Below are 143,413 nucleotides of genomic sequence, written 5' to 3'. Positions count from 1 at the left end.
CAACCTGATTGCTTTCTATGATGAGGTGACTGGCTCTGTGGATGTGGGGAAGGCGGTGGATGTGATATACCTTGACTTTAGCAAAGCTTTTGATACGGTTTCTCACAGTATTCTTATCAGCAAGTTAAAGAAGTATGGGTTGGATGAATGGACTATAAAATGGATAGTGAACTGGCTAGAGCATAGGGCTCAACGAGTAGTGATCAATGGCTCCATGTCTAGCTGGCAGCCGGTCACAAGCGGAGTTCCCCAGGGGTCGGTCCTGGGGCCGGTTTTGTTCAACATCTTTATTAATGATCTGGAGGATGGGGTAGATTGCACCCTCAGCAAGTTTGCGGACGACACTAAGCTGGGGGGAGTGGTAGATACCCTGCAAGGTAGGGATAGGATACAGAGTGACCTAAACAAACTGGAGGATTGGGCCAAAAGAAATCTAATGAGGTTCAACAAAGAAAAGTGCAGAGTCCTCCACTTAGGAAGAAAGAATCCCATGCACAGCTATAGACTGGGGACCGACGAGCTGGGCAGCAGCTCTGCAGAAAAGGACCTGGGGGTAACGGTGGATAAAAAGCTGGATATGAGTCAGCAGTGTGCCCTGGTTGTCAAGAAGGCCAATGGCATATTGGGCTGCATTAGGAGGGGCATTGCTAGCAGGTCACGGGAAGTGATTATTCCCCTCTATTCGGCATTGGTGAGGCCGCATTTAGAATATTGTGTCCAGTTTTGGGCCCCCCAATACAAAAAGGATGTGGACAAGTTGGAGAGAGTCCAGCGGAGGGCAACAAAAATGATTAGGGGGCTGGAGCACAGGACTTATGAGGAGAGGCTGAGGGAACTGGGCTTGTTTAGTCTGCAAAAGAGAAGAGTGAGGGGGGATTTGATAGCGGCCTTTAACTACCTGAAAGGGGGTTCTAGGGAGGATGGGGCTAGGCTGTTCTCGGTGGTGGCAGATGACAGAACAAGGAGCAACGGTCTCAAGTTGCAGGGAGGGAGGTCTAGGTTGGACATTAGGAAAAAGTTTTTTACTAGGAGGGTGGTGAAGCACTGGAATGGGTTACCTAGGGAGGTTGTGGAATCTCCATCCTTAGAGGTTTTTAAGCTGCGGCTTGACAAAGCCCTGGTTGGGATGATATAGCAGAGGTTAGTCCTGCTTTGAGCAGGGGGTTGGACTAGATGACCTCCTGAGGTCCCTTCCAACTCTAATATTCTATGATTCTATGATTCTATGATTCTAAGACCTGTTAATAAGTATAGGCTATGCAATGGTTCTCTCAACATCTTTTTGGTGGCCTGAGAGTGCAGCCACTAACTCCTCTGGTGGTCTCGCTGACACACTAGTCTCTCTGCCCTGCCTCCCGCAGTCCAAGAGCCTGCTATGGGGAGATGGGTTGGGAACTCACCAGCAACCTGCAAAGTCCCAGTCTCCCAGTGCTGCAGCCAGGCGGAGGTGGGGAGCTGCCCAGGTGAATGTTCCGGTGACAGAATGCCACAGCCGCCTCCACTGACAACAGCCACTTCCAACACCACACACACCAGCCCCATGTTTCCAGAGGCGCTGCCCACAACCAATCTCAGCTGAGGGCAGCAGCCCTTGGTAACAGCTATTCAGGAGCAACAGCTGGGCACTGTGGAGAGGGGCAGCTGCTTTACCCCTCCCCTGCCCCAATCTCTGCCCATGCTTTGGAGGCTGTCATGGATACCAAAAATCTGCTGGTGGATGCATGTGGCCACATCTGAGAAATGCTGAGATTGTGTTTGATGTTTTCCTTTTGTCACCTTATATTTTCTTATGTTATACTTGCCTTTATCAGAATCTCAAGCTCTGTGAAACAAGTTTGGTTTTACACATCTAAGTGTACCTTGCGATAAGAACAGTGGTGCACTGCTTCCACGGAGACAGCAGATCGGTGTACACTGCAGATGTCTAGAAGACAAGGGACTGGGCACTCGTGTGTAACAAAGTGAGGTGTGTAAATTGTTAGCCTGCACTGGGAAAAAGCAGAAGTGGGGAGCAAGGAGCACAGCAGCAGCTGGTAGCTGAGGGGGGTTCCATTGGTGGGCACAAACAAGGCGCTTTCATACTGTAACAGGGGGTACTGACTCACTCAGGATACCTCGGGTAACCCCAAAAAGTGTCCCAGACACCCTCCCCATTGCAGCTTGCCCCTGCCAGAGCCTCAGCCCAGCTCACTATGTGCTGAAGAGCTGCCCCAGAACAAGTGGCCTCACGCTGCTAATTGGCCTTTCCCCATTCACAATGGTCCCTCTTCTCTTGGTCCCCCTCTTCACATGCCTCCAGGGGGCTAGCACATAATTTTCAGTCAGTTTGGGGCACCAGCTGGCAACTTGGACCTGGCAGCATCCAACAGGGAAGACAGTTCTGTGCTGACAGCAAAGCTGGTGCTCAGAAAAGTCAGATCTGCCTCTTTTTACCCCAGCTTTCTTTTGCTCTGAGGCAGCACTGCCCGCTCCAGGTTTACTGGTCAGCAACCCCACCCCACATGCTCAGGTTGGAAGATGTTCTCCTGACTGATGTCCTGGAATCTCGGATTCATGCTAGTCTGTACTTGAGAAGGGGGAGATGCCCCAGAAACACTAACCCAGATGAGATGCACAGTGGGCATAAACCCTCCTTGGCATCCATAGCACACCTCAGCTGGGTCCAGGTTACCAGGGATGGTGCATGTGACACTGGCAACCAGGTGCCAGCTCATGCCAAAGTCCCCCCGTCTCACTGGAACACTGACAGATACGTGGCTGGAATCAGCCTGGCTCACCCATGTGTTAGTATTGTTAAAATAGGTGTTAGATTTATAGAGATGTGTTTAGACTTCATTGAATGCTGGTGAGTTGCTGCCTGCATTAATCTCACTCATAACATCTGTATCACATAGTGTAAGGTAATAGCTGAGCGGATGTACTCTGAGCCTCTGTGACTGCGTAAGTCACCAGACAGGAGAGAGCCACCAATTAGGGTGAAGAGCTGATCTCCAACAGAAGGTGTGTCCTGCCAACAGAGAAGGTTCGTTGACACCAGACAGACTGTTGTGAGATGTCAAAGAGGACAAGAGACGTTTGTTACTTTCCTCTCCCGCCTTGAAGAGGGGTCAGACGCTGCCCCACTCTACCCTTTGTTTAGCCAAAGTCTTTTAATCTTTCCTGTGAATTGATCCCTCCAGCCCCCTGGTCATTTCTTTAGCTCTTCTTCGAACTCCCTCCAGTCTGAGGAGCCCAAAGCAGAGCGTAGGACACAAGGACTCTCCAGTGTAGACGCTCTAAGCCGACGGGAGAGAGCTCTCCCACCGCTCATTGGGGTGGATTAATTATGTCAGGGGGGAGAAGCTCTGCCACTGACCTCGCACTGCCCACTGGCCCTTGTGTCACTCAGGGGATGGTTTATTCACTCCCCTGAGCAACAAAAGTGGTAGTGTAGACAGAGACGAAATGAACACTTCTCACAAAACAATCACTCTATAGCTTACCTCTCAGCCCTCATCCTCAAAGGAGACCTGCAACACCACTTTCAAAAGATGAGCCTGAGAGCTTAAATTCATAACTTTGCTAGATACTAAAATTCAAGGACGGAACAGAGACAGTGGATTTATTGCTTATTACAACTATCTATAACCCACTAACAACTCCTCCAGCTGCTTCCCCCGCCTTCCTTTCTTCCCTATGACTGAAGGGGTGTTAACAGGCCATCACACCTGACTGGTCCCTTGAAATGTGCTAACTTCTTATGCTAAACAATCTGTTCCATCTTCTATTTAACTGACACTCAGACCTGAAGAAGAGCTCTGTGAGGCTCAAAAGCTTCTCTCTCGCTCTCTCTCACCAACAGAGGTCAGTCCGATAAAAGGTATTACCCCACCCACCTTGTCTCTAAGGTCTTGTCTACATGGGCACTTATGCTTGCAAAACTTATTGCACTCAGGGGGTGTTCTTTTCACACCCTGAGTAACAGAACTTTTCCTGGCATAAGTGCTCGTGTAGACAAGGCTTAACGTTAACTGCTCTCATTCTTGCAAGCAAAAGGTTTACCTGCAAGAAGAACAAGTGCCAAAGGGAGAGGGAACAGAATGAATATGCTTCCTTTCTTAGCAGGTTTACTGGCCAGCCCTAGGAACCACAGTAAAGTGGGCCCATCTCACACAGGGCCAGACACAGAGCAAAACCTTCAGGGCAGGCCACAAAGCACGGCATGTCAGTGGATTTGTTCTTCTGGCACACTGACCCCTGCAGTAGCTGAGCTAAGCTGCAAGAGTACAGCTGATGGCTTGGCTTGCACAATGCCCTGAGGTCCCCAGATGTGTCAGTGAGGCAGAGGTTACCATGCCGCTGGGCAAAGCATGGCTGCTTCCTATAAGCCAGGGGTCCAAGGGAGAACATAGGTGGCAGTACTCTTCCAAGCTCCACCCCTGTCCAGAATGAGATATCATTCACACTAGATCACACAGATGTTCAAAATAGGATAGCACTGCCCAGCCAGGCCCAGCTCCCCCTCAGCAGGGCAAGAAGCAGTGGTACCTACCCAATGCCACCAACCTGTACCACCAAATGAGATACCGTCTTAGGGGGCTGTGCAGATCTATAACCCTCCTGATCCTCTCCTATGAAGGATGAAATAGTTAATGCCAAGGTTTAAAGTCACCCTCCCTGGACATCTGCATTACTGCTCCAGAGATGGCTGCCACAGGACACTTCCAGAACCAGCACATCACTGCTCCTTGCAGACTCACGTTTGTGCCCAGGACATTCACTTACCAAAGCTAGAGCCTTTGGGGCAGAGGGAACTCTACACAGCTTCTGTACTGCTACAACTAGAGCGATGTAGAAACAGACAGATGGCTGTGCAGCCCCTAGACTGGACACAGTTGTGTGTTTAAAGATGCTTACACCAGTAGAGCCTATTCTCATACGCGTTCCACCAGCATAACTGTATTCACACCAGGCTGCTCCGTGCAGTTGCTGGGAGGAAATCCGCACTAGTGAAAGCAGTACCGATACTGTGTGTAGACCAACACTTCCACATTTTAAAACATGAAAGCTGAGGTTCCAGAGAACACGCCAGCACAGTCAGAGCTGTGCCAGTGCGTCATATTTTAGCCCAACCCGAGGCCTGCCCCCAGCAGGCTTTTACTTTCCTCTGAACGTCTCTCTGTGGGGACACAATCAGCCCTAAATCTCAGACCTCAGTGCGCAGAGCTGCTCTCCAGAACTGCTGTAGTTTGGCCCGTCACAAGAGAAGACCACTTCCACTGCTCCACTTCTCATTTAACAGAGGTGTTCCTGAGCCTGGCAGCAGGCTCTCTGGGGAGTCCCAGCCACTCAGTGGAGGGCAGATCAGAAGGATTTATTTTCAGACACAGTCAACTCTTTCCAAAAACCATGCACCACAATAGCCCAGGTCCCTGCTCAGCAGGCAGGAGCTGGGCTGACTGCACACCACAGGCACCGCAGAGATGAGACATGGGCTGTGCGGCAGGGATCAGCAATTATCAGCCGTTGCTCCAGCTGTTTCACCAGCTCCAAGTCACCCAAGCATAAAACCCTGGAGACCTAATCCAGACACAGTCAGTGATCCAGATGGTAGCAGAGCGCCAGGTTAGTCCTGTATGCAGCTCTAAAAGGGACACTCCAGGGACCAGACACATGGGATGAATCCCTTCACTCAAGCCTAAAGCACAGCAGTAGCAGCCTCTCTCCCCTGGCTACACAGCCTCAGCCCCCATCAGGTTCCCACAGTTCATATTTACAGGATAACCCACCCTGCTTTGCAATTTCTAAAATTTCAAAATGACTAAAAGTGCATTTAGGTCAGTGACTCTCAGATGGAAGAAGCCGGCTAATGCCATTGCACTGTGTGAGCTGCAGACTCCAGGTACAGAATGCAAGCTCAGGCTGGAAGGATTACGTTTCTAACTCTTCCAAGTGGTGAAGAAAAGACACAAAAATAAATCCAGAGTGTAACCAATGCAGCCACACCCGCCTGAGTGTGCAACCAATGTGGGATAACAGCTTAGAAGAATGGGCTGCCCCAGGCACAAGCTAACTCTGAAACAGACACTGCATCTACACTCAGCAATTTAGGAAGCTCTTCCAGAGGTAGCACTAGCTCACAACTGCCACGGTCACCTAAGTCTGCAGGTCTAGATGATCTGATGATAGACACACCAGCCAATCTACACTAGTGATCCATCCCAGTGTTGCTAAAGTACTGCTGGCACTAGCGCTACAGGGAGAGAATTCCCTACAATCCCCAGTGCAGACAAGGCCCTAAAGAGGTTGATTGCCGCTAAAAACTGCTGAGGTGGAGATTTAGGAGTTCAACTCCCACTCAATCTCCACCCCCATCCACAAAGGGAAAGGAAAGAGGAGATATCCCCACTCCCTTCTATCAGAAGGATCAGCTGCCTTCTATGTGCCCAACTAAGTGGGCTCCCACATGCCCATCTTCCACCAACATCTACCACGCAGAGCGCATGTCAAGAGCCCATTCTCCCATAGCACTCAGCCCTTTAATCTAACATGAAAAAGGCAGAAATAAAATCCAATGGCTGAAAGCTGAAGATGGACAAATTCAGACTAGAAATAAGACCTTTTAATAGTGAGGATAATTACCATTTGAACAAGTTACTTAGAGTTGTGATGGATTCTCGGTCATGTAAGGTCTTTAAAATCAAGATTAGCGGTCTCTTTCTAAGAGAGACTATAGCTCAACCAGAAGCCATGGGCTAGATGCAAGAATCGCAGGGTGGCCTATGTTATACATGACTGTAATGGTCCCTTCTGGCTTTAAAAGCTATTAACCTAGCAAAGGAAGGGCAAAGAAGGGAGCTGTGCAGAGCCCCATCTGAACACCAGCACCCATTCTCTCCACTGAAAGTTTGAACTAGGAGGAAAAGTCAAACTCAAATGACAAACATGGCTTTGGCTAGGCAATCAAAGCATACGCACTGCTGGAAAGATAGTCTGCTTGCATGCCAGACACCTCTCCTTGGCAGGGTGTGCAAGCAAGTACAATATCTCTGGGCAAGACAGACAACAGGAGATAAGAGAAGGGAACACAATGAAGTGACTGGGCAAGCAGATCAGAATCTGCATACTATTTCCACCCCCGCCATCCCTTTCTCACACCCTTTCATTCTGCAGGTAAGGTGTGGTTAGCTAGACTCAGCCAGGTAACAGTCACTACCTCCAGCCTGCGAATGGGTCCTGCTCTCCTCAGCTTGACTTTGCAGGGCAAGGTCCTTCCTTTGCTACAATCTGTGCAGGTTTGAGAACAGGATTCTGGGAGGCAAGACCTGCACACGCCCTTTACCAGAGGGCTGGTTCTCAAACCAACCATGGACTCTCAGCTGGGTTCTGATGAAGGAGATGGGACAGAGGTGGTAAGTTGATGATACCTGGGTTCTGCCAAGCAGCCTAGACTCTTCAAAGCAGGGCATGGTGGTAGCCAGCTCCTCAGCCAGCATTGCCAGCCCCAGAAGACAGAGCCAAGCATGCCCAGGAGATTGTTCAATACAGTAAGTCACGCTGGCTTTAATGCGTCTCCCAACTAACTTGGAGGGGAGCCCCCTCAAACAAGGAGAGGCTGAGTCAGTTTGAGGTTAGCCCGGAATGCAGACAGATATGCAGCCCCCCAGCCAGCAGCTCAGAGCAGAACTCCTCCTACCCTGGAGTAGGGTGACCGGACGTCCCAATATTAGGGGCTTTGTCTTATATGGGACCCTATTACCCGCCCTACTCCCCATCCCAATTTTTCTCACTGGCTATCTGGTCACCCTACCCTTGAGTGGAGGAGCTGCCATTCTTTTTCCTTTCCCTTCCCTATCCTCCCAGCCACTTCCCTCAGTCTTGAGCCCATATCTCCCCCTGCCATCACACAGCTCAGCCCCAGGGACACTCCAGGCAGTGAACATTACAGATTTTGTTTAGAATGTCATTCATTGATATTGACTCGACAGAAAAAGAGACAAGGGTCAGACCCTGATCAAGTTATTCATTATCAAGTCAAAACAACGAGAGTTCTGTGGCACTTTAAAGACTAACAAATTTAATATTTGCAGGCATAAGCTTTCGAGAGACTTCAGCTCTCTTCTTCAGATGCAGTAATCAAACTAACACGGCTACCCCTCTGGAATTATCAAGTCAGCCCAAGAAAGCCAGTTCGACTTCGCTTCCAGTGGAGATACATCATTTGAGGTACCATAGCACCTAGGAGCTGTCGTTCTGGACCAAGGCCCCACTGTACAAACACAGAACAAAGAGAGACAATACCTGCCCCCAAAGAGCTAACGATGTAAGACAAGAGCCAAAAGATGGATACAGACAGATGGAGCACAAGAGAACAGTGAGACAAAAGAGGAGAGCCTGGACCAGAGTTTTAGCTAAGTGAATGGAGAGGAAAGGCCGTATGTTAAGAAATGTGATGCAGAGAGAACCTGTAAGATATAAACAGTGTGGATGTGAGGAACTAGAGAGAGGTTTGAGCCAAAGATGACACCCAAGTCATGGGCCTGAGTAACAGGCAGGATGGGCATCTTGTCCACAGTGATTAAAAAAGGAGGTAGTGGGAGGGTGGAGAGCACACTCTGTTAGCTGCACCTGGCCTCTGGAGTGTCCTCTAGTTTCAGAAGAGTACAAAGGATAGCATGGAGGGGGCCCCCTGACAAACTTGTCCTGTGACAAACAGATGAGGAGGAACTGTGAACTTCCCGTGCTTTGCACTTACCCACCTCCCAGCAGGATTTCTGCAATTTCCTTTCTAGATGCGCCAGAACATCCTGTAGGCGCCAGAGAGAGACTCAGAGAGAGGTTATCCATTTGGAACACATTCTAATCACACAAATGTACAGAACTGTTTTGCTTTTCTAGGTAAAGGTTGTTACTGAGATACATTGAAGGGGAAGCAAGGATGCCACATGTACTGGGTCCTATTCAGATTGCTTTCCATGCCATTGATTCGCTGCTTACAGCATAATATTGGCCTGAGACTTTGGTCCTGCTGGAGACAGAGGCAATACGTTTTGCTGGTGTGCCCATATCTGCTCCTCCCCATAAAAGACAAAATGCCATTGTGTGTGTGTTTATTCTTGCTCACCTCCTTGCAGAAGCAGCATTTGGGAGGGAAAGGGGGGTTTAAAAGTGGAATTCCAACTTCCTTAGCTCAGTGCCTTCAGACACTGAGTAAACCTTCCACTGTATCCATATCTTCTTACTTAAAATATTTACAAAATAAGCTATGCCTACAATGAAGAAATTTCAGACAGTTTATTCACCACTGAATCTAATAATTCACAATCAGGAAATATTTGACATAACTGGATTTGTATCCTTGTGTGGAGTTCTCTACTTTTATATATCTAAACTCATCTGTAATCCCAATAAAAGTCATAGCCTCTACCACCTTTTCCATGTCACAGGATATCACTCAGCTACACACTTTCTCCTTCAGCTGTCTAATGCTTTTACAACCCTCCCTCTAGAAACATAAGTCACTCTACACAGATATTCATCAGAAAGAATGGGGCCAATCAAACAATGGGCTTTGCAAAAAAAATCAATATTCTAAAACCAGCAGTAGGCAAGTGAGGCAGCAGCTTATGTAGGATACTGGTCCCTGAGTCTTACTGCACAGCTGGTATTTCTACAATAATTATATAACCTGATACTAAACATGCAATCAATTAATCCATTTAAGCCATATACAGAGAAGTGCTATAGAAGGGCTGCAGTATCTCATCACTGCTACACATGTGAAATGGACTGGCTCAGAAATCATTTCCACACATCTTTAGTAAAATGGGTATGGCTGAAGCACACACAGCCCCAGCCCTACTGGGCTAGGCCCTATACAAACAAACCCTGAAGAGATTACAAGCGAAGCAGCACACCCTTCAGCAAAGCAGAGTTAATGTAGATCACACTGATGGAAAAGAATTAAGATATAATGAAAGCTACAGGAAATGACGGTAATAAGAAGCCATTACTTGCATTAAGGCAATGCATTTATACTGACAAACAGAAGTCTCCCAATAAATTGCATCCCCAATTACACCTTCACTAGGAAAAAGTGTGTTTTTGTTTGTGTTAGTTAAATGTAATATCCAAGGGAAGCCAAGGCAGATTGTAGTTAGAAGGTTGAGGTAAAGACTATGGGGAAGTTTAGATCTGCTAATTCACATAAGCTACAAGTGCCTTGTCTCACAGAATGATAGATTAGGAATGATAGGGACCTCAGGAGGTCATCGAGTCCAACTCCCTCCCCTGCTCAAAGCAGGACAAACCCCAACTCAATCATCCCAGCCAGAGCTTTGTCAAGCCACTCCTTAAAAACCTCTATAGATGGAGATTCCACCACCTCCCTAGGTAACCCATTCCAGTGCTTCACCACCCTCCTAGTGAAAAACTTTTTCCTAATATCCAATCTAGACCTCCCCATCTGCAACTTGAGACCATTGCTCCTTGTTCTGTCATTCGCCAGCACCGAGAACAGCCTAGCTCCATCCTCCCTGGAACCCCCTTTCAGACAGTTAAAGGCTGCTATCAAATCCCCCCTCACTCTTCTCTTCTGCAGGCTAAACAAGCCCAGTTCCCTCAGCCTCTCCTCATAAGTCTTGTGCCCCAGCCCTCTAAGGGCACACTGTTGACTGATATCCAGCTTCCTGTCCACTGTAACCCCCAAGTTCTTTTCTGCAGAACTGCTGCTTAGCCAGTCGGTCCCCAGTCTGTAGCAGTGCATGGGATTCTTCAGTCCTAAGTGCAGGACTCTCCATTAGCATTTTACCCCTTGTTAGTTACCACATTAACAAACAATGTAAGAACACACCCTTTTTTCTAGTGAAGACCAGGGCTAAGAGACTAGCAGCAAGAGATGTGCAATAACCTCTGAGGAACTCAAACATGATACAAGGCTACTCCTCCCAGGTATAGGTGGCTAATCCACCCAAACAAAGAAAGAAAAAAAGACTGCTAAACACAAGTGGAGCAGGAAACACAAACCATGAGTATTTTACATAATAGAAAATGTAGCCACACCTTTAACAAGACCAGAACTGAATAAATTCAAAAGGACGAAGACAAGTTGGAGAGGGGTCAGGGTGCATCTTCCCTCAGAAGCTGGAACAGAAGCCAGGATTCAGAATCCCAACGTTCTTCTGCTATTGCCAAACAGGTGTGAAACGCTCAGCCAAAAATGTGGGCCCCATCTCCCTCTAGTACCTGGCCCACACAGAGGATGACAACCTACTACTGCTTCCAGTTACTCCATTAGCTCAAGTGACAGAACAGTGCTGTGGATCTAATGGTTCTAACACTGCTGATTAGCCACATAGTGGAATTTGGTTTTTTACAATGCCTTAAAAAACCTAGGAAGTTATCTATTTAAAACAACATTACAACAAGCTTTAAGGTTCCAAAGTCAAGCACTGGAAAGTCAGACATGCCAGATTTGTTTACCTGCCCCCCTGATGCTCCCTCACTGAATGAGTCAGGGATTCTGTTAAAAAATAATGTGTGATCATTTAAAGACAGTATCAAACTGCATAGGCACATAGGGGCCAAATTACTTGTGAGTGCTTAACTGTCCACCTAAATCATTCTCTTAGCATCATGGTAACACGTCGTTTCCTTTTTCAAAAGGAAAAGGTAAGACTCAATCCTTGTCAGCGGTCCACAGGCTACATTCCGATCAGCCACGGGCCGGACTCGGACTCGGACCCAGCCCCTCTGTCTAGGGGCACAGCATACCAGGCAGTGCCGGGCTCAAAGGGCGGAGCAGCCCTGCCTGGCCGAGCACAGCCCGCCTGGCTGCCCACTGCTGAGACAGACAGCAGACACCGTCCGCTCTAACAATGCGGAGCAACCAGCCGGTCCCCTGCGACTCGGAGCCCGCCCCCGGCGTGTCCAGGCGGCATTTTACCCGGCCGCGGGGGGGGGGGGGGGCGCTCTGCATTGCTGTGACGTCACCGCTCGAGGACCAGAGGCTGGCGAGGGGGCCGGCTGGGTGGGGTCCGGGGAGTCTCTGCGGCCAGGGCCGGTCCTGCTCTCCGACCGCTACACGCGCCCTGCCCGCAGGTGAGCCCGCGGCCGCCCGGCCCGGCCCAGCCCCTCGCAGCGTGCCGCCGCCGCCGCAGGCACCCCGCCCGCCGGCTACTCGGGGTCAGGCAGCGGCACCCGCGCCCCCAGGGACCGCACGAGCTGCGCCCCCGCAGCAGCCCCCGCACCGCCCGGCCCGGCCCGGCCCTTACCCGCGAAGGGTCTTGCTATCCGGGGCACGGCGGAATGCGCGGCAGCGCCCAGACACGCGGGCACCAGCAGCAGAAGGAGCCGCAGCCCGAGCCCCATCCTCGGCCGCTCGCTCCCGGCAGCCCCCGCAGCCAGCACTGACCAGCCGAGCCGCGCCGCTCCGCTCCGCTCCGCTCCCGCCGCTCCCCGCAGCAGCTCGGCTGCACCGATTCCCCGCCCGCCCAACCAGGTGGCAGCGTGACGTCCCCACACGCCCCAGGTAACTCCCTCCCACGGCGTCCCGGGCGGGGCTCAGCGCGGGGGCGGGGCACCACCTAGTCCCTCCCCCCATAAACACTTGGGCGGGGCACCAGCCAGGCCATGTCAAGGGGAGCCCAACCCTCCTGCTACCCTCACCTCAAGTGCTCCACCCCCACACATCGCTTCTCCCCCGTGCACCTGCTACCCCCCTTCTCTATGGCTCTTCTAGTCAGTAGCCATGAGCTTTTCAGTCCCCCACAGCAATAGCTCTTTTTCTGCCTCCCCCTTTCCTGCTGAGAGGAAAGATGATCCAGCAGTTTGCACACAGACTAGGACCTGAGACATCTGAGCTGAATTCCCTGCTCCACCAAGGAGACGTCTAGGGGACCTGGGGCCATGTTGTTTTAGCCACATCAGGCACAGGATAGTTGTGAGATAAGGTGGGTGGGTTAATATAGTCTATTGAAACAACGTCTGTTGGTCAGAGAGACAAGCTTTTAAGCCACACTGAGCCCTTCTCAGGTCTGGAAAATGCTCAGGGCAGCACAGCTCAGTCTAAGGTAGAACAGATTGTTTAGCACAAATAGCTAACACCATTCCTCTCTGTGATTGGAGGGGTGTCCTGAAAAGGGCTGCTCAGTCATGGATGCAGCTGCCGGAGGACACCCCATCCGAACACAGGTGACCAGCAACCATCATGCATCCGCCACCTTTGTGCAGATTCTTGGCTGGGGGCCTCCAGGTATCACAGCCCTGTCCACGTTGTCAATCCTCCATCACCCCAGGACTTTTGGGCCTGGCGGAAGCCTGTGCATGGCATGTTTAGCATGGGGACTCCGGTGTACGGTCGGGTCCATACGATCTTGGTGGTTGGTGGATGGGTTCAGTGGCATGGTGGACCACAATGACTGGGGCCACTTCCCCATTGCAGACTTTTTCCACTTTCATGACCATTGGGGTCACAGCCTTGCTCCGCCATTGAGGACTTCTTGGATGGTTCTCTGTCTGGAACCGCTCCCTTGACCTTACCTGCCATGGGTGACCCTACCAGAAGCATGAGCTCCAGACTGCATCGCTCTCAGTGGCATTGGAACACGCAAGCCATGACAAGGTGATGGTTCTCCAGAGAAGTACTTTCATAGATAGATGAAATAAGGAGCAGGTAGCCATTGGTTCAAAGGGCAGACTCATCATGTCCCTCTTCTCTCTCCTTTTCTCAAGACTAAATATGCCCAGTTTTGTTTTGTTTTGTTTTTTTTAAACTTTTCCTTATAGGTCAGGTTTTCTAAACCATTTATCACTTTTGTTGCTCTCCTCTGGCCTCTCTCCAAATTTGTCCATGTCTTTCCTAAAATGTGGCACCCAGAATTGGACACAGTATTCACGAGCACCAAGTAAACTGGGACAGTTACCTCCCGTGTCTTATATTCATCACTCCTACTAATACACCCTAAAATGATACTAGCGAGATTATATGATACAATTGCAAAAAAAAAGCCTGTGGAGTGATGTACAAGACACCATGTGTCCCAGCAAGCTGAGGCAGACTCTTAAAGTCGTTGGCTGAGAATAAAGGTCTGATGCTGCATTGATCAAAGCCTTTCTTGTGGAAGATACAATCTTTGCAATATGGAGTCTGTAGCACGGGGTCCTGTCTGGCCCCGTCATTGTGGCCCTTCCTCGGGCCCAGGCTCGGAGGAAGGCTACTGCACCTTCCTACAGAGTCCAACATTGTCCTTAGAAACTCTTCATTGAGGTTAGAAGATAGAGGTGAGAGCAGAGTTGTGGGGGGGGGGGTTGTTTTTTTTTTGCTTGATACTCAGGTCTAGCTGGGAGAATAGATGGAGAACTGCTTGAACATCCTTTGTGATCTGTGATGGTGAGTGGCCCCAAATCAACTAGTCTTTAGAATAGGGATATATGTGAATGCCTTATCTCCTCAGGTGAGTTGCTACCACTGAAAGATGTTTGGTAAAAACCCTTGGAGCAGTTGACAGGCCACATGGTAGAAGTCTGAAGTGGTAAATGTAAACCATTGACCACAGATACATCCTTCAAGCTGGGTAGAACAACACATAGAAGTAAACTTCAACAAGTCCAGAGTTATGAACCATTCATGGAATCTGGAGAAGGCATTATGGAAGAAAGGGTGGCCACCTGAATCTGAAGCAATGAATTAAGTTGTTGAGATATCCAAGAGCTAGCTTTGGACACCATCCTTCTTTGAAATGAGGAAATAGTAGGATAGGATCCCTTGCTACAGATTTCTGGAGGCACTTTCTCCATTGCACCCAGCTGAAGGAGAGTCTCTCTCTCTCTCTCTCTCACTCTAAACATAGACTCATGAGAGGGATCTCTGAAGAGGGACAGGAAAAAGGGGTGTGGATATGGCAGAGATACGTTGAATTGTGTATCCTTTCTCAATAATGTCTAGGACTCACTGGTTGGTAGTAACTGCAGCCCATGCTTCCACAAAATAGGAAAGACAGTTGCCAAAAGGAGGAGAGAAAGGAAATGGCCAATGGAACAAAGTAATCCTCCTAATCCTTGCTGCTCTCTATGAGAACCCTGGTTTATTTCCTGAAGAGCACCATGTTGTGGTGGCTCAGCTGCCTTACATGGCTCTGTAGAAGCAGGCGACTTATTTGTAGACCTGGGCTTTGAGGATTAAAGAATGGAGAGAGAAAGCTAAGGATTCCATGCAGGCCAGTATGGCCAGGATTGCATTCCATAGAGAAAAGGCATATGAGGCCAAGGAGTTATGATCTTTCAGAAGTATGTCTTCTGAGATGAGAACGTTCCCCGATATCCCACTCAGAACATAGCTAGGAGAACAATAACATCCTAGGGGAAGAGCTTTTCTTGTCACCAGAAGATGCTGATGAATAGAACTCCTCAAAAGGAGGTGCAAGCTTGAAACAGTCAGAGGAGATCCAGACAACTCTTTGTGAGATGGAAATCAAAGTGCAGTCCAATATGGGTGCAGCAATATTTCATTATCCATATCCTGGGTTCCAGTACTAGAAGACAGTTGGACACCGCAGACCATGGGGAAACATCTACGAACCCAAATGCTGGTTCTGGAGTGGCCATTAAATCTGTGGATGTTAAATGCAGCCAGAGTTTAGGCACTCAAAGAAGGCAATAACAAAGAGGGAGCCATGCACAATTTAACTGAAGTAGATACATCAGCAGATGGAAGTTTTCTATCATGACACAGTACTGAAGATTCCAGAAGACTGTATGGATGTTATCAGTACTGAAGTAGAAACTTAGACCCTGTCTACACTTACCTCCGGGATTCAGCGGCAGTCGATGGGAGTTACGCAAGCTACACAAAAAACTTGCGTAACTCCCATCAACTTCTGGGCTCCTCTTCTGCACGCCATCTTCACTGCACTGCGCCGAAGGGAACCGCATTCCTGTTGATGTAGCGCTATGCCACTTGCGAAGGTGGTCTTAGTAAGTCGATTTCTGGATCGACTGAGTGGGTCTTCACTGACCACTCAGCCAATCCAGAGAAATTGATCTGATGGTGGCGACTTTGCTGCCATCAGTGTAGCCATAGCCATTGGTTGTCAAGGACTGATAGTGCAGTAGTGGAGCCAAGGAACTTTGTCAGCAGACGCTAAAGACTCATGGTGCTAGTCAGGCTTAACAGGAGCAGGCTTAGACAAATCAGAGGAGTAGCTCTTACACCCCATCTTACCTAGTACAAAGCATGGTGTTCAGTGCCAAGCACCCTCCCAAGATCTCTGCTCCTTCCTACCTCAGGCAGCAGCATAAAAGAAGGGAAAAGGGCACACATTGTTCATTATGGAAAAGATACTCCGCCAGCGGGAGTGTCTCATGGAAAGTGGATTGCAGCTCTCTGGACTGGACAAGAACTTTCTAGACTGATCACTGGGTGAGAAATAACTTAGGAAAATAACTTGTTAAAAAGTATAGGCTATAGATTACCTGCTATATTATTCTTTTACCTGTAACCTTATGTTTCCAAATACTTTTTCTTTTATTTGCTGATTTGAGCTTTGTTAAATAAATTTCAATTTGGTTTTACTGTAGACGTGTCTAAGTGCACTGTGCTAAAAAGAGTGTTGAACTGAAGTGAAATTAGGGTTGTATAACTTTTCTAGTCTTATCTGATATTCTCCTACTTATACATTCAAGAACTGCAATAGCCCTTTGCCCACAGTGTCACACTGGAAGTTCATGTTGAGCTGATCATCCACCATAACCCTCCTCCCCACTGCCCCTTAAATCTTTTTCAGAGTCACCGCTTCTCCATTCTGTAAGTATTGCCTACATTCTGTGCTCCTTACATTTGGCCATATTAAAACACACATTGTTTGCTTCCACCCATCTTACCAAGCAATCCAGATCACTCTGTAGCTGTGGCCTGTCCTCTCTATTATCTACCATTCCCCCAATTTTTGGGTCATCTCCAAACTTTATCAGTAATTATTGTATTCTTTATTGATAAAAATATCAAATAATGTAGGGCCAAGAACTGATCATTCTCTGCAGGAACCCAGTAGAAATACACATGCTTGATGATGATTCCCCATTTAACTACATTTTCAAATTAAACACTTAACAAATAGACTAAAAATTGTCTGTTTCATGTTGATTTTGTATTGTTACTAGTTTCTTAATGAAAATGTTATGTGGAACCAAGTAAAATGTCTTACAGAAGAAGTATTATATCAACACTTACCTTTATCAGCTAAACTGGTAATCTTGCCAAAAAAAATAAGTGTGAGAAGATCTGTTTTCAGTAAACCCATGCTGATTAGCAATAATTATATTGGTCTCCTGCCATAGGTCTGGTCAAGTGCCCCCTTTTGGCCACTGACCAGACTTCTTTGAGGGAATCTAATGTCTGTATCCTCAGGTATTTTAAGATCCCAGTTACTGAACCAGTCTTGGGGTCCCTAAGCACACTCAGAGTGCTGATCCTCTGTCTAGCATCCCCTCCTGACAACTGTGATCATGTGGCCCCGCTGCCTAGCTCCTGGAACCAGTGCTGACTCCTCAGACTCTCCCTGTAGCTTGAAACACACCCTCTTCCAGAATCCCACTGAAGGTGTGAACCTTCTGGGTTACAGTTTAACTCTCTCAGGAGGCAGGTATAGCACATAACATACACTGATACTTTGAACAGAGTTCTACAATGCTGTTGCTCTTTACTTAATCACAAGAGAAAGATCAGATGTACACAAAAAACAATAAATTGTACATACATTTCCCTGCTTGGAGCATTCTTTGAGCTGGGGTTAGTGTCTGACCAGCATCCTTTTGTTGCAGTGCATCTCTTGTGTGCTGAAACAGGTAGTCTTCTCCCCTTACTTTGTCTATGCCCTTCCTCCCTTGCTCCCTCCCACCCAAACTTCATGTGTCTCTCTGTGGGTTTTCCCATTTCTATGATCCCTCACAACACCTGGCTCTCTTTGTTCTGTGGTTTGGTAACTTTCCACTTCTCCAAACCTCCCTCCACTTACAAGGAGTTTGGAGAGAGCTGATTTCTCCTTGGCTGCAGTTACTTTTTTACTCTCCCCAGGTAGGACCTATTCAGGTGCTGATCGACTTTAATGATTAGCCATTGTCCCTGGTTTAAGAAAACAAGAATGGCCATACTGGGTCAGACCAATGGTCCACCTACCTAAGTATCCTGTCTTCCAACAGTGGCCAATGCCAGGAGTTTCAGAGGGAACGAACAGAACAAGCAGTCATCAAGTGATCCATCCCTGGTTGCCCACTTCCACCTTCTGGCAAACAGAGGCCAGGGATACCAGAGTATGGTGCTGCATCCCTGACTATCCTGGCTAATAGCCATTGATGGACCTATCCTCTATGAACCTATCCAGTTCTTTTTTGAACTCTGTTATAGCTTTGGCCTTCACAATATCCCCAGGCAATGAGTTCCACAGGTTCTCTGCATGTTGGCAGAGATATGATATGAGTTGTATCAGCTCATGGTGGATACACATCAGAAGCTTTTCATGATGCAGCAATTTCATGGTAATTTCACAATATCAGCCAGCATTTATGAGTTGCACAGACAGATCTCCAAATCACCATATCTCCTTTAATTCTTTATTAATCAAGTCCCATATCAGTCAGGACTCCACTAATAAATGTTTGATTTATTTTAAAAAAAAATCCTTTAAGGATTTCTTCTACCTGAAGTTCCTGATATGTAGTTACAATCTTAACTCCACTTTAACATATCATTTTGGGTGGGAAGCCTTCTATCTGCTATGCCCATCATTATCATGTCAGAATGCATGGATTTCATCAGGTTTTTTTAAGTCACTTTAAGAATTGTTCTGACACACTTTGATGTATGTTACCGATTATAAAGATAGGAATATATTTGTAACTGCATTAGAGAAGCACTTATCTATTTTAGAGGTTTATCCTGCCATGCATCACTGTAGCATATGAGCATCTTCCATAGAAAATCAACAGCACTAAAGAAGACCTTTGTGGACCCCATATGGTGTCTGGCGCTTCTTTTTCAGGGTACAAATTTGCATGGGGTAGGGGTTTCTGGATTTGATTTTTTAGATGTTATTAATGTGCTGTAAGATGTCACAGATGTCCACGGAGGGCGCTGTTAGTTCTGACAGCTGTCAGAGTTAAGAATGTATCAGTAGGATGCATTCACACTTGCAGCTCTACTGAGCTGATTGATGCTTTATCTCTACAAAGCTAGGGGCAGTTAATTTAAATCACTTGTGGACCCCTTCTCAATTAACTAAAGTGTGCGTGTGGACACAGTGCATTTCAGAAGTCATATGTGCATAAGATAGCACAGGGCCCTCTAAGATTATTCAAAAATGGAATGAGTAACTTAAACCTAACCCTGTAACCTTCCCTCAAATTTTGAGAGGCACCAGCCCTCAGTGAGGAGCTCAGAATAAATCTAGGCCAAGTTATTTTTGAGATATGATGTTCTAAACACCAGATTTTTTCATAGATGAAGAACACCTTCCCCAGTTCCTCTTACACTTTCAAATAAGTTATTGCTGGCAGAGGGACATGCATATGAAGTTTCAGATGGATTGGCTCTGATCAAATTAGAGGTGCAAGAGTGAAGCAATAGCTATAGGTTTGAGAGAGAGACAGTTAGTCACAACCTTATTGTTGGAGATACAACCTCCATAAGACTGGACATCAATCCTTGCAGGACCCTCAAACAGCTTCCTTCAATTTGATATATTGCTGTTTATTATTCCCCTTTGAATATAGTCCATCAATCAGTTTTCCCTGTATGCGACAATGTCACATCCAAGCCACTGTGAATTAAATTTTCAAGTAAAATTTTGTGAGATCAAATAGCTTATGAACATCCTAAGAGGAGAAGACTACATCTATGGCACCTTGCACTGCTGCTATCACAGAACTACTATAAAGGCAGAAGAGCTGATGAATACTCCCCTAGTATCCTGTCTTTTAAATCTCTTTATGGGCAGGACTCCCATCCAGAGCTATTCATAAACAGGCTTGCTGCAGCTCTGCACTGTGCTGCTTTGAATCCTGTTGGAAGAGATTTTTTTAAAATTTAGCATAAGGACATAGCAGGACGATGGAGAAGGGATGCAATTAGAAAGAGGGAGAGAGAGTTCTCCCTATGGAGTCCAAAGACAGCCATCAGAAGATGGAGTAATTGAATCGGGGGCCAATCTCTCCCTTCCCCTCTTCAGACTCTTTTGAGAATTGGAGAGAGATGGAGAGATCAGCATTATAGAGAGGATAGTCCCTTCCCTGAGCCTGCAAGGGGCTATATAAGTCTGGAGAGAACTGGAGCAAGAAAAGTGACATGGACAGGGCAGAGTGAGGAGCAGCACCCTTGTTGCCATCATGGTAGCTCTATGCTAGTGGCAATGAGAGCCAGTAGCATGGAATTAAGGTACACGTAATTGCAGCCCTTCAAATACATTACAGCTATATTCCCTTCAGCTACTAATTCTGCAGTTCTGACCAACGGGAGAACATTGCTTGGGTCCAGCAAGCAAATAAATGTTATTTATTGTAATAAAACCCAGTGGAACACATTGTTTGTTGTTCTTTTAATAATATTAAGAGTGTAGATTTCTATCATTATCTTGACAGCACCCACAAGTGTTCAGCCCTTTCCAGAACAAAGACAAGTTCCCTGCCCTTAGGAGTTTACAATCTCAATTTTAGACATAAGTCAGGGAGTGGGGGTAACAATTCTGTACCGGTTTTTATACCCATAGCAGGGATTGGGTGAGGATGGGCAGGTGTGGCAGCAGCACAATCACTAGCACATTTAGTTTATGCATGTACACTACTGGCAGGAGAAATTAATCCTAAGAGTGGATTGAATTAGGAGAAGGCAGGGGCCTGACCCGCTGGCACTGGGGAAGCATTAGGAGCATAAAGGAGCTATGAAAAAAGGTCTAGAGATGCAAGGTGGGGGAGAAGCCTGGCATGTAGCTGTTGATTCTTTTGAGGGTTTAAGGATTTTGAAGGACTTCACAAACATAATTAATTACCCTCCCAACACTCCTGGGAAGAGAGGGGTAAATGTTACTGCCATTTTACAAATAGGGAAATGAAGACACAGGCACATGATGTGAGCTGGCCAAGGCCACAGAGTCAGCACAAGAGGTGGAAACAGGCCCCAAGAGGCCAGTCTGTCAACTTCCTGTCCTCGCTACTGAGCAATCCATATGCTCACAGATTTTTCTATTTTAACAGTAGAATTTCACTGTTTCTCCTGAGCTTACTGGGGACAGACTTAATCAGATGGATCTTTTCCATCTTACCTACCGTGATCATGTATCTCCTGTGCTCCCTGCTTCCCCCATGGCATAGGAATAAGCAAGAGGCCCTATTTTCATTTTGTCCTGGTGCTCAGAGCACATTCCCAAATTCAATCATAATTCAAAATTATTTTGATCTAGGAACTTCTTCTGAGAGAATAAAAGCCCAAAATGCTGAAGAATAAGCACCCCAGAAACTTAGGGTAATTTTTTAAGACAAATTGGAATGGAAGAGATCCTGGGGCATCTGGCTACAGAGTAAGACTGAGGCCAGAACATATGGGTCCAGTGTGGGCCTGAGGTTGTGAGTTTAAAATGGAACTCTAACTTAACTGGAAGTGTGTGCTCTCTGACATTCTCTGAAGTACTGTTGGTCTTCAGTGATGACCCTGGTGTGATGACCGCCCTCATGGTTGACACCATAGAATGGGGGCCTTCAGATCTAAAAGCATGACTCTCCACAGCTTGAGCTAAAGAGACAAGGCTGGTAGCAGGGCTCTGTTACAGACTTGCAAAATTCCTCTCTAGTGTAAATTCTGCTGAAGCTTGGCGCTACACTAGCATGGATTTTGTCCCACTTATGTGGTGCATTAGCAGCAGTGAAGCAGCCAAGAAAATCTGCTCACTTCCAGCACTGAGAGCAATATGGGTGTCCCTCATTTTTGCTAGCCCATTAGATACTGCATCACAGTCAGAGCCTCATTGTTATGCACAAATGTCTATAAATGGGAAACACCGAAGCGAACCATAGCTAAGAGGAGGGGAAGCAGCCTTGCATCTTAAGCAAGTGAATGAAATTTAAACCGCTTGAGTGTTCTCTAGAACGGCAGAATCTAGGTCAAATACTGATAAAAGTGTGGGTGGATTAAAGACAGCAGTAACAGTAACAGACCTTTGCCTTTCTTAGAGAGCCAAAGTGACAGCCAAGATTAGTGACAAATACCAGGGGGACTAGCTAAGCTTCATTTCAAAACCTTATGAGTGTCGGGCAAGCATGCTACATCTTCAAAAGCTTTCTGGAAATGGCTCTTAAGGTGCTTCTTTCTTTTTGTAATAAGAAGGCACACAAGAGGGTGCTGGGGAAGGGTCTTAGAAAAACCTCTACAATGAAGCAGAGGGACAAAGTAGCTCTAGTTATAACTCTGAGTATTTTCTTTATTCTAATAAGAGTTCCTTGTCGAGTGTTGGAAGAATGTAACTTAGTCTTTGACTCTTTCCTATTGTCACACTCAACCAGTACAATTAAGAAAAGGAAGTTCAACCCTGTGAATGAACAGGGTTTTGCAGAGACCTGGAAAAAGCATGGGAGCTTTTATGGAAGCCTTATATGAACAGGCAGAACAATGTGAGTTTGGTATCTATAGGAAGAATATTCAGAAAAGTATCTGGTAGTTGGGAACTGAAACAAGAAACCTTCAGAAAAATTAATGTCTGTCCTAAGTGAGGAAGAGATGATGCAACTGGCATGGCACTCTGCACAAGTGGAAAAATGAGGCAAAGAAAACATTTCCATGGACAAGCATGATTCCTGTCCCTGACGCACTCTTGAGGTGTTGGGAAGGTCTTGGGAAGAGCCTAGGCAGGAAAGCACTTAATAGATTAATAGAGTTTGAGAGCAGAAAGGATCATTACAATAACCTAATCTGAACTCTTGCACAACACGGGCCATAAAATTTCACCCAGTAATTTCTGCATCAACCCCATATTTTGTGGTTGAATTAGACCAGGTTTTGTTTTGTTTTTTAAATAGAAGACATCCAATCTAGATTTGCAGCTAGGTCTACAAAGGAGGCTGAGACTCAGCTTGTCTATACTGCCCTGAAGTTCGGATTATGGGAATGTGAATAGCAGGGTACACCAACGTGCTGTGTTGTAACTCCCCATGTGGACACTGTAGGCACATACTAAAAGGTTCTAACTTTCATTATTGTACTCCTCTTCAAACAGGCCTACATTAATGTAAACTAGGTACCTTTGAGTTTGCGCCCACAGCATCCACGTGGGAGAGCTACATCCCAGCACTCTCATGTGCACGGCCATTCACACTCCTGTAGTCCAAACTGCAGGGCTGTGTGGATATAGCTTCAACGTGGTAGTGCCTAATGTTTAGGCATCTTGCCATCTACTGGGATCCACAGCCCCAAGCTCCTTATACCATGCATGGGGAGAATTAGGCACATAAGACTGGGATTCATAAAAGCCAGAAAGCTGAGCGGAGAGCTGCCTAAACTTATCATTGGAAATACTGAGGAGAGGGGTGTGGCTTAAGTCCTACCTTTCAAAGGGAATTAGATACTTAATTATTGGCTGATGGGAGCTGCCTCCCTTCACTCAGGATAGCTGTGAACCTTCTGCTTGAGTTAGGCACCTAAACCCGATCAGCTCTTTCTCACAACATGATAGTGGTGCCATCACTCCCTTATGCCCAACACAAGGAGTTAATGCACTTCCCTGGGCTCACATTCCCTGCTCTGAATCAGGCAGAGTAGGAGGTTTGAATCAGGGTCTCCTACAGCCTCTGGGTGAGTGCACTAAGCACTAGGTATAAGAGGGGGCACCACCTCCTTTGTGTTTTGTCCCGAGCCCAATCCAGTAGGTGGCCTCTGAGCATGCCTACCCGATTGGGCCTGCAGGTGGATAGCAGAGAACACCTAGCTTGAGGATCTCACTGGGGCTTAGTGACCAAGCTGCTCAGCAGTGTAAGGATTTAGGCAACCACAGGGTTAGGAGGCAGCTAAGTGGAGGTTTTGAGAATCTAAATGTTGGATGTAGGTGCCTAAACTGGCAGTTAGGTACCTAAATCACTTTATGGATCTAGCCCTTAAAGACTCCAAGTGATGGAAAATGGATGGATTCACCAAGGGCAAGTCATGCTTGACCAACCTGATTGCATTCTATGAAGAGGTGACTGGCTCTGTGGATGTGGGGAAAGCGGTGGAGGTAATATACCTTGACTTTAGCAAACCTTTTCATAAAGTCTCCCACAGTATTCAGCAAGTTAAAGAAGTATGGGTTGGATGAATGAACTATAAAATGGATAGAGAGCTGCCTAGATCATCGGGCTTAATGGGTAGCGATCAATGGCTCCATGTCAAGCTGGCAGCCAGTCATAAGCAGAGTGCCCCAGAGGTCAGTCCTAGGACCGGTTTTGTTCAACATCTTCATTAATGATCTGGAGGATGGGGTAGATTGCACCCTCAGCAAGTATGCAGATGACACTAAGCTAGAGAGAATGGTAGATACCCTGAAAGGTAGGGATAGGATACAGTGACCTAGACAAATTGGAGGATTGGGCTAAAAGAAATCTGATGAGGTTCAACAAGGACAAGTGCAGAGTCCTGCACTTAGGACGGAAGAATCCCATGCACAGCTACAGACTGGGGACCGATGAGCTAGACAACAGTTCTGAAGAAAAGGACCTGGGGGTAACAGTGGATAAGAAGCTGGATATGAGTCAGCAGTGTGCCCTGGTTGCCAAGAAGGCTAATAGCATATTGGGCTGCATTAGTAGGAGCATTGCCAGCAGATCATGGGAAGTGATTATTCCCCTCTATTCAGCATTGGCGAGGCCGCATTTGGAGTACTGTGTCCAGTTTTGGGCCCTCCACTACAAAAAGGATGTGGACAAGTTGGAGGGAGTCCAGCGGAGGGCAACAAAAATGATTAGGGGGCTGGAGCACAAGACTTACGAGGAGAGGCTGAGGGAACGAGGCTTGTTTAGTCTGCCAAAGAGAAGAATGAGGGGGATTTGATAGCAGCCTTTAACTACCTGAAAGGGGGTTCCAGGGAGGATGGAGCTAGGCTGTTCTCAATGGTAGTAGATAACAGAACAAGGAGCAATGGTCTCAAGTTGCAATGGGGGAGGTCTAGGCTGGATATTAGAAAAAAGTTTTTCACTAGGAGGGTGGTGAAGCACTGGAATGGGTTACCTAGGGAGGTGGTGGAATCTCCATCCTTATAGGTTTTTAAGGTGCATCTTGACAAAGCCCTGGCTGGGATGATTTAGTTGGGGTTGGTCCTGCTTTGAGCAGGGGGTTGAACTAGATAACCTCCTGTGGTCCCTTCCAACTCTAATGTTCTATGATTCTAAAATCCACCACATCCCTAGGCAAATTGTTCCAATGTTACCTTCACTGTTAACCTCATTTCCAGTTTGAATTTGTTTAGCTGCAGTTTGCAGTCATTGATTCATAGATTCCATTAGATTTTGTTCTTCTTTAGGCTGATAGATTAAAGAGCTGTCTATCAGAAATATTCTCCCCTTATAGGTACATGCAAACCATAATTAAATGACATGTTAACTTTTTCCTGGATAAACTAAATTGATTGAGCTTCTTTAGTCTCTCACTATGAGACATGTTTTCCAGACTTGGAGGCATTCTTGTAGCTCTTTATTGAACTATTTCTAATTTGTCAACATCCTTTTAAGCTTGTCAACACCAGAAATGGACACATTATCCAATAATGATCTCATTAGTATTATCTCTGCCGTTCTCAGACATCCAAAGATCAAGTTAGCTCTCTTAGTCACACCATCCCACTGGGACCTCATCTTCAGTTGATTTCCACTGTGACCTTAAATCCTTTTCTGAGTCACTGCTTTCCAAAATACAGTCCCCCCATCCAGCAACTGTGACCTGCATTCTTTGTGCCTAGATTTATGAAGTTGCATTTGGCAATATTGAACGTGCATTTCAATGAGCCTCATTCACCTAGTGATCCAAATCTCTGTGTATAACTGACCTGTTCCCAGAATAATTTACTAAGCCACCAATTTTTGTAATCTGCAATAGCTTTTACATCTTTTCCTGATCATTGATAATGTTATTGAAAAATATTGCACCAAAAACAGAGCCCTGGAGGACCTCACTAGAAACATGCGACTGAATGATGATTCCCCATTTACAATTACTTTTTGAGATCTATCAGTAGCCAGTTTTTAATCCATTTAAAATGTGAGACTGATTTTGTATAGTGGTAGGTTTTAATCAGAATGTTGGGTGGTATTATGGCCAGGTCTACACTACAGACCTATATCAGTATAAGTACATCGCAAAAGGTTGTGAAATCCACACCCCTGAGCAACATAGTTATTCCGACCTAGCCCCCCATGTAGACAGTGCTAGGTCAACAGGAGAACTTCTCCAGACGACATAGCTACCGCTTCTCAGGAAGGTGGACTACCTATGACGATGGGAGAAGCTCTCCCTTCGGTGTAGGAGCATCTTCACTAAAGTGCTGCAGCTGCACCAGCGGTGCACATGAAGACAAACCCTAAGTCAAATGCCTTGCAGAAGTCTAAGTGTATTATATCAAACCAGTTATCAATCAAACCTGCAATCTTATCAGAAAGTGATCACAATTTTTTTTGTCAAGAATTTTTTTCCATAAATCCATGTTGGGCATTATTTATGCTGACATTTTTCACTTTCTGCATGCTATATCATTTCCCTGATTTTGCCCAAGATCTATGTCAAGCTAACCAACTTATAGTGACCTGGATCATTCTCTATTTACCTTTTTTAAAATACTGACCAAAATCTTTTTCTAGTCTTCTAGAACTTCCCCAGTATTCCAAGCTTGTTTAAAAAAAAATATCAATGACTCAGACAGCTCCTTGGCCAACACTTTTAATACACTGGGTGCAAATTATTTGGTTCTGCAGATTTAAATTTTAGCAGTGGTTGTTTAACATCCTGCCTAGATGCTGTTAGAATAGAAAGAATATCATTATCACTATAAGATATGAATACATCATCATGTTTCTTTCCAAATACAGGACAGAAATATTTATTGAACACTTCTGCTTTTTCTGCATTATTACTGGCAATTTTTACATCCCTATCTAGTAATAGACCTATACCATTGCTAGGATTTCATGTATTCCTCATACATTTAAAAAAAACCTCATTGTCCTTAGCCCTACTGACTCTACATTTTTCATTGATATATTTAGCTTCCCTTACCAATTGTCCGCATTTCGTAACTGCTAATTTATAGTCATTACTATCAATTTTCCTATTTTTCCCTTTGCAACATAATTTAAAAAAAATATTGATGCTTTTACTTTCCTTTTTAATCAATGATGCCTTCTTTTATAATTGTAGAATTGTGGGGAGGGAAGGCTGGGTCTGCCAGCTAATAAAGTTTTCTTAAACAACTCTCATTTATAATTTACTTTGGGAGGAAAAAATTAAACAAAACAATCAATTTTGCCCCGACTGTTTTCAGGTCTGGGAAAGTGGCCCTTTTAAAGAACAACATATATAATACAGGTTTGGCCTATGTTGTGTTGTATGTAACAAACTTAATTAGGTTGTGGACCTTTGCACCTAGAGAACCACTCATTTTTAGTTCAGTGGTCAATTAATCTTTGTCTGTCAGAATGAAGTCTAATGTAGAATTGCCCCAAGCTAAGTCTAATACTTTGTGTATTAGGATATAATCTATTTTTTTTTAATTTCAAGAACATTAGTGACAGCAATGACACCTCCAGCACATGCCACCAGACTGAAATCCCCCACGATAACACAGTTTTTCTATATATATATTATTGATAGTCGGCAGGAGGGGCAGCTGGCTGGCTTGCAATCCCTATGCAGGGGTATCTGATAGGCCCTTTCCCTCCATTCAAACCCACTTGTTTCTGCTGCTATAGGACAATGACACATTTCCACTGCACTGCAGATTGACTGTACACTGCAGATGCTGATAGAACTGTGTTTAGGGGACATACAAATCTGTTTCCACATTTACCTTCCCTGTCTCAGCAAGTACAAGGTCAAGAGTGAGCGCAGCCCAGTGACGGAGGAGGAGTGTGTGTGTGGGGGGGAGTGTCACAGGTTGCTCTACTCACCGCTGGAGTGCCTCTCCTGGCCACATCCGAGGATTAGCTCTGCCAGTCTGATACCCCTTCCTGTGGTTCCTCACTCTGTCTTTCTCAGTCTCGCTGTCTTGGGACTCGAAAGCCCCCACTTTGTGGTTGGCCCCCTGGCCAGGTCACTGTAGTTGGCCCCTTCCAGGGGGGTTGTGTGTATCAAAGTCTCTTGGGATCCACTGTGCCAGGCAGACTCCCCTTTCGCTGCTCCTTAATGGTGCCTCTGCCCAGGGGCTGGTGGGGCACCCAGGCCTGCCCTTTACACTGGGTACCAGGCCAGGGATCCTACAAGTAGCCAAAGCCTGCATAGTCTGAACCTGACTGCTGTATCCCCAGGCTACTTCCTGCCTTCCCATCTCTCCCCCTGACAGTGACTGCCGCCCCCCTCAGCTCTCAGCACCTGGGCTGTGGACAGGCCCATCCCGCCCCTGTCCAGCTGTGCTGCATTGTTAATTAGTCCTTGCTCTGACCACAGTGCACCTGGGCACCTGAATGGTTTGGGCTGGGCGGTAGCGTTTGGGGGAAGGGCGGAGTGTCTAGGATGGGTACAAACCACCCCCGTGACCCGCTCCAATTCTCCAGCCTGGCCTGCCTGTGGCAGGGCCACCATGGGCCGAGCGCAGCCTGGGTGGGTGGTGGGAGGCTGCTGGAACATTCCATGGGCTCCGCTGGGGGAGGGGGCAGAGGGTTTGTGGCCTGAAGCAGGGATTGTGCCAGTGCCTGTCCCACTGTTCGTGGTCCTGGGAGACGCAGAGGGAGGTGGGCAGCCGGGCCAGACGCCGCCACAGCCTGAGGTAAACACCCTGAGCTGAGCCCTGCAGCAGCGTGGGCTGAATGGTTAAGCCCTGGGCTGAGTCACGCTGCACTGAGGTACCCGCTGGCCCTCTCCTGGTGCCAGAGCACACAGAACCACCAGCCGGGACAGGATCACGCTCGCCGCCAAGGGGCTCAGGTCACACCCGCGGATCCCCGTCAGCCCTGCCACCACAGGGCTCCGGTCACGCCTGCCATGGGGCTCCAGTCACACACCCCTTTGGTCCCCGTCAGCCCTGCCACCACGGGGCTCCAGTCTCACACCCCCACAGTCCCTGTCAGCCCTGCCACCACAGGGCTCCAGTCACACCTGCCATGGGGCTCCAGTCACACACCCCCATGGTCCCCGTCAACCCTGCTGCCACGGGACTCCAGTCACACTCCCCCATGGACCCAGTCAGCCCCACGGGTTCCAGTCACAGCCTCCACAGAGCTCAAATCATACCCACCACAGGCTGGGTCAGCCCCACCAGCTCCAGTCACACTCACCACAGGCTGGGACACCCCACCACAGGCTCCAGTCACACCCACTACAGGCTTGGGGAAGCACTGAGGGCTGGGTTCCCCTGTGGGCTCCAGTCATGGCTGCCACAGACAAGTCTGCCCCACAGGGAACCATTTTGAGGTCAGGTTACCCCACAGGTTCTTGTCACGGCTGCTACAGGCTGGATTAGTCCTGCAGACACAGGGTGCTGCCATGGATTAGGTTACCCTGGGGGCATTCAGGGCACTTCTGCAGGCTGGGTTATCCTGCAGGCTCTTGTCATGGATGCTTTTCTTGCTGCCTCAAGCCCAACCTCTCAATCTCTCCGTCTGGAAAATAAAATTGGAGGGCAACTCCCTTCCACTAGTTCCCACTTTCTTGGATGAAGCGAAACAGACTGTGCGTTAAATATAGGCAAATTTTCCCCAGCTAACTTCACACCAGTTGAGTATTAATGAGAAAACACACCTGGTAGATTTAGTCCATGGAAGGTGCTGTCCCCGGGCACAATCAGGAGAGGGTATTCTACTATCATAGCAATATGGACACTAAAAACGTGTTTAAACTGAATCCAGCACAAATCCTTACTGTGTCACTCCTGTGCTAAGCCTATGTCTTCTGCAGGCTTGCATGTGCTTCAGTGTTCTGCTCTGAGTTTAACACACAGACAGATCCCACTGACTGATAGAGTACTGCTTTCTGGAGCTTTTCTTCTTTTTAAAAAAAGCAGAACAGTAAATATAAACCCATGTATTAATGTGATATTAAGGCTGCAAATTGAAGCACCGGGCAGTCAGACAATCAGGACATTGAGGTTGTCAGGCTATTGCACATACTCGGTACAATGAGGTACATTTATAAGCATTGATGTGCAGTACAGATAAATTAATATTGTAGGGATTAACTTGCTCTGTATATTATAGAAATGGATTGTTCTCTATATTTCCATAAGCAGAGGGGATACAGATCCAGTATATTCTAGTCAATTGAGATTCTTATAAAACTCACAGTACTGCCAAACCAAAAGTTTTAAAAAAGAGTCAAACCCCTAAAAATCATGCCTTTTTTTAAAAAACAAAAATTATTAAAGCATGATTTTTGTCTGCCTTTTAAGTTATGCATTCCTTTGCCTGCTCCCAATGTGGGTGTGACAATTAATATCTTGTCAACATTTGCAAATTTACAATGAATAAATTGATTTTGGCTCCTGCTGCAGGAGGATCCGACAGCCATCAGGTGTCTCTTGTGCAAGGTGCTGTACAAACACATAGTAAAAGTCCCTACCCCAAAGAGCTTCTAATCTAGTGCAACACCTGGTGGCTTGTGCTATGGAAGCTGGACCTGAGACCCACCAAACTCATCTTATATAGGGGACACCAAACATCCATTGGATAGAAACAGCTTTTGATCCCTGCTAGACTGGGCAGGATTCAAACCAGTGCCTTACAAGTAAAAGGGTCTATAACGCATTACTATTGCCCTGATACTACCAGTCCTTATGAGCACTAATGTCACACATTGGAAAATAAGACTGCTTTCTGGAAAAATTCAGTTTATTAAATCAAGTTCTACCTCTGCTGGAGCTCACACAGGCAGGGTCTTCCCCTCTCTCACACACTGCTTTCAGTCTTCCATCTGTCGTTCTTAAAGAGAGAGTTCTCATTAACATTAAAATGCAACAGTAGAAAATGACATTTTCCACATTCACTTCTAAACACAAGACAATTTTAAATTACTCCAGGGTCCTTACACTAATTTTTATAAGTACAATATAATTCCAATTATCCAAATTCCCTTTATCTGAATCCACAGTGTGTCCCTCAAATAGCTCTATGCTCTCAAAAGCAAACTTCCATTTAACCCAGTGTTTCAGGCGTCCCGCAGACCATTCAGATAAATAGAAGCATACTATATAATGTTGGGGTTTTTTTTACCCCCACATTGGTCATCAGCAGGGCTTGAGCCCACAATTGTCAGATCTACAGCATAGCTCTCATCCAATTCTCCTATAGGTGTAAATGATAAGAGCTATAGGAGAACTTTGGGGAACTCATGATGTCTGGGTTTGCAGTTTAGTGCACCCGCCCTTAGGCTACAGGGCATGGGGATAGAGGGAAATCTCCCTGCCTCCCCTAAACTGCATGACAGCCACACCAGGGGGGGAGGGAGGAGTCACTTACCTTACTACTGCAGTCCGGCGCGGAAGGTGCTTCTGGGAGCCAAGGGCCGGGGGTTATTCACCCTGCAGGGACTGCTCCCAACAAGTCCCAGCTTGTGGTCAGGTAAAACCTCGCTGGGCGGGTAGATCCATGCTCCCCCCCTCCCGCTGCTCGTGGCCACACAGAACCCCCCTGGTGGCCGCATTTGAGAACTGTTGCTCTAAGCGTCCATACACTTATCTCCTATCTAAGCCCCAACAGGATCATCAAACTGAGCCAAGTAGACATTCCCCTGCCTGCCCTGCCTGTGAGTCCCAATCTGGTAGACGCGCTCAGAGTATACCTACTATATTGGTGCCCACTCAGTCTTTCCAGAGGAGGTGGTGGTGCCATCCTCTCTTCTAATCTTTAGCCCAGTGGTTAAAGCACTCCTCCAGGATCATAGAATCATAGAATATTAGCTGCCCACTCCTCCCCAGTCTATAGGATGTGAGAGACCTGGCTGGATTAAATTTCCCACTCTGCTTGATGTGGAGAAGAGATACCCAGTTCGAATCCTTTCTCCTCATCAGGCAGAGCAGGCAACTGAACCCAGGTTTCCCACATCCCAGGTGTTCTAACCACTGAGCTAAAAGTTACAAAGGAGGCTTTCTCCTCCTCACAGGTTTATGTGGATTTAGTCAGGAGTGTAACTCCTTCTTGCAAGAAACAGCTTAGTCATCTAAGCCACCTGACTGCAGGAAAGGGATTCCTGGCTGAGGATCACAAGCAGAGATCTGTGCCAAAGGCCTTAAGTGCCAGACTCTGAGCAGGGCAAGGCTTAGGCCTCAGTCTCTCATTGGCATCTCCCATAGGCTATCTTAGGGGATTCCCTTCCTTAGCATGCTGGCTTCTGGGATCCCATTCTTAGGCACCTATCTCTCCTCATTCATTTTACAGGGAACCTAAGCACCTAACTTAGGCCTTGTGGATCCCAGTGATTTTGTAGGTTCCTAAAAGTTGCAACACTTGTAACCCTTTGTGGATGCAGCCTTCCTGACTAGTTTAGGTTCTCCTTCTTCTGAGATGGAGGCCATACAAACCTCCCTCCCCAATGGTTGCTGAAGACCTTGCTGCTCCTTTCTCCAGTAGCCCCACCATGTTATGACATGTGAGAGAGCTCCCTCATGGAAACAGCAGAACTCCCAAAGGTCCTTGAAACCGCATCAGAACATGTCAAATTTTTAAACTCAGTTCAAATGGAGTTCTAACAGCCTCATACGGGTTCATAGGTTAATTGGATATGGCTACATTATATGCATGTTGTTCAAATGAGCCCACTTTGTCAAGAAATCCAGATCAGGCTATATAACTGACTTGTCCCCATCTTTTACCACTTCACCAATTTCTGTCTCATCTGCAAATTTTAGCAGCTATTTCTTCCAGATCATTGATAAAAATATTGAATAGCAGTGGGCAGAAAACAGATTGCTGTGGAACCCCACTGAAGATACCCCATTGTTAACAATTTCCCATTTATAATTACTTTCTGCAATCTCTCAGTTAAGTTTTTAATCCATTTAATGGGGACTACAGGGTATCATATAGTGATTTTTTTGAATCTCAGTGTCATGTGGGGCTGTCAGATGTTTTATAAACAACTAACTCTTACATTGGGGTTACTTTTATCAGCCAAACCTGTAATTTAAAAAAAAAAAAAAAAAATCAAGTTAGTTTGACAAGACCTATTTTCTATAAACTCATGTTGATTGGCATTAAATATTAAATTGAGTCATGTATCTGCCACTATTATTTTGTCCAAGATCAATGTCAGGCTGACAGGCCATAATTATCCAGGTTGTCCTATTTACCCTTTTAAAATATTGGCACAACATTAGCTCTTTTCCAGTCCTCTGGAATTTCCCCAGAGTTCCAAGATATGTTAAAAATTTAATATTAATCATTCAGGAACACCTGAGCCAATGCTTTTAATATGCTTGAGTGCAAGTTATCCAATTCTGCCAATTTAAAACTGTTTAACTTTGATACTTGTTGGCTAACATCCTCCCAACTGATGGAAAAGGAAGTATGTAATTGTCACTGCAAGATATGAACACACCATCCTGCTTCTTTCCAAATATAGACCAGAAACATTTTATTGAATGCCTTTTCTGCATTATAAGCAATTTTGCCATCCTTATCCAATGTCAGACCTATTCCATTTGTCCTCATATATTTAAAGAATTCCTTTTTATTGTCCTTAAACCTAATGCCCATTGATTTTTCATCATTATTTTCTGGTTCCTTAAGCCAATTGTCTGTATTTCCTAAGTGCTGATTTGTAACTCATTGGTGTCCCCATTTTTCCATTTGCTATATGTTGTTTCTATTTGCTGCTTTCACCTCTCTTCTTAACCAGGATTATTTTAACCAAAGAAGCTGTCTTCATGAGTGCTGAATTGTGGGCTTTTAGGGGAGGTGTCTACATTTTTCGGGTTAATTTTTTCCTCCCACTCAGGGAGAGTTAGGATGATGAGAGGCACAAGTTTTACTCATTTACACATTAAATAAAGTAAAGGAAAGTAAAAGGAACTATCCCCAACTGTTCCTCAACCAAGCTGTTGGGTATTCCCAGCCCATTACAGCTTTCAGAGGTACAGAGGCCCAGATCCACAAAGGGACTTATGCATTGCAACACTGAGCGTCAGGGTACCTAGCTTTTAGGCACTGTGATCCACAGAGCCAAAAGTAAGTGCTTAGGTTTCCTATACAATGAATGGGGAGAGATGGGTGCTTTAAAATGTGACCCACAAAAGCCAGCATTCTAGGCAGGGAGCCACTTGAGCAAGCCAATGGGAGATGCCAATGACAGGGGAATGTGCTAAGCCTCCTCCCTTTCTTGGAGATAGGCTGCAGGGCAGTGTCTTTCTCTGCTTAGAGATCCACAAATGGGAACCTGCTGCTTGGAGTCAGGCAGCTTACATGCCTAAGGCATTTCTTGTGGGATGGGTTAGGTGCCTGCCTCACTGTGCGCAGAACAGCTGGAGCCAGAGGAGATAGTGATGACATTAGCCACTTTATAACTCTTAGATTAGAATCATAGAATCATAGAATATTAGAGTTGGAAGGGACCTCAGGAGGTCATCTAGTCCAACCCCCTGCTCAAAGCAGGAATAACTTCAGCTATATCATCCCAACCAGGGCTTTGTCAAGCCTCACCTTAAAAACCTCTAAGGATGGAGATTCCACCACCTCCCTAGGTAACCCATTCCAGTGCTTCACCACCCTCCTAGTAAAAAACTTTTTCCTAATGTCCAACTTAGACCTCCCGCCCTGCAACTTGAGACCGTTGCTCCTTGTTCTGTCATCTGCCACCACCGAGAACAGCCTAGCCCCATCCTCCCTGGAACCCCCTTTCAGGTAGTTAAAGGCCGCTATCAAATCCCCCCTCACTCTTCTCTTTTGCAGACTAAACAAGCCCAGTTCCCTCAGCCTCTCCTCATAAGTCCTGTGCTCCAGCCCCCTAATCATTTTTGTTGCCCTCCGCTGCACTCTCTCCAACTTGTCCACATCCTTTTTGTAGTGGGGGGCCCAAAACTGGACACAATATTCTAAATGCGGCCTCACCAATGCCGAATAGAGGGGAATAATCACTTCCCGTGACCTGCTGGCAATGCCCCTCCTAATGCAGCCCAATATGCCATTAGCCTTCTTGACAACCAGGGCACACTGCTGACTCATATCCAGCTTTTTATCCACCGTTACCCCCAGGTCCTTTTCTGCAGAGCTGCTGCCCAGCTCGTCGGTCCCCAGTCTATAGCTGTGCATGGGATTCTTCCTTCCTAAGTGGAGGACTCTGCACTTGTCTTTGTTGAACCTCATTAGATTTCTTTTGGCCCAATCCTCCAGTTTGTTTAGGTCACTCTGTATCCTATCCCTACCCTCCAGGGTATCTACCACTCCCCCCAGCTTAGTGTCGTCCGCAAACTTGCTGAGGGTGCAATCTACCCCATCCTCCAGATCATTAATAAAGATGTTGAACAAAACCGGCCCCAGGACTGACCCCTTGGGCACTCCGCTTGTGACCGGTTGCCAGCTAGACATGGAGCCATTGATCACTACTCATTGAGCCCTATGCTCTAGCCAGTTCTCTATCCATTTTATAGTCCATTCATCCAACCCATACTTCTTTAACTTGCTGATAAGAATACTGTGTGAGACAGTATCAAAAGCTTTGCTAAAGTCAAGGTATATCACATCCACGGCCTTCCCTACATCCACAGAGCCAGTCACCTCATCATAGAAAGCAATCAGGTTGGTCAGGCATGACTTTCCCTTAGTGAATCCGTGTTGACTGTTCCTGATCACCTTCCTCTCCTCCAAGTGCCTTAAAATGGATTCCTTAAGGACCTGCTCCATGATTTTTCCAGGGATTGAGGTGAGGCTGACCGGTCTGTAGTTCCCTGGATCCTCTTTCCTCCCTTTTTTGAAGATGGGCACTATATTTGCTTTTTTCCAGTCGTCAGGGACCTCCCCCTGTTCCCACGAGCTTTCAAAGATAATAGCCAATGGCTCTGAAATCACCTCAGCCAACTCCCTCAGCACCCTCGGGTGCATTGCATCCGGCCCCATGGACTTGTGAATGTCCAATCCTTCTAAATAGTCTTGGACCCGTTCCTTCAGCACTGTGAGATGTTCGCCTCCTTCCCATTCTGTGCCACCCAGTGCAGCAGTCTGAGAGCTGATCTTGTCTGTGAAGACAGAGGCAAAAAAGACATTGAGTACCTCAGCTTTCTCCACATCCTCCGTCACTAGGTCGCCTCCCTCATTCTCTAAGGGGCCCACACTTTCTCTAATCTTCCTCTTGTTGGCAACATGCCTGTAGAAACCCTTCTTGTTCCCCTTCACGTCCCTTGCTAGCTGCAACTCCAATTGTGCTTTGGCCTTCCTGATTTCATTCCTGCACGTTCGAGCAGTGTTTATATAATCCTCCCTGGTCATCTGACCAAGCTTCCACTTCTTGTAAGCTTCTTTTTTGCGTTTAAGTTCGCCAAGGACATCTTTGTTAAGCCAAGCTGGACGCCTACCATATTTGCTATTCTTTCTGCACATCGGGATGGTTTGCTCTTGTGCCCTCAATAAGGTCTCTTTAAAATACAGCCAGCTCTCTTGGGTTCCTTTCCCCCTCATATTAGCCTCCCAGGGAATCCTGCCCATCAGTTCCCTGAGGGAGTCAAAGTCCGCTTTTCTGAAGTCCATGGTCCGTATCCTGCTGCTCTCCTTTCTTCCTTTTGTCAGGATCCTGAACTCGACCATCTCATGGTCACTGCTGCCTAGGTTGCCACCCACTTGTACTTCCCCTACCAAATCTTCCCTGTTTGTGAGCAGCAGGTCAAGAAAAGCACGGCCCCTAGTTGGTTGCTCCAGCACTTGCACCAGGAAATTGTCTGCAACACTCTCCAAAAACTTCCTGGATTGTTTGTGCTCTGCTGTAATGCTCTTCCAGCAGATGTCAGGGTGATTGAAGTCTCCCATGAGAATCAGGCCCTGTGAACTGGAAACTTTCCCTAGTTGAGTAAAGAAAGCCTCATCCACCTCGTCCTCCTGGTCTGGTGGTCTGTAACAGACACTCACCAGGACATCACTCTTATTGTTCTTGCTTCTAAGCTTAACCCAGAGACACTCAACTGACATCTCCAGCTTCATACTGGCGCTCAGAGCAGTCATAGTGCTCTCTTACATACAGTGCAACTCCTCCCCCCTTTCGCCCCTGCCTGTCCTTCCTGAACAGTTTATACCCATCCATGATCGCGCTCCAATCATGAGAGTTATTCCACCAAGTCTCAGTTATTCCAATCATGTTGTAGTTTCTTAATCCTTAGAGCACTCACCTGGGATATGGGAGACCTAGGTTCAATTCCCTCCTCTGGCAGCTGAGGAGAAGAGAGTTGGGAGACCTTTATATAAAACCTTTCTCCTTGCTCAACTGGCAGAGCGGTGAATTGAATCTAGCACTCTCACATCCCAGGTGAGTGCTATAACCAATGGGCTAAAAGTTAGAAGCAGCAACCAGCTCCTCTTCCAGCATGATTTTAAATGGGACATTATCTGGTATGTAGCCTCTGAACATGCCTATAAGATTGGGCCTGCATGTGATTTAGGTGGCCAAACATCTGTCTTCCTCTGGTTTGTGACTCACGCTGGGGCTTAGACAAGAAATAGGCATCCAAAGGCCTACATGAAGCAGCAGTGCACATGCCCAGAAGCAGAAACTTAGGTGCTGAAGGAACGTTGACCCTGAAAACTTAGGCGCCAAGTGAGTTTAGGCACCTACAGAGTTCAGCAGGAATGTTTTGGATCACAGTGGTGCCAAAACTGGGCTTGGGCATCTAAAACAAGACTTAGCACTAAGTCTGGAGTATAGGTCCTAGGTACCTAGCCAGAGTTTTAAATCTTTTTCTATTATGACCAGGGAATTGGTAATAATTATAAATATGGAGTTGTAGAGAATGTGACCAGAAATCACTGGCCACCTGGTCTGGCAAGTTTTATTTCAGTTTACTTCTATTAAGATGCTGTTATTCCTAGCTCTGACAATATGCTCTGTTGTCATATTACCATTAGCAACTAGGTCTGACCATTAACTGCCCCATTATGTTGAGCAATAAACATACATCATATCAGCTATTAGAACTGAAAGTTGGCTCTCAGAAATATTGAGCTCTATTGTAATCACCTATGTCAGGTTCTAACTGTTCGCCTGCTGCTTAGTTGAGGATCTAATTATACTGTATTATCTAATTAGATGAGTATATAGTATTATCTAATAATGCTAATATTTTTACAGCTAAGATAATTAAGATAAAACATATTAAATATTAATTCCTGCAGTTGACACAAGAGAACACAGCTAGTGAGTGATCTATTTTCCTGAAGCCACTTAAAACAAGCATAATACAGATAAAGCATCAAGACAGCCAGCCTCTTATTCAAATTCATGAATGCTATGTACCTTTCAACATTTCATCCACTTCAGTTTCTCTCTGAAACCAGCGCAAGATGAAATCCCTCTTTGGATTTTTGATTGCATCAACTAGGTTTTGCTTTCCTGTAAAGGGGAAAATTGGATGCCTATCATATTTGCTATTCTTTCTGCACATCGGGATGGTTTGTTCCTGTGCCCTCAATAAGGTTTCTTTAAAATACAGTCAGCTCTCTTGGATTCCTCTTGAATCCTCTTGGAATCTTCTCTTGGACTCCTCTTGGATACACGACTCAGCAGAATTTATCAGACAACCAAGAGCTATGTTGGAATACCAAAGGGACAGATTCTGGCCAACATCACACCTGAGTAAATCCAGTGTAACTTAATTATTTCACTGGAATTAATACAGTTGTGCATTTACACAACTGTAACGGATCAAATCCTGGCTCATAGGGAATAGATATGTACAGTTAAATGGTATTATAATACAAACACTTGTCTGAGCACAAGGACATCTGAATCTTTTCTATTGTTGCTATTAGCAAAATAGCTTAATTTTAAGCAACTTCAATATCCTAAAAGTTGCATTTCTTGGTTTGAGCAAAAACATTTACATTCAGTGAGGTAAAAGGAGATTTTTATACAGCATCTAGATTCCTGCTGAAGGAAGGAGAAGTTTTGTTTTTAACAGAAAGGTGCCTTCCCTTGTGCCTAATGTTTGTGTGTGGAGAGGAAATGGGGACAAGGGAGGAACTGAGCAAGAGTCGTTTAAGAAGTGTGCAAGTTCCTATATGAATTTTCTGCTCTTAAGCTTTTGAGTCACGCTGGAGTATTTACTCTGGGCCTCTAGCTGTGTTAACTTTCCTCTAGCTTGACTGCGGGATGATAGGGCCGGGAGATGACACACATCCTACCCCCCTGCCCACTCCTCCCACTTACTTCACCCACCACTTCCCCGCTCACTGACCCCTAGGTCCTCAGAAAGACCTTTGCAGGGTCCCTGGGAAAAGGGGCACATTGTCACTGAAGTGGATGAGCCTCCCTTTGTAGCCTGGGGAGAGGGAGACCCATGTACACAAAGGTCTCCCCTGTGAGGGTACAAACTGACCTTTACAGAGGCAAAATACCTACTTATGTCATTGGGTGTCTTGTCAAAATGAAGTTTTCAAGATTTGGCCCTTTGAATACAAGACCCATAACAGGGGCATCAGCCACTACAGTTAGGGATGTTAATTTATAACACACAATTTTTGTGAGCAAAACATATTTTAAGTGGGTTTAAATTCCCATTTTTCTCCTTTGTGTCTTTATTCTCAGACGTTATTCAGGTTCTTATGCAAAAAGCCTACTGTGTCTCTAACTTGAAACATCATGCAAGTATTCTGGAAGATACAGATGAAGAACTAGAGTCTAGGAATGTAGGCATCAGAGATGGAAGCCCTTTCAGGTTCATCTATTCTATCTTCCAGGGGTCAGGGCAGGATTGTTTCCTATTATACACTTTTCAGGGCTTTATCCAATTTATTTTTAAATGCTTCATATAATGAGGCCTCAACCCCTTCCTTTGGGAGACAATATCACAAGTTACCAAAGTTGTTCCCCGCCCCCAATATAGAAAAATCGTTATACTGAACCTTAAATGTCCTTTTCTTCATTTCAACCCTTTACTTCTGTCATTCCCTTTTGTATGACTCTAAATGAGTCTCTCCTTGATTATTTTCACTTTTAATTCCTGTACACTGGTCTCCCCCTCCTTAGTTACCACTTAGCATAGTTACCATTTTCTTAATATCACCTAGCTCTTACATAGTACTTCACATCCATACACCTCAAAGTGCTCTACAAAGGAGGTAAGTAGCATTAGCCTCATTTTACAAATGAGGATACAGGACTAAATGCACTGCTGAGCTGATTCAGTTTGTCAATATCTGGTAATGTGATGCCGAGAACCAAATATGTTATTCCAGTTGAGGTTGCACCAGGCTGTAGAGAGAGTGGCTCAGAGGAAGAAAGGAATTTCCATTCTGGATCCATCTAGTCCTATATCCTGTCTCTGACAGTGACCAAAATCAGATGCTTCAGAGACTGGCCTGAAAACTGCTGATGTGGAATAATCTGACCTTCACAGAGATCAGGATGAGACTAAATAGTTAAGGATTGGCTCAAACCCTAAAGTACAAGGCTCTTTCCTCCCTGTCCACAATGGACGGCTTAGATATATGCAGTCCCAACTTGCAATGTCTTTTTGTTGTTGTTGCCATATCATATTTTAAACTCAGGTCTCACTTGCTGCTACTTCTTACTCCCCAGGCTACTTTTTCCCACTGAGGGGCTGGGGGTCAGGCTGTTGTTCCCCAGATAGATTAGCTGCATTTTTGAGGTTGCATCATTTGACTTTCTTACCTCTCTAGGTGCATTGGTATTACTTCCCTGCTATAACCTCTAGGCTGCCTTCAGATGGGTTCAAGTTGGATTTGGCACTATGTCTCAGGGTAACAATCTCATTCATTCCAGCTTTCTGTTTTTTCCCTTCTCAGAGGCAGATCAGTGATTGGACAGCTGGTGCTTTGTTTCCTGTTTGGATGCAATGAATTCCAGAAAAACACTTTCAGAAACAAGGAGAGGATATACTGCTGGTAAAGGTTATGACACTGCCCACTCATGGCAGCTTCCACAGATTCTCATTGTGGATGTCAAGCCACCCTTTTGGGCCAACACCTGTTCTAAACTTTGTGAAGCCCTGGAAAACTTCTTCAGTCTGGTATGTAGTTTGGCAGGTCCCAGTCGCATGCCACTGCTGAGCCTATATGTGGTGCAGAACCAGCACGAGTGCCTGCTTCCCTTTGTGGTGAGTCTTACAGACTTAAGATTTTAAAAGATGCAATGGATGCGTGCAGTTTAGCATAGACAATTATAATGAATTAGAAGTTATGTGTAAAGAAGTTAATCATCCTCTGAATCGCTTTTTATGGGTTTCATGGAAGAAGTGAACCTTAAAGGAGGAATGTGAAAAGACAGGACATAATGGCCAGATGAAGATGGTCGCAGCAAGGATTAAGTTCAATATCTAGGAGTTCCTCTTAACACTATTACACAGAGCCGGCTCAAACCCCATCCAGTAATCTGGGATAACTTCACAGCACCCCTGGGAACCACTAAGAGGCAATATTTCCCCTCTCGCAAGCACTGAGTCTGTGTATAACAAAAGAGAAGTTTTATTAAAAGGGAAAGGGAACCAAGCATTAGTTTGGGAAAACAGCACAACCACATTCAAACACCCACCACAAAACACGTCAAGCAGTGTCCTTTGCCTCAGTTTCTCACCTTGGAGTGTGAAAATCTGACAAACAAATGTTCCTTTAACACGTCACTCCCTTCTCCCGCCGCTGCACCCCTACTCACAGTTGCTGTCCTTGGTCAGCGAAGACCCAGAGTTCGGAGGTGTGTTCAGGTGAGTTCACCTCCCACTCAGGGAGGATGAAGAGGAAAGCATTGAGCAATGCCTCAGCTGCTGCTGCCGCAATGGCAACTGGCTCACAGTTGCTGCCATTCACTCTGCATCACTGTCTGCTGCCACTGCTGTGCAGTCGTTCACTCCACTGCCATTGGTCACAGCACCGTTGCTTTCTCTGCTGCCACCTGCCTCTCTATTGCCACCTCTGCAATGCCACATGTTGAGGTCACTCCCTTAACCCAGCTCTCAGTGATTTCAGGAGTTACTGAATAGAAGATACAATCATAAAAGATTAGGGTTGGAAGGGGCCTCAGGAGGTCCTGTAGTCCAACCCCTAGCTCAAAGCAGGACCAACCCCAACTAAATCATCCCAACCAGGGCTTTGTCAAGCTGCACCTTAAAAACCTCTAAGGATGGAGATTCCACCACCTCCCTAGGTAACCCATTCCAGTGCTTCACCACCCTCCTAGTGAAAAAGATTTTCCTAATATCCAACCTAGACCTCCCCCACTACAATATGAGACCATTGCTCCTTGTTCTTCCATCTACTACCACTGAAAACAGTCTAGTTCCATCCTCCCTGGAACCTCCTTTCAGGTAGTTAAAGGCTGCTATCAAATCCCCCCATTACCCATTTCTTCTGCAGGCTAAACAAGCCTAGTTCCCTCAGCCTCTTCTCATAAGTCATGTGCTCCAGCCCTTAATCATTTTTGTTGCCATCCGCTGGACTCTCTCCAATTTCTCCACATTCTTTCAGTAGTGGGGGGGCCCAAAACTGGACACAGTTCTTGAAATGAGGCCTCACCTGTGCCGAATAGAGGGGAATAATCACTTCTCTCAATCTGCTGGCAATGCTCCTACTAATGCAGCCCAATATGCCATTAGCCTTCTTGGCAATAAGGGCACACTGTTGACTCATATCCAGCTTCTTGTCCACTGTAATCCCCAAGTCCTTTTTTGCAGAACTGCTGCCTAGCCAGTCAGTCCCCAGTCTGTAGCAGTGCATGGGATTCTTCTGTCTTAAGTGCAGGACTCTGCACTTGTCCTTGTTGAACCTCCTCAGATTTCTTTTGGCACAATCCTCTAATTTGTCTAGGTCACTCTGTATCCTATCCCTGCCCTCCAGCATATCTACCACTCCCCCCACCTTAGTGTCATCTGCAAAGTTGCGGAGGGGGCAATCTACCCTATCCTCCAGATCATTAATAAAAATGTTGAACAAAATTGGCCCCAGCATTGACCCTAGGACAGTCCACTTGTTACCGGTTGCCAACTAGACATCGAGCCATTGATCACTACCCATTGAGCCTGATAATCTAGCCAGTTTTCTGTCAAACTTATAGTCATTCATCCAACCCATATTTCTTTAACTTGCTGATAAGAATGCTGTTGGAGACCATATCAAAAGCTTGACCCATCCATGCCTAGGGTAGCCACCTGTAAATGCCAAGGTCAGGGCAGGCTGTAAAAGGAGAGCAGATTCTCCCAGCACTGGTGGGTGACACTGAAGTCAGACTTCTCAACCAGCCACAAACAGTGTTTCTAATTCCCCACACCGGTTATCAAGAAGCTATAACAAAAGTACACAGCCCCCTTATTGCATTTCAGTCTCAGGGTCCCAATCACCTACTAAGTCCAGTAAAGAGATCAGTTATTTAAAACTCTATGCTCTTTACCAAAAAGGTTTCTCCTGACCCCAAAGGGTCAGGCCCAGTACCAGATCAATATAAGTTTAGATCTTACCCAAAATACCACGCTGCCAGCCAATCCTTTAGTAAATAAAACTAAAGGTTTATTATAAAAAGAAAGAAACAAACTATAAGAGAAATGTTAAAAGATTAAAGCAATCAGGCACATACAATTGATTTGAAAGTCCATATATATCAGGTTTCTAATAGAATTGTGGAGTTTGCAGGCTTATATAGTCCCGCTGGTATACATCCAGTACCTGGATGGGTCTCAGTCCATTGTTTCACAGCTTCAGTTCAGTTGTAGATGAGTTGATCCAGAGGTAGGCTGGAGACTGAAGACGACTGAAGACAAAATGGATGTCGTGCAGCTGCCTTTTATGTCCTTTGGCCTTTGCCATGCTGCTTGTGGAAATTTACAGGAATAAGATGGAGTGGAGGGTCACATGAGTGACTGGTGACTCATCAAGTCTATCCCTGGCTTCTTCCTCTGGCCCATTGTACCTGTGAGTTTCCTTAATGGGCCATTAAGTAGGCACTTGTGCTGCAGCCATCCTGTCTAGGGTGTCACCCAGACACAGCACAATTTGAAATACAGATATATCAACCACATCCATAACTTCCACTACACATATAACACATGAACACAAACATTATCATCTTACTTAGCATATTATAGCCTTTTTAACAGTACCTGACACGGCATATTTCTCATGAATTATTATGATTTTGACATATTGATGTTAAATAATATGCCCTCCCTCCCACCCCCCACCCCAATCCAGCCAGCGTGACAAAAAGCTTTGCTAATGTCAAGGTATATCACGTCCACCACTTTCCCTACATCCATAGAGTCAGTCGTCTCATCATAGAAGGCAATCAGGTTGGTCAGACATGACTTGCCCTTGGTGAATGCATGCTGACTGTTCCTGATTACCTTCCTCTCTCCCAAGTGACTCAAAATGGATTCCTTGAGGACCTGCTCCATGATTTTTCTGGGGACTGAGGTGAGTCTGACCGATCTGTAGTTCCCCAGATCCTCTTTCTTCAAAACAGGCACTATATTAGCCTTTTTCCAATCATCCAGGGCCTCCCTCAATTGCCATGAGTTTTCAAAGATAATGGCTAATGGCTCTGCAATCACATCAGCCAACCCCCTCAGCACCCTCAGATGCATTGCATCCGGCCCCATGGAATTGTGCATGTCCAGCCTTTCTAAATAGTCCTGAACTTGTTCTTTCAGCATTGAGAGCTGCTCACCTCCTCCCCATTCTGTGAAACCTCACTGCAGTCTCTTTCACTGAAACGCTACCCCACAGCAGGCCTAAGGTTTAGCATAGGCTTGGTTATCAGTGATTTCAGCTCTAGCAATCACTTGACAAAACAAATGACTCTCAATTAAATCTAATCAGCTCTGCCTTTGAACAGTGGGGGTGGAAGGGAGTCAAATGGTGTCTAGGACTCTTAGGCAGACAGCACTGTCCCCACCCTCTGTCCTTTTTCACTGGGATTTGGCATCCCTAGATTAGTGAGTGCAATTCAATCAGAGCATGCAAAGCATAGTTTTGCTTCCCTTTACTCATACAATCAGGATAACAACATTTCATTACCCCAGCATTCAAATTTTAAAACTTTTATTAAAGATAATGTTTAAAAAATGATCAGGTACAGAGTTTATACAAAAGAGTTTCTGGACATCCAAGCATAATGTACAGATTATTAGTGGGTACAGAGTTTGGTTAGAAGTTTGAGCGTACAAGGAAAGCATAATCTGCGGTACCCCGAATAGAGGGGAATAGGTTTGACGGTTTAAAAAGACAAGCAGTCGGGTAAGAGGGTACGTTGTTCATACAAAAGTTTACTAAAGTGATTTGTAACCCATCTCCAGCCAAAATTGATCACTTTGGCAATGCAGCTTTGTCTGATGAATACCTAGGTAGAATAGGTTTGTTTGTGCAAATACAGTCTGATCCTGAAGTCTTTTCCTCTCAGTTCATCATTAGATGTCAGAGGGGAGTTCATTCAGACCCTGCTTACAAAGTTATTATATATAAAGAAATTACTCATCCTCTGAATCACTTTCTACGGGTTTCATGAAAGAAGTGAATCTTAAGGAGGGATTTGAAAGGGGAAGGCATAGTGGCTTGAAAAACAGGGTTACTTACCAGTAACTGTTGTTCTTCGAGATGTGTTGCTCATATCCATTCCAATATAGGTGAGTGCTTGCCACTGTGCATGGGTTCCCGGAACTTTTTTCCCCTTAGCAGACCCCATAGGGTTGGTTCCGGCGCCCCCTGGAGTACCATGCGCATGCTGCAGTATATGAGGCACCGCCGACCCTACAGCCCCTTGGATGTGGGGGTGACCGAGGCACGGGTTTGCCACAGGGCCTTAGCCAGCTTCAGGACCCTGTCATGTACAGGTAAGGCCACCCTTGATGGCCCTTCTGCCCCCAACACACCGAAAAGAGGGTCCTCCTCCTCAGAGAGTTCCCTGACCTCCAAATTCAGATTGGAGGCCACTCTTTTGAGCAACTCCTGGTGTGCTTTAAAGTCTCTGAGCAGTGCCCTGTGGTCCCAGGAAGCCGCTTCATCTGGGGAGGAGGAGGAGGATTGTGGGTGCTTGCCCCCTTGTTGGCAGGGCCTCATGGAGAGTCCCTCCTCTGGGTCCGATTCCTCCTCCAAGGAATGGCCCTTGCGCTCTTTGTCTGGCGCGGGGGGCACCGAGTGTGCACCTGAAGATGGGACCGACACTGTACCCTGTCCCATCTGAGTCCCCCATGGGTCCCAATAAGGCAATTGCCAGGGACCCTGAGGCCAACCCGGTGCTGGCATCGGCACTGACTGCTGTGTCTCCTGGTGGCGTCGGGTGTCCTTGCGCTGTATGGGCCGTGGCTGGTGCACCTCCGCACTCGACCCTGCCCGTATCGATGATGCGGGGGAGTGTGTGCGCTCCATGTGCTGCCGCCTCTTCTTCTTCGGCACCGGGGATGGTTCCTTTAGTCTAGTTGACGCCGGTGCCAGTGGTGCGCTCTGCACCAAGGAGACACTTGGTGCTGAGGTGGAGCGAGGCGGCTCAGAGGCCGGGTGGAGCACCACTTCCATAAGGATGGCTTTCAGCCAAATGTCTCTCTCTTTTTGAGTCCTGGGCTTGAAAGCTTTACAAATTCGGCACTTCTCTCTCCTGTGCTGCTCTCCCAGACACTTGAGGCAGCGATCGTGAGGGTCACTGATTGGGAAAGCCTTGCCGCAAGCGGTGCAAGGCTTAAAGCCAGGTGAGCCAGACATGGCCCAGCCATCCTAAGACCCTAAGGGCTCCTATTAAAACTTAACTACTCTACTTAACTACTTAACACTTAACTCTATAAAATACTTAACTAACTATACACAACAAAGCTGTAACAGGGGAAAGTATTTGCAGAAGCAAGAGACGTTCCAGCAACCATCACGGGTGGAAAGAAGGAACTGAGGGGGCCGTAGGGTCAGCGGTGCCTCGTATACCGCGGCATGCACGTGGTACTCCAGGGGGCACTGGAGCCGACACTACGGGGTCTGCTAAGGGAAAAAAAGCTCCGGGAACCCATGCACGGTGGCGTGCACTCACCTATATTGGAATGGATATGAGCAATCACTCGAAGTAGAACCACTGAGTTGTGCATAAGCCATAAGTAAGTCCTCATGTGATTTTACTGCTGTAATCCTTCTCCCCATTTCCTGCTTACTGTTGGATAATCCTACTCTGTGCATCCCACCTGAAGTAGATGCCAAGCCTACTGGGCCAGGGAACTTGCTTTTTCATTTGCTCTGTAAAGGACCAGGTCAACCTCAGTATTGCTCTAAACTATGCCAACTAACAGTGCCCCTACTGCTAATCTGCTAGGGATCACCAGTAGAGCCTTGCAACACAACACAACCCGAACCTGACGGGACCCAACTATAAGTGTCTGGTTCAGGCTGGGTCAGTAAACAACCTGAGTCTCTCAGGCTCAGGTCAGGTAGTCTCTGATTACCTTCTCCTGCCTGTTGGGTCCACACGGCAGCAGCTGTGTGCCTTGCTCCTGGCAGATGCTACCCCCTCACTGCATTGTGTGCACACAGCGGAGCAAGTGTGCCTATACATCACAGCACCTCTCACTCCAGAGTACACACAGTGCAACAAGGTGGCAGCAGCCAGGAGAGGTTATGCAATCATCCCAGCACAGACCTGAGCAAGAGATGTCCAGAGATGGATTACATGGGGCATGGGGAGTGGGAAGCCCCCACCAAGCCAAATCCCAAGGATGAGGTGGCAGCACTGAAACAGGTTCGGGGTAAGGGTCAAGTTTTGGTCTGAAAACTACTCAACCCTGTCGAATTTGGGTATGGTTCAGGTCAGCTTGTGTTCAGGTTAGGCTTTAAAATTAGGCCGGAGCAGATCTCTGACCATCAGAGCAGAGCAGTGCTCTGGACATGCCTCTTTCTTCCAACCAAGCCGCACATCAAATGAATCTTCATCTATGCTAAGATCTTCCTCCAACTGCTCTAACTTTGACTTCATAGTAACTCTTCATCTATGGCCTACACAGACTTTAAGGTGAAATTGGAACATTTGATCATCTTGTTTGACTTCCTGTATATCACAGACCATAACACTTCATCCAGTTTCCTTGTATTGAGACTAATAATTTGTGTTTGACTAAAGCACATCTTCCAGAAATGCATCCAGTCTTGATTCAAAGACTTCAAGAGATAAAGAATCCATACCTTCTCTTGGGAGTTTGTTCCTGAGGTTAATCACCTTCACTGTTAAACATTTGTGACTTATTTCTAATTTGGATTTGTTTGGCTTTAACTGCATAGAATCTTAGAATCTAGACTGAACCTGGACTGTTTTGAATTGGACTGTTTTGATATTGTCTAGTGCTCTGTCCAGGTACATAATACTCAGAACTTCAGCAGGAGGCAGCCAAGTCCACCTAGTTTCTACCTACATCAGTAGATGCCTATACAATATCTCTGTACTTAGATACAGCTCAGTAGTCGCACATGCACTGACTCCTCTGAGTCACTTTCCTATTAAAGCATGTTAGTTCAAGTAAACCCACTGCCTACCCGCAACTCAAGACAAACCTGTTCTAAGACAAACTCTCTACTGACTTCAAATTAATACCCACAAGCCTGTACTCATGGGACTGCACCTCTGGAGTGTGAGATTTTCTCTGTTAATTACACAGTGTATCATTTCTAGATTGCAACAAAGCTGAAGCATGACTTCCATTTCACCTTCCTGTTAAGCCTCACTGGTGTGCTTTGGCTAAGTCATATGCACCCCTACGGCCCACCACCCACAATTTAGGGAATGAGCACCACTGGCTTATGCTGTTCTCCTACATTGCCTGTACCCATCACATACATTTTACAAACCAAAGGTAATTACAGAGATCTAGTGCCTGAAGAAGCTTGTTCTGGCAGCAAGAAATAGGGAATCAAAATAAAGAAAAACTGTAATAGAATAAGCAAACTAGGATCTGGTCCAAGAAGTGAATATAGCTGAACTGCTCAGTAACAGCCACCATACTAAAGTTAAACTTAACATACTTGTAGTGGGGGAAATGCTAAAGAAAAATAAGGTTACTTACTAGTAACTGCTGTTCTTTGAGATGCGTTGCTCATGTCCATTCCACTATAGGTGTGTGCACGGTTACCCAGAACTTTTTTCCCCTTAGCAGATCCCATAGGGCCAGCTCCGGTGCCCCCTGGAGCCCCACACACATGCCACAGTATATGAGGCGCTGCCAGCCCTACGCCCCCTCAGTCCCTTCTTTCTGCCAACTCCGGCAGCAGGGACGGGGGGTGGGTTGTGGAATGGACATGAGCAACACATCTTGAAGAACAGCAGTTAGTGGTAAGTAACCTTGTTTTCTTCTTCGAGTGATTGCTCATGTCCATTCCACTATAGGTGACTAACAAGCAATACCTTGGAGGTGGGCCAGAGTTAGCGGTGAGCTGCCCTCCGCACAGCTCTGCCAAATCCCACGTCCTCTGTCGCCTGCTGGACGATGGCGTAGTGGGACATGAAGGTATGCACTGAAGACCAGGTGGCAGCTTTGCAAATGTCCTGCAGGGCACTCTCTCCAGGAAGGCTGTAGATGAGGTTTGGGCTCTGGTTGAGTGAGCTGTGATGGTTCTCGAATGCAGCACCTTCGCCTGCTCGTAGCAGAACCTGATGCATGATGGAGATGTGCTGGGTGGAGACAGGTGAACCTTTCATCCGGTCGGCCACTGCGACAAAGAGCTACGTCAATTTCTGGAACGGCTTTGTATGCTCGATGTAGAAGGCCATGGCTCGTCTCACGTCCAGCGAATGCCATCTCCTCTCCTCCTCCAAACCGTGAGGTTTGGGAAAAAACACAGAGAGAAAAATATCTTGGTTACAGTGAAATTGGGAAACTACCTTGGGCAGGAAGGCTGGATGCGGCCTCAGCTGGACCTTGTTCTTATAGAATACTGTATAAGGGGGCTCCAAGGTCAAGCCCTAATCTCGGAGACCCTCCTAGCTGAGGTAATGGCCACCAAGAAGGCTACCTTCCATGAAAGCATGAGTAGAGGGCATGAAGCCATGGGTTTGAAGCGGGGCCTGTGAATCTCAAGAGGACCAGCTTGAGATCCCAGGGAGGCACCGGGTCACGGACCTACGGATAAAGCCTCTTCACCCCCTTGAGGAACCTGACCGACATGGGATGGGAGAACAGTGATCTCCCCTCTAGCAGCTGATGGAAGGCCTAAATAGCCACCAGGTGAACCTTCAATGAGGCTAGTGCCAGACCCTGGAGCTTTAGCTGGAGCAGCTATTCCGGGATCGCCTGTATAGGCGAGAGACTGGGAGGAATACCCCGGGACTCCGCCCAACAGGTAAATCGCCTCCGCTTAGCCTGATACATGACCTGTGTGGAAGGTTTCCTGCTGCCAAGTAGGACTTGCTGGACCTGCACAGAGCAGGCTCTCTCTCCCTCCGTCAGCCTCCAGGCCATGAGGTGCAGGGAGTCCAGGTCCTGCCATGAGGTGCAGGCAACTGCGGTCCTGGGATAGAAGGTCGTGCTGCCTCAGGAGCTCCAGGGATGGGGTAATCGACAGGTCCAGCAGGATGCTGAACCAGTGCTGTCTCGGCCAGGCCGGAGCGATGAGTATAACGTTTGCTATGTCCCTCTTTATTTTCAGCAGGACCTTGGGTAGGAGAGGAATGGGTGGGAATGCATACATGAGGGTCCCCGTCCAGTCGATGAGGAACACGTTGGAAATAGACCCAGTCTCACGACCTCGGAGCGAGCAGAACCTCGGACACTTTGTGTTCCAGGCTGATGCGAATAAGTCCAGATGGGGAACGCCCAACTTCTAGAAGATCATAGCCACCACCTCTGGGTGCAACGACCAGTTGTGGCCGGGTAGAAACGACCCGCTGAGGCGATCCACCTCATTGTTCCTCACTCCCGGGAGGTCAGAGGCAGTCAAGTGGAAATCGTGCCTCATAGCAAAGTTCCACAGATGGATAGCTTCCTCGCAGAGGGCCAAGAAGCGTGCTCCCCCCTGCCTGTTTATGTAAAACATGGCTGCTGTGTTGTCCGTCAGCACCTGCACCACTCTGCCTGTCAAGAATAGGAGGAACGCCTTGCATGCTAGGTGAATGGCCCTCAGCTCCTTCACGTTGATGTGCAGGAGTCTCTCCTCCCCCGACCAGAGTCCCTGAGTAGCTAGGTTGGTGCTGATGTGGGCTCTCCATCCTACGTCCGACGCGTTGGAAATTAGGGTGACCAATGGGACCAGTTCCCTGAATGGAACGCCCTTCATCACTGCCCTGGGAGTCCGCCACCAGTTTAGGGAGGCTAAGACGAGCGGGGGAACTGTGACCACCCAGTCCAATGGGTGTCTGCTCAGCACATATATCGAGGCCAACCATGCCTGAAGCAGTCTGAGCCTCAGGCAAGCTAGTCTCACTACATACGTGCAGACCGCCATGTGGCCTAACAGCTTAGGCAGTGCCTGGCTGTTGTCGTGGGGCATCGGTGCAGCTGGGAAATGATAGAGACCATTGCCTCGAAACATAGTTGAGGCAGGAAGGCTCTGGCCTGGAAGCGTCCAAGGTGGCCCCAAGGAATTCTATGCGTTGCACTGGGGTTAGAGTGGACTTCTGCTTGTTTATGAGCAGTCCCAGCCTGCTGCACATGAAGCAAGTGAGGGTCACGCTCTCCTGCACTTGGGACCTGGACCTGCCCCTGATCAGCCAATCGTCCAGGTAAGGAAAAATTTGCACACCTTTTCATCTCAGGCGGACAGCCACTACCGCCATGCACTTGGTGAACACCCTTGGAGCCGAAGATAGGCCAAAGGGTAGGGCTGTAAACTGGTAGTGGGAGCCAGCCACCGTGAAATGAAGAAAACGCCTGTGGCTGGGAAGGATAGACACATGAAAGTATGCATCCTTGAGGTCGAGGGCGGCATACCAGTCTCCTGGATCCAGGGAAGGGATTATGGAGACTAGGGAGACCATGCGAAACCTGAGTTGTTTGACATATTTGTTTAGACGACAGAGGTCTAATATGGGTCACAGACCCCCTTTGCCTTGGGGATGAGGAAGTACCTCAAATAGAACTCCTTCCCCCTTCTGCCTTGAGGGACCATTTGCACTGCTCCTATGTTGAGTAGGGGTCCACCTCCTGTAAGAGGAGTTGCTCATGAGAGGGGTCCCTGAAGAGGGAAGTAGGAGAAGGGTTGTTGGGGGGAGTAGATGTAAACTGTAGGGCATAGGTCCCTGAGACTATCCCAAGGACCCAACGGTCTGAAGTGATCTTTGCCCATTCAGGATAGAAGGACCTTAACTTGTTTAGAAAGGGGTGGGGCAGAACCAAGAGAGCAGTCGGGCGCATCATCAAAATTGTCTCCTCCGGTTGCCCAACCTTCTGTGGGGCCCCTGCTGGGGAGCTGAGGACGAGCTGGGGGTTGATTTGTCCTTGTAAACCCCCTATTCCTATCCCTTTTCCTATAAGGTTGAAAAGGCCTGGACGGAGGCCTGGGCTGCTGCCGTGCCTGGGGTCGTGACTGACGCCTGGAGAACTGGGGCATGTATAGGCCCAGGGAGTGAAGCATGGCCCTGGAGTCCTTCAGACTGTGCAACTTCACATCGGTCTGGTCGGAGAATAGGGCCGACCCATCAAAGGGGAGGTCCTGAATCGATTGCTGCACCTCCTGGGACAGGCCCGAGGATTACAGCCATGAGCACCTTCTCATACAGATGGCGGAGGCTATGGCCCTGCCTGCCAAATCAGCAGCTTAACAGGACGTCTCGAGCGTTGCCCTAGCTACCGTGGTTCCTTCCTCCACGATGGTGCTAAAGTCTGCCGCCTGGTCCTGGGGCAGGGCCTCAGCGAACTGCCTGAGGGAGTCCCACAGGTTGAAATTATATCTATCCAGGAGGGCCTGATGGTTGGCAATCCTGAACTGCAGGCTTGCCATGGAATAAACCTTTCTCCCAAACAAGTCCTACTTCTCATTGTCTTGTTCTTGGGAGTGGACCCTGCCTGACCTTGCCTGTCTCGCTGGTTAGCTGCATCTACCACCAGAATTCCCAGGACAGGGTGAGTGAACAAATATTCAAACCCTTCCGCCTGGACATAATATTTTTTCTTGGCCACCTTTGACGTAGCGGCGACCGAGGAAGGGGTTTGCCATTGGGCCTTTACAATTTTAAGGATCCTTTCGTGGACTGGGAGGGCCAATCTCGCTGGGGCAGCCACCACCAGTACATTAAAGAGGCTATCTTCGGCCTCTTCTAACTCATTCGCCTCCAGCCCAAAGTTGGAGGCCACCCTCTTGAGCAGCTCCTGGTGCACCCTGAAATCCTCCAGTGGTGCCGAGCGGTCCCGGAAGACTGCCTCGTCCAGTGAGGAGGAAGAGGACTGCCAAGGCGCGTCCTGTGGGTGTGCCCCCTCCTGGTGAAGGGTTGCACCCACTGAGGGTCCCTCCATGGGGTCTGATTCCTCATCCCAGGAGTGGTGTCTATGGGCCTTCTCCTGTGCGGACTGCATCCCCGATGATATAATGGATTGGGGCCCCGGCCCCATCTGGATACCCCATGGGGCCCAATAAGGCCATTGTTGCGGCCATTGACCCTGGGGCCAACCCGGGGCTGACTGCGCCACAGGCTGTGAAGCTTTGTGGGGGCGTCGGCTCTCCCGACGACTGTCCCCCCTGGGAGACCCCGAGTCACTGGACTGGCAGTGCCTTGTACGTCCTCAGTCCCGGGCACCCTTCCGTACCGGGGACCGCCCTCTCAATGCCCGGAGGATGACGAGGACTGCCTCCATTGCCACGAGTGGTGCCGACGAAGAGAGGTGCACTCCAAAGAGCTAGAGATACCGGAGCGTCATCTCGGTACTGATGATTTCCACTGCCGCTTGCCTTGCGGCTCTTTAGACACCTTCGATGACCGAGGTCGGCGCCGCTTCGAACTCCTTGGTGCTGAGCTGGACTCCGGCGACCGGTTTCTGCGTCGTGGACTGTGCGGTGCTGGGTCCTCCGACGGCAACCGGGTTCTGCACCACCTCGGTGCGAGCGAACTCCTCGGTGCCAGGTCCTCCGACGGCGACTGGGTTCTGCACCGTCTAGGTACGGGCGAACTCCTTGGTGCCGGGGATCTGGAACGGGAGCTGTCCGAGTGCTGCCTGGCAGACCTCGACTGGTGCCGCCTCCTGGCATGCGCTGCCTCCAGTGCCGGAGATCGACGTTGGCACTGAGAGGGAGACTCCGTGTCCTGCGCCGAAGCAGGTCGGCTTGATGACGCCTACCTGGAGCGACTGCTGGGGGAGCAGCTCTGTTCTACCCTCGGAGACCATCCAGCAGGAGATCTTCCACCCCATACCGGGGATCTCCATCGCCATTCAGGGGACCCAATGTGGGTTTCCCCTGTGACACTGGCCCCTTCTCCCTCGGCACCAGAGAAGACTCTATGGGTTGGATCCGGTGCATCTTCGTACTCGACCCTGCCCGTACTGATGGCTCAGCAAAGTGTCTGCGCTCCGCACGCTGCTTCCTCTTCGGTGCCGGCGATTTTGCGCGGTGCTGTGTTGAGGCCGGTGCTGGCAGTGCGCTCTGCACCGAGGTCATGCTCAGTGCCGAGGTGAAGCGGGCCAGCTCGGACGCCGGGCAGAGCACTGCCTCCATCAACAGGGTTTTCAACTGGATCTCTCGGTCCTTCTGAGTCCTCGGTTTAAAAGCCCTGCAGATCTTACATTTCTCTTTTCTGTGGGCTTCCCCCAAGCACTTAAGACAGCAGTCGTGGGATTGCTGAGCAGGAAGCCCTTCCCGCAGGAGGCACACAACTTGAATCCCGGTGACCAGGGCATGGCCCAGCCGCTCAAAGTCCCCACAGGGACTTGCCTTATCTTTTAACTACACTTAACAACACCTAACAATACTTAACTAACTAAAACTAACTTACGATATCAAACAAGTTCAAACAAGGGGAATAGTACTTGCTGCGAGCAAGGTTAGTTCCAGCAACCATTACAGGCGGAAAGAAGGAACTGAGGGGGTGTAGGGCCGGCAGCGCCTCATATACCGCGGCATGTGTGCGGGGCTCCAGGGGGCACCAGAGCCAGCCCTACAGGATCTGCTAAGGGGAAAAAAGTTCCAGGTAACCATGCATGGAGGTGTGCACACACCTATAATGGAATGGACATGAGCAAGCACTCGAAGAAGAAGAACCCACCACAGTAACATTTCATTTCAAAAGTGGAAATTGTTTTAAATGGAAATTAAAAGGAACAGTCACAAGGGTGAAATGCTCGCAAACAGCATGAAGACTATTTAAAAACACCATAACTGAGGCTCAAATTATCTGTATACCTCTCCCCCTCAACAGAAAAGATAAGAGGACCCAAAAATGCCACCATAGCTAAATAGCAGAATAAAAGAAACAAAGGCAAACAGGCATCCTTTAAAAATTGGAAGTCAAATCCTACTGAGGAAAATAGAAAGGAGCATAAACGCCTGCAACTCAAAAGTATAATTAGGCTGTCCAAGAAAGAATTTGAAGTGCAACTATTTAAAGACACAAAAATTAAACAACAGTTTTTTTGAAGTACGTCAGAAGCAGGAAGCCTGTCAAACAATCAGTGGGGCCACTGTAAAACTGTGGTGCTAATGGAGCACTCAAGGAAAACAAGGCTGTTGCAGAGAAGCTAAATGAATTATTTGCATCAGTCTTCACTGCAGAGAATGTAGGAAAAATCTTTACATCTGAGACATTTTTTAGGTGAGAAATCTACGGAATTGTCCCAGATTGAGGTGTCAATATAGGAGGTTTTGGAACAAATTAATAAATTTAACAAAAAACAAGTCACCAGGACTATATGGTATTAACCCAAGAGTTCTGAAGGAACTAAAATCCAAAATTGCAGAACTACTAACTGTCATATGTAAACTGTCATTTAAATTAGCCTCTGTACCAGATGACTAGAGGATAGCTAATGTAATGCACATTTTTTTAAAAGGCTCCAGAGTCTATCCTGGCAATTACAGGCTGGTAAACCTAACTTCAGTACCAGGGAAATTTGCTGAAACTATAATAAAGAGCAGAATTATCAGACAGATAGATAAAGATGGTATTTTGGGGAAGAGTCATCATGGCTTTTATAAAGGGAAATCATGCCTCACCAATCTATTAGAATTCTTTGAGTGTGTCAACAAGCATGTGGACAAAGGTGATCCAATGGATATAGTACTTGTATTTCCAGAAAGCCTTTGACAAAGTCTCACACCAAAGTCTCTTAAGCAAAGTAAGCAGTCACTGGATAAGAGAGAAGGTCCTCTCATGGATCATTAACTGGTTAAAAGATAGGAAACAAAAGACAGGAATAAATGGTCAGTTTTCAGAATGGAGAGAGGTAAATAGCAGAATCCCCCAAAGATCTGTTTTGGGACCTGTGCTGTTTAACATATTCATAAATGATCTGGAAAAGGGGGAGAACAGTGAGGTGGCACAATTTGCAGATGATACAAAATTACTCAAGATAGTTTTGTCCAAAGCTGACTGCAAGACTTACATAGGGATCTCACTAAACTGGGTGAGTGGGCAACAAAATGGCAGATGAAATTCAGTGTTGATAAGTGCAAAGTAATGCACATTGGAAAACATGATTCCAAATATACGTACAAAATGGTGGTCTAAATTAGCTATTAGCTCTCAAGAAAGATCATGGCGTCATTGCGGATAGTTCTCTGAAAACATCTGTTCAAATACAGCATCAGTCAAAACAAGCTAAAACAGGGTTACTTACCAGTAACTGTTGTTCTTCGAGATGTGTTGCTCATGTCCATTCCAATATAGGTGAGTGCACGCCACTGTGCACGAGTTCCCGGAATTTTTTTCCCCTTAGCAGATCCTGTAGGGTCAGCTTAGGCGCCCCCTGGAGTACCGCGCTCATGCCGCGGTATATGAGGCACTGCCAACCCTACGACCCCTCAGTCCCTTCTTTCTGCCAACTCCGGCAGCAGGGATGGGGGGTGGGTGTGGAATGGATATGAGCAACACATCTCAAAGAACAACAGTTACTGGTAGGTAACCCTGTTTTCTACTTTGAGTGACTGCTCATATCCAGTCCACTATAGGTGATTAAAAAGCCATACCATGGAGGTGGGTAGGAGTTACCGGTGAGTTGTTCTCAGCACGGCTCTGCCGAATCCCACGTCCTCTCTCGCCTGCTGCACAAGGGCATAGTGGGACGTGAAGGTGTGCACCGACGACCAGGTAGTGGCTTTGCAGATATCCTGCAGGGGCACTCATTCCAGGAAGGCCTCAGACGAGGCCTGGGCTCTGGTTGAGTGCGCTGTGATGACACCTGGAAGTGATACCTTTGCCTGCTCGTAGCAGCACTTGATGCAGGCGATGATCTGTGCGGAGATGCGCTGGGTAGAGACAAGTGATCCCCTCATCCGGTCTGCCACTGCGATGAAGAGCTACGTTGTCTTCCAGAACGGCCTTGTCCTATCGATATAGTAGGCCAGGGCTTGTCTCACGTCTAGTGAGTGCCATCTCCGCTCCTCCCCCGACCCGTGCGGTTTGGGAAAAAACACGGGGAGGAAGATGTCTTGGTTATAGTGAAATTGGGAGACCACCTTAGGCAGGAAGGCTGGATGGGGTCTCAACCGCACCTTGTCTTTATAAAACATGGTGTAGAGGGGCTCCGAGATCAAAGCTCTAATCTCGGAAACCCTCCTAGCCGAGGGATTGGCCACCAGGAAGGCTACCTTCCACAACAGGATGAGCAGTGGGCATGTAGCCAGGGGCTCGAAGAGGTGCCCCATTACTCTGGAGAGGACCAGGTTTAGATCCGAGGGAGGCACCGGGTCATGGACCTGTGGGTAAAGCTTCTCCACCCCCTTGAGGAACCTGACTGACACGGGGTAGGAGAACAGGGATCTCCCCTCTAGCGGCTGATGGGAAGCCGAGATAGCCGCCAAGTGGACCTTCAGGGAGGCTAGTGCCAAACCCTGGAGTTTCAGCTGGAGCAGATACTCCAGGATCACCTGGATAGATGAGCAGCTTGGCAGGATGCCCCGGTACTCCACCCAGCAGGTAAACCTTCTCCATTTGGCCCGGTACACGACCTGTGTTGAAGGTTTTCTGCTGCCCAGCAGAATTTGTTGGACCTGCGCCGAGCAGGCTCTCTCCCCCTCCATCAGCCACATAGCCTCCAAGCTGTCAGGTGCAGGGAGTCCAGGTCCGGGTGGAGCAGACGACCCTGGTCCTGGGAGAGCAGGTCGTGTCGACTCAGGAGCTCCACTGGCGGGGCGATGGACAGGTCCAGCAGCATACTGTACCAGTGCTGTTGCGGCCAGGCTGGGGCAATGAGTATTATGTCCACTCTGTCCCTCTTGATTTTCAAGAGGACCCTGGGCAGGAGCGGAATGGGGGGAAACGCATACATGAGGGTCCCCTTCCACTCGATAAGGAACGCGTTGGATATGGAGCCCAGCTTGCGACCCCGGAGCGAGCAAAACCTTGGGCACTTCCTGTTCCAGGACGACACGAACAGGTCCAGTTGGGGAACACCCCACTTGCGGAAAATAAAAGTCACCACCTCCACATGCAGTGACCAGTCGTGGCCGGATAGAAACGACCTGCTGAGGCGGTCCACCTCGTCGTTCCTGACCTCCAGGAGGTGAGAGGCAGATAAGTGAAAGTCGTCGCCTCACTGCGAAGCCCCACAGTCGAATGGCCTCCTGGCAGAGGGCCGAGGAGCGAGCTCCCCCCTGCCTATTGATGTAAAACATGGCTGCGGTATTGTCTGTCAGTACCTGCACCACCCTGCCCCTCAGGAACCTGAGGAACACCTTGAAAGCCAACCAGACTGCCCTGAGCTCTCTTACATTGATATGGAGGTTCTTCTCCACCTTCGACCACAGCCCCTGGGTGCTCAGGTCGGCACTGATGTGCGCTCCCCACCCCATGTCCGAGGTGTCTGAGATCAGGGTGACCGATGGGGCCAGATCCCTGAAGGGAACTCCTTTCAACACCGCCCCGGGAGTCCTCCGCCAGTTCAGTGAGGCCAGTACCCATAGGGGAACTGTGACCATCCTGTTCAAGGGGTGTCTGCTCGGTGCATACGCCGAGGCCAATCATGGAGCGGCCTGAGTTTGAGGCGAGCCAGCCTCACCACATATGTGCAGGCTGCCATGTGCCCTAACAGCTGCAGGCAGTGCTTGGCTGTTGTCGTGGAGCACCTATGTAGCTGGGCGATGATCGTGGCCATAGCCTCAAACTGAGCTGTGGGAGGACAGCTCTGGCCTGGGAAGCGTCCAGGGTGGCCCCAATGAACTCTATGCATTGCACCGGGGTAACAGTTGACTTCTGCTCGTTTATGAGCAGCCCCAGTTTGCTGCATGTGGCACAGGTGAGGGATACGCTGTCCTGAACATGGGACCTGGACCTGCCCCTGGTCAGCCAGTCGTTCAGGTACGGGAAAATTTGCACCCCTCTACACCTCAAGTGAGCCGCCACTACTGCCATACACTTGGTGAATACCCTGGGGGCAGATGAGAGGCCAAAGGGCAGGGCCTTAAATTGGTAGTGGGACCCAGCTACCATGAACCGAAGGAAGCGCCTGTGGCTAGGAAGGATGGAAACATGGAAATACGCATCCTTCAAATCAAGGGCGGCATACCAATCTCCTAGATCCAGAACAGGAATAATGGAGGCTAGGGAGACCATGTGGCACCTGAGACGCTTGATAAATTTGTTTAGTCGGCGTAGATCTAATATGGGCCTCAGGCCCCCTTTTGCCTTGGGGATGAGGAAATATCTGGAGTAAAATCCCCTCCCTATTTCATGCAGGGGAACTGCTTCCACCACCCCCAGATCAAGGAGGGCGTTCACCTCCTGTAGGAGGAGTTGCTCGTGAGAGGGGTCCCTGAAGAGGGACGGGGTGGGGGGTATTTGGGGGGAAGGCTCTAAGTTGGAGGGCGTATCCCCAGAGAACTACTCCAAGGACCCAACGGTCTGAGGTGATGTTCTGCCATTTGGCGTAGAATGGTTTCAGCCTGTTTAGGAATGTGAGGGACAGATCCAGGAGAGAGGTAGTGGTGCCACCCTTGGGCGCACCCTCAAAATTGCTTTTTGTTATTGGGCCCCTTGGGGGGTCCTTGCTGGGAGGTTGTGGATGAGTTGGAATGGTTATGTCGTCCGAACCCCGTTCCTTTCTCTGCCCCTGCTGGGCTGAAAGGGTCTAGGCAATGGCCTACGTTGTTGCTGTGGCTGACGCTGGGGCTGCGGCCAAGACTGACGCCTTGAGGCCTGAGGAATGTAGAGGCCCAAGGAACACAGCATGGCTCACGAATCCTTAAGGGTGTGCAGCTTCTCATCAGTCTTATCCGAGAACAGGCCCGCCCTGTCAATGGGCAGGTCCTGTATGGATTGCTGCATCTCTTGGGACAGCCCCGATGACTGTAGCCATGAACACCATCTCATGGCTATTGCAGAGGCCATGGCTCTGCTTGCGGTGTCCACTGCGTCACTAGCGGTTTGTAGCACCGCCCCTGCCAGAGTGATACCCTCCTCCAGGACCGTGGCAAAGTCTGCCGCCTGGTCCGGGGGCAACCTCTCTGCGAACCTCCGCATGGAGCCCCAGAGATTAAAGTTATATCATCCAAGGAGGGCCTGGTGATTTGCTATACGGAATTGCAGGGCCCCCGTGGAGTACACCTTCCTTCCAAACAAGTCAAGCTTTTTGTTATCTTTGTTTTTGGGAGTGGCCCCCTGGGACTCCTGCCTGTCCCTCTGGTTTGCCACGTCCACCATCAAGGTCCCCGGGGTTGGGTGGGTAAAGAGATACTCAAACCCTTCTGCCGGGACATAATACTTCTTTTCGGCGCCCTTAGATGTGGGGGCAACCGAGGCAGGGGTTTGCCACAGGGCCTTGGCCAGTTTAAGGACCCTGTCGTGTACGGGCAGGGCCACCCTTGATGGTCCCTCTGACCCAACAACACCAAAGAGGAGGTCCTCCTCCTCTAACAACTCCTTAATCTCCAGATTTAGGTTATTGCCATCCTCTTCAGGAGCTCTTGGTGCACCCTGAAGTCCGGTAGAAGCGCCCTGTGGTCTCTGGAGGTTGCCTCATCTGGAGAGGAGGAGGACTGTTGATGGGGCCCCGTAAAGGGTCCTTCCTCTGGGTCCGATTCCTCTTCCGAGGAATGGCCCTTACCCTCCTTGTCAGGTGCAGGGGGCACCGGCTGTGCCACTGAGGATGGGACTGACACGGCCCCTTGCCCCATCTGCACCCCTCATATAGTGCCCATCTTCAAAAAAGGGAGGAAAGAGGATCCAGGGAACTACAGACCGGTCAGCCTCACTTCAATCCCTGGAAAAATCATGGAGCAGGTCCTTAAGAAATCCATTTTAAGGCACTTGGAAGAGAGGAAGGTAATCAGGAACAGTCAACACGGATTCACCAAGGGAAAGTCATGACTGACCAACCTGATTGCTTTCTATGATGAGGTGACTGGCTCTATGGATGTGGGGAAGGCGGTGGATGTGATATACCTTGACTTTAGCAAAGCTTTTGATACTGTCTCTCACAGTATTCTTATCAGCAAGTTAAAGAAGTATGGGTTGGATGAATGGACTATAAAATGGATAGAGAACTGGCTAGAGCATAGGGCTCAACGAGTAGTGATCAATGGCTCCATGTCTAGCTGGCAACCGGTCACAAGCGGAGTTCCCCAGAGGTCGGTCCCGGGGCCAGTTTTGTTCAACATCTTTGATCTGAAGGATGGGGTAGATTGCACCCTCAGCAAGTTTGCAGATGACACTAAGCTGGGGGGAGTGGTAGATACCCTGGAAGGTAGGGATAGGATACAGAGTGACCTAAACAAACTGGAGGATTGGGCCAAAAGAAATCTAATGAGGTTCAACAAAGAAAAGTGCAGAGTCCTGCACCTACGATGGAAGAATCCCATGCACAGCTACAGACTGGGGACTGACGAGCTAGGCAGCAGTTCTGCAGAAAAGGACCTGGGGGTAACAGTGGATAAGAAGCTGGATATGAGTCAGCAGTGTGCCCTGGTTGTCAAGAAGGCTAATAGCATATTGGGCTGCATTAGGAGGGGCATTGCCAGCAGATCATGGGAAGTGATTATTCCCCTCTATTCGGCATTGGTGAGGCCGCATTTAGAGTATTGTGTCCAGTTTTGGGCCCCCCACTACAAAAAGGATGTAGACAAGTTGGAGAGAGTACAGCGGAGGGCGACAAAAATGATTAGGGAGCTGGAGCAGAGGACTTATGAGGAGAGGCTAAGGGAACTGGGCTTGTTTAGTCTGCAAAAGAGAAGAATGAGGGGGGATTTGATAGCAGCCTTTAACTACCTGAAAGGGGGTTCCAGGGAAGATGGGGCTAGGCTGTTCTCGGTGGTGGCAGATGACAGAACAAGGAGCAACGGTCTCAAGTTGCAGTTGGGAAGGTCTAGGTTGGACATTAGGAAAAAGTTTTTCCCTAGGCAGGTGGTGAAGCACTGGAATTGGTTACCTAGGGAGGTGGTGGAATCTCCATCTTTAGAGGTTTTTAAGTTGAGGCTTGACAAAGCCCTGGCTGGGATGATATAGCTGAGGTTATTCCTGCTTTGAGCAGGGATTTGGACTAGATGACCTTCTGAGGTCCCTTCCAACTCTAATATTCTATGATTCTATGGTCCTGAATAAGGCCACTGCCAGGGACCTTGCAGCCAACCCAGTGCCGGTATCGGCACCGACTGCGGAGCGTCTGGGTGGCCTCAGGTGTCTATCCTTTTCCGGGACCCCGAGCCGCTGGACCAGTGCCGACAGTCCTGTCTCTGGCTTTTCTTGCTCCTAGTCGGGGACTGGCTTCTAGACGACCCCGACGAGATGGATAAGCATGGGTGCCGCTGCAAGCAGTGCCGACAGGATGACGCACACCCCAACGAGCTGGACAACGACGCACAATGCCTTGGCACCAATGATTTGGGGACTGGGAGCAGTGCTGTCTGTGGCTTCTCGGTGTCGAGCTCGAGTCCAAAGACCGGGATCTGTGACGCACTGCAGTGGCTGGGTCTTGCGGTGCCGGGCTCCATGCTGGAGAACAGGTCCAGTGCCGTTCTGGCGAAGGGCTCAGTGCCAGGGTGCGGGAGCGGTAGCTCTCTCCGCTATGCGAGGCAGTCCTGATACACCGTCGCCTCGAGCGCGCTGCCTCCGGTGCCGCGGCCCATCCTCAGTGCCGCAGGGAGGATGAGCTCAACGAGTCTGACATGGAGCTGTGAGGGGAGCCTCCGCGCTCTATCCTTGGTGACCATGAGGCGGGAGACTTCTCCCCAGCCAGGGGTCTCGACCAGCCACTGGGGTGACCCAGCGTGGGTTTTCCCCGGGATACCGGCCCTCTCTCCCTTGGCTGGGAGGGGGGGTGGAGGCCATCAGGGCCCGTGCCTCCTGGTAAGCCTCCGGTGTCAACGGCACCTGCAGGGGCGCTCCCTCACCCCCAGGAGTCGGGGGAGGCTCCCTGCACGGAGATGCAGGCTCCGGAGCAGGCTTGACGGGCCGTGGCTGGTGCACCTCTGCATTCAACCCCGCCCTCGCAAGCGGTGCAGGGGAGTGTGAGCGCTCCGCGAGCTGACGCCTCTTCGTCTTCGGCACCGGGGATGGTCTGCGTAGGGTCGACTCCAGTGCTGGCAGAGCGCTCTGCATCAAGGGGACGCTCGGTGCCAAGGTGGAACGCGGCAGTTCGGAAGCTGGTCAGAGCGCCGCCTCCATCAGAATAGCCTTCAGCCTAATGTCCCACTCCTTTTGGGTCCTAGGCTTGAAGGCTTTGCATGTCTTGCATTTCTCCCTCCGATGCTGCTCTCCCAGGCACTTGAGGCAGCGATCATGAGGGTCACTCACTGGAAAGGGCTTTCCGCAAGCAGTGCAAGACTTAAAACCAGGTGAACCGGGCATGGCCCGGCCCTAAGCCCCTAAGGGCTTCTATTCTAATGCTACCTAACTTAACACTCTCTTAACTCTAAACTACTCAAACAGCGATAACAAAGTCAATAAGGGAAATGCTACTTGTGAGAGGCAAGAGGTAAGACGTTCCAGCAACTGTCACGGGTGGAAAGAAGGAACTGAGGGGCCATAGGGTCGGTGATGCCTCATATACCGCGGCATGAGCACGGTACTCCAGGGGGCGCCTAAGCCAACCCTACGGGATCTGCTAAGGGGAAAAAAGTTCCAGAAACCCGTGCACAGTGGCGTGCACTCACCTATAGTGGAATGGATATGAGCAATCACTCGAAGTAGAACAGAAAGTTAGGAATCATTTGGAAACAAACAGAAAATATGCTACTATATAAGTCCGTTGTACCGCCTACACCTTGAATACTGCATGCAGTTCTGGTTGTTCCATCTCAGAAAAGATATTAGAATTGGAAAAGGTGCAGAGAAGGATAACAAAGTAATTAGGGGTATGGAAGAGCTTCTATATAAGCAGAGTTTTAAAAGACTGGGACTGTTCATTTTAGGAAAGAGATAACTAAGGGGGGAATATGATAGAGTTCTAAAAATCATGAATGATATGGAGAAAGTAAGTGTTATTTAACTCTTCACACAACACAGGAACTAGGGATCATCCTATGAAATTAATAGGCAGCAGGTTTAACACAAACAAAAGTACTTCTTCACACAACGCACAATCTGGAATTTGTTGCCATGGAATGTTGTGAAGGCCAAAAGTATAGCTGGGTTCAAAACAGAATTAGATAAATTCATGGAGACTGACCATCTTGGCTAATAGCCATTGATGGGCCTGGGATGCAACCCCATGTTCTGAGTGTCCTTAAACCTCCAACTGCCAGAAGCTGGGACTGATGACAGTGGATGGATCACTTGAAATTGCCCTGTTCTGTTCATTCCCTCTGAAGCATCTGGCTTTGGCCACTGTCAGAGACAAGACACTAGGCTAGATGGACCATTTGTCTGATCCAGATGGTCATTCTTATGTTCTAATTTCCCATCTAACTAGCTAGGATTTTACTTGCAGTCAGTTAGCTTTCAGGTTCTTTTTATTGCCTCTGCCTTATTTAGCTTTCCTTCCATATAGATAGGGGAATACACTATGGCTTTGCATTTGTGCTGCTTCCTTTATTTAAAAAACAAGTACTGTTTGGATAGGATACCCTTTAAACATAGTATTGTGAACCTAAATGTGGAAGTGCGCATACATAAATGTCTTTAATGCATCTAGAAAATGGTTGTGCCAAGCAGGTGAAAGACTGGAGTCTCCCAATAAGAACAGCAGGAGATTGGGGACAAATACAATGGTCTTTTGTTTGATTTGGATCTTTGGGATTAGGAACTAATCCAGTGGTCTTTCTAGATATTCACTAGTCTGGGCCCATTAGCCTAGATCTGCACAACATTAAGGATTAAAGCCACCAGCACATTTGCAGTTTAACATTACTTTACAAGAGAAGGTCTTTGGAATGTGCGCATAAAGCTTTGACCTAGTTTTTAACAAAGCAGAGGTTTAAAAAAATCATTTCTAACAGAGTTTCTCCAATTGAGGCTTGCATATGTTTATCAGGACTCTCAAAATTCCTGCTCTCTCTCTAAAATTTGTGCATTTAATATAAACCCACTTAGTCTGGGCAGAAGGAATTTTTTCCTCCAAAATTTGAACTGTTATTTAGGTCCTGAGTCTGAAACATACTGATACTGAGTTGCATCTTACTCCTCAAGGGACCACTGACATTAGCAGAGACTCCCCAGACTCTGAGTAATGAGTACCCTTATTTGCACTGAGTAGCATCAGAATCTAGCTCTGTATTTAATATTAAAGATCTTTTGCTTCAGAAAGCTGAAGGAGCACTTTATTATTGTCCCTGACTCCACAGTGGCTTCCCTGGGCTCATGGAGACTGAAGGCCTAGTTCAAAAAGGAGTTTAAACTGATGTAATCATATCTTTTGCTGGCCCCTTCATTGTGCATTTAACAGCAATTTAGATATACTATGGGCCAGATCTTACTACAATTCACTCACTATGTAGGTCTGTGGTGGAGATTTTGTTCCTGTTGTAATTTAACTGAAATCTTTGTAAATGCTAATCTAGCCATTCCACAAACTCTAGGACTCCCTATTAGGGTTGACTTCAACCAGCTATATCAAGGTAAAAGTTGTTAACCTGTGTCTACAGTAGGGGAAGGCCATGACTAGGTAACATGTATTAGATAACCTTGACAAATCCTGAATGGATAAACACAATGCATAAGATGCCTCTCATCTTGGTAGCTAGCTAGGCATTGTATCCTTTATATATCACTTGTGCATGAGATAAAACACAAGCAGTTGTAGTGGGATGCATCTGTGCAAGTGATTTGTGCCTATGGAATTATATGGATTGACAAACTGAATTAGAAATTGTCTATCTAGTCCAGGTTACAACAGTTTCCACTACCAGCTACCTCCAAGGGAGGTTCAGGAAACTCCATAGTGATAACCTGTCCACAGTGAAAATCTTCCTCCTAGCCCCACTAGTTGACTCATATCCTGAAGCAGAAGGGTTTATAGCCCTTCCAAAACTCTTGTTTTTAAAAAATCTTTACAATGATGACTTTGGATAGTCTTGTGATCCATATCACTGTGCAATCCTTTTTGAATTCTGTAATCTTGGGGCAATGTGTTCCACAACTAATTGTGCATTGTGTGAAAAATAATGTTTATTGCATTTTTAATTTTCTCTTTAATTGCCACTGAATATTGTTTTGCAGCAAGTAAAAGAGAGCTTTCCTCGACTTCAGACCTGCATTTCTGAACTTCGCTCCTTACCAAGAGAAGGCTCTTTCCAACAGAGGGGGGACAGAGTGATGCAGGCAGTGCAAGATGGGCTCCAGCAATTTAAACAGTACACCAGACATATGCTAGTGGGAGGCTCAGTGAACAGTTCTGTTGAGGTAAGTAGAGCACTGGGGAGATAGTAATAGCCATCAAGTGCAGTCTGTCTGTCCAGCTGTCTATTGCAGATGTCAGTCACTGTGGTATCTAAGCATCATGGGAGGAAGTAAGTAGCATAAAACAATTCCAAAAAGGAGGACAATTCCCTAGCTATGAGAGAGAAGACAACTTGATGACAAGCATTAGTTGATTTTCACTTCCCATTTTCTACTCTATTAATCTCCAACCATCTAAGACCCGGTGTTCTCTAAAGTTGATTTTATTGTTTTCTTATAAGATCATAGTGAAATATACTGTGTGTGTCTGCATACAATATACTTTTTGACTGGACTTCCCTGCCTGCCTACACTTATATTCTAGGGACATGTGTTCCCTATATTCCCTGGATGGAATTTCCACTAACATCAATGAGACGTTTGTGCAAAGATCCTAGTTGTGCTTAAAGTATGTCTACAGTTCATTAAAACATCGATTCAAATGGACAAAGGAAAAGTGTTTTACTGTGGGACTAGTTGGTACAGTTGCAAAGAGCAGGAAAAGCCTACAAAATGGTTATTGTCTTAGCACAATCTTTAAATCAATTTTCAGTGCAAAAAAGCAAATATGATCAGTATTTGGAAAACAGAGAAACTTTATAGTCAGCATTTCATTCTTTCAGTGGCAGCTTGAGATTTCTGTACGACTCCTTGTCCCATGCATCCAAACAGATCCTCTCCCATCATGCCTCTATTGTGTCCTCTCTTATTCATTGCATCTCTAAAGTAAACAGCCCCAGTCTTTTCATTTTCTTACTATATGGAAGATTCTGGAAACATCTAAATGTAATCCCCCCAATTCTGAATTCCTTCTATTTCTGTTATATTCTTTTTGAGATGCAGTCACCAAAATTGATCCCAGGAGAGGGTGTCCCATTGATTTACATAATGGCATCATAAATAATTTTTCTCTAATAATTCCATATATTATACATTTTTTCTAGTCTTGGATGCAGATGTTTAGGTTGTTTTTCATTCTTACATAATTTTGTTTTCTTCTCCCTCCCACTTTCCACTCACCAAACATTTGGTGATGAGATGGTAAGGGATTTGGGGCAGAGAAGTAAGTGATGGGTCTTAATTTCTGATCATTTTAATTCTGATTGGGGGTGTTTATTTCAGTATTGGAAGGCAGTGTAGTCTAGGTGTAATTCAGGGGATGACCCACTTACTTTCTCTAACTTAACTGCAAATACGTGCACAGCACAATCTTCCATTGTTGCAGCTGAAGGAATGAGACAGTTAACTACAATATTAAATGATCTACAAAGGTAGGTGGCATATATTCCACTAAATTTTCCCTATTCCTCTGGTTTGTTAAAATTAATCCATAATGTGTTGTGCAAGCACAAATTATTGTGCAATTTTCATAAAGTATTTCTGGCTTCTTTTTTTCTGGTATACACCATAGTTCAAAATGCTATTCACATGTATTATATTGTAAAAGACTGTGGCCTAAGTTTTCAAAAGTGATTACTAACTGTGTCTCAGTTTTTGAATGCCCAACCTGAGACATCCTAAAAAGGCCTAATTTTCAGATGGCAGGGTACTCAGTACTTCTGAAAATCAGGTTCTTTTTCATAAATTCATAGATTATAAAGCCAGAAGGGACCTTTAGTCTGACTTCCTGAATAACACAGACCAAAGGATTTCACTAAGTGATTCCTGCTTCAAACCCACATTTAGAAAGATATCCAGGGGTGGTTTAAGGATCTCAGGTGATGGGGAATCCACCATACTCTTATGTAAATTGTTCTGATGGTTAATTCTCACTGTTAAAATATTGAAATTTATTTCTACTCTGAACTTTCCTAACTTCAGCTTCCAGGGATTTGATCTTGTACTGCCTTTTTCTGCTAGATTAAAGAGCCCTCTACTTTTAGGGAATCTGAAGTTGAACACCCAAAAATATCACTATCACTTGAAATCTACTAGGTTTCAGCTCTGCCTCGGTCTGGTTTTTTTTAATATGAGAGCAAAAACAATTAAGCTGTTTCTGAGAATAAGGCTAGTGAAAAATAGGTAGTTTTGCCAATGGCAACAAAATTTTCTACCATTTACTGGACAGCTCTAGTACTTCCATGGGTTGGCGCATGGATCTGAAATAATGAGATAGGTGTGGGGCCAGAGAGGTATACTTTGCATCCTCATGAAAGTCCATCCAGATATGTCCATAATCCTTTGTGGCCATGGGGTTGTGGTGGAGAGAATCACTATTTGCCCTCACACAGCAAAAGTATTAAAACAGATCCCTCTGCATAGAAGAATACTGGCAGAGTGCTAAAAATGGACCCTGACTATTTCACATTGAACAACTGTGATTTCCAAGCCATTGTAACTCAGGTAAGAAAGTCTACGCTTCCCAGAACACAGACAGGCATTTCTCCTCACAAAAGGCTATTTCCTTGACAAATTGCAACTCTGCTGCAAGTGCTTTGGTGATCAGGCAGTTAGTTTAATTAAAGTTGCAAGAATTTCCTTATACAAAATTTCCTTATATTTTTCCATTCTCTTCTCTCTCAAAAATTCCTCAACTCCTTTTGTTCAGGCTTGCCTCCCTCCACTTCCAGAAACACCACCACACACACAAGCTTCTTGGAGATCAGCCTTTTTAAAATTACGAGTCACTAAAACTAATTGAACCCAAAGTGTGGTAGATATTTAGTCTCCTATGGGAAGTGATAGAAATTCCATTGTCTGGGACATTTAAAGCACTAGACAATGTATTGTGACTGAGGGATGGACTAGATAAGGCTCCATCATCTCCAATTTCTAGGATTCTGTAAGGGTGGAAGCTGTGCATGTTCCACCAACACCATTTTTCCCTGTTGCTAATAGAAGCTGCTATTTCAGGGTTTTAATATCTTAGTCCTTTAAAGTCTCATCACAAATCAGGTGGGTTTCTACTGCCCTTTAGTAGCTGAATGACAGATTCCAGAGACCCCAGCTAAAAACAGCATTTTGTTAAATAAATGAAATAAACATTTGCTAAACACTTTGACAGTCCCTAAGAATACATATTTTTTTAGATTGTTGAGAGAGGTCAGCTTAATACCCCCGAGGACTAGTTCTCTTTCCCCAGAATGTGTTATGTTGTTGGTAATCCCTTGGCGGTCAAGGATGATTTCTTTCACGGGTTTTATTTTATATGGGTCCTTTGGTGACTGAGGAGTCCAATTCTTCAGCCGCAGATTTGTTGGCAGACGTTGCTAGTGGCGTTGGAAGGCAGGATTGGGCCACGATTGCTGCATGACAGTTATCGTCCTTTCTTTTCTGACATTTTTCTGCTACCAGGACAATGCAATTTTCCTCAAAAGTGGTTGTTCCTTCTCTGACAAGTCTTTGCCAGTTAGCCCTATCATGGGCTACTATCTCCCAGTGTGTGATGTTGATGCCACCTCTCTTGATGTTTGTCTTGAGGGTGTCTTTAAAGCTTTTTTTTTTTTTGGCCTCTCCATTTCCTTTCTCCTTTGGTGAATTGGGTGTAAAGGAATTGTTTTGGTAGGCGTGCATCAGGCATGCTCATACAGTGCTCTCTCCAACTCAGATGGTGCTGAATAATCAGGGCCTCAACACTGAGGATGTTGGCCTAAGAGAGGGCACTGATGTTAGTGAAGTGATCCTCCCACTTTATGTTGAAGATCTTCTGGAGAAAGTGCTGGTAGTGGAGTTCCAGGTTTTTCAGGTGTTTTCTGTACATAACCCAAGTCTTGCAGTCATAGAGGAGAGTTGGGATTACCACCGCTTTGTAAACTAAAAGTCTACTGTGTGTTCTGATGTTATGGTTGTTGAACACTTGGTGAGATGGCAAGGCTGGCACAGCAGATTCTGTGCTGAATCTCGACATCTATGTTTGCCCTCTGTGAGAGATGGCTGGCAAGGTAGGCAAAGTGTTCTACATTTTCCAGTTCCTCTCTGTCAAGGTAGATCTTCCTTGCTGGATCTGATGATTGATCAGGAACAGGCTGGTGGAGAACTTTTGTTTTGCCAATGCTCAGGATTAGCCCTAAGATTTTGTAAGCTTCAGAGAAGTAGTTAAAGACTGTTTGTAGATCCTCCTTTGAGTGTGCAACTACAGTACAATCATCTGCATACTGAATATGTATCCCTGAATATGGAAAGCACAGATGGCAGGAGTGCAGGGTTCTGTTGCGATTCCCTTTGAGACCTTTTCCACTTGGTTTATTCAGAACATCTCATCTATTTCTGGGAGAACCCTTTATCCAGTTCTCTGGGAGCCAAAAAGCTTAGTTTGATTCCAGATTTCGTCACTCAGGTAGCTTTATTTGGCACACAACAAAGCTACACTGAGCTTATCAGACTCAAGAGTAGGGAGATGGTATAGGGCATACCACACATCCAAAGTTACACAGAAAACCTCTTCCTTTATATACATTTACACATTACATTGCATTTACTATACATTGCATTACATGCTGAAGTTGGGACTGGTCCTGCTTTGAGCAGGGGACTGGACTAGACCTCCTGAGGTCCCTTCCATCCCTAATCTTCTATGATTCTATGTTCTGGGTTTGGCTTGATTGCTTTGCAGAAATCTATCCCTGTGCAGCATATTCTGTCCATGCATTGTCCACACTCGACCTACTTTTTACCTCCTCTCTACATTCCTAATTTATCTTGTCCATTGTTATCTTGTTTGTAAAAAGTGGTTCCTTGGGTGATCTCCCTTTTGTCTCAGCTGGCTCAGATATGGTGTTTTTAGCCTGCACTGACCTATTTACTTAGCTTATTTAGCACAAACGTTCAGTTTCCAGCCTAATGATTTGTTTACCTCCCTAGTTCTACCCTCCAAGAAATGAGGCATCTCTCCATGTGTTAATGATTCATATCAGGCCAGGCCTCAGCTACAGGTTCACTCTATCTCAACCCTACTCTGGAGTGGCAACTGCAGCGATCAGAGAGGAGTTTAGCCTCTGTGGCCTTATCCATCCTTGCCCTCTCTGCTACCACGAAGAAAGAGAACTAGTACCAGTTTTCTTAGGGAGACACCAGTATAGTTTACCCATGGAAACTCTTAGATTCCACTAAAAATTCCAAGAACTACTGTGTAAAATGGCACTTGACCAAGTAACTGAGAAGAAGAATTAGTGAAGCATTACAATCACTCTGACAATTACTATAGGCATTCTAGCACAGAAGCCCCCCACCACTCAGATAGTTCCTCATGGTTCTCTGATGACCTAGGGAAGAAAGGAAGAAAACTCAAGTAACCTTAGAGAAAAGCATTATCTGACACAGATGTACCCAAATTTGGAGGAATTCTTCCAAATCTGTGCCACTGCTCTCATGGAGATTAAAAGAACCTACCTCTAAACCACCACAGAGGAAGCAAAAAAATCTCACCCCTCAGAATTATTTCATAGAATCATACAATCATAGAATCATAGCATTGGAAGGAACCTCAGGAGGTCATCTAGTCCAATCCCCTGCTCAAAGCAGGACTAACCTCAGCTAAATAATCCCAGCGAGGGTTTTGTCAAGCCGCAGTTTAAAAACCTCTAAAGATGGAGATTCCACCACCTCCCTAGGTAACCCATTCCAGTGCTTCACCACCCTCTAGTGAAAAACTTTTTCCTAATGTCCAACCTAGATCTCCCCCACTGCAATTTGAGACCGTTGCTCCTTGTTCTGTCATCTGCCATCACTGAGAACAGCTTAGCTCCATCCTCCCTGGAACCCCCTTTAATGTAGTTAAGGCTGCTATCAAATTTCCCCTCATTCTTCTCTTCTGCAGACTAAACAAGCCTACTTCCCTCAGCCTCTCCTCATAAGTCATGTGCTCCAGCCCCCTAATCATTTTTGTTGCCCTCCGCTGGACTCTCTCTAACTTCTCCACATCCTTTTTGTAGTGGGGGACCCAAAACTGGACACAATACTCCAAATGTGGCCTCACCAATGCTGAATAGAGGGAAATAATCACTTCCCGCGATCTGCTGGCAATGCTTCTACTAATGCAGCCCAATATGCCATTAGCCTTCTTGGCAACCAGGGCACACTGCTGACTCATATCCAGCTTCTTATCCACTGTTACCCCCAGGTCCTTTTCTGCCTAGCTCATCGGTCCCCAGTCTGTAGCTGTGTATGGGATTCTTCCGTCCAAAGTGCAGGACTCTGCACTTGTCTTTGTTGAACCTCATCAGATTTCTTTTGGCCCAATCCTCCAGTTTGTTTAGGTCTTTCTGTATCCTATCCCTACCTTCCAGGGTATCTACCACTCCCTCTAGCTTAGTGTCATCGGCAAACTTGCTGAGGATGCAATCTACCCCATTCTCTAGATCATTAATGAAGATGTTGAACAAAACCGGCCTCAGCACCGACCCCTGGGGCACTCCGCTTGTGACTGGCTGCCAGGTAGACATGGAGCCATTGATCACTACTCGTTGAGCCCTATGCTCTAGCCAGTTCTCTATCCATTTTGTAGTCCATTCATCCAACCCATACTTCTTTAACTTGCTGATAAGAATACTGTGAGAGACCATATCAAAAGCTTTGCTAAAGTCAAGGTATATCACGTCCACCGCTTTCCCCACATCCACAGAGCCCGTCACCTCTTCATAGAAAGCAGTCAGGTTGGTCAGGCATGACTTTCCCTTGGTGAATCCATGTTGACTGTTCCTGATCACCTTCCTCTCTTCCAAGTGCCTTAAAATGGATTCCTTGAGGACCTGCTCCATGATTTTTCCAGGGATTGGGGTAAGGCTGACCGGTCTGTAGTTCCCTGGATCCTCTTTCCTCCCTTTCTTAAAGATGGGCACTATATTTGCTTTTTTCCAATCATCAGGGACCTCCCCCAATTGCCACAAGCTTTTAAAGATAATAGCCAATGGGTCTGAAATCACATCAGCCAACTCCCTCAGTACCATCAGGTGCATTGCATCTGGCCCCATGGACTTGTGTATGTCCAATATTTCTAAATAGTCTTGTACCTGTTCCTTCAGCACTGTGGGATGTTCACCTCCTTCCCATTCTGTGCCGCCCAGTGCAGTAGTCTGGGAGCTGACCTTGTCTGTGAAGACAAAGGCAAAAAAGGCATTGAGTACCTCAGCTTTCTCCACATCCTCTGTTGCTAGGTTGCCTCCCCCATTCTGTAAGGGGCCCACACTTTCCCTAATTTTCCTCCTGTTGGTAACATACCTGTAGAAACCCTTCTTGTTCCCCTTCACGTCCCTTGCTAGCTGCAACTCCAATTGTGCTCTGGCCTTCCTGATTTCATCCCTGCATGTTCGAGCAGAATTTTTATACTCCTCCATAGTTATCTGACCAAGCTTCCACTTCTTGTAAGCTTCCTTTTTTGTGTTTAAGTTCACCAAATACTTCTTTGTTAAGCCAAGCTGGACACCTACCATATTTGCTATTTTTTCTGCACATCGGGATGGTTTGTTCCTGTGCCCTCAGTAAGGTTTCTTTAAAATACAGCCAGCTCTCTTGGATTCCTTTCCCCCTCATATCAGCCTCCCAGGGATCCTGCCCATCAGCTCCCTGAGGGAGTCAAAGTGTTCTTTTCTGAAGTCCATGGTCCGTATTCTGCTGTTCTCCTTTCTTCCTTTTGTCAGGATCCTGAACTCGACCATCTCATGGTCACTGGGTTAAGTGACCATCTCATGGTCATTTCAGATGGTAAATTGCTTTGTAAAGCCCACTCTTCCCTTTCCTCCACTGACACAGTTGATTTTCTCCATTGTGTACTCTCCAATACCTTTGACTCACTTGCCCTTCCTCTCTCATCACAAGGTCTGCCCTGTCAACTCCCAGCCCTGGGTCAACCCCGTCTATCTGCTCTTGCTCTCATTCAGTCATGCCAATTTCCTCCACTACACATTTGCTCTCTCTCCCCTCAGTTCTGCCATTTTCCTAGCCAGACTACAATTCCATCCTGATTGAATCCCCCGCTCAGAGTCCCAGCCACCTATTAACCACATTCCAGGTAGGCATTTTGAAGAAAGAAAAGGCCACCTGCATTCTCTCCTTAAGAAAAAATGCTATCGCTTTTCCAGGGCAGTAAGCTGCTGCTAAAACACTCGCCACTGCCTCTTGTACCCATCTTCTTCATCCTGTCACCAAAATGACAGTTTACACTAGTACCCCCAGTTGATGCAGGCCATCATTCTGAACAGGATCCATGCCTTTACACTATTTAGGAAGTAGGCCAAGGACAGACATGAGGAGCATGGCTACCTGGAATTAGTCTCATTTTTGGGGTTACTCGGTTTATATCATTTCCTCTCAGTCCCCAGAGGGACAGACAAGTTCTTCCACAATGCCCATAAAAAGAATTCAGTTGTCCACTTTTCTGGGGATACATCACATGTTTCATAAAGCTACAGTAGTTTTTTCATCATGCACAATTGGATACAGTGCCAATGTAACAGTGCCAACATGCAACTTGATTATTATTTTGCAGCGTGGTCATACTCTGTCATGACAGGCTGGCTTGAGGGAAGTAACTCAAGCTTGCATCACTCAAGTGAATTGTCTAGTGTGGAAACACTCTAAGGCTGAATTTCTGCAGAGGTGGTATTAGAAGGGGGATCCAGGTCTCTGAGAGAGCCAGGGATGGAGGGAGCAGGGGATGAATGTGTTGTGGATGTCTGGATGGAGGAGGCATTCTAGAATGAATAGCATGAGGCTAGAAAGGGTGGAATCAGAGAAGCAGAAGTGGTGATAGAGAAGGGTGCAGGAGGTGGAAAGGCTGGAAGGAGAGCCAGGGTTGGGGCAGATCTCGCCAATGGTGATCAGAAAGAGGCAGAAGGTGTTGCGGATGTAGGATCTAGATTTTTGCATATGGAAGGGAGAGAGAGATGGAGATGGAGAAAGGAAAAGGAGTATGTAGGTCTGGTGGGAACTGTAGAGGTTTGAGGGTAATAGGAAAGGGAAATGGAGCCAGAACAGTCAGAATACAAGGCCAGAAGGGACCACCAGATCATCTACTCTGATCTCTTGTCTATCCAGGCCACCAACACCTGCACACTAAACCCAACAACCAAAATTAGACCAAAGTCTCACAGCCCACAGGAGACTAGACTAGTATGTGCCACAGGTAATGAATAGGAAGGATTGAAGTGCACCATGACTGAGGCCTTTGCAGTGGCAGGGAAATGATTAAGTGAGAATATCAAGATAATCCTGACAAGTGACCCATACATACACACTACAGAGGATGACAACCTCCCCCCCAAAACCTGGGGAAAATTCCGTCCTGACCTCACATATGGTGATCAGCTAGACCCTGAGCATGTGAGCAAGAACCAGCCAGCCAAGCACCTGAGAGAGAAAATTCTCTGTGCCACCCCAGAGCCCTTCCCTCCCTCTTCAATGGCTCACCTCCAGCTGTGGTCATCTCTGATGTTTGAGGAAGAAGATTAAAAACAAAAACAAAACCCTTCCAGCATATACGGGGGAGGGGGAATGGGGGCGGGAAATGGGGAGCGTGTATATCCTTTCCTGACCCCCTGCATATGGCTGGCTGAAATCCTGAAGGATGAATTTTTAGGAACAGAAGATATAAACCAGAAGTGAACCTCAGAGCTGCTGAGCTCCATTGCTGCCTTCTACACAAGCAACCCCACTATACAATTATACTCATAAATTTGTCCAGCTCTCTCTCAAAACTAAATCGTTTGCTACCATAACTCCTACAGGGAGTCTGTTCCAGAACCTCACCCTACTGATGGGTAGAAACCTTCTTTCAATTTCCAGCCTGAATTTACTTATGGCCAGTTTATATCCATTTGTTCTTGCCCAGCTATTGTTCTTTAGCTTAAATAGCTTTACACCCTCCCTGGTATTTACACCCCCGAATGTATTTATAGAGAACAATCACATCCCCTCTCAATCTGCTTCTCGCTACACTAAACAAGACAATCTCTTTCTGTCTCCTCTCTGTCATGCTGTTTGGAGTGGCTGACAAAATACGGGTGCCAACCAGTCAGGGCAGCCCATTACAAACCCCAAACTGGTAGTGTGAGCTATAATTAGATTTCACCAACCAAGTAACAAGTGAGAACTCCTCAAGTACTATACCAGCCTTAACATAGAAGTCACAGACAGTCCCCTTGAGCATTCCACTCTATCTTGCCACTCCGGTGAGCCTGCCTTTGTGATAGATTGCCCCTTAATCACACCAGTATTCAGGTACTTCCAGTCCCAAAGGACCAGTCACTTACCCCAGGTCAATTGCACCTTAGATCACACAAAGACATCACTTGTATCCAATCCTGTAATAAACTAACTAAAGATGTATTAAATAAGAAAAGGAAACAAGGGAGTTATTTATAAGGTTAAAGCACACACACGCACAAAGTCTTAGGTTCCAAAAAGAAATAGAAGCTGCTGTAACATGCAAACTCTGTTTGTAGTTTTAGCAGCGTTGGTCCCAGGATATTAGAGAGACAAGGGTCGGTTCTATAGTACAGACTTATAACTACATTGCTCAAGGGTGTGGGTTTTTCACACCCCGGAACGATGTACTTATACTGACCTAACCCACCTCCCCCCCCCATATAGACAGCATTACATCGGTGATGAGAGCTTCTCCTGTCAACACCATCTCTCGCAGAGGTGCATTAACTATGCCGAAGGGAGAAGCTCAGGAGAAGGTAGGAGTGTCCTCACTTAAATGCTACAACTGCATTGGTGTAGCTGAGCTGATGCAGCATTTTATGTGTAGACCTGCCCAAGATGGGTGAGATAATATCTTTTATTGGACCAATTTCTGCACAAAGTTTTCAAAAGATGAGCCTGGATGCTCTGCTAGACACCAAAAATCATGAACTGAACAGAGACACTGGATTTATGGTTTATTACAACAATCTGTAACACGCTAGCCCCCTCTTTTTATCCTGTGACTGTAGAGTCACCTGTTGGTGTCTATAGGCCTTTTTTATTGTGCTGGAGATGGCATTTATTGTGGTAAACTGGTATTTCACATTTGGTCATGCTTCTCTCCTGACTGGGGGGGAAGGTTTCTGGTTGCATAGCAAACATTTTTATTGTTACAGAGCCAACACTTAAATATTAGCTGTATCCCATGTTATAAGGTATTATAAGTGAGATTAATGGAGGCAATGACTCACAAGCATTTCAAAAAGCCCAAACACTATTCTATAAATCTAATACCCTTTTTTAAAAATACTAACACAGGTGAGCCAGGCTGTTTCCAGCTATGCATTTGTCGTGTTCAGAGAGGCCTAGGGGCCTTAGCATGAACTGACACTGGTCTATCAGTATCACACTCTCACAAGATAGGTCCTCCATTCCCCTGATCATCCTAGCAGCTCTTCTCTGCACCCGTTCCAGTTTAAATTCATTTTTCTTGAACATGGGTGACCAGTATTCCAGAAGAGGAATTACCAGTGCCTTTTATAATGGTATTAATATTTCTCTCTCTCTCTCTTTTGAAAATGCCTCACCTAATAAATCCTAGGATTGCATTTGCCTTTTTCACAGCCACATCATATTCGTGGCTCAGTCATACTGTGATTGACTCATACACTCAGATCTCTCTCTTCTTCTGTTGCTCCAGCTGATGAGCCCCTAGCCTGTAGCGGAAATTCATATGATTAGACCTTAAGTGCATGATCTTGCACTTTGTTTGTACTATTGAACTTCATCCCATTTCTGTCTTCAAAGTCATCCAGATGTTCCTGTATACCTTTTTGATCCTCCTCTGCAGTACGTCTCCCAACTTTGTATCATCAGCAAATTTCGTTACACACTCCTAGTTATTGTGCCAAAGTCATGAATAAAAATATTGATTAAACTTTGGTCCCAAGATCCATTCTTGAGGAACTCCATTAGAACCTCCCTCCAATCAGATCATCAATCTACCTTTCAGCACAATTCATTGCCTTCTCCTGTTTAGTTCCTTATCCACCTTACAATACTCCCCATCTTCCCTAATTTAACTACATAATTTCCCATGCGGTATTGTGTCAAATGTTTTAGTGAAGTCCCAGTATGTTATAGAGAAGAAGAGAGCAGATACTGTGATGCAGATGAAGGAGGCGGCGAGAGCCATGGATGAATGAGAGAGAGCTGTGATTAGTAAACAACTGGACAGTGAATCAATACATGGGAACCAATTAAGCTAGAGCATAGGGCTCAACAAATAGTGATCAATGGCTCCATGTCTAGCTGGCAGCTGGTCACAAGTGGACTGCCCCAGGTGTCGGTCCTGGGGCCAGTTTTGTTCAACATCTTCATTAATGATCTGGAAGATGGGGTAGATTGCACCCTCAGCAAGTTTGCAGATGACACTAAACTAGGGGGAGTGGTAGATACCCTGGAAGGTAGGGATAGGATACAGAAGGACCTAAACAAACTGGAGGATTGGGCCAAAAGAAATCTGATGAGGTTCAACAAGGACAAGTGCAGAGTCCTGCACCTACGACGGAAGTATCCCATGCACAGCTACAGACTGGGGACCGACGAGCTAGGCAGCAGTTCTGCAGAAAAGGACCTGGGGGTAACAGTGGATAAGAAGCTGGATATGAGCCAGCAGTGTGCCCTGGTTGCCAAGAAGGCTAATAGCATATTGGGCTGCATTAGTAGGAGCATTGCCAGCAGATCATGGGAAGTGATTATTCCCCTCTATTCGGCATTGGTGAGGCCGCATTTGGAGTACTGTGTCCAGTTTTGGGCCCCCCACTACAAAAAGGATGTGGACAAGTTGGAGGGAGTCCAGCGGAGGGCAACAAAAATGATTAGGGGGCTGGAGCACAAGACGTATGAGGAGAGGCTGAGGGAAGTAGGCTTGTTTAGCCTGCAGAAGAGAAGAATGAGGGGGGATTTGATAGCAGCTTTTAACTACCTGAAAGGGGGTTCCAGGGAGGATGGAGCTAAGCTGTTCTCAGTGATGGCAGATGACAGAACAAGGAGCAACGGTCTCAAATTGCAGTGGGGGAGATCTAGGTTGGACAGTAGGAAAAAGTTTTTCACTAGGAGGGTGGTGAAGCACTGGAATGGGTTACCTAGGGAGGTGGTGGAATCTCCATCTTTAGAGGTTTTTAAGCTGCGGCTTGACAAAACCCTCGCTGGGATTATTTAGCTGAGGTTAGTCCTGCTTGAGCAGGGGGTTGGACTAGATACCTCCTGAGGTCCCTTCCAACTCTATGATTCTGTGATTCTAAGTTAATAGTGAGCCACTAAGCAATCAGATACATTACAAGATGAGTCAGTTACTAGTGAGTTACTGCAGTAAAGTCTGTAGTAGTCCTGGCTGGGATAATTTAGTTGGGGTTAGTCCTGCTTTGAGCAGGGGGTTGGACTAGATGACCTCCTGAGGTCCCTTCCAATCCTAATAATCTATGATTCTCAAGTCATGCAACCTGCAGAGACCCAGGGAGCAGTGAGGCAATTGGAACCACAGGCAGTGAGTGAGGGGGAAGTTAATGTGAGATGCTCACGGCTTGTCCACATGAGGGACTTTACAGTCGTAAATTATATTACCATAGTTATACCAGTATAACTGCCTATGTGGATACACTTATTCCAGAACCAGTGTCCCCACATGGGGAACAAGCCCTCTAGTGGCATCCTTGTAAAAGCAGGAGTTGAATGATAGCAACAGCCAGAAAAACATGTAGGATGGAGCTGGGGAGTGGTCCCGCTCTTGCTCAGTGGCAAAAGGCAGTGGAAAAGGCATGACAGGACTGAGGTCAGCAGCTACACTACGGAGCATTTCAGTATGTCAGACTCTATTGATTAATGTGGGAATTCACATAGTAAGCTTGGCAGTAACAGGGACTCTTAAGGAGACATTGTGGTTGTAATGGAAGTACTGTTTCTTTAAACCAAGACCAACATTTATGGCACAAAATCAGCATTAGCAACTTTCCCAATGCCTGAGGGCGACACTTAATTTGCGTAGACATTTTCATAACACTTTATTTGCAAGAAGGCAAAGTGATCTTGCTCTGTGTAACTCCAGAGGGTTTGCTAGCTCTGGTAGGCAGAATTTACTGTGACCCCTCCAGAGAGATTCCTTTGTTAGGATGTTGAATCAGTATTGTTTCCAGGGCAACCCTGTGAAGTCAGAATGACAGCAGTGGCAAAGAAGATGCACCTTAGCAATAGGCCCAGTACAGTCAATTTGGCCATAGTTAGCAAGTCTGTAATATAGGTGATGAGCTTGTCTCAGGCCCCCGTTCCTTCCCCCAACCCAAAGGAGGGAGGACCGTGCCTGGTTGAATCAAAACATTTAATGGCAAGGAGTTACAGGAGTAAGAGTCATGGGAGTACAGAGGAACTTCAGTTGAGACCAGTTGTCATCTGTGGTGGGATACCGAATCTCTCTTCTCCTATGAGGTTTGTCTGACCACTGGAGATGCTGTTCCCAGAGCTGCTAAGGCTGTTAAGAGGATTGCTGGGATGTAATAGGCCATAGACATCACTTAGCAGGACCATTCAGCAGCAGCTCTAAACTATGCTGCCTTTGTACTGGGCTTGTTTAAATGGTGAACTCTTGGGGAGGGGAGAGGGACTGTCTTTGTTTGCATCCAGCCCTGAGCACAATGTCAGCAAAACAGCCCCTATCAACAACTGTCTATGAGAATAAAACTCAGACTTTCATCACCCAAAGCATAGCCTTTGGGAATAGGAGCTGGTGCAAAATACACCTCCAGTGTTTCATAAATTGCTGCTGACTATAGTCAATTAAATAAAGATTAACCCCTCAAAAGTAATTGCCTAGTTAATATCAGACCCACCTGAGAGGGCAGGTGTCATAGCTACTTCCACACTTCAGAAAGCCCCTCCCCCACCCAGGGGTGCTCTTATCTTTACACTTTCATTTATCCTTAGAGTGGGACTGTCAAAATTAATTGGATTTAAAATGTGACAGAAAAAACAGAAAGCAGGGGGAGAAGGAGCAAGCAGTGGGGCTGCACTTCTGCAGCAGGAGGCTGAGGGACACTGACCTAATGCCTGTGGTGAGGAAGGACTGTCAGTCAGTCAAATTTGGGATGTATCCTAAAGAATCATCTCTTGACCCTCCCCACATCCTTGGGCTGGTGCTAAGCAGAAGGCTGAGGAGGGAAGGGCAGTTATCGTTTCACAGGCCTGCCCCCCTCTCTGAAGCAGGGACTGAGCCAGCTGTTGCCCAGAGCTGCCACCCCTATGCTTAGCAGAGCATAGGGAACACAGCACATGTGCTCTGCCCCTCAGCAGCATATGGGGGGCACAAAGTGCAGCTGTACTGGGTGCAAGTGTTTGTCTCTCCACTAGTACCTGCCTGGAGTTTAAGGAGCTGGTACTGGAAGGCACTTGGAGCCCTACTGCCTTCCCATCACCCTACAACCTACAGCTACTTCACACCAGCCAGGAGAGGCCTGCCCACTTGAGAACCAAAGGGCACCTGTGACAAGGCACACCACTCACTGCTTGGCTGGCACCTCTTCCTGGTCACTCTGGGGATTAGCTGTCAACACCTCTTCCTGTGCTTGCACAACATCATACCATCTCTCTCCTAGGTCTGCAGCTCCTCTCTCATCCCAGGAACTGCAGCATCCTCTTCGTGACTCAGCCCTCCAGCCAGATCACTCAGCATCCCCCCAGAGTATATCAAAGTCTTGCCTTCAGCAGCCCTAGGCTGTCTTCCCATTCACTGCCTCAGATGACACACCTTCAGTGACTGGTAGGGGACAGTGTCCTCTATTCCAGGTTCCAGCCCAGGGACCTTACAACCCACAGCCAAGGTCTGTTCAATCCCCAATCCTGCTACTTACTACCTGGGCTGCTTCCTATCCTAGCACTCCTCCCTCTCTGGGATTTGTCAGCCTCTATACTTCCTCCATCCAGGAGGCAACTATGGGCTACTTGTCTCTATAGCCCCCAAATGCACCTCCCTTCTCCCAGAGACTGACTGCAGCCGCCTTTCCTGCTGTCAAATCCCTGGCTTTATAGAAGCCCTGCCAGTTCCCACACAGTAAGCTTCCCCTGATTAGGGCTTTCATCCCAGCCATCTGGCCTTCATTAATCCCTTCAGGGTGAATGTGACATGGACACTCCATCACAGGACCCAGGACCTACCTGGACATGCCCCACCAGAGGCAAACTGCTCTCTCTCCAGCCCCCTGCCAGAGGGGTAACAGAAAGTATTTGAAAAGCCCTTTGCTCATGTTCTGGCAGCCCAGCACTGGCCTTTGCCCATATGTCTCCTCTGGGCAGCAGCAGCTGAAACAAAGTGCGGGGGGGGGACGGGACTCAGCCCAGCTTTTTCCCCAAGAGCTCCTAGCAATAACTCCTTGCTGCCAGCTGAGCTGCTGCCCCCAAATGCCATAGAATCTCGCTGAATTTCTCCTCCCTTCTAGGAAGCAGCTTCTCTTAAAGGCTGTAAGAGGTTTGTTGGTGGGCTGGACAGCCTAGTGGTTAGCACCCACCCACTAGTAGGGGAGGGGAGCCCAGGCCACCCCCCACTTCATCAAGCTCCAACTCAGCGCCTCGAAGAATCAGCAGCATTTAGCCTCTGTGGGAGGCCCTTTGAGTTATCCTTCCTGGATCACTTCCTACCACTGCTTCCCTCCCTCAACTTCTGGTCCCAGGTAAGATAAAAGAAATCAAACTCTCAGCCTCAACCCATAATCCTTCTCCAGCCACTTTGTCAGAAACTTCAGGATAGGTCTATCCTCTTCCCAGCCTCCTCTTCTGAGCTGGGCTGCTCCCTTTTCAACCCTGTCTCCAGCTGGAGCGGGCTTGGCAGTGTTCCCTGGGTCAGTACTGTCCTTTAACCCTTGTCTGGACCAGTTTAGGGTTTGCATACCCCATCAAAAAGGGACAGTAATGGTGTGTCCATAGGGCTACAGCAATAGAGTTAGACTATTAGGGGATAGCGCAACCAGTCCTGGCCAGTTTTAGTGTTAGTTCAATAAAGATGCTCCCTGTACTACATCTCTCTGTGTTCCTGTGCTGGTTTCTCTCCCTCTCAATACAAGCAATTAAAAAGATTCAACATAACAAGTAACTTAATACAGAAACATTTTAGTATTGACAACTCCAGCCATGCAAAAATCCTGAGTCAGGCACCAAGGAAATTGAGATTGCCTTAAAAATCCTTTTAAAGTAATAAATGATTTCATGCAGCTCTATTTCATTTCATTCATGATTTCTATTTCATGCATCTGATGAAGTGGGTTGAAGCCCACAAAAGCTTATATCTGCAGAAATTTGTAGTCTTTAACGTGCTGCAGGACTCTCATTATTGTTGTCTGGCTTCTGTAGTTTTGAGCCTTTAGGGTATACTCACATAACATTGTCAAGCATTTCTCCACACTCATGAGGGATAGATTTTTTTTTAAGTGAAAGCAGAGATTTTCTTGTAATCACCTGACTTCAGGAGTTGATGTTTTGGAAATACACCAGCTATCTCAAATCACAAGAATTGGCAGAAATGCAAAGTCACTTTGCAAAACCATGTTATATAAGCATTTAATGATAGTGATCCCTGCACCACACCTTGACTGATATCACATGGGCCTCTTTGTGCTCCAGGCACTGCATGGTGGTAATAATAATACAATTACAATTTCTAGTTCAGGGTGGTTTACATTAAACCAAATCTTATACACCACCTCTGAGTCTGCTCTTGCCTAGGGGATGCTCTAGAAGCCCCACAAGAGGGGCACTCCCTAGCTACTTTATTCAGCCAAACAGCAGCTGGGTAGCAACACCTCTGGCAGTCACTGCGGTGGGAGTTACTGTATTAGATTTAGAGGGGTAACCGTGTTAGTCTGTATACAGCAAAAACAAAGAGAGTCCTGTAGCACCTTTGTGCTTCTGTTTCAGATTACAGTTTTGACTAGTCAGCCAGGCAAAGACATGGTGAAACAACTGGAAGCAGGGTTGAGCGAGATAGACCTGGTGAGCCTGCGGAAAGTGCAGATCATAGAGATCTCAAAGGGAGACGTCCTTGAGTCAATGGATGCGGTGTGGCACATACAAGCTGAGGATGAGGATGTGGTCGGCTGCAATGGTGAGTGCAGAGAGGGAGCACAATGTTGTTACGCATTGTCGAGCAATACAACTACTAATTGTCCTTTTAACTTGAGGTTTGTTACATGCTCTTGTCAGTGGCATGTAACAAATCTCAGAGGTGGGATGCTGCTGATCCAACAGAGGCATTCAAGAAAGGGCAGGCAAGTTTTGTACCAGTGCACTCCCCTGGGGGCTCCACAGGGGGTAGGTAGCTTTAATTCATGGCCTGAGTTCTCTTGCAGCCTCATCTTCAAAGCTTGAGCAGAGGATGTGCTGCATCAGTGCATTTCGTGGGTGCCCTCATCGTACTACTGCTTGCTGCCCTCCCATTTTTCTGGGCAACACTAGCTGGCTCCTGGTCTCGTGGCAAAGGGGGTTGAGTGTGACTTGCACTAGTCCCAGATTTTCTGTCAACAGGGGCACAGAACAAGTCTTACCGGGTGGAGTCAAAGGAGTAATTAGAGCCCCATGGGTTGAATGTTATTTTGGCTGGCTGGCAGCACTGCTAAAGCATTTCCTCCTAATCTCTAGGGGCATTCTCAGCAATGGAAATTGAAGCAGTAACAGTAAGAAACCGCAGAACCAGAAATCCCTCTTAATTCCTGTTTGTAGCTTCCTGCTTTCATAATGAATGGGTACAGGCAATTCAGAGCATTATTTAGAAATCCCGCACCAGTGCTCAATTTGATGACAGAAGCTTATGAAACTGAAAGCTGATTTAATTGCAGTTTCTCATTTAGGTATTTGCTCAGACAGACCCCTTCACATCTCCGATTAGGCAAAGCTTCAATTAAAACTGCCTTCCCCAGATATGAGGAAATGAATGTGTTTGTGAGCCGTGTTTGTAAAGAGCAAAGGTTTGTACTCTGCCTGTGCTCACTAACATGAGCTGTAGCACAACACACACTGAAATTTTGCCACAGGCAACAATCTGTGCCCCTGACTGCACTCCGCCAACCCCACCTTACTATGACAGTGCTGACCAATCACGTACTGTTCACCCCAGAGCTGCTAAATTATACAACCAAGTACTTAGAAAGCCAAGCTCACAGTTCTACCATCCCCTCTCCTCAGGGTCCTCAAAAGTTGCCTGTCCTAAAGTGATCTTCCCTCTCAATGGGGTAGCTATTCAGATTCTGCACTGTTTGAAAAAGGAGGCCTTTAGGGAGAATGTTCATCTTTATGATGGTACTACATCCTGAGCAGATAAAGGGATCTCCATTGCCTGACTAACCATTACCATTAGAGCTGGGAGTGAAGAATAATGAAAAGGATAAAGGTCCCATAATTCAAGGCAACATTACACTGAAATAGTTAATATGGCCAGGAGTTGGAAAAAACATAAATTGTGTGTTGAAATAAATGAATTTTGCTTGATACATACAGTTCCCAAACTGATGTGTTCCCTAAAAGTGCCTACCAGGTGTGCAGAGGTGAATCTTCTGGGTGGCTGAAAAATACAAGTTCACACAGAGAGAAAGCAATTTTAGTAGGTGACGCTTGACAGGAGAAACTGGTGCTGCTGCACAGAGGGTTGGAGTCAAGCTCTTAATAAGAGTGTATGCCTGAGCCCTGTTGTATTCATTTAGATCAAATAAAGGGCCCAGTGAGTCAAAGGCATTAACATGACCTGTTACTCTTCAACATTAGACAGTTTTAGGCTACGTCTTCACTGACGGCGGCAAATTCGTTGCCGTCAGATTGATTTCTCTGGATTGACTGAGCGGTCAGTGAAGACCCGCTCAGTCGATCCAGAAATCGACGTATTAAGACCACTTTCTCAAGTGGCGTAGCGCTGCGTCGATGGGAACGCGGTTCCCGTCAGCGCAGTGTAGTGAAGACGGCACGCAGAAGAGAAGCAGAGAAGTCGACGGGAGTTATGCAAGTTTTTTGCGTAGCTTGCGTAACTCCGGTCAACTGCCACCGAATCGTGGAGGTAAGTGTAGCCAAGCCCTTAAACATGGTTTGTGGTTTGTTATACAGCAACTTTGATGTGATGTCCCGTCCTTTTAAATGTTTGAGAACTCCCCTCCCCAGTGCAAAGCCTCATTTTCATGTTAATTTGTTTTGCTACAAAAACAATAAAATATGCCCAGCAGACAGTTGTGTTTTTATCAGCTCCCTCTTGTGCCTACCTCCTCCTCTGCTGGGTCCAGAAAGATAGCACTTAGTTTATTAGGAAACACACTAAAACTTATGCCATAGTTTAGAAATCTGTTAAATAAAATACATAAAAGAGGAGTTAAAACAAGTTGTAATACAGTTTAAAATTGAAATGGAATGATTATACAAAATAAACTTAACCAAAACCCATCAAAGACCCATTTTTAAAAGAAGATATTAGTTACTCCCTTATTTAGCTGAACATCCTTCCTGATGGGCAGGAAAGGATTAGTATTATTAGGTTCTGTGATGTGAAGGGTGGTTACTTTTCCAGCTTTTAACAAACAGACACAAAGGGGAAAAGTGACAGGACGTCAGTTGGTTGGTCTGATCCCTCTTCTTTACCAGTCTCTCTCAGACTGGGCATAGCTGGGGCAGCTGCTTTGTCTCATTGTGCTGGTGTCAGTTGGTACAATTGACTTCAGGATTAGATCAGTGCAACAGCTTCAACAGAAGAGATTGAGGGAGTCCCTCCATCATAATATCCTATATCCCAATGGTTTGAGCACACTCCTGCAATGTAATAGATGCCTGTTCAAATCCCTTCTCCACCTCAGGTGGAGGAGGCACTTGAACTGCAGAGCTCCTATATCCCAGGTGAGTATCCTAACCAGTTGCTAAAAGTTATGGGGGAATGGCTGTCTCCTCTGGCCTGCAATGCTTGGTAAAACACCACAGGTGCCTAACTCCAGGAGAGGGCTCACACCTGAGAATTCCTAGCATAGATAGGCACCTAAGTCCAGGCTGCAGGAAGCCACCTATCTTTATGAGACGGGTAAGTCTTAACACCCACCTCTCTGGTTGCCATAACCTACTGGCTAGCTTACTCAGCTCCCTGCCTACCCTACTGGCTTTTGTGAATCGCAGTCTAAGGTGCCTATCTCTCCCAATTTGTTGTATGGGAGCTGAGGCACCTCACTCAGGCTTTGTGAATTGCAGCATTTTTCTAGGAGCCTAAAAATTAAGCATCATGATGGTCAGTGTCAACGCCTCACTCCTTTTGTGCATCCAGGCTGATGTGCTTCATAAATATTGAAGAATTTATCTTAACACCCTGTAAGATTAGGTCATTGTCTTCTTCTCCTCCCCCTTTTCTGGTTGCCATGTCAGTCTTACATGGTATTATTGTTATCCCCATTTTACAGCTGGAGAGCGGAGCCACAGATTTAAGGCCTAAACTGTCAAAGGAGTCCACTAATTCTGAGTGCCAGACTGAGACCCAAGCCCTGATTGTATATTGTATTTTGCATTTTATACCACGACAAATGTTCAAAAAACAGCTCAAATTGAATACAATTGCAGTTGTAAGTGCTCAGCACTTCTGCAAACCTGGCCACTTGTATCTCACATTGAGGAGCCAAAAAATGAGAAAACACAATTAATGGCCATCTCTGAAAGTGCTGGCTTAAGTGACTTGCCCAGCATTACATAGGAACTCTGTGGCAGAGGCAGGGATAGAATCCCGTTTGCCATGATAGCATTCAGTTGCCTTAATCATGAGACTATCCTGTCTCCTACAATACCCTGCCTCATTCTCTAGGCACATTCCAGTTTCTGCAACAAATGAAGCAAGGACAACAGCCTCATTCACTACAAACCCCCTGATTTTTCCATCAGGGCTTCAAAACAAGGTCTCGGCTCATTGAAAGTATCTGTGATCAGGATTCTGGATTACATCCTCCAGCTCAACTTCCCCATTAGCTCTCTCAGGGTCAATTTAGCTGCCATTTCAGTGCGCCATGCTCCTGTTCAAACTCAGTGTTCTCATATTCCATGGTTGCAGAATTTCTAAGGGTATGGCTACACTGCTGTGGGGAGATGTGATTCCCAGCATGGGTAAACAAACTCACACCAGTTTGCTAAAAACAGCAATGTGGACATTGAGGCACAGGCAGCAGCTAGGCTAGCCACACATGGCTGGACCAGAAGGTTGGACAGGTTTTGACTCAGACAGGGAGCTGGAGACTCTGCCTGTGCTGAAATGTCCACGCTGCTATTTTTAGTGTGCAGCGAAAGCATTTTAAAGGTAAAGTATTACATAAGGCATTCATTTTAGCAACATCCCTTTAGCTGTAGAGAGTCTTTACAAGGAAAACTCTTGTCTGACGGTTTCTTGGATATACACAGTGTAGTAGCTCATAGCTGTACTATAGCTATAGTATAGTACTTGTACTACTTTCCGGTCACAGGCTCATAGCAGTGTTGCAAGATAGGCAAGCCTGGCTGGCTAAGCCAGCGACTTATTAGACAGAACAAAAAAGAGAGGTAGGAAAGCGGGAGGGGGGAAGGTGGGGAAGGAAAAGGACAGCAGCAGAAGGAGGAGGAGGGGGACCTACAAAATCTCCCATCCTGAGTTCTGTTCAGAATTTAGCTGGAGGTGGTAATGTCACCTGGCACCCTCGCTCTAGCCCGGTCTGGTCAAAACATCTCAGGATTAGGATGAAGGAGGTCTGGAGTCCCAGGAGACAGTGGGCTTGGTATTGCCCTTCTCTCATCTTTCAGTCAGCCAGCACTGCTGTTGCCTCCTCCTCATTTTCCCCTATAAGTCTTAAGAGGCTCAAAAGGGACTGATGGACAGAATAGCTCATTCCCTTATTATAGTGTTAACCAGTTAGATCTAATTTCCGAAACGCCAATTTTGGTCCATTGTTTTCTGGTCCCACACTTTTCTTGTGTGCCAGGCATAATCTTAACAGTCTGTGTGTTACGTCAGTAGGCCTTTCTGTAAGGACAAATGACGGCTTTTGATCAATGCAAGCTATGTCTGCAGAAAGCCACCAGTTACGCATGTGTATGTGCTTCTTGTGCCAGTGGTGTGCATATTCACCAGCAGTGCTTGTATCAATGCACAGTGTGGTGCACCATGTATCAGTATCCCAGTGTGCAACTTACCACTGTCCAGCACAGTCTTTTGGGAAGGTTTGGCAATGCTTGGTGGTGGCAGTGGGTCAACTTCTTAGTGTGCGACTGATACCATCCCATAACACCATCTAGATCCTATAATTTTTCAAGCCTTTTTTCAAAGTCCCACAAACCCATGCACCCTTCCTCACTGTCCACCATCTCTGACAGAAGCATGGAGCCTTCACAATTCTGCAGTATAGTCATAAGCATTGCAAACACAGGATACACAATCCTCTGGCATTTGCAGAGCTGCAAAAAGAATCAAATCAATGGGGGACATGATGATTTCTTGGAGGACAGATTGCTGTGGGACAGAGAGAACCAAGTCAAGGTTCATCAAAAGCCAGGCACCTACTGGCCTCTGAAGAGACAGAGGGTGTGGTAGGAAATAACCTAGGGAGCTGGCTTAGTGATACCATTGCCCAGGCTGCACACCTGAACTGCCAGTCCCAGGGCCCTGGGTTGGAATCCAGTGGAGCAGGAGGGCCTGGGTTCTCCTACCGCCAACCCACACACTTGAGCCACTAGGTGAGTCTGCTGATTGAGGACTTGAGCCACCAGGTGCTGCTACCAACCCACAGGCTTGAGGTGAGGCACTAGGCACTATCACCAGACTATAGACATGAGCCACTGGGGGCTATAGTGAGCTAGTGCTCCAACCACTGGTGACCCCCATCACAAGTGGTGACAGCTCATTTAGAACCTATCATTTTATACGTATAATTGGGATTGTTTTCCAATGTGCATTACTTCACATTTATCAGCACTGAATTTCATCTGACATTTTGTTGCCCAGTTTAATGAGATGCTTTGTAACTCTATGCAGTCAACACTGGATTTATCTTGAATAATTTTTTATCATCTGCAAATTTTGCCACCTCACTATTCTCCCCCTTTTTCAAATCAGTTATGAATATGTTGAACAGCACAAGTCCCAGTATATATCCTTGGGGGACCCCATAATTTACCTCTTTCCATTGTGAAAACTGACTACTTATTCCCACCCTTTGTTTCCTGGTTTTTTAAACAGTTACTGATCCTTCTCTCTTATCAGTGACTTACCGAGGGGAGGAGTGCAGGCCTGGCCCCAGCCTGTGAGGGGGCGGGGGGGCACCACCGCCAGGCTGGCCTTTCACAACATGCAGGAGGCGGCGGGAGAGGGGGCCACAGGAGGCTCTGAGGGGCACCCCTTAGCGTCTCTCCTCCTCCGGCGTGTTGTGAAGGGCCGGTCTGGCCTCCACCCCAGGCTGGGGGGTGAGGCCGCCCCCGTCCAAGCCAGTGCCGGGCTGCAGCGGAAGACACGGGCACTACGCCGCAGATAAGTGGGGGGTAGGGTAAGGGACAGCAGAGGCAAGCCTATATTTGCACCCCTCCCCCCAAGTTTCACGCCCCTTGCAGGTACAGACTCCCCCTCCCTGGGGCAGCTGGGGGGTGCAGCGCTGGGACCCCTCCTGCCCTGCATGGGGGAGGGGATGAGTGAGGCCTGGGGGGCTGTAAATGTAGGCTTGGCCCCCAGTGCCTCTTATCCAATGACTGCTTAGTCTGCTTAAGAGCCTTTGGTCTCGGACCTTGTCACAGGCTTTCTGAAAGTCCAGGTACTCTATATCCACTGGATTACCCTTGTCGACATGCTTGCAGACACCCTCTAATATAGAAGTCCCCAACCAAACTGGGGTGCACCTCCCAGGGGGGCACAGAGGCACATTCAGAGGGGCGTGGCAGGGTGCAGGTCAGCCTCCATGGGGGGACAGGGAGGGAGTGCCCCCCACTCACACTCTGTCCCAAGCTCTGCTCTGGCGCCCAACAGGCCCGGGGCCCAGCAGCCTAGCAGGCAGAGCCAGTGGCAGTCTTGGCAGTCAGGGCTCAGTGGCCTAGCGGCCAGTGGAGGAGAAAAGGGGGCGGGCTGCCACCGGGTGTGGGGTGGTGGCAGCCAAGGCAGGGAGACCTAGACCTACTCTACCAGGCCTCAGCCAAGGGCCCTATCAGTGACTTGGAGCAGTCACTATGACAGCGGGGATCTGGCCAAAATATGCTGTCTCTTCAAGAGCCACTAAGTAGCCTCTCCCTGGGCCACTTCCTACCCCAATTCCTGAAGCCTCCATCTCAGCATCCCGTAGGTCCCCAACTCCTGCAGCAGGTGTAGTGGCTTTCAAGGTGGTTGCATGGCCTTTTAGCTCCCAGACTGGAGCCTCCACCATGGATCTTCCCTGCTCAGTATCCCACCCCAAATGAGTTGGGCTGCTCCCTCTTTATACTGCTGCAGCAGTTGGAGCATGCCTAGCCAGGGCAGGGGTGCATAGATTCTGCTGCCAGGAGTATTGGCTTAACCCCTTTGTCTCCAGTACGGTACACTCCATCACACGCTGGCTTCTAGGCATTACTAGAATACAAATAATAAAGCAAAGTCAGGCTTGCTCTAGCATCAATTTTCACCAGTCTCTCTGAACACTTAAAACAGCTGAGCATTACCAACGCATTTGCTAATGGCAGTCGAGTAAATATTTATGTCCCAGAAAGGTGCTTCATCCATCTGTGCATTTTTCATAGAAACGCAAATGTAGACGCTAAAGAGCTAATAAATTCTTCATGAGAGTAGCGAGCAATCATCTATCACTCTGTGAACCCAATACCAATTTATGCTTTACAAATAGATGAACAAGAAATGGCTCTGTATAGTTAGTTGCTCTTCAAGAATATAATTAACGGCATTTCACTACAGCTGCCACACCAGGGCATGGCCAGCTGCACCATTTCTTTCTTACAGTTCATAGGCAGCCACATTACTACTAGAGAAGAGAAAGGCAAATGATATTCAGATGCTTATTGAGAGAGGAATTAAAACATTCCCCACTCGCACACACTCAATGTAGCTCCAAGAGGAGTCGGTATCGCTCTGCACTGTGTGTGCATGCCATTTATCAGAGAGGAGCTCCTGCAGTCCCCAATGCTTTGTTTTCTGAAGAGCTAAATATGTCAGGGAAAGAGATATGTTAGCCAATGCTCCAAATATTAATAATTCTTCCAGCATAAGACGGTGCATTCACCAACTTTGAATTATTCAGAGAGGAAAGAATGTGACTGGCAGCACTGTGCGGGGCAAGAAGCTGACTCCCCATCAATCCTGTGCATGCAGGGCATTCTCCAGAGAGGAGCCCAGATCCTTCCCTGGCCCTTTCCTCCTGGGCATGCCTCAGGAAGGAGCTCACACACTTTCTGCACTAATTTCCATCAAGGAGGAGTCCACATGCTGCATTTCTTGGAGAGAAGCTGCAATATTCAACAGTGCCATGCTTCTTGGGGAGGATCTGTCATTCCCACAGCACTGTCTGCAGGGTATTTCTCAGACAGGAACTCACACATCCACCAGCGCTTTACTCCTCCAGGCACACCAGGATTACATGCTCAGCATTCTTCTGAGCAAGATGAAGCTCTCACTGGGGCCAGGAGCTTGGGGAGAGGATGGTGCATTTCCCAGCACCTCAGTGGGTTGTGAGAGGAACTTCATCAGCCCTCTACCCCACCACCGTATATCCAGGATTCCTAAAGGAAGAGCTGGCCTGCTGGGCGTGCTTGTGACACAGCTCACTTAGCCTTCAATTCCACCCCTTAATTGTGAGCTCTTCAGAGCAGAGCCCTGCCCCTATGCAGCACCTGCCGACTTGTGGGCACTATCAAATAATAATGACCAGGAAAGGGATTGCTTTGCTCCTTAGCTGGTAGAAGGGCTGTACTAAACTGTAGTCTCTCAAAATGAAAGTTTGCCAAGAGGCTTTGGTTCCTACGGGGACAGAAACTGGGAACATGCTTCAATGTTTAAGATGGGTTTTCAAAAGAGTCTTAGGGATTTGGGCACCCAAATTCCCATTCTGTGGAAGTTAGGCAGCTAATTCCCATAAACTGCTTTGAAAGCACAATCTTAAATAATTTACGATCAGTGGTTGCGACAGCAATCTATAAGCAGGGAGATATCGAGCAGAAATAGGGACGTGGCATTACCTCTGTATCCAGCATTAGTGAGACCATTACTGGATATGGTGTATAGATCTGATGTCCACACTTCAAAAAGAATGTTTACAAACTACAAAAGGTTCCAAAAGAGAGCTACAAGAATGGTTCCAGTTCTGAAAAACTTGCCTTATAGTAAATGACTAAAGAAGATCAATGTCTTTATCTTAACAAAGAGAAGGTTAAGAGGTTGTTTGTGATTTACAATCACCTACATGGGGCAGAGATTTCTGATAGAAAAGGGCTCTTTAATCTTGCAAAAGCAGAACAAAAGCCAGTGGCTGGAAGTTGAAGTGATAAATTCAGACTAGAAACAAGGCACAATTGTTTTAACAGTGAGGATAATTAACCATTGGAACAACTTACCTAGGGACATGGTAAATTCTCCATCACCTGGAGTCTTTAAATCAAGATGAGTTGCCTTTCTAAAAGAGCTGCTGTATCTGAACCGAGGTTATGAGCTTAATGCAGGAACCACTGGTTGAAGTCTCTGGTCTGTGCTATGCAGGAGGTCAGACTAGATGATTGAATGGTCCTGCCGGCCATAAAAGCTGTTAATCTATGAGTGAAACACAGAACGTAGTAGCTTTGTCTGGTCCTGAGTCAGAGGACAGCCCCATTCTACAGAAAGCATCTCCATTTACTTTAATAGTACAAAACCAGGCTGTCTCAGAGGTGAGAGAAAACTCTCCAGAATTTGTTTGGATTAGTCATTAGATATCTAACATGTCTGCCTGGACTGTTTGTATTGCCACCGCTAGTGAAGGACAGCTTCTGGCATTGGGGCATGTGACAATACTCTAGCTGAAGAAGAAAGCTACACCTGTCTGTCTGAATTTTTACATTGCACACATCACCATGGAATCTGAGCACCTCATGTATTTATTAGAGCAGGGGTGTGCACAAGGGAGGGCAAGCAGGGGCATCCCCCCAATATCCATGTGTTCCTGAAGCCAGGAGAGGGAGGAAGCAGCAGGGCGGCTGGCTGCTGGCTGAGTTCCTCCTCTCCCCACCCCTGTAGCTGCTGCTTCTCCTTCTTTACTGCTGGAATCCCTGACTCACCTCTGCCTCCATTGCCTGACTCACCTCATTGGGCACTCTCTGTGCTGCTGCCAGGGGGAGCAGCTACCTCCTCGTTGCTGGGCATCCTCATAAGAGATGTCCTGAGAAATCTGGGGAGGTGGGTGGGCAGACAAGGTGTCATGTGAACTTTTCATTTGTGTGTGTTTAACGTGCCCCTCTAAAAGTGGTCACATTTAAATTCCTGCGCATACTGCTGAATTAGAGGGAACACAGAGGAACGCTGTACATCTGTCTCCTTCCCCCACTCTACAATGTGCAGAGGGAAAGGTAGGTCAAAATAGCTAATTAAAAATCCTCTTTTGTCTTGTACTTTGTCTTTAAAAGTGAAGTAACTTTGCACAGCAACAGGATACAGAATCCTGCACTTAGGTCAGAAGAATCCCAAGCACTGCTACGGACTGGGGACTGACTGCCTAAGCAGCAATTCTGCAGAAAAGGATCTGGGAGTTACATTGGACAAGAAGCTGGATATGAATCAACAGTGTGCCCTTATTGCCAAGAAGGCTAACGGCATATTGGGCTGCATTAGTAGGAGCATTGCCTGCAGATTGAGGGAAGTGATTATTCCCCTCTATTTGGCACTGATGAGGCCACATCTGGAGTACTGTGTCCAGTTTTGGGGCCCCCCACTACAGGAAAGATGTGGACAAATTGGAGAGATTCCAGAGGAGGGCAAGGAAAATAATTAGGTGGCTGGGCAAATGACTTATGAGAAGAGGTTGAGGGAAAAAGCAGTTACCTACCTGTAACTGGATGAGATTGAACTAGATTGAGATCCCCTGGAGGGACTGGTTGGATGAGTAGGAGGATACAGTCTGTCTAAGTCCTTCAGAAACCAAGACACCCGTGCATTAGTAAAAACCGAGCGACCTCCCTCCCCTGGATGGAAGGCTGAAATCGCTGCCAGGTGTACCTTAATTGATGACTGTGCCAAGCCCTGCTGTTTTAGGTGCAACAAGTAATCAAGGATTGCGGACACGGAAGCCGACTGAGTCTGGATGTTCCATTGCGCGACTCAGGCCGAGAACCTTTTCCACTTAGCCAGATAGGTAGCCCTTGTGGAGGGCTTCCTACTACCTAAGAGCACCTCCCTTAATGGCTCCAAGCATGTGAGCTCCAGGGGATTCAACCATGGAGCTTCCAGGCCGTGAGGTGAAGGGAGTCGAGGTTGGGGGTGGAGAAGAGTCCGTGACCCTGCGTAATGAGATCTGGTAGCAGTGGAAGGATGATGGGAGTGTCTACCAAGAGGTTGAGCAGCATGGTGTACCAGTGCTGCCGCGGCCAGGCTGGGGCTATTAAGATCACTGATGCCCTGTCCTGCTTGATATTTCACAAAACCCTGGGAATGAGCGGGGTAGGTGGAAAAGCGTAAAATAGCTGTCCAGTCCATGGGATGAGAAAAGCATCTGCTATCAATCCAGGACTGTGCTTCTGAAAGGAGCAAAATTGAAGGCACTTACTGTTGGATCTTGTGGCAAACAAATCTACTTGGGGAATTCCCCATCTCTGGAAGATGTTGTTCAACACGTCCGGATGGACGGACCATTCATACATGAGAAAAGACCTGCTGAGGTTGTCTGCCACTGTGTTCTGGGCCCCTTGCAGATATGAAGCCTCCAGGTGTATTGATTGAGCGATGCAGAAGTTCCAAAGTTTGAGGGCTTCTTGACACAGGGGAGAGGAGCAAGTTCCATCCTGTCTGTTTACATAAAACATCACTGTCGTATTGTCTGTAAGGACCGATACCACCTTGCCTTCCAGATGATCTCAGAAGGCTTGACAGGCTAGATGCACTGCCCTCTCTCACGCTGATATGGTGTAGGAGTTTTGACTGGGATCAAAGACTGCATTCTTAACTCCCCCAAGTGGGTCCCCCATCCCATTACTGAGGCATCTGTCACAAGGCATACTGATGGTTGAGGTGCCGAAAAGGGGACCTCCTGTGCATACATTGTTCGGGTCACACCACCAGGTCAGGAATTCCAGCACTGGGGGGGGGGCGAACTATACTGTCTAAGCTGTGACAAGTTCACCAATACATAGTAGCGAACCAACTTTGCGGAGGCCTGAGGTGCAACCTTGCGTGCAGTATCACATATGTGCATGCCACCACGTACCCTAACAACCTCAGGCAGTTTCAAGCTGTTGTGTGCAGATATCGCCTCAGGTTCTCTATGAGGTCCCGCAGTACACTGAAGCAAGACCCTGAGAGGAAGGCTCTGGCTAGATTTGCATCCAGCACTGCCCTGATAAATTCTATCCATCTGGTGTGGATCAAAGTTGACTTTTGGACATTGAGGGTAAGTCCCAACCTGCCGAATGTGGCCCTGATGAACCTTACGTCCGACTCTACTTGAGCTCCGGTTTGTCCCTTGACTAACCAGTCATTGAGGTAGGGAAACACTTGTACTCTCCTCCTCCTCAAGAATACCGCTACCACTGCCATACATTTGGTGAAAACGTGGCGAGCCGCTGAGAGGTCAAAGGGTAGAACCGTGAATTGGTAATGTTTTTGATCGACAATAAAAAGAAGGAATCTCCTGTAGCCCAAAAAGATGGCCACGTGGAAATACACATCCTTCAAGTCAAGGGCTGCATACCAATCACCCGGATCCAGAGATGGGATAATCGAGGCCAGGGTAACCATACGAAATCTCAACTTCTTCATGTACCTGTTGAGGTTTTGGATAGAGCGGAGACCCTCTTGGCTTTCGGGATTAGGAAATACCAGGAGTAAAACCCCTTCCCCTGAGATCCTAAGGGACCTCCTCCACCACTCCGACTTCTAGGGGTGCCTGCACCTCTTTTTTGAAGGAATTGCTCATGAGAGGGGTCCGTGAAGAGGGACAGGGAAGAAGATGGAAGGGAGGGTAGGAGGGCAGGCGTGATGAAAACTGGAGAAAATATCCCAGTTTTACAGTGCGAAGAATCCACTGATCCAAGGTGGCCTAGGACTATCCACTGTGAAAATGGGATAAATAGTGTAAAAACAATAGGGATGGATCCAGGAAACTGAATGTTATGCCAACCTTGGGCACATCCTCAAAAGTTCTGCTTGTCCCCTGAGGACTGCCTCATATGGCCAGAGCTGCTGCCAGAGGAGGGATTTTGGGGCCTCTGTCTGTTATAGTTTCTACCCCTTCGGTGACTGGCGTCTTGCCTGGACGAGCTCTGGTAGAAATGGGGCATGGATTGCTGCGTAAATAGTCTCCTTTGTGGCGCTGGTGTATGGAGCCACAAGGACTTTAGAATGGCTTGGGAATCCTTCAGACTAGTTTTTCATCCGTCTGAGAAGAAAAGAGGGCTGGCCCCTTGAATGGGAGGTCCTGGATAGTGATTTACAATTCATGAGGGAGTCCCGAAGCTTGGAACAAAGAGCTCAGTCTCATTGCCACCCTAGATGACATTGTCCTAGTGGCCACATCAGCGCTGTCCAGCGCTGCCTGCAGTAGGGTCTTTGAAACTGCCTTCCCCTCTTTAACATGTCCAGAAAACTCCGTCTTGGAGTTGGGAGGCAATGAGTCTGTGAACTTCTCCTTAGATACACCTTCAATTCATGGCTATCTACTAAGGATAGTCTGCTGGTTTGCTATCCAAAGCTGGAGCCCTCCAGCAGATAAGAGGTCCAACTTCTTAGCCTCCTTCGCCTTTGGGGTGGGACCCTGCTGCCTCTGTCATTCCCTCTCATTAGCGCCTGCCACTACGAGCAACCCAGGGGGTGGGTGCATATAGAAATGCTCATGCCCTTTTGAGGGAACAAAGTACTTCCGCTCAACCCTTTTGGCCGTTGGGGCCAGAGAAGTGGGTGTGTGCCACAAAGCCACAATATTGTCTTTGATGGTCTTGATTAGAGGGAGTGCTACCCTAGAAGGACCTTCAGCTGTTAATATATCCACCATAGGGTCCTCTCCCTCGGCAATCTCCTCCACCTGCAGGCCCATGTTCTTTGTGACCCTGTGGAGTAGTTCCTGGTGCGCTCTGCTGTCATCCAGAACTGGCGCAGGCAGGAACCACCCCCCACCGCCTCATCTGGTGATGAGGAGGATGACACTCTGACCCCTGGATCCTGTGCTCCCAATGGGGTACCCTGTGTCAATTTCTCATCCTCGGTGCCAGGATTGTATACGATGTCGGCACCGGTGCCGGGGTCTGAGTTTCTTATGGCACTGTATGAAGCACTTGCCGCTGAGTGGGAGGCCAGTCTCTTACCCCCAAAGCAATTGAGTGGTATCTCGCTGAGAGGGATCCTTTGGCCTGGTGGTATGCACAGGATGTCCAAAACGGTCACTGAGAAGGCATCTGCCACTGCGGGACCCACAGTACTGCAAAAGGTTGCGCCTCCCATCCATGCTGTCTGCTGCAGTGCTGGCTTCTCCATGAGACATAGTACTCCGTCTCGGCATCCGATGAAAGCTGTTCACTCCTCGGTGACCACAGAGGTATGGTGCCGGGCAGTGCCAAGGAGCAGTGCTAGGAGGCCCTCGACCTAACCATCATGGGCAGTTTGCCCCTGTACAGCACCATAGGTCTCCTTGGTACCGGATCATGATCCCGAGAGTGGTGACATGGCAATGGAGGAGCAGTCTCTTCAATAAGGTCTCTGGCTGCTTCGAATGTCTCTGGAGTGGAAGGAAGCTGAATGTCCTCCTCCCTCTGCCCGCACGGGGAGTCCACCAGTACCAGACTCAACGAGACTCTTCTCTGACCCAAAGTCAATAGTACCGAGGTTGAGGGCTGGTGGCTCAAGTGGCCCAGAACGGGTCACACCTTGCTAGCCTCTGCCAGCTTAGACTTAGGTGTCAGAGAGCACCCTCTGTCCTTGCGTCTTTTCTGCGGCACTGTGGAATGGGATCGATGCCGTTGCCTTCACTATGTCAGGCCCTTCGATGCTGGGGAAACATGTTGGTGCTAAGGCTCCTTCAATGCCGCTTCTTTTCAAGCTGCCAGTTCCTTCAGACTGGCCGGGGCACTTCGCACCAATGCTGATGAGATGGTCTCTGCTCCGTAGGTCGAAGGGCAGCCTCCATTAAGAGGAACTTCAGCCATTGACAGAGCTCCTTCTGAATCCTAGGCTTGAAGCCTCTGCAGATCTTACACTTCTCTTTTAAATGAGACTCCTTGAGGCACCTCAGACAGGCGAAGTGCGGGTTGTCTCTTGGCATAGGCTTCAAGTAGGACTCACAGGTCTGGAAGCCAGGCAAACCCCATCCCCGGAGGGCAGGGGAGGGTAACGACCCTATAAGCAGGGTACTTAAGCTAACTACACTAACAAATTACAACTATTTACAGGTACTTAAGCAATGAGATAATGAGGGAAGCACTTACTAAGCAAGAGCAGGGAGGCAGAGGATCAGCGGACCCCTATATAGAGAGCCATGGAGGCACAACTCCAGGGGGCACCAGAGCCGACCCTATGGGTACTACTGAGGGAAACTTTCCGGCGAACTGTGCATATGGCGTGCACACACCTACTTGGAATTGATATGAGCAAGCCCCCAAAGAAGAACTGGGCTTATTTAGTCTGCAGAAGAAAAGAGTGAGGAGGGCTTTGATAGCAGCCTTAAACTATCTGAAGGGGGGTTCCAAAGAGGATGGAGGTAGTCTGTTCTCGGTGGTGGCAGATGACAGAACTAGGAGCAATGGTCTCAAGTTGCAGTGGGGGAGGTCTAGGTTAGATATTAGGAAAAACTTTTTCCCTAGGAGGGTGGTGAAGCACTGGAATTGGTTACTTAGGGAGGTGGCGGAATCTCCATCCTTAGAGGTTTTTAAGGGCCAGCTTGACAAAGCCCTGGCTGGGATGATACAGTTGTGGTTGGTCCTGCTTTGAGCAGAGGGTTGGACTAAATGACCTTCTGAGGTCCCTTCCAACACAATGATTCTATGATTTGTCACCTGTTTGGCCACAGACTGACAGTGGGCCATGGCAGTGAGAGCTGCCTTGTGGTGTGTCACCAGAAAATCCTTGATGTATGACTTTGCTGAAGTTTAGTCAAGCAGCTCGCTGGAGAGTGCTGCCTGCTGAGAGCAAGTATATCTCAGGTTGTGCCATACATGCTGCTGCAGCTCTTGTAGAGTTTCCCCGTAGGTGAGTGGATTGTGTACAGTGTTTAGTCTGGCCATTTAGTTTGAGGCACAGTTGAAGAACTGTCTCTTAGCGTTCAGGATTCTGTGCATTTCTCTATTGAAGCCAAGTACCTGATTATCCCATTTTATAGAATGGGCAGGATTTAGATTGCAAGCTAATTGGCTAACTGTGGCTTTACACAAGCAGTTATAGGACTACTATTGCCTGGCTTGAAACGACCATTGATGGACAGTATAGTCTGAGGACTGTGCACAGCATTAGTGAGGAAGACCTGAGTTCTAATCTCAGCTTCAGTCACTGACTGTCTATAAGACTCGTTGCAACTTTCTGCCTCAGTCTTCCCATCTGTAAAACGGGGCAATGATACCTACTCTCGTTAGAAGGAGTTGTGCAGCTGAGTCAGGTTGTTGACCATGTTAAGTACTACTTCTGTTTCACCTACATTTTCTTTAAAGGGATACAGTCTACTTTAAAAACTCCCATCTCTATCCCATCAACTGACCACCTGCATGTGTTTTCACCTTTGCTCTGAACACTGTTTTCTTGCCATGTGAAATATCCCAGGCTGGTGTGGTGAAGGCCCTTGTAACCAGGAGTGTGGAGGCATGCATGTGCATACGCAGCATGGCCCAGGGAGCACTCCTTGTGTTCAGGCATGGACTGCTGTTTCTGTAGCTGTTGGGCTTCCCTGGAAGAGAGAGAAGCTGGTACTGAAGCCACTGTGGCAAGCAAAGAGGAGAGGGTTGGGTGCAGGAAGAAGTGCTGGGCAGAGTAACTCTTCTGAGCAGGAGCCACTGCTTGTGAGTGGGGGAAAAGAGGAGTGAGCAGAGCCCTGCTCTGGGAGTGCAAGGCTGCTGTCTCCTGAAGCTCCTTGGTAGGGCGGCTAAGATGTGCTAAGATATTGTGGCTTAAAGCTGATGGTGAGCTGCATCACTTGGTGTACAGAAAAACAGTAAATTAAATAAGTGGGCCACATTCACTTCTCAGTTATACCCTGTGTCCCCTGTTCCTCAGCAAGGCCCTCTGTCAAATGGGGAGAATGTCTCCTCCTCAGGAGACCGGGAGGCTAAATTAATGGATAGCTGGATGCTATATAAGTATAAACAAACAGAGTGAGGAAAGTACATAAGCCATTGAGACACCATCTGTGCTGCTCACAGTGGCCACAGCACAGATGGTTCATATGGTTCTGGATTCTGAGGCCTCTTCCCAATTGAGAGAGTCTTGGGGACTGGCTTCGTATAATTTCGAGACTCATCTGCCAGGCAAGGTGTAGGGATACTTGGTCCTGCCTCCATGCACAGTGATGGTCCCTTTCACCCCTAAATTTCTATGATTCTCTCCTTCTGCAGACAGTGCAATCCTGGGAATGGAGATTGACCTTCAGACCATAGAGAATGATGTTGTCAGCTTGGAGACTTTCTTTAAAACCTGGCTTCATGATCATGGCACAGACAGAGAGCAGCTTCATCTCCTCCTTCCCACAGAAGGCTTCAGTCACTTCACTGCCCCCAGGACAAGTCTAAGTATTTCATCTTTTCTTCCTCTAAGCTGTGGCCCACTAACTCTCACTGGCCCACAGATCTGTGCTGTAGAACTGCCCTGCTGTACATTCACCAACCAGGAAAGTGATAGAGTCTGGCATTCTATTGTTCTAGAGTCTGGCTGCAACTAATACCATAACTGAGGCTGAAAAAGGAAATTGGTTTAGAATGCTCCATTTTCAGGGCTTATGAGACGTCTCCATTGGATAGAAGTGTCTCAGGTCTGATTTACAGTTACACTAGACTCCTTTACATTCCAGCAGCATAGAGGCAACTTGACATGAACGTGCATTTACACCACCTTGGCAGACCAAAATGTGCCTTATAGCAGTGTCAAGGAGCCTGAGTGTAGCTGAGAATCAGACACCCTCATGAAGAAATATTTTAGGGTATGTCTTCACTGATGGTGGCAAATTTGCCACCATCAGATTGATTCTTTGGGATTGATTGAGCAGAAGCAGAGAGCCACTCAATCGATCCGGAAGTAGATTTAATAAAATCCACCCCCGGAAAAAGAGTAATGCTGCATTGACTGGAGCACCTTTCCCATTGGTGCAGTAAAGTGAAGACGCTGCGGTAAGTAGAAGTTAGGAAGTCAATGGGAGATACTCAAGCTACTCTATGTAGCTCGTGTATCTCCCACCAACTGCCACCGAATTTCCCGGTCAGTGCAGACGAGGCCTTAGAAAATGTGACCCAAGTTGGTTCAGCTGGTTTTTAAGAACTGGGTCAAACTAATGGTCTGTCTTGCCCATTACCCTGTCTTCCAACAAGTGGGCAGTCTCAGAGCTTCATGGAGAGTGTACAGAACAGGGCAGAGTGATCCAACCCTGCTTCCAGCAGTCAGAGATTTAGAGTCACCCTGAGCCTGGCACCACATCCCTGCCTATTCTTGCTAACAGTCATTGATGGACCTAGCCTCTAGGAACTTATCTAGTGCTATTTTGAACCCAGTTATACTTTGGTCTTCACAACATCCTCTGGGAACAAGCTCCACAGGTTGACCTTGCATTGCTAAAGAAGTACTTCCTTTTGTTTGTGTTAAACCTGCTGCCTATTCATTTTATCAGCTGACCACTGGGTCTTTTATTGTGGGAAAGGGTAATAAATAATCCTTCATTATTCAGTATTTCCACACCTTTCATGATTTTATAGATTTAAATTTGGCAGGCATAGAAATGACACTTCCTGAGCTCAGATACTATGCTTAATAGTGGCCAGAGCAGCACCTAGATAGGTGTCCTCTTACAGAATTGTTCAATCTGTTCCTGTAGTACTGGCATAACTGACAGATGGTTGAAATTTGGAGCTACCATTTCCTTACTGGCTTCACTTCAGTGTCACAGTGCCCTCCATCCCACCATGGGCAGCCCTCCCCTTAATATCTGCCACCCATCTTCAAGAGGTTTTTTTGAGAGTGTGATAATTAGAAGATTGGAAATCTGAATTCTTCCTAAATGCAGCAGGTGTAAGTGCTTCCCCTCGGGTAGTTATTAGCCATGGAGTCACACCTGTATTGCCATTGGGATCTCTGAGTGCATGGCCCTACCCTTCCTCCCTTCAGTGCCTATGTGATACAGTGCTGTTTTTAAATTCACAGCTTCCTATTGCCATAGCAGCAGGAGCACACTTCTACTCTCCACAGGTATTGCACAGACAGTTCTTATTTGACTGGGTCCAGAGACAAAGCAGATGCCCTGCTCTCTTGCACATTTCCTTTAGAACGTATGTGTCAGAAGTTTTGCCCTTTCACGAGGGCATTGTCCTCAGAAGCTGTATTTACAGGCAAGGCTGGCACTTATTCTGGTTGTTTGTGAAAATGGATTTTACTCCTTTGCTCATTTTGAATCTCACACTTACACACTGCTGTGTTGGAGCAAAGGCCTGGTATACAATAGAAAATTAGGTCATCTTAACTACATCACTCAAGGCTGTGAAACATCCACACCACTGAGCAGCATAGTTAAGCCAAGCTAATCCCCAGTGTAGACAGCACTAGGCTGACAGAAGAATTCTAGCTACCGCCTCTTGGCAGCACAGCTGTGCCACTGTAGCTTTTTAAGTGTCAGCAAGCCCTAAGAAGGGAACCAAAGCAAAGAGTTTCCTCACCTCTACATAGCATGAGATTAGCTGCATCCCCTAGAAGCGGAAAGCAACTACCTGCAGCCATTAGATAAGCAAGCTGTCTTTGGACATAGAGCAGCTGTCACCCTAGTGATGGGATTTCACAGAGTTTAAGTAGATATCACTCTTCAGAGGCAAAGGGGGGGGGGGAACAAACACTAAGGGAATGGGCTGAGACCCCATTATGGAGCTAGTACACTGCCTCAGCTCCACCTTCCTACAACTATTCAGAGGATGTCCTTTCTTTTTAGCTGGAGTTTCCACTGTCCTGTCACCAAACAACCATTTCATTAATGTCCCAAACAGGACAAGGTCTCACTCGTCGTTTCCGCCTTCCATGTGGATGATTTACAGAGAAAGAGACTGACTCTGGATAGGCAACATTGCTTAGTGGTTCCTGGGACAAGGAGCCAGGTGCTCCTGAGTTCCAGTCTGAGCTCTGCAGCTGGCACACACTGCGCCGTTATTGAGCTGACGCAGTTGTCCATACATTTTCAAGAAGTCATTTCAGCACATGCCTAAAAATTAAGCATGTACTATTTCTCCTCTGTTTAAAATAGGGGTAATGATTTTTACCTACCTTTTGAGGGGGCTGGGAACGTTCATTAGCTAGACAGTATCCCATACTTTGGTTTGATTGTTCCCTGTATAGTTGCCTGTCAGGAAACAATATTAATCTATTAAGTGTTCAGGATGTAAAGTACAAAATGTCACTAGTTGTTATAGTTTGTCATCTCTGCCAAATCTTTCTTTGTAGCATGCGTGAAATGTGATATTCAGGAGAGACTGCTTAGCCCAGCTCTGCTTCCTGGAGCAGCCCATGTCACAGTGAGAACAGATGATGTAAACACACCATTCGAGATGGCAGCCTGTCCAGCTACAACACTGTGTAAACTCAGAGTCATAAAGTAGGTAATGCACAAATACTTTGCTAGAGATACAGAGAGTTTGTTTCGTTTCTCACCTTTATGCACCTACAGTACGTCAATGAGGCAATGACAATGTCATAACATCCTTGCAAGGAGTTGGGGAATTAATGTTATACTGAAACCTCATTAGTGTGTCACTCAGCAGGGATATGAAGAGTAGAGTTCTAAAGTTACCAGACTGTATCTCTGCGTATCTGCCTGGGAACACCATCCTACTAGCTGCCTTATGCTGACTATCACATCACACAAATGCTCAGAGCTGAAGTGGGCTCAGAGAGCAGTAACGGTGCGTCCTTCAGCAGCATTGCTGACAGGGACTGTTAGTGAGAAAACCCACAGATTAAGCGAATGGAACAATCATCTCCTGGGGATCTGAGACAACTAACTGCACGGCAGAACACCATCTACAGCAGTATCAGAATGCTTCTGCACTGTCAGTGGGTAGTGGGGTAAAAACTGAAGGGTTCATTGCACCTCAAGAGGTAGCACACAGCCCAGCTTCCAGAGCAATGTAAATCTCAAGCACAGCCACAGTCCCACGGTTGTTAAAGTCCAAAGAGAGGAGGCGCTCCAAGCCTTCCTGAACTCCAGACAGATCCTGCCTCCCAGTGCCACATGTGGGCATGCCCCAGCAGCTCCTTCTCAGCACTGTCTTCACTACCATTGCCAGAATGAGGGGGACAGGGGTTGTATTTTAAAGTCACCAGACTCCTCCCCTTTCCTAGCAGGCTTTGCCAGGAAGGGAGACACTCAGCCAGGCCCTCCCTTCCCACACTCACACCAGACTCAAGAGGCTCATGCCTTTCTTTCCTGTAGAAGCAGCCTACTGTATACCATGCCCTGAATCCAGCCATCAGGTAAAGTGTAATACTTCCCTCTCCCTGAAATCTGGTTTTCTGGTACTGACAAAAGGGGAGCGCTGAGCCCCAGTCCTGAGGTTCTACATCATAAGTAGGGAGTACGAGTCTAGATTATTATTGAGCACTGATTTGTTCTTCTGAAGCTTTTTCCTCACTCCCCAGCAAGAGCTTGTCCAGGCTCTCGCACATGGGAAAACTGAATCCCAGGAGAAAAAGGGTGAGACAAAAACCTACAGAAGGGAAGAGAAGAGAGAAACAACAGGAAGATGGGTTATTTGTATGAAGCAGTGACTCCTCATTGATGTCCTACCTCCAGCTTCTCCCTCCCCCTCTTCCCAGAGTTCAAGTCATGCTGTTCACCTGCCTGCACTAAAAGGATGGAGTCACCTTATGAGCAATTTCACCACCCACTAAAGCCAAATGCTTACTGAGGGCCAGAGCTCCCCCTAGTGACTAAAACTTAGCAAATGATGCTGCGGCTACATTGTTCTGCAAAGAAAAAATAAGCAATTAGTAAGTAGGACTAACAGACCTGCAGATACTTGAGGCAGTTATTCCACTACCAGGTAGAATGGCAAGGAAAGCTGCCAGCTAGAGATGCAGTATAGGCACTCCGTCAGGCTTGCCAGGTAGGAATCAGGGCCCCCAGCTCCTGTTGTGAATGAGTTAGTAGCTAGTCCCACGTACAGTTTGGTCCTGCACAGGCCAGCACCTACATGACATGGTGACTGGCACACTAGACTATCTGGAAGAGGCACTACTATTTTTCTCACACCTCCAAGTAAAACTTATGGGTCTCCTTCCTGTTAGGTAGTTGTTCCAGTAATAATAATTGATCACGATAGAAACAGGCTCGCTAGGTTTTTTTCTGTGGTTTGTGCATAGAAGGGATTTTATTTAATGAATGAACAACTTTGTATGCAATGATTTTACAGTCCCTCCCAGCCACCTTTCATAGATTTGTGATTAGACCAAAGATTAATTAAAAAAATACTTAGCACTTGTATAAGGCTGTACATGTTCAAAGCGCTTGCAGGTATTGACTAAACGACCCTGTCAAGCCCCCAGTGAGGCTAGAGGGAACACTTCAGACACCACTAAAGAGCAGCAACCTGTGGGTGGGATACAGCAGCTGTTTACCAGCACACAATACAACATCAGCGTTTAGGATGGGACGTGAAGGAGAATCATGATCCAAGTGAAATAAGTTAGGAAAGAAGGTCATTGCCTAAGCTGGTATGTGGCTGGGACACAGGAGTGGTTAGTATTTACAGCTCACAAAAAGCGGGCACCATCAGCCACACAGTGGGGGGTGCGCAATTCAGTGCTGACCAGACAGAAGAGCAAACCCCACCTTCATGCAGCAGCTTGGCTTTACGCTGTGCTTGCTCAGAAAATCAATGATCAGGCCCAGCAATACTGCAGGTTTGAGCCATGGCAGGGTCATAGCAGATGGTGGTATAGTTGCTGGTATCTCCCACCCACCTCCAATGGTGAGTGTTTAGGGCACCGGATGTGGGTTGGAGCCCTCCCTTGCCCCGCACCCCGAGCGAGTGTTTAGGACACTGGCACTAGCCCTGGGTTGGATCTCTGGATCATCAGCAAGGCCTGGGTGTAAGTGTTTAACAGTCAGTTTCTTTTGCTAGGGGTTGAGCACAGACTATCATCGGCAGCTTTCCCTTTGTTTTCGCAGGGCCCTGAAGGCTGAAGGGGTTTGTGAGTCAGTGCTGTTTGGGCTTCCCTTCATCATTAAACCTACGAGTTGTTGGCAGCTGGACTGGGATGAGCTGGAGATGAACCGGCATAACTTCCATGCCCTGTGTCACAGCCTGCTGGTGAGTGGGTGCAAGCTGTGCGCTGGATGGGATCTGTGAGGGGCAAAGGCAGGCATGAGTCTGGGGCAAAAGAGTTCAGCCTGCTACAGAAAAGCTGTCCCAAGGATCTGCAGCTGCTGTGTTTAATCCACAGTTGTGCCTGTGAGTTCTTCCAGCAGGTGCACTGGAGCTATTCTACAGCAGATGGCCAGTGATAGAGGGCTCTTCAGGCTAGCAGACAGAGTACCAGTAGCTAGAAACTGAAGCTGACAAATTCAGACTGAAAATAAGACACCAATTTTTAACCATTGAGGTAGAAAGAAAGGGAAAAAAAGTGATCCAGGCACCTACAGCCCTGTTATTGTGACCTCAATAATATGCAAGATTTTAGAACAAATTTTGAAGGAAAGAATATTTAAGGACATGGAGGTAAATGGAAACTAGGATAAAATGCAACACAAGTTTACCAAAGATAGGTCATGCCAGAGTAACCTGATATCTCTCTTTGATAAGGTAACTGATTTCTTAGGCCAGGGAAATGCAGTAGATCTAATCAGAACTTCAGAAAACCATTTGATACAGTGCCACATGAGAAATGATTAGTTAAGGTAGAGAAGACAGTAATGAGTACAGAAATTGTAAGATGGGCAAGGAGCTGGCTAAAAGGGAAAGGACTACAGGTAGGAGGGACATTATTACTGGAGTTCCTCAAGGACTGGCCTTGGGACCAAGCTTTTGTAATATTTTCATTAGCAAGTTTGACACAAAAAGCAGGTGTGTGCTAATGAACCATAAATGTGGGCCCAGAAGGGAAGTTATCAAGTCCAGACCTCTGTGCTGAGCCTGGACGAAGTAAACCTAGACTGTCCCTGACAGGTGCTTGTCCAGCCTGGTCTTAAAAACCTTCAGTTATGGGGAGTCCACAACCTCCCTTGGTAACTTAGTCCAATGCTTAACTACCCGTAGATAATTAGAAAGATTTTCTTAATATCTAATGTAAATGTCCATTGCTGCAGATTTAGCCCATCACTTCTTGTCCTACCTTCTGTGGACATGGAGAACAATTGATCATAGTCCTCTTTGTAACGGCCCTTCATGTATTTGAGGATGGTTATGTCCCCCCTCAGTCCAGTTTTCTCAAGACTAAACATGCCCAGTTTTTTCCCTCATAGGTCAAGTTTTCTAAACCTTTCATCATTTTTGTTGGTCTCCTCTGGACTCTCTCCAAGTTTTCCACATCTTACTTAAAGTTTGGCACCCAGAATTGAACACAGTACTCCAGCTGTCTTACATACAACACTCCTTCACAACTGCATCACATTGTGAGTCACATTCAATTTGTGATCCACTATAGTCAGCAGATCCTTCTCAGCAGTACTATCACCTAACCAGTTATTCCCCATTTTGTAGTTGTGCATTTGTTTTTTCCTTTCTAAGTGAAGTAAACTGCATTTATCTTTATTGAATTTCATCTTGCTGAATTCAGACCAGGTCTTCAATTTGTCAAGGTCATTTTTAATTCTAACCCTGTCCTCCAAAGTACTTGCAATCTCTCCCATCTTGGTGTCATGAGCAATTTTATAAGCAGACACTCCATACAATTATCCAATTCATTAATGAAAATATTGATTCTAAGGCCAGAAGGGACCATTGTGACCATCTGGTCTGACCTCCTGTATAGCACAGATTTTCCCAAATAGCATAGCATAGACCTTCCCCAAAATAATTCCTAGAGTAGATCTTTTAGAAAAACATCCAATCTTGATGTACAAATTGTCAGTGATGGAGAATCCACCACAATCATTGGTAAATTGTTCCAATAGTTAATTACTCTCACCATTAAAAATTTATTCATTATTTCCCTTCTGAATTTGTCTAGCTTCAACTTTCAGCCATTGGCTTGTGTTATGCCTTTCTCTGCTAGATTAAAGAGCCCATTATTAAATATTTGTTCCCCATGTAGCTACTTGTAGACTGTAATCAAGTCACCCCTTAACCTTCTCTTCGTTAAACTACATGGAATAAGCTCCTTGAGTCTATCATTACAAGGCACGTTTTCTAATCCTTTAATCATTCTTGTGGCTCTTCTCTGAACCCCCTCCAATTTATCAACCTTCTTCAATTGTGGGTACCAGAACTGGAAATAATATTCCAGCAGTGGTCACACCAGTGCCAAATCCTAGGCAAGATTCCCGTTTATGCATCCCATATTGAATAGTACTGGACCCAGGACTGACTCCTGTGGTACTCTACTAGATAAGCCTTCCTGTTTGACAGCAATCTCTGTGGGTCTGGTCTTTCAACCAGTTATACACCTATCTTATAGTTATTCATCTAGATCACATTTCCCTAGTTTGCTTATGAGACTGTCACGTGGAACTGTGTGAGTGAAGTCATGATGCACTTAGGGACCAATAGAAATTTTTGCTATAAAACGGGGACTGATCAGTTGGAAACAACAGAGGAGGAGTGAATCATAAGAAGACTCTGAGCCACCATTGTGATGCAGCCATGAAAAAAGGCAAAGGCACTCCTAGGATGTATCAGGTGAGGTATTTCTGGTAGAGATAGTGAAGCATGGAGGGCCGTTTTTGTGAGAGGAGACTAAAAGAGCTTGGCTTGTTTAGTCTAGCAAAATGAAGGCTGAGAAGGGATATGATTGCTCTCTATAAATTCATCAGGAGGATTAACTCCAGGGAGGGAGAAGAGCTATTTAAACTAAAGGATAGTGTTAGCACAAGAACAATCATAGAATCATAGAATATTAGAGTTGTGAGTAAATTTAAGATGGAAATTAGAAGGTTTCTAACCATCAGAGGAGGAAGATTGTGGAATGGTCTCCCAGTGGGAGTAGTGGAGGCAAGAAACCTACCTAGTTTTAAGATGGATTTTGATAAATGTATAAAACAGATTGTATGATGTGGGTTCAATGACCCTCCTTGCACTACTATGTTCTTAATTAACCAATGGCATAACTTACCAATGGCTGCAGTGGATTCTCCATCACTGGAAATTTTCAAATCCAGATTGGATGTTTTTCTGAAAGATCTGCCTAGCTCACACAGGAATTAATTCAGGGAAGTCCTTTGGTCTGTACTATGCAGGAGGTCAGACTAGAAGATCACCCCCCTACAAAAAGGATTTGGACAAGTTGGAGAGCAGTCCAGGGGAGGACAACAAAAATGATTAGGGGGCTGCAGCACAAGACTTATGAGGAGAGGCTGAGGGAATTCGGCTTGTTTAGTCTGCAAAAGAGAAGAATGAGGGGGGATTTGATAGCAGCCTTTAACTACCTGAAAGCAGGTTACAGGGAGGATGGAGCTAGGCTGTTCTCAATGGTAGTAGATGCCAGAACAAGGAGCAATGGTCTCAAGTTGCAGTGGGGGAGGTCTAGGTTGGATATTAGGAAAAAGTTTTTCACTAGGAGGGTGGTGAAGCATTGGAATGGGTTATCTAGGGAGGTAGTGGAATCTCCATCTTTAGAGGTTTTTAAGGCCCAGCTTGACAAAGCCCTCGCTGGGATGATTTAGTTGGGTTTGGTCCTGCTTTGAGCAGGGGGTTGAACTAGATACCTCCTGAGGTCCCTTCCAACTCTAATCTTCTATGATTCTATCACAGTGGCTCTTCTAGCCTTAGAATCTATGAATGAAGAAGTCAAAAGCAGAGTTCTGGATCGCAGCCTGGGGAGCAGGGGCTCATTGATCCAGTCGCTGGATAGTTCAACAGTCTGTCTGGGAGGTGGAGCATGTTACAATCTGGCCCGGTACTACTCTGCACAGTCACCAGATTGTGGGTGGATGCAATCACTTGATCCCACATGCTTCTAAGCCAGCTAGGTCAGGGCAGAGGCTAACCTCCATTTCTAATGCTGGGACTGCAGGGCACACTTTTGGGCTCAGACCTCGTGTCCAAGCCCCTCCTTTGGAACATGGGGCAACACTGCCCACTCATCCTAGACCAGGGGTGGGGAACGTCCGGCCCGCGGGCCGTATAAGGCCCGCAAAATCATTTAGTCCGGCCCGCGGGACCATTTGGTCAGGCCCTGGCAGCGGCGGGGAATTCGGCGGCCGGGGGGGAATTCGGCGGGAATTCGGCGGCGGGGGGGGGGGGGGGGGGAATTTGGCGGCAGCACGGTTTCACAGCGGCGGGGTTCCGTGGGGGGGGGGGGGGGGGGGGGGGGGGGCAGTGCCCGCCGCCGAAACCCTGCTGCCGTTTGCCCCTTTTCGGCGGCGGACACTCAGCCGTCTTCCGCGTACCACCATCAGGCCCTTTGCAGAAAAAAGGTTTCCCCACCCCTGTCCTAGACCATGATACCAATGTCTGAAACCAACCAAGCCCTCCCGCTTGCTTACACACAGCTTCACTCAGCCTGTGGTGACGCTGGACTTCTATTTTTAACCCCAGCAGGAACAATGTGGCAGGAAAGCAAGGAACAAGGGCTTAGCAAAGGGATTTCTTGACCACAGAAACTTTACTTTGAAAGTCCTCAAGAGTTACAGACCTTTGAAAACAAAACAAAAGTCCTGAGACAGCCCTGTGAATCTGAGGTTCATCAGCGTGTAACGCTGGGCAGAGTCCCTTCTGCCCTCACACTCTCCTTCCAGTCCTTCTTACCCATGGTGATGGTCAGCCCTCTGCCCAGAGCAGAACTCCCTCTTACATAGCTTGTCCCTTTGCCATGTGCGCCACAGGGATGCTCCAACCCCTCCTCCAGTCGTACTCACTGTGGGTCCCGGTGTAGAAACCCATTGGTTCTTAGCTGCGCGCCAATCAAATTTGTCAGTGGCGCCAGATTGCAACCGTGTTGGCTTCCCTGTGACAGTCCTTCAAGGCAATGGCATGCCCCTTTCCAGGGAGGGTGCTGTCTGGAAAGCAATGCAATAAGGTGCATGCAGGCAAATTTAGACTTGTGTTCAGCCCCTAAGACAAAACAGACTTCATAATCTGCTCCAGAGCCCCTCAGCCCCCCAACAATGAGCTGTAGCTGATGGAAGCTGCCAACCCTGCCCTGGTTTCACTGATAGCATTGCTTCTGGCTTTTGATTTTAGAAAAGGGGCTGGATGCTATTGGCCAAACGTGAGCCACAGAGCATGAGTCCAAGCTGGAGCATCACAGTGAATTCCTACTACATCATCATCCCCTCTGACACCTCCACGCTGCTCATCAAAGCCATTGCAGTCAGAGAACTCCTGCTGCCATGCAATGTCCCAGCCCTCCCTGCTGACACTCCAGAGACAGCACTCAGCACTATAGAGGCAAGTGAGGCATGGCTGCACACAAGTTTAGATAGCACGAGGCAGATCAGCTTCTGCACATACAGGATACCAACTCACTAGCAGGGAATGGGCAGTGCAGACCCAGACATGTCCCCTATGTGCAAGGTGGTGGTGGGGGGCCCCTATCCCTCCATTGGCTTGGAGTGAAACCTCTCACTGGGATTGCAGGGGTAGGCCTACTGACCTGAATAGGATTAACACAAATATCTCATTCCCCCCCCCCCCCCCCCATGTGTTCATGTCCCTGCATTTCCCCAGCACATGACCAGAAGCAGAGGGTTGGTTGTATTCCTGCTCTGCTTCAGATGCATGGAATAATCTCGGGGCCTGGCAGCTGAACAGAGGAAATGCCTGGCCTGCATTTTGGTTAGTTACAGCTAGGAGCATCCAGGGCCCTCAGCAGCATTTCCACAGGCAGCCGGCCTAAGCCACCGCACTTTCCCTGACCAAGGGAGAATGCCTGCATGTGAGGGGTTATAGAGGCCTGCTCCGGGACAGCAGGCATGGTTACCAGGCCCAAACCCAGAGAGAGACACACACGGGGGAAGGACTAGCCGGTTCATGCGAAGTACGAGCTCCTAGCTGTGTATTGGGGGGGGGGGGGGGGGGGGGGGGCCAGATAAGGACCAGGCTCTGCACAATTTCCATCAGCCCCTGTGATGGACCCATTGGCTCCTCCCTGCCCTGAATGACTGGAAGGTGTGCACGTCATTTAAGCAGGGAAAGGAGCTACAAATCCTCTCACCCCATTCTCTGCCATCTGAAGGCAGGCAGCTTGGATGCTTGGCACTTACCTGGGACATGTCTGTCACTTCTCTCTGAACAGAGTGCCTTGAACAGCCTGGAAGTGGAACCTAGCTACAACCCCCTCCATGTGAAAAGCAATCTCTACAAATACCTGGTGAGCAGGTTATCCAGACCCCAGTACAGGCAGCAGGTCCAGCCCAAAGATCAGCGCCCAGGAGAGCGACATCACTCCAGACAGGTACAGGTCTTGCCTGCTGGCTGGCTTGGGGAACTCCCACTCTGAATGCGAACCCTGTGCACTCAGCTAACACCTGCGGTGCTCAAGGCACTGAGCAGGCATGATGCTGGGCGGGGAGGGGGGAGGGGAGGAGGAGGGTCAGGCTTCTCCTGTTCCTTACATAGTGGGAAACAGGCAGAGGGTGTCTCCTTCTGTCCTCCTGCTGCTGTGGGGGGATAGCCGACTGCAGGCCCTGAATCTCAATAGCTTGTGACTAAGGGGCATGGCAGTTCCTCCTCTGCAGCCAGTACTCACCCTGTGTTCCTGCGTTCCAGCACCAGAGCAAAGCCAAGGCCATGGTCGCCCCCCTTCCACTGGCTCCCCCACCAGCCAAAGCATTCAGATCATCTGCTGCGAGGAAGGACACCCGAGAGCTCTCTCTCTTCTATGATGAAGACAATGAGTTCCTGGGGGGCATATAATGACAAGGGCCTTTCTCCACTACAGGTCCTGGTGTTGTGAGACCCTCCCTCACCCAACTACACATGCACAGCAGGCCCCACTCACACATCCATACCACTATGCACTCACAATTCAGCCTGTTGCTGGGCCAAGCGCCACATGTGCCAGCACAGGACAAGTTCAGGAAAGTGCTGGTCCTCCCTCTGTTCATTCGTTTGTTCTACGGTTTTGTTAGTTGCTGAGCCAGTCTCCAGGGAGCCAGCTCTCCAGAGTCCCTCTCTGGCTATGAGCCCCCCATTCATATCAGTGCAGCAGCCCGCGTGGCCTCGTAGAACATGCAGGCATAACTGACTCAAAGACCAGGAATTGCATTCAGAAGAGGGGAAGCGAGTCCAGGGAGAGCAGTGACCACAGGGCGCCGTGCAAGGGCCTGTGAGCATGCAGCACAGATAGCCAGAGGCAATGTCTGGTCTGCTCCCTGTGCAGGCCTGCAATGCTGACCCGCCTTAGCTCTGCCCAAGCAGGCTTCTTGAGCTGCCAGTGACCAGGGGTAAATGGGTGACATGGTTAATCAGAGGCCCTCACCACTTGCAGTCCCAGGGCAGCACCACACCTCCTCCCCAATGCTGCCACGACACGCTGCCAATGCCAGGCCACCCAATGCAACACCATGATCAGAGGCACTCATGAGGCAGCAGCAGAGACTGGGTGGTGGCCTAGCACCCCTGGAACTATCACCCTTGCTCCCAGGCCATTCAAGCTAGGAATGGCCCTTTCCTCTGTGCCCCTGTGACGCTGCTGGGGCTGGTCTGCAAACCGACAGTGACGGAACAGCCCGTAGTCACCTCACTGCACAGAAATGTGGCTCTGAGGCCAAAGGGATGGCATGGGATTTCCCTGAGACCTTCCGCCCAATACACAGCGAGGGGCTAGGCCCATCAGAAGTTCAATTCAGGCACAGGTTAGCAGTCCCTGCCAACTCAGGCCCTGGGGAGAGAGAGAACACAACTCCCTGGCCGAGCAGTGAGTTTCTTGGACTTCATGGTGGTTTCCAGTTAGGGCATTACTGAGTGTCCCTTGCATGGCCTTCCGAGCATCCAGGAGCTGTAACAGCACAGTGCACATTTGAGTGAGTCTGAGCCTCCAAGCTTTTATGGTTCATCAATAAAATTGTTTAGCACAATGACACTTGCAGTGCCTGTCATTGCTAATTCGCATCTTGTAGCGCTTTCCCACCACTTGTCCTTGCTCCTCCATCAGCTGGCCTGATGCACTGTGAGGCACAATACGCCTCAGGCAGCAGGAACAGCTGAGAACGCTGTGGGGCACTGTGGAGCCTTTATAGTTCTGCAGCCAGGTGCCAGCACAAGAGTGACTCTTGCTGGACACCTTTCTCCCTACTGGCACCCAGAGGGCTGGGGAAGAGCAAGTGCTGCAAAGCCCAGGATGTGCCTCTGGCACACGTAGACTCCGTTGGAATTCATGGAAGATTAGGGTTGGAAAAGACCCCAGGAGGTCATCTAGTCCAAGCTCCTGCAGGATCAATCCCAACTAAATCATCCCAGCCAGGTCTTCGTCAAGCTGGGCCTTAAAAACCTCTAAGGCTGGAGATTCCATCACCTCCTTAGGTAACCCATTCCAGTGCCTCACCACCCTCCTAGGGAAAAAGGTTTTCCTAATATCCAACCTAGACCTCCCCCGCGGCAACTTGAGACCATTGCTCCTTGTTCTGGCATCTGCCACCGAGAACAGCCTAGCTCCATCCTCCCTAGAACCCCCTTTCAGGTAGTTAAAGGCTGCCATCAAATCCCCCCCCACCCGCATTCTTCTCTTCTGCAGACTAAACAAGCCTACTTCCCTCAGCCTCTCCTCATAAGTCTTGAGCTCTAGCCCCCTCATCATTTTTGTTGCCCTCCGCTGGACTCTCTCCAACTTCTCCACATCCTTTCTGTAGTGGGGGGGCCAAAACTGGACTCGATACTCCAAATGAGGCCTTTCCAGTGCTGAATAGAGGGGAATAATCAGTTCCCTCGATCTGCTGACAATGCTCCTACTAATGCAGCCCAATATGTCGTTAGCCTTCTTGGCAATAAGGACACACTGCTGACTCATATCCAGCTTCTTGTCCACTGTAACCCCCCAGGTCCTTTAATGCAAAATGCTGCCTAGCCCGTCGGTCCCCAGTCTGTAACAGGATGGAAGAATCCCATGCACTAAGTGCAGGACTTTGCACTTGTCCTTGTTGAACCTCATCAGATTTCTTTTGGCCCAACCCTCCAGTTTGTCTAGGTCACTCTGTGTGTGATCCCCACCCTTCAGTGTATCTACCACTCCTCCCCCCATCTGCAAACTTGCTGAATTGCCTCAGCTGGGCCATTGGCCTGCGCTGCCTCATCACAGGAACAGCCGGCCAGTCCCACTGCAAAGCACTGACAAGGAAGTGCGAGTGTTTCTGGTGTGAAGGTTTGACATTTTAACAGCCGACAGATAAAACCCACAAAAGTGAGGCCTGGCCCCCCTGCTGTTGCTGAGGTTAGTCCTGCTTTGAGCAGGGGGTTGGACTAGATGACCTCCTGAGGTCCCTTCCAACTCTAATATTCTATGATTCTAGGCTGAGCCCCCCATGGCGTCGCTCCCTTCTGAATGTGAGGTAGGGCCTCACGTGGTCCCCTACAGCTGCCTCCCCCATTCAAAACCTATGTTGCTGTGACCCTCCCCCTTCAGCTCACTGAGCTGCAGCACGTTGTGGCAGGGGCCAGCTCCTCTCTGGGTCTCTGCTGCGCTCAGCACTCTGCAATGCCATGCAGCTGCAGCCCAGGCCCCTGCTTCTATGCGGACTGCCTGCTTAGGGCTACCCCATGGGCAGCCCTGCGGCAAGGGAAAGGGATGGGGTGTGAACAAGCCAGCTCCTCGGGCTAGAACAGGAAAATCCTGAAGCAGGAGCTCAGGAAAGATACTCATGGGGGGAGGAGGGATGACATGCAAGCAGCTGTCCAATGGTCGCCTCAGGTCAGGTCTGCTGCCAAGCCCCAGAAAAGGCATGCGGGGCGAAAGCAGCTCCTCCCTGCAGAAGGGTTGGTAAGCACAGGCATCACCAAAGACAGGGGCCAATTGCACAGAAGGCTGCTCCCCTCCAGCTGGGAGTTACACTGACCTCTCCAAGGACCCTCTTCTCCACCCTGATGCTGTTCATCCCACAGGGGCCAAGGCCTGGCCAATGTCTGCCTCTCAGGGATTTAGGGTCTAAGCCAGCAGCAGCAGCTCAGCCTAGTTTGGACTCTTTCCACCAGACCCAGCTAAATCCCTAAGCGCCAGGGGAAGCAGGCACAGTGCCACTGCAAAGGTCATTGGCCCCTGGAGACAACTGCAGCCAGGTGTGGATGCCGGGTGCTACCAGAACAGATAAGGCAGAATTAGAAAGTCTGACGTACTAGGACAAAGCCTGAGTGCACTCAGGCTGCCTACTGCTGAGGCTTCTGAGAAAGCATCTGGCACCTGGCTTCTTGTATGATGCTGGGACAAAAGGAAAGTGGGTAGAGGAGCTGTCAGCCCTGGGTCATTTCTGCTGCAGAAATAAAAGCACAAATCTCACGCTGTACACACTGACGTTAAACCCTCAAACACTTCAAGACAAGTTTCTCAGGTAAAACAGCTGGCTCTCCTTGGTGTGGAGCCTGCGTCTCCTTTCTCGCTGTGCAAAACACCCAGGCCACATGTTCAGGGCGAATCATGGCTGCTGGCCCCATGAACAGCTGCATGTTTCTAACAGGCCGCTAACTTTTTTGGCATCTTTGGAACAGGTTATTTCTCCCACAGACGGAGCAGAAATTAGTTGCAGGGGGAAGAGGCAGAAGCCACTTCCTGCCATGTTTTAATTTTAACTAGGCTGTAAACAGAAGAAAGGAAATCAGTATATGAATGAAACCCAGGACCCTGCACTTAAGTTCAGAGTTTAGCAGAGACCTCCCCAATGCAAAGACAGAAACAGCTCTTACAACCATACAAAGGGAAACCAACGGCCCCTCTAAATGAGCACAGAGACCTCATAGAAAAATCTATGGCATAACACTCCAGCCATTGTTAGAGAGTCATAGATTCCAAGGTCAGAAGGGATCATTATGATCATCTAGTCTGACCTCTTGTATAACCCAGCTCATAGACCTTCCCCCAAAATAATTCCTGTACCAGATCTTTTAGAAAAACCATCCAGTTTAGATGTAAAAATTGTTAGTGATGGAGAATCCACCACGATCCTCAGTAAATTGTTCCCACAATTAAATATTTTCACTGTAAAATGTACACCTCAGTGCCAGGCTGAATTTGTCTAGCTTCAACTTCCAGCCATTGAATCGTGTTAGATTCCTCTGCTAAATTGAAGAGCTCTCGATTACCAAATTTTTGTTCCCCATGTAAACATTTGCAGACTGTGATCACGTCACCCGTAACCTTCTCTTTGTTAAATTAAATAGACTGAGCTCCTGGAGTCTATCACTATGTGGCAGGTTTTCCAATCCTTAGCTCTCATGGCTCTTCTCCAAACCTTCTCCAGTTTATCAACACCCTTCTTGAATTGTGGACACCAGAGCTCATGTTCAGCTGATTATCCACCATCACTCCAAGTCACTGGTTCCCAGGACAGAGCCCCCACATCCTGTCAGTACGGCCTGCATCCTTTGTTCCTAGATGTATACATTTAGCCAGATTAAAACACACATTCTTTGCTTGTGCCCAGCTTACCAAGCGAGCCAGCCTGCTCTGTCCCAGTGACCTGCACACTCCCTTATATACCACTCCCCAATCTTGGTGTCATTCTCTTATAATAAAAACAATACCTGGCCAAGATACCACAGGTCCCTGCTGTAACCAAGGGCACAGGGTAAAGGGCCAGCTGTCTACTCCAATCGGCAGAGTCTAGTGGCTTCCCCCCCACACATACACACTTCTTTCTGCACAGTTTCGCCAAAGCACATACTCCACCAGAGCATAGAGCAGGACCTGCCCGTACTCTTCTCCATCCCCCCACCCCTTAGGCAGCCAGTTCTCTCTTCTGGCATCAGCCGCACATTGAGCCAAGAGCACACTGAGCTGCCCGTGATGCTGGGTCCGTTTCCTGAGCAGATACTGATAATTCAGGCCCCGAGTAGGTGCATAACGAGTTCAGATTAAACCCTCCAATGTTCATTACTGTGCATCAGCCAACATGGAATCCTGCGGGGCCTGCCAGCGCGCTGCCTTTCCCCTCACAGAGCAGGTCCCTCGGAAGTTCTTCACCGGCGTCTCCAGGCTTGGCTGCCCTCAGTACCTTTGTGCCATCTGCAGATTCACCCATCCCCTTTTCCAGATCACTGATAAATATATGAAACCCCACCTGCACCCTGGGCCTGCTGCAACCCCTCTGCCCTGATGGAAACTGACCATTGATCCTTCTCTACTGCACAGAGACTTTGGTTGCTCGACAGCCTCCTGGGAGGGGCTTTGCCAAGGGCCTGTTGAAAGTCTAAATGACAATTTTATAATTCTATTTCATCATCATTTCAACCACCTTCCCCAGCCGGACATCTAACAGCGCTAACTCCCAGGATCCCCAGCACCTTGTGTGACGCTGGAGCCAGTATCGGCTCCTCTCCAGTGCTGCTGTTGCTTTAATAAGACCGCATGGACTTTCACATGCAAACAAGCAGGTATGTGCCACTCACAATGCCCATCGCAAACCTGGCCTCTTCCTTCATCTGGGTACAGTGCCCCGGGAGCCTGTCACAGCATCTCACCTCCTCTGAGAACAGGCGTGGGACACAGCACCGAGCTCTTGAACGTGACACACATACAGATTCCTCAGTTTTAAAATTTAAGATTTTAATATCAAAATAAAATTTTTAGGAAAATATTTTGCATTGGGGGCCAGGGAGCACAGCCTGCTACACGGCTGGCCCACAGAGCCAGTCTGAAGGGAACTGAGGAGAAATCAGCAGCAGAAGGCCCCAGTGGGGAGCCAGGAGCCCAGGAATCAAGCGACCCCAGAGCATTGTGCCTGGATACCATGGGGACGGTCCGCCCCTGCCAAAGTGTTACATGGCAAAGGAGCCAATCCCAGAGCTTGGGAAATCCTCCCAGCACATAGGTACCGCAGTCAGACATCTCTCCCCATCACCAACCACCATGCCCCCCAGGGAAGTCTCCTGTCCTGGGTATCACCCAACCTCCTGCACTGGCAGATAAGAATGAGCAGTCCAGCGTGGAGGCCCTTGTGGCACAGTTCCCGTGCCCATGCTGCAGGGACCCTCTCGGGACGGTGTGCAGCAGGGCTGCAGCACAGGTTAGATCTCTCCCAGGTCTTCATAGATAGGAGTCAGAGCGTTCTCATCCACAGACAGCTCCTGCTCTGGCCCCCGCAGGGGCTTCAGCACCTGGCTGTACAGCACCTCGTTGTTGTTGTTGTTGTTGTTGAAGCCAGCTTGGACACCTGCTCTGTCGGGAGCCAGGTTCACACGCCGTTTGCTGGGCTCTGTGCTCCTCTCAGCGGCTTTGGGAATGAACGTGGCCTGGGGCTTGGGGGCAGGGACGGGCTTGGGGCCCTTGGTCCCGGCTTTGAGCTGGAAGGCAGGCACCGAGTAGTCGTCAGTGCTAGGATTGTAGGGGTACTCGTACCCGCCCTCGTCTTCGATGCCCTGCGTACGCCAGGCCTCACTCCTCAGCCGTGCCTCATCGTAGATGGAGGAGTTGGCAGGCGTTGAGCGTGGGGCCCTCCCCTCGGGCTCATCATAGATGTGCACCCTACTTCTCAGCAGCCTCTCAGCTTGGCTGTTCCCTGCTGGCTGGACTTGCTCGTACAGGCCTGAGTACAGGGAGCTGGGCTTCCCGCGCTTCGCCTCTTCCGGGGCAGGGCCGTGCCCCACGGCCCCACCTCCAGCCTTGCTGTCGATGGGGTCTGAGTACAGCGGGTCCAGCCTGGTCCGGAAGCCCTTCACTGAGTCCAGGGGCTCTGAGTACACGCTGGCTGGGTCCTCAGCAGGGGGCACGGCCCTGGGTACCTTGGGCAGCGGGGAGCGTGGGGGCGTGCTGGGGTGAGCAGGCTTGGGTGGCACAGGGGGCTCAGGTAGAGTGCGAGCCCTCAGCAGGGCCACCGCGTCTCTCTCCTCTGGAGCAGCGCTGAGCTTGGCAGCCAGCCCAGCTTTGAGCACTGCTGAGCCATCTCCCTCAGGAGGCAGCTCGAGGCTCAGCGAGTCAGCCAGGGCGTTGCGGATCAGCACCACGCTGGGGCAGTCCAAGTCCAGGGAGTCGCAGCTCTGCCTGTTCTCTTCCACCTGGGCTTTCTGCTCCCGAATGGAGGCCTCCACTAGCTGGAAGATCTCGTTCCCCTGCTTGGTCTCAAATGTGAAGTTCCCGGGGCCGGACTCGCAGCGCCTGCCAGCTTCGAAGGAGAACATCACCTGCCAGGGAGAGAGGGAGGGTCACTCCGTGTCCCACCCAGCCACCAGCAGCCCAGAGCACACGCAGGCTGCAGGCACCGGGTGAAGGGACAGAGCAGGGCAGATCTCCAGCAGACACAGCAAGAGCAGCTCTGGTCTCCCCCTCCTGGATTCGCGTCCCACTCCCGAGCCCCAACCAAGGCTTTAGGGGCAGGTGAAGGGGTGTTTGTCTTCCTGGGGCTTGGCCATCACGCAGATGAGAGAGCAGGGCCCTGCCTGTGAGGCTGGCAGCCTGAGCCAGCTAGCAGCACCACGGGAGTTGGGTGGCAGGATCCGGGCCCAGAGAGGGGACTGCATTGTTAGCTGCAGCCCAAGAGGAGATTCTCTGGGGCCTGGAGTTGATCCCACAGGTAAGAATCAGATGAAGCTGGAGCCGAGGCTGGCTTAGGAGACCTGGGTGCAGGAAATGACTGCAGCAAGTCTCCTGGCCTCTCCTCCCCCCACAACGGCCTGAATTCCTGGCTGCGCCGCCCCTAGGAGACACACCATGGCATGCAGGGGCCGTGAATCAGGCCCTGTGTAAATCACCTTCGCTTTTTCTTTTTAAATTCACAGCAGCATGCCCGAGGTTGGAATTTCACGGGAGATGTACTGCCACCCAGTGCCCCCCCAACTGCTGCAATTCTTCCAGCAGCAAGGGGCAGAAGCAGGCATCCCAGCTTCCGCCTCCCCGCTGAGGCCATGGCTGCTCATGGGCGGGTTAGCAGGCTGGTCCCATCCCAGAGAGGGACGAGGAGATGGTGGGCTAGTCCAACCCTGAGGTGTAAGGGGGTATGTGGAGCCAGCTGTCTAGCCAGTGTGGGGCAGAGATCTGGGTCTGGGTGGCTCCACACTGAGCTCTGGCCCAGGCTGCTGCTGCTTCCTGTCTGTCCAGCTGGTGGGATGAGGGGACCATGCTGACAACATGCAACAACTGGGAACCTCAGTCCAGCCTGCAGCAGCCCCTGGCAGTCCCAGAGGCAACACTGCGGCGCCAGCAGGTGAGGAGCTGAGACCAGGGAGGGGGACTGGGTGAGACTGGGATCCATGCCCCCATCCCAATCATCCCACTGGCAGGGGCCCTCTCAGACCTGCTTCGACTTCCAGTCGCAGCTCCCACCCTTGCCAGCCGGTGCTGCAATGTCTCCCCTGGTTTGCCAGGAGGTCCTAATTGCCATGCACTGTCAACCTTGTTCCCATCTCCCAATAGTCTGCGAGGAAGCACAAGCCCCACCCACTCCTCGGGCAGCCAAAACAGCCCAATGCCATGATTTTTCCAACCATGGAGAGGCAGAAGTGGGCATCCCTGCTGTTGGAAAAATCCTGGTACTGGCTAACTTCACAGCTTCCCTGCAGTCTGAAATCATGGTTCACACGGGTCCTTCGCCATGAGGGACTCCTGTGTGGACCCCCCGCCACATTCCCTCTCCTCAGCATCGCTACGGTCTGACAGTCCAGGCCTCAGCCAGCCCTGGGCACCCCTAGCAAGCCAGCATGCCACCATTATCCTGACAGCTGGTCCCCTGCAGAGCTGCCTGGGCAGGCCGGGGGGCATCTGCTGAATGCGGCTTTGCAGCTTGGAATCAGCCACTTTCCCCTGACCACACTCATGCTAGTCCAGTTCTGTGCCCCACCCTACCCCCCTGGCTCAGGCCCAGCATCTCCCAGCCTGGGGAAGAAGCTGATCAGATGCTTCCCCGTAGTGTCCTGCCCCTCAGCAGACATGCTCAGTCTCCAGTTCGCTTCTGGTTGACCCTGGTGGAAACGGCAGCAGCACACTTCAGCGGCAGCTTCTCTCAAGCAACCACTTCCTCCCCACGCAGCCCCGGGTGAGCAGGGCCAAGGACACAGGAGCTGCGTGAAGCATGGGGAGAGCAGCACGATGGGCCCCAGACACACGATAGTCGCCAAGGCCAGGAGGGAAAGAGGGTGAGGGGCAGTGACAGCTGCAGCATGGGCCCAGGAGGCATCACACACCTGCAAAGGGCCGCAGCTGGTCCCTGCAGCTTCCTGACTGGGCTGCATGGGGGATGCTGCACGAGGTCAGGCCTTGGCACTTCCGTGTATTAACCCTGTGGTGCCACAGGCGCATGGGCTGAGAGGGCCTTTTGCTCAGGGGACGGGTTTCAGCCCCGCTGGAGCCCTACCACTCACCCTGGGTCCCACCCCACCAACCTTGTCTCGGCCATATCGCCTGAGCAGCCTGTAGGGCCAGGTGTAGAGAGTTTCCTGCGTCCGAGGCTCCTTGAGGATCAAACTGTCCCGCTCGGCTTTGAGCACGTAGGCCCCATGCAGCGCACACCGCTCTGCCGCCTCCGTCCTCTGCACCGTCACCCAGAAGGCATTCACTGCTGAGAAAGCCACTCGCTCACAGGGATGGGGCAGGGCGGGGAAGCCAGCCCCGCCAATCCCCAAGGGTAGGACAGGGCAGCCAAGGACACTGCCAGCCGCCCCCCGAGGGCAGAGTGGGAAAACCAGGGACACCCCCAGGACCACAGGCAGAGCAGGGGGAAGACAGGGAATCCACACCTCACACTTTCCCCTGCACCAAGGGCAGAGCAGGGGGAAGCCAGCAACACCCACAGGACCCCCTGCAAGGACGGCAGCTCAGGGAGAAGCACTGTGGGGAAGAGGAAGGCATCCCAGCTCCAGATGCAGCCAGTGGGACAGGTCACAGCTCCTGCCCAGAGGAGAATCCTGTCCGCTAGCCAGGGTCCAAAGGGCCAGACCAGGGCAGTCTCATGCCAGGCAGCAAGGGCTGCAGACTGCCCCCACGTGACAAGCTGTGGGACAGAAGAGTCAGTGCTGGGCAGACCCTCCTACCTTCCTCCCGCGAGTAGTAAATGGAGTTCACGGCCATCTCCAGCGCTGGCGCCCCCACATCACACTCCCTGCTGCTCCCAGCTGCAGGCCGGGCTCCATTGGGAGAGTTCCCCTGCCAGGCAAGGAGAAGCATAAGCACCCAGAACCACATTCCCAGCCAGCCCCCCTGTCCCCACCCCATGGGCCACCTGCCAGCCAGTCCCCCTCCCTGCCCTGGATCACCTCCTGGCCAGTCCCCCCGCCCCACCCCATGGTCACCTCCTGGCCAATCCTGCCTCCCCCAGCCCCACGACACATTCAGCACCCCCGGTTCACTTCAAAGCCCCCAGCCTCACGCCTCTGCCCAGAGCTGGAGGTCAGGGCACAGGGCACATCCAGCCTCCCCCTCACACTCGTCAGCAGCAAGGAGCAGGAACGCAGGCAGCTGCTGATCTGAAGCAGAGTGGGATGGAAGAGCTACCCCCAGCTGAGCTCTCACAGAGAACAGGCCATGCAGCAGGACGTGGGGGAGGTTTGGGTTTCAACCAGGGGCTTGTGTCCAACTCGGATCATGAGCCGAGCGAGTGACAAAGAATCTTCCCCCAGCCACATCCCAGCGCATCCCACAGCACAGACAGGCTGGTTCCAGCCGGGCCCTCGGCTAGCACCAGCCATGCCTCCATCAGGCTCAGGGGTGGGCATGGCAGCAACACTGCCCGGGGAATGTCCTCCTCCTGGCTTTGGATACAGCTGAGATCCAAGCCTACGGCACCTCCCTTCACCTTCCCCCCCAGCCGCCAGCAGGGGCTGCCGAGCCGCCTGGTGAACAGCTGGAGCTGGGGTCCATGTAACAGTGCCTCTCACTGCTTGCCAGCAGAGCCCAGTGCAACAAGGCTGGATCCAAGCACTGGCTCCCTAGCGACGTGTTCTGAAAACCCAGGTGGTTTCCTAACAGCATCTTTATTGAGGGTGAGCTGAGCTTGCTCCCTGCGGCTCAGACTCCAGCCAACGTGAAATGGAAACCCCAGGAGGGCTCACAAGTTGCCCTGTTCCTGCCTGCACCGCAGAGACATTCCCAGCACCGCTGCTCACGGAGGGGAAGCAAGTGTTTCTAGATGAACACATGGAGAACTGAAAGTACAGCTCACACACTACGGACTGTGGGAGGGTCCCGTTTGGCAGCAGGGTCTCGTGAGCGGTTTGCAGAGGTGCAAGGCCATCGGTGACATCACACCAGCACAAAGGTCCCTACTCTGGAGAAACCCTGCAGCCTGTGGTGAGAGGCCCAGAGACTGCACCAAGGGGGGACGGCTGGTTCCAGCGTTAATGGGAACTACAGTAATGCACGGGGGACCTATTCCACGAGCGAGGCTGCGCATCTGAGCTGAATGCTACTGTTCTAGGTTGAGGCACACGAGGTCAGGATGTCGTGTGTACAAGACTCACGGGCACCACACTGCTAGTGTCTGCAGATCAGGAGCACACACCGGGTTTGATTCAGAGAGTCAAAGGCCAGAAAGGCCCATCAGATCATCTAGTCTGACCTCCACTATCCTACTAGTCGTTCCATTGCACCCACTTACCAGCCTCCTACTGAACCCCACAACTTACGTCTGTCTAAAACATCTTCCAGAAAGACTCCAGTCTGGATCTGAAAACATGCCTCAATCCGTTTAGCTTTCATCATAGAATCATAGCAGATGAGGGTTGGAAGGGACCCCAGGAGAGCATCTAGTCCAACCCCCTGCTCAAAGCAGGACCAAACCCAACTCAATCATCCCAGCCAGGGCTTAGTCCAGCCAGGCCTTAAAAACCTCTAAACATGGAGATTCCACCACCTCCCTAGGTAACCCATTCCAGTGCTTCACCACCCTCCTAGTGAAAAACATTTTCCTAATGTCCAACCTAGACCTCCCGCCCTGCAACTTGAGACCATTGCTCCTTGTTCTGTCATCTGCTACCACCGAGAACAGCCTAGCTCCATCCTCCCTGGAACCCCTTTCAGGTAGTTAAAGGCCGCTATCAAATCCCCCTCATTCTTCTCTTCTGCAGACTAAACAAGCCTAGTTCCCTCAGCCTCTCCTCATAAGTCTTGTGCTCCAGCCCCCTAATCATTTTTGCTGCCCTCCACAGGACTCTCTCCAACTTGTCCACATCCTTTTTGTAGTGGGGGGGGGGGCCCAAAACTGGACACAATACTGCAAATGCGGCCTCACCAGTGCAGAATAGAGGGAAATGATCACTTCCCTCAATCTGCTGGCAATGCTCCTACTAATGCAGCCCAATATGCTATTAGCCTTCTTGACAACCAGGGCACACTGCTGACTCATATCCAGCTTCTTATCCACTGTTACCCCCAGGTCCTTTTCTTCAGAACTGTTGTCTAGCTCATCGGTCCCCAGTCTGTAGCTGTGCATGGGATTCTTCTGTCCTATGCCCAGGACTCTGCACTGCCCTTGTTGAACCTCATCAGATTTTTTTTGGCCCAGTCCTCCAATTTGTCTAGGTCATTCTGTGTCCTATCCCTGCCCTCCAGGGTATCTACCACAGCTTAGTGTCATCTGCAAATAGGGTGCAATCCACCCCATCATTCAAATCATTAATGAAGATGTTGAACAAAACCAGCCCCAGGATAGACCACGGGGCACTCTTCTTGTTACAGGCTGCCAACTAGACAACGAGCCGTTGATCACTACCCGTTGAGCCCAAAGATCCGGTCAGCTCTCTATCCATCTTATAGTCCATTCATCCAACCCATACTTCTTTAACTTGCTGATAAGAATACTGTGAGAGACGGTATCAAAAGCTTTGCTAAAGTCAAGGTATATCATGTCCACTGCTTTCCCCACATCCACAGAGCCAGTCACCTCTTCATGGAAGGCAATCAGGTTGGTCAGGCATGATTTTTTCAGGCACTGAGGTGAGGCTGACTGGTCTGTAGTTCCCCGGCTCCTCCTCCTTCCCTTTTTTGGAGATGGGCACTATGTTTGCCTTTTTCCAATCATCTGGCACCTCCCCCAATTGCAATGAGTTTTCAAAGATAATGGCCAATGGCTCTGCAATCACACCAGCCAACTCCCTCAGCACCCTCGGATGCATTGCATCCAGCCCCATGGACTTTGTGCATGTCCAGCCTCTCTAAATAGTCCTGAACCTGTTCCTTCAGCACTGAGGGCTGCTCATCTCCTCCTCCCCCCCATTCTGTGCTGCCCAGTGCAGCAGTCTGGGAGCTGACCTTGTCTGTGAAGACAGAGGCAAAAAAAAGCATTGAGTACCTCAGTTTTTTCCACATTTGTCACTAGGTTGCCTCCCCCATTCTGTAAGGGGCCCACACTTTCCCTGATCACCTTCTTGTTACTAACATACCTGTAGAAACCCTTCGTTACCCTCCACGTCCCTTGCTAGCTGCAACTCCAATTGCGCTTTGGCCTTGCTGCTTGCACTCCTGCATGCTCCAGCAGTATTTTTATACTCCTTCCTAGTCATCGGTCCAAGCTTCCACTTCTTGTAAGCTCCCTTTTTGTGTTTCAGCTCACTGAAGATTTATCTCTTAAGCCAAGTTAGGCGCCTGCCATATTTGCTAATTTCTCACTGCGAGGCATTTTCTCAAGCCCTCAAAATTATTTTTGTGGCTCTTCTCTGCAACCTTCCCAATTTTTCAACCTTCTTTTTAAAAGGTGGATGCCAGAACTGGACACTGTGCTCCCTCACAGGCCTCTCCAGCGCTGTAGACAGCCGTTAACATCTCCCTGCTCCCCTCTTGCACATCCACAGATCCTGTCAGTCCTTTCGGCCAGAGCATAGCACTGGGAACTCATGTTCAACGCTGACCCCTAAGCCTCTTGCAGAGTCACTGCTTCCCAGGATACAGCCCCCAACCCAGAACTGAGCGTTAACACCTGTGTGAACGGAGTAGGAGGTGAAGTGGCTCTGCTCTGTGATACCAAACGAACGCTCGGTGATACCCAGGCTCCTGGAATTCCACGCTATGAATGTGACTCCTTTACCGAGGGTGGAGCTGTAAGGACAACGAGCAGCGTGGAAGGAGAACGGCTCAGCACAACGGCGCCGGAACCAGGGGGGTGGGAGGGCCATGCCCTCCCACTTTTTAACATGGGCATATGTTGTGCTGCCTGAGGGTCGCAGTTTTAACATGGGCTCTGCACCTGCCCAAAGCTTGCAGTACGGGGTAGGAACACTGTCCCTCTGCCCCCCCGAACTATACCCATGTTAAAAGGGGGGGGCATGGCCCCACCGGTGCCCTAGTTCTGGTGCTGTTGGCTCAGGATAAGCTACCCTCACTTGAGGGCTGGGATGGGACAATACCCAACCTGTTAGCTTGGAAGGGTCTACTTCTGCCCACCCAATCTGCAACGCTGGTTCTGTCCAGAAGGGCCAAAGCTGGGAACACAGACAGACAAAAAAGAGTGTGGCGGGGTTTTAAAAGAGCGTCTCCCTCTCTCTCGAGAGAGGGACGGGGACCCCAGGGCGTGCCTGAAGACTGAGGTCTGTCTAGCTCACATTACAAGATGGCCAGATTTAGAAAGACAGACACACGCAGACTCGTTTTAAAACCCCTTTTCTCTAACGCTCTGTTCCTACTGCACGTTAAATGATGCTCAGTTCAAGCAGGCTGTCTGGCCTCGCTTGGGCTCTGGTCACAGATCCAAGGGGAAAGCCACAGGTGCTGTATCCAACCAGACCTGCTGGGGAAGCAGGATTAACAGACCGGGTCTTGGGCTGCAGCAGCCTGCATAAGGAGAGACTCGCCAAATTCCACCCCAGGAGAGGTGACAGGACAAGGCCTGGCATTTGAGGGGGTGCCCCGAGAGACCGGCTGGGGAACAGAGGAGCAGCTGGCGCTGTGTCCCTGCCAGCATCCAGAGCATTTTGTTGAGGGCACCGTTAAGGCTGCCCAGGCAGGCAGTGGAAATGTTTGTTTGAGTGGCCTACAGGGTGGGGTCAGGACTAGGTAAGTCACTTCAGCCTGGGGCCTGGGCTGCCGTTTCGCTAGGGACGAGGAAAGGTGTGGGGGGAGGCTGATGTGAATTCCACGCTGCAACCTTAGCGTGGCACTACTAAAGATTTCTGGCTGCAGCCGTGGGTTGAGAAGAGATCGAAAGAGGAGCAGAAGACGGGGCCTGGGGGAGCGCCAGGCACTGGGGGCTGCAAGACAGAGGGTACAAAGGGGGCATCCAGATGGGCAGCTTGGCCCAAACCTCCATGGAACAGACTTCTTGGTGGAGCTTCCACACCAGAGGGAGGAGAGTCTTTCCCAGCATCACACGCCCCGACAGGCAGGGCTCCCGGTGACCACACCCTGAAACACTGTGGGCTCCCCCCCCCAGCACAGCAAAGTCTCTGCCGCTGCCAACCACCAGGGGAGAGGGAGCTCAGAGAGGGAATCCCCACAGGGCCCAGTTTCACCCAGGGGCTCTCCCAGCAGGCGCTCCCTGGGTACCACCCCCAATGGGGCACTGGTGCTACCAGACTCACACGGCGGTGGCCAAAGGTAGCACAGGCCTGGTCCTCACGGGCTGGGGCAGCACGTTGAGGTTCCCCTCTCCCAGGAGGGGGAGCACAGACTGAGGGTTTCCCCGTCCTGGAAAATAGCTCTCAGAGAAAAGAGGTTTGATGGGCAGGACCCCACCCAGGCATGGGGCTGCCACGGGGGGAGGGGTCTCCTGAGCCCTGGTGAGCCTTCGCTCTCTGGCCCCCTAGCCCCGCGGCACTCACCGAAAAGGCGATCTCACACAGCTTCTCCACCCACGCCGCACTCTGCTCCTTCTCTGCGGCGAAGAGGTAGCTCCTGTCGCTGGTGTCCAGGCGGAAAGCGGCCGTGCTGTCCTTAGGGCCGCTCTCCGGCACAGGTGCCACGCTGAGACAGTCCGCCAGGCGGATGATCTTCTTGTCCAGCCGCTTAGTGCTCAGCTTCTCAGACGCGGCCCCTGGGTCCTTGCAGTCAAAGAACTCCAGGCGGGCGACCCCATGTTGGCTGGCTGGGTACAGCACAAACCAGTTCTTCTTCCATCTCTGCAAGGGCAGCGCAGCAGGTCAGCACAACGGCCTTGCCCCCCACGCCCAGCCCCAAGGGTCTGTGACCCATCTGCACCGGGTAAGGACATCCCCATCCCCATCCCCATCCCCGATGCAGGGACAGCAGCTCGGACTCAGGCCCATGGGAAGATTTTAGCCGGAAGCACAATTCGAGGGCCCATGCGGAGGAACTGCCAAGCCCAGGTCCCTGTGAGCACAGCAGGATTCGAACCCACGACCCTCTGGGCTGCCAGGAACAGGGAGCACAGGGCTGGCAAATTCCTGGCTGCCAGGAGCTGCAGGCACCACGGGCAGCAGCGTGTCCCCAGCTCCACCAGCGCTAACCCTCCAGAGCTGCATGGGGCAGGTGCCGGAGCGTCACAGTGAGCCCAGGTGAAAGCACAAGAGCCGGCCTGGGGCACGGAGTGAAGGGCAGGCGGGCGCTGGCCTGAGGCAACAGCGGAGGGGGAACATCTGAGCAGAGCTGAGGCAAAGGGGAATTTCTCAGCGCACGGCAGGTAGCAGGGCTGGGGCCGGTGTGTTGGGTCAGCGAGGGCCGAGCCAGCAGGAAATCTGGTTGGTGCAGACAGTAGCTGCTGCATCCAGCTCCCCCCTCACCTCACACATCCGGCCTCAGCGACAGGGGCCGTGCCGCTCGCCTGCAGTGAGACTCCCCATTCCAGCAGTGCCCAGCCCGCAGAGCTCACCCCCATGGTGGTCACGCTCCCTGCCCCGCCCAGCCTAGTGGGGCAGATCTGGGCAGAGCAGCATGGGCCCCAGAGCTGGACCTCCCCCCAGAGGAGCCAGACCCTTCCTAGCCTCTAACTGACCCACAGAGAAGGAGCTCCAGCCCCACTGGGCCAAGGAGGGATGCACCCCAAGCACTCGCTGCCCCACGTGCCTCCCTGCTCAGGAACCCCTAGTGGTTCCCCCAGCCCCAGCCTGCAGAAGGGGCAAGAGGATCTCGGTGCTTCTCAGCTCACTGAGCCGCTGTTCCCTGCCCTGCCCTGCCCCACACGGCTCCCTGCCCCCTCCTATCCCTGCTGCTGACTCGGGACAGGAAGAGGAAGTATCTGTGTCCTCACTTACTTCCTGTATTTAACCTAAGACAAACTTCCCCAAATCATCAGGCAGCGAGCCGGGGGAGAACGAAACCCAGACAAGCCCGAGCCCCCCCATCCGTGCCCTGCAGCTAGTCACAGCTGCAGCCACCCAGCCTGGGGAGGGCCACGGGGGCGCCTCTCCCTGGGGACGGGGGCAGATGCGATACAGTCCTGCCGGGGGGATGTGTCCTGAGCTGGGGTGTCAGGCACATCACAGGCTTCTGTCTCCTGTCACCGCTCGGGTCCGGGCCCCAGATTGCCTGCATTCAGGGGCTGGCTTGGGTAGGCAAAGCCGCTGAGGGGTCCTCCTGCCTCGGAGAGGCCCTGCTCTGGCCTGGCCATTGAGGTGCTTGAGCCGACAGCCTCTACAGGGGCCTCTGCAACAGGTGGGGGTGTCAGACACAGAACATTCTCGGGGGGTCCCCCATTGCTAGACCCTGCACCCCCTTTGCTCCCATGGGGCCAGAGTTTATTGCCCTTCAAAGGCAGGCCACTAAGCCAACAGGATCTACTGACCCTTGCTGCCAATCAGCCCAGGGCAAGTGGGGAGGGCTCTGGGTTCAGTCAGGGATCGTGGCCACACTGGGTCAGCCCAATGGTCCATCCATCCCAGTATCCTGCCTTCCGACAGTGGCCAGTGCCAGGGGCTTCCAGGGGAATGAACAGACCAGGGCAATTTATCGAGTGATCAATCTCCCATCATCTAGTTCCAGCTTCTGGCAAACAGAGGCTAGGGACACTTCAAAGCATGGTTTTGCATCCCTGCCCCTCCTGGCTAAAAGGCATTGATGGACCTAGCCTCCGGGAACTTATCTAGTTCTTTCTGAACCCAGCTATAGTTTTGGCCTTCATAAAATCCTCTGGCAACAAGTCCCACAGATTGACTTCAATTGTGTGAAGAAATACTTCCTTTTGTTTGTTCTAAACCTGTTGCCTATTAATTTCCTGGTTCGTGTGTTATGTGAAGGGGTAAATAACACTTCCCTATTCACTTTCTTCGTACAATTCATGATTTTATAGACCTCTATCATATCACCCCTCAACCGTCTCTCTTCCAAGTTGAACAGTACCAGTCTTTTTAATCTCTCCTCACACGGAAGCTGTTCCCTACCCTCAATCAGTTTTGTTGCCCTTCTCCGTACTTTTTCCAACATATCTTTTTTGAGATGAGCTGACCAGACCTGCACACAGTATCCCAGATGTGGGTGAACCCTGGATTTATATAGAGGCATGATGATATTTTCTGTCTCGTTAAGTTTCGCTCTCCCTTTTCTAATGGTCCCTAACATTCTGTTAGCTGTTTTGACAGCTGCTGTACCCGGAGCGGATGTTGTCCACAATGACACCAAGATCTCTTTCTTGAGTGGTAACAGCTAATTTAGACCCCATCATTTTGCATGTGTGGTTGGGATTATGTTTTCCAATGTGCATTACTTCGCATTTATCAACACTGAATTTCATCTGCTGTTTTGTTACCCAGCCACTCAGTCTGGTGAGATCCTTTTGTAACTCTTCGCAGTCTGCTTTGAACTTAACTATCTTGAGTAATTTTGTTTCTCTGCAAACTTTTCCACCGCACTATTTACCCTATTTTTCCAAATCATTTATGAGTATGTTGACCAGCACTGATCCCAGTACAGATACTTGGGGCACTCTGCTGTTTGCTGAAAACTGACCGTTCCTTGCTACCCTCTCTTTCCTATCTTTTGATCAGTTACAGATCCACGAGAGAACCTTCCTTTTTATCCCAGCCTTTGGTGGGGGACCTCATCACAGGCTCTCAGAAAGTCCAAGTGCCCTATATCCACTGGATCACCTTTGTCCACGCTTGTTGACCCCCTCAAAGAGTTTTAGATTGGTGAGGCGTGATTTCCCTTTGCAAAAGCTATGCTGAATCTTCTGCAGCACACTGCCCTTAGCGTACATGTCTGATCAGTCTGTTCTTTACTAGAGTTTCAACCAGTTTGCCTGGTACTGAAGTTAGGTTTACTGGCCTGTCATTGTCGGGATCACCTCTGGAGCCTTTTCTAAAAAGTGGCTTGTTATAGTGTCTGCACGTGGGGCTGGACTCACTGGGCATGCTGGGGCAGGTGTCTGGCCTTAGGTGGAGAGTGGGGGGGCTTGTCACAGAGGCAGGTATCTGGAGCCCAGCAGATACCAAGGCAGCCCCCAGTAACATCCTTTCCCCTCCCCTGGGGCAGCCCTCGAGCTCTGCCCCAGGTCTCCCTGCAGCTGCCCTAGTCCACAGCTCAGCCCCACAGCGGTGCTAGGGCCCAGGGAGGCAGTTCCTGGGGGCACCCCCCCACCTCACCCCACAAACAGTGGAGCACCAGCCCCAGTCCAGGGGTGAGAGCCACCTGGGGGCCCTGCATCCCGGCCTCACCCCCCGCTCTGCGAGACAGCAGGTGAAGGCGGGGGAAGGGCTTCTTGGCCGGGTAGCCTAAGGGTTAGAGCCCAGACTCCTGGGGTCCATTCAGCTTGCGGGGGGGGGGGTAGCCGGGGGCTACCGCCCGGACGCCTGGGTTCTCTTCCCAGCTGATGGGCGGGACCCCAAACTGCCAGGCTCCGCAGCCAGCTCCGCACGCGGGGCCCGGGCTCCGGGGTTCCCCTGGCGGGGCAGGGGTCGGACACACCCAGCCCGGCTGGCGCGACTCCCTCCCCGCGCCAGGCCGCCCCGCCCCGGGCTCTGCCCGCGCTCCCCGCCCGGGGCCCGATCCCGCGGGGGCTGCGCTGCGCTGCGCTCCCGGTCCGCGCCCCCCGCTCCCGGCCCCGCCGACCTTGGCCCCGAACTTGTGGCCCTGCTGCACGTAGAGCCGCCCCTCCTTGGCCGCGGGGTCCATCGGGCCCCGGGCCCGGCACCGTCCGGCCGCCGCCCGCTTCCTGCTGCCGGACCCGAAGTGCGCGGCCGCCGCCCCGCTCCTGCGCCCGGCTCTGCTAGACCCTGCCCGGCGGGGCGGGGCCTGATAGAGGGGGCGGGGCCGGGCCAAGGGCGGGGGGAGGGGGTGGGCGAGCCTGACCGCGGGGGGGGATGGGGGGGGAGGAGGATGATGATGATGGTGATGCGGCGCTGAGTGACCCTGGGCCAGCCTGAGCCGCCGGGCGCCCTGCACCGCTGCCCGTCCCCGTGGTCTCTGGCCTGCCGCAGAGCCGCGCGCCGAGCTCAGGACCCGCTGGCGCAGGGTTTTCATCGCAGAGTTTATCAAAGTTACTTTTTAAAACTTGCTCGTTGCCCGGGCAGCAGCTGCGTGTCCCCGTGTGTGTGTGTGTGTGTGTGTGTGTGTGTGTGTGTGGGCGGGGAACAGGCTCCTGGGAGTGACCCGGCTACACGGCGTCTTTTTGTGAGACATTTGACTTGGGTGACACGGGCCAGCCGCCAGCCAAGTGCCCTGCTGAAGCCAGAGGTCACTCTGCAGGGGATCTGCCTCGGTCTCCCCACGTGGACTCCAGTACAACAGCCCCCGAGCGGGGCTGGTTACTGGCCTTTCCAGCCATTCCCCACCTGTCAGGTTCCTTCTGGAGCCTACTTGCTCCCCGCAGCCTCTGTTCTCCGAGCTCTCACTGCAGGGCCGGCAGCCTGGCTTCTTCCCGCAGCTCTTCTAGGGGAATCAGCGGTGCTGTGCCTCCTCGGGAATCAGCCTTGGCTGACCCCAGGCCTCTCACCCATGCAGGCAGGTCACCCTGTTACACACTCACCCACACCCTTCGGACCTTGCCCGCTGCCAGGGGACATTCCACAATCTTTGTTTCTTCCCGCACCCCTTGCTGGTCTGGTTTTCCAATCATGATACCTCTGGCTGGTTAAACCCATGGAGCAACTGGACACTATCTTGCATGGCGGCCTCCATCTCCCCTACTGGGAGACAAAGCCATGCCACTCATCCACCAACATTTCAGTTTGCCCCTCCAAGCCCCTCTTGTCTGGGTCGAGCTCATTTCTTTCTTCTGGAGCCTGCTGCTTGTTCTCCTTCAAAGCAGCAAGTTCCCTCTGGCACTTCTCCTTCAAAGCAAGCAAGACACTGATGTCCTCTCCTGTTAATACTTCAAGTATACCCTTGCAACAACCAGCAGTCCTGTCCCAGCAGTCCCTAGCCATGTCCGCCGTTTAGTCATGCCCCCCGGAGCTGGGTCTCTTTCCAGCTTAGGGTCCTTTTCTCATGCACCCATATCGGTCTGCTCGCCAGCAGGAAGGGCTGCTTGTCCAGCATCACCACTGCTTATTGCTCTTGCCCCAGGCCTGAGGGGCTGACACACTTCTGAGAGCACATGAGACACTGCTCCCTCCAGCAGGGGCAGCTTTCCCTTCTTACACCTCCTCTTTCGCAAAGCCCTGGACCTCATTAAGACAAGACTTCACAACATGTCCTTCTGTCGTAGTACTTTCGATGGCCTCAAAGAGGGCCCAAAGAGTCCAAGGTGTTAACATGACCCATCCACTGTCCAACATCCAACAAGTTCAGGGTTTGCCATACAGAGGCCTCAGCCTGCTTAGTCCGGTGTTTGCACACACCGTTTACAAGCCTCTTAACATTTTATTAAAGATACAGAACAAGGAAACCAGTTAAAGCCTTTGAATGATGAAGCCTTGCCTAAGCCTCTCATTTGAACAGCACCCCTTGTTCCCTTTCCTTTTAGTGAGAGAGCGTTTTTAGAAAAACCCTTTGTTTGACAGTGTTTCTGGTTCATATCAGAGATGGTAACAACTGTCCTTTTTGGGGAAAAGAGACAACGTCAGTTGAGATGGGCTGGAGCTGTCGTTAAAGTCCGATCCCAGTACCCAAGAAGACAAAATAAGTCTAACACATGCAAAAGCAGGAGAGAAAAGAACAGCAAAAATAGAAAATCCAGCTTCTGTCTCTGGTGTTGACTTTCACTTGCAACCTCACTGCTGGAAAAAATATAGGCACGGGACATGGCCTTCAGCCACTTTGAGTCCTGACAAACTTGTACCAACAGCAGGCTATTTAAGGCAGCTACAAGTAATGCCCATCTGCTCACAGGCTTACAGCAGTGTTGCACAATATGCAGTCATGGCCAGTTACACCAGACTCCGATTGGACAGAAGGCGAAAGGAAAGAGAAAAAAGAAGCTAGGGAAGGAAAAGGACACGTGGAGGGGAGGGGGAAGAGAGAGAGACAAAGTCTCACATCTCAGGTGGTGTCTGGGATTCAGCTGGAGCCAGTAGGGGCAGCGATGTCATCTGGGTCCCTCTCTGGCCAGTCTGGTCAGGGCATTGCACAGGGTTAGGACGAAGAAGGGCCCGGGTCTCGGGATGGTGCGGGTTGTAGTCATGATGGTGAAGCTCACTCCAGCAGCCAATTTTTCTGCCAGTCTCTTTCTTGAAGGACCCCAAGGTACTGATGGGCAGCAGAGCCCATCCCTTCATTATCTGGTTCTCCAATTAGGCCTAAAATCCAACATACCGATTTTGGTTCATTGATTTCCAGTCTCACACAGTTTTTGTTTACCAGACATGAGCTTCACACAGTCTTTGAATTATATCAGGCAGCCTTTTTGTTTGGCATGATTCAGTCCATTTCCCTTTCATACCATCTCCCGCGCCAATCAACATTTGTTATAGGTTATTGGGACACCTTATGGACGTCCACCCACGTCTTACAGCTGAGTTCACAGTCAGGGGCCCAGATTCACAACATTTCCCGCAGCTAAAATACCTCTTGAATGGGGGCCGTCGCCTACCTGGCCACATTCTGTGCCTCTTTTGGGGGGACACTCAGCCTGGCCCCTGGCTCCTCTTCTTTTCCCTTTATATTGTCCCAGTTCTTAAAGGGGCAGACCCTTCTGGCACACCCCGCCTCTCGACACTTAAACCCTTCCACCTTGTAGACTGTGAAATTTCAGCTAAGATGGGCCTACTTATAAAATTAAACTACCAAATTAATAAGTGCACATTGCAGAATATGTGAAATGGTGGCTGGAGTCCCTTTTGAAAAGAGGTGATTGTTTCTCATTGCAACACACCCGTGCTGTCTTTCTATTCTCAAAGTATGTTGGTATTTCATTAAGATAACTGTTTATTAATTGCTTCTCTGTCTGGACCATTTTCCCTAATGAATTTAGCCTCTGGGAGTAACTCATCTATGCAGTAAACAGAAATGTGTTAAATGCAGGGCGTGCTAGACCTCCACGGCTCCAGACCTCTCAAAATACCTTAGGATCAAAGCTAATGGCTGGATGCCACCCCAGGTATTGCTCAATTTAATCACAACAACCCCAATACCCCTTTGTTTGAAGGGTGGAACACTGAAACTAAACAACACATCTAGGTGGTTAGCACCTTTTCACTAATTAAAGCACATGGGTCTCTCCCTCTTGTATTGTTTTCTGGAATTCCTGTGTTTACTCATGTAAATTAGCAAAATGCTTTGAAAAACATTGGATTGAAGAATATAAAAGAGAAGCTATGGATATAAGCAAGCAGGCAAGCTTCAAGAGAAGAGGAATCACTCTTGACAAGAAACTGAGAAGAACTACCATCTTGCCCAGCTGCCTTCTGAGACCACGGATCCAGGCTCTCGGGGGAAGCTGCTAAGAAACCATCACCGCCTCTTGCCTGCATTGGTGAGGATAATTGCTTTTGCAGCTAAAATATACTAGACTTTTGGTTTGGGGGCTCATTTTATATGTTTATAAGTATAGTAATTAAAGCCTTTCTGTCATTATCGAACGAGAGTCGTGTCAATTCCTGAGCACACTAATAGCAGATCCCAGTCTGTGAGGTAACACACCTCCATGCCGCCCTTGGAGCATCTCTTTCCCAAGCCTACTCCAAGGGTTCCCAGTGCCCACTGGGCACCCTGCTCGTCTGTGTCCAGGCATCCCACCTTTGAAACACGCTTCCTCATTGGCTGGCATCAGTGATCTCCGTGCCATCGCTGCCAGGCCTCAGCGGCACTGCCTCGGCTGCACTAGCACTGCAGAGCTAGAGGAGGAATGCTGGAGTGCACTGCCACTGCTCAGCCGCTGGCCAGACCCTAGCCTCCATTTCTCTGCCTCATGACCATCAAAACTCCTGCCGGGATGGGAGGGGTCTTGAATCCAGCTGCCTCTGGTGCACACCTCCTGTCCAGTGGTCGCTCTGCAGGGGGCCTGCCTCAACATCTCCTCTTGGACTCCTCAATAACTCACAAAAGGTTTGCACAAGCCAGTAACACCAGCCCTCCCTTGGGGCTGGTTTATTAAATTAACAAACCTCGTCAGGTCACCCCCAGGTCTTTACTGCCAGTCATCTCACTCCCCACTTTTCAGGGTTCTCTGCTGGAGCCCACGCTGCAGAGCTACCCCCATCCCCAGCTGCCCTCAGTCCAGGCACTTGCCCTCGCTCCCTGAGGTCCAGCAGTTCCCATCTAGCACCAGGCAGCAGCTGCCCCATGCCATGGAATGCTAAACTGTTATAGTGGGCAGCCAGGAGCTGCACTGCATGTCAGACCCTTATTGCAGCAACCCTGAGCTCTCCCTGGCAGCGCTGCAGGGTGCCAAGATGGACCCAGCTGGGGCGTAGTGAGCTCCGTGACCAGCCCCTGGCTGCTACAGGGGAATGGCCCGGACTGTAGGGAAAGGAGCTCGGTCTCACCCAGTCTAAGGCAGTGTCTCCTCCCTCCACTGGGGTTTTCCAGCCTGGGGCGTGGCGGGCAGCTCCCTCCCTCTCGCAGCTGGTCGGCTGGTGCAGGGCAGCACCCACTGCACTCCATGGCAGGTGGCGCCTGCCTCTGTGCCCGTGCATCCCTCTGCTCTGCCAGGGCAGGGCTGTTCTTGCAGCCACAGGCCAAACCCCAAGCCTCCCGCCTCCTACCCGTCACACCCAGGCCCCCAGGCAGTGGGCCAAGAGGCCAATCTCAGTCAGACCCGCGTCCCTTTTGGACAGCAGCCCCTCCCCCCATGCCACCCACAACTCCTCAGAGGGGAGCCCCTTCCCCCTGTGACCCTGCACAACCGCCGAGGGGAGCCAAACACCCCCACAGTCCCACACAACTCCCAGAGGTGAAACAATAGCAAAGAGCAAGGGAAAGGGAAAACGCAGTGCAGACCAAGCGGGGGCTACCACCCTCCTTGCTCATCCAGGCCTCCACCACACCCTGGTTCATCCATGGATTCTGGTACCCAGCCTCGCAGCCCAGCCGCTGTTCACCCAGAGTGGCTGCTGTCACCTGTCTGGCACACATCATGCCTTGAGTTGCAGTGTGACCAGGTAATATCCCGACTCATTTGGGCAGCAGGGGGAAGGCCCCTGGATCGCTTGAAACCATAGAATCATAGAAGTGTAGGACTGGAAGGGACCTCGTGAGGTCATCTAGTCCAGTCCCCTGCACTCAAGGCAGGACCAAGCATTCTCTAGACCATCCCTGACGGGTTTTTCTAACCTGTTCTTAAAAGTCTCCAGTGATGGAGATTCCACAACCTCCCACGGTTAATAATGAAGAGTGTTCCTCTCTTCCAAGTGCCTCAGAGTGGATTCCTTTAGGCCCTGCTCCATGATTCTTCCAGGGACTGAGGTGAGGCTGACCGGTCTGTAGTTCCCCAGCTCCTCCTTCTTCCCTTCTTTGAAGATGGGCACTATATTTGCCTTTTTCCAATCATTTGGCACCTCCCCCAATCGCCATGAGTTTTCAAAGATAATGGCCAATGACTCTGCAATCACACCAGCCAACTCCCTCGGATGCATTGCATCCAGCCTCATGGACTTGTGTACGTCCAGCCTTTCTAAATGGTCCTGAACCTGTTCTTTCAGCACTGAGGGCTGTTCACCTTCTCCCCATTCTGTGCTGCCCAGTGCAGTAGTCTGGGAGCTGACCTTGTCTGTGAAGACAGAGGCAAAAAAAAGCATTGAGTACCTCAGCTTTCTCCACATCCTCTGTCACTAGGTTGCCTCCCCCATCCTTTAAGGGGCCCACACTTTCCCTGACCTTCTTCTTGTTGCTGACATATCTGTAGAAACCCTTCTTGTTACCCTTCACGTCCCTTGCTAGCTGTAACTCCTATTGTGGTTTAGCCTTCCTGATTTCACTCCTGCATACTCCAGCAGTATTTTTATACTCCTCCCTAGTCATCTGACCAAGCTTCCACATCTTGTAAGCTTCTTTTTTGTGTTTAAGTTCACCGAAGACTTCTTTGTTAAGCCAAGCTGGGCACCTGCCATATTTGCTATTCTTTCTGCACATCGGGATGGTTTGTTCCTGTGCCCTCAATAAGGTTTCTTTAAAATACAGCCAGCTCTCTTGGATTCCTTTTCCCCTCATATTAGCCTCCCGGGGGATCCTGCCCATCAGCTCCCTGAGGGAGTCAAAGTCTGCTTTTCTGAAGTTCAGGATCCTGAACTCTACCATCTCATGGTCACTGCTGCCTAGGTTGCCACCCACGTCTACTTCCCCTACCAAATCTTCCCTGTTTGTGAGCAGCAGGTCAAGAGAAGCACGGCCCCTAGTTGGTTGCTCCAGCACTGGCATCTGGAAGTTGTCACCAAAACGCTCCGAAAACTTCCTGGATTGTCTGTGCTCTGCTGTGTTGCTCTCCCAGCAGATGTCAGGGTGATTGAAGTCCCCCATGAGAACCAGGGCCTGTGATCTGGAAACTTCCCGTAGTTGTCTGAAGAAAGCCTCGTCTACCTCATCCTCCTGGTCTGGTGGTCTATAACAGACGCCCAGCACGACATCACCCGACTCTCAATTGGCTTATCTCCAGTTTCATACTGGAGCTCAGAGCAATCATAGTGCTCTCTTACATACAGTGCAATTCCTCCACCCTTTCGCCTCTGCCTGTCCTTCCTGAACAGTTTATACCCATCCATGACAGTGCTCCAGTCGTGTGAATTACCCCCACCAAGTCTCAGTTATTCCAATCACAGTTCCTTGACTGTGCTGTTGGGGAAACATTGTAAATATGCTTTGGTACCCTCCCCTAAGTTTGGTTCAACGGACTCCATCTTGGACATTGGAATCCATTTTGGAATTGGAGGTGCTGAGGCTTGGCAGGATGCCAGCAGCAAAGGTCTGCCTAGAGACAAGGCAAAAAGGCGGGGAGCCACTGATTTGAGGGTCATGTGCACAAATTTGGTGCCGGGTGCACAACCCGGAGAGCGGGAAAAATCCTGGCTAGTGATTGGCGCGTGTGACATTAGACCAAGGTGATTTAAGGCAGCGAGTGACTTAGATCGGGGCTGCCCATCTGAGTGGCAGAGTGGTGAGGGTGGACGTTTGGTTCGCGTGGGCTCCAAAGACGAGGACGAGAAGAAGACGACGGCGGATCTGGAGCCAAAGCAGACGATGCAACCAGATCATGATCAGCGTTCCTTGGATGGAGCGAAGAACCACTGTAAATATTGTCAGACATTGAGGGGACCAAAGGGTTGTGTTGTGTTGATGGTATTGGGCCTGGGGTTTATCCCCACTGTTTGTTCTTAAAAACTCCAGTGTTTATGGTTAATAGTTGTCATCTTAACAAATCGTTATTCAAGTGGACACCAGTGAGTGGTTTCAGTCTGTCCCCGGTGACAGATCCGGTAGTCAGGGCAAGCAAACTATCCCAGAGATTAATTTCTCTTAAGAGTGCCAGGACTTTCTCAGTATGAATCAGGAGGCCTCCCCTGTTGCAT

At 48.9% G+C, this 143,413-nt stretch overlaps 3 protein-coding genes across 5 annotated transcripts in view; 1 reads left to right on the top strand and 2 right to left on the bottom strand.

Annotated features, from left to right (window-relative positions):
- SEMA4F (ssemaphorin 4F) overlaps positions 1–12,344 on the bottom strand; it is a 137,228-nt gene extending 124,884 nt beyond the window's left edge. For both annotated transcript variants that reach the window (XR_010921843.1, XM_067558854.1), the window contains exon 1: positions 12,252–12,344. The gene's annotated coding sequence lies outside the window, so the exon portion shown is untranslated. The remainder of the gene's footprint in view (positions 1–12,251) is intronic.
- Positions 12,345–41,168: 28,824 nt separating this feature from the next.
- Positions 41,169–115,441, top strand: M1AP (meiosis 1 associated protein). The gene is made up of 9 exons (XM_067558845.1): positions 41,169–41,429; positions 67,001–67,183; positions 85,019–85,205; positions 102,800–102,973; positions 105,873–106,023; positions 108,598–108,739; positions 113,768–113,974; positions 114,822–114,980; positions 115,295–115,441. Exons 1-9 carry the CDS (start codon positions 41,169–41,171, stop codon positions 115,439–115,441), a joined length of 1,611 nt encoding a protein of 536 aa, XP_067414946.1.
- Positions 115,442–121,249: 5,808 nt separating this feature from the next.
- On the bottom strand, positions 121,250–135,709 carry DOK1 (docking protein 1). 2 transcript variants are annotated; one of them, XM_067558852.1, is made up of 5 exons: positions 135,585–135,709; positions 131,405–131,701; positions 125,690–125,801; positions 125,042–125,217; positions 121,250–122,848 (listed from the first exon to the last, which is right to left on the bottom strand). In XM_067558852.1, the coding sequence occupies exons 1-5, from the start codon at positions 135,645–135,647 to the stop codon at positions 121,736–121,738; spliced, it is 1,761 nt and encodes a 586-aa protein (XP_067414953.1). In that variant the 5' UTR covers positions 135,648–135,709; the 3' UTR covers positions 121,250–121,735. The 2 variants fall into 2 exon arrangements, with proteins under 2 accessions (XP_067414953.1, XP_067414954.1); XM_067558853.1 differs by having other exon boundaries at positions 125,042–125,214.
- Positions 135,710–143,413: the final 7,704 nt, after the last annotated feature.

This window comes from Emydura macquarii, unplaced genomic scaffold (assembly GCF_026122565.2).
Source record: "Emydura macquarii macquarii isolate MOO-44397 ecotype Brisbane River unplaced genomic scaffold, CSIRO-AGI_Emac_v2 contig_2193, whole genome shotgun sequence".
Taxonomy (NCBI): domain Eukaryota; kingdom Metazoa; phylum Chordata; order Testudines; family Chelidae; genus Emydura; species Emydura macquarii.
The sequence above is the reverse complement of the archived record's forward strand: the minus strand, read 5'-3'. Positions and strand labels throughout refer to the sequence as shown.

Excerpts from the sequence above, each read along its gene's own strand:
- M1AP (XM_067558845.1), top strand. The coding sequence starts at position 41,169 with ATGAATTCCAGAAAAACACTTTCAGAAACAAGGAGAGGATATACTGCT. Across the intron at positions 85,206-102,799 it reads GGATGTGGTCGGCTGCAATG|ACAGTGCAATCCTGGGAATG; the intron begins GTGAGTGCAGAG and ends CTCCTTCTGCAG. Across the intron at positions 114,981-115,294 it reads AGCGACATCACTCCAGACAG|CACCAGAGCAAAGCCAAGGC; the intron begins GTACAGGTCTTG and ends CCTGCGTTCCAG.
- DOK1 (XM_067558852.1), bottom strand. The coding sequence starts at position 135,647 with ATGGACCCCGCGGCCAAGGAGGGGCGGCTCTACGTGCAGCAGGGCCAC. Across the intron at positions 131,702-135,584 it reads GCCACAAGTTCGGGGCCAAG|AGATGGAAGAAGAACTGGTT; the intron begins GTCGGCGGGGCC and ends CTGCCCTTGCAG. Across the intron at positions 122,849-125,041 it reads GGCGATATGGCCGAGACAAG|GTGATGTTCTCCTTCGAAGC; the intron begins GTTGGTGGGGTG and ends TCTCCCTGGCAG.